This window comes from Pinus tabuliformis, chromosome 4_2 (assembly GCF_031772625.1).
Source record: "Pinus tabuliformis cultivar Carrire ecotype Pingquan chromosome 4_2, CPIR1, whole genome shotgun sequence".
Classification (NCBI taxonomy): Eukaryota; Viridiplantae; Streptophyta; class Pinopsida; order Pinales; family Pinaceae; genus Pinus; species Pinus tabuliformis.
Window position 1 is genome coordinate 1130878781 of NC_142304.1, and position 144179 is coordinate 1131022959.

The window sequence follows — 144179 nt, forward strand, 5'->3', positions numbered from 1 at the left end:
GTTCATATCCATTTCTTTCAAACCTCCTCTATCATTTTGTCAAAATCCACCTTCACATCACTTCATTTTCATTCATACCTCACACTTTTTTCATTGCCTGTTGCTAGGGTTTTTTGTCATCATGGAGGCAGAATCTTTAGCAGAGAGGAAAAGAAATAAAAAAGGAGCGAATATCCTCGGATATGAGCCATCAAATCGTAATGAAATCAACTCCTATCCTTTCATCAGACAGTGCTTTGAAGATGTACATTGCTTGGAGTTTTGTAAAAGGGTGAGTGAGGTAGGATTTTAGGAATAGTTAACAGATTGGGTGGAACTTAGTTGAAGGGTGAAAGTGATGTCATCACTGATGTTGAGTTTCTTTTTTCAGTGGCCTCCATCTCAGTTGCAATAGGGCTACCGAATAATGGTGAATATTGGTTCAAGGGAATGAACCTAGATCTTGAATACTACAAGCCTTTCTTAAAAACACCATACAGGGAAAAACATGATCACACTATGCCTTTCAGATACTTATTAGAGAAATATTCCCATTTGATGAAGATTATCATGAATTTCTTTACATGTGAAGGGAGATTCTCCAGGTTTTATTCTTATCATTTCCACCTCCTAATGCACTTCACCTTTCAGAAGCCACTCAGCATGTGTAACTACCTATTCAGGAGCATTTCGAAAGTGTCAGAGGAAATAAAAACTAAGAACAAGAAGCACTACCCAAGCCTGTTTCATCATAGTCTAATTTAGACAATAGTCCTTCACCAACTTGCAGAGAAAGGCATGACTTGAGAAACCTTTCTAGAAACTGCCCTGAAATGGCATGAGGCCAATGTAGCAACTCAACCCTCTAGCACACCTAAACAACAAATGGAAGTGGGGTCCTCTAAAAAATCAGTTGAGAAAACTCAAATACCTAAGCCTGAGGTGACTAAAGTGTACAAGAGAGGACAGAGGCTTGTGTTTTCTTCTCATGGAGAGAGAGGGGCCAAGCCTTCTTCATCGATAAAGCAGGGACTCGTAGCGAAAGATAAAGACATAGTTGAGCATGAGTTTGAGCTAGTTGATTCAGAGGTAGAGGATCAGAATTCAAGCATGCAACAGATAATTAGAGATAAATACTATCAAATCAAGGAGCTTACAATCAATATGGAAAGAGAAAAATATGTATTTCATTCCTTGAACAGGAGAATAGTCAACTCAAAGCAAAGGAATTTATCATGGAGAAATAACAAGCCAATTTATTGTAGAGGGTTGGCAAAGGAAAATAAATCATAGAATCAAGCGATCCTGAAGGATAAAAAGGGAAAGGAAAGAGGAAAAGGCCATGAACAAAGGGCCTAAAGAAAGTTTTGCAGGAAGAGGAAAAACACATCCTATTGAATGAAGACATGGACCTAGAAGATAGAATTTCCCTTGAGGTCAATCAAGACAAGAAGTATTGGACCAACAGGGTGAACGAACACTTGGAGAAGCTCCTTGAGAAGGAAAATAGAGATAATCAGTTGTTTATACATATGGCACACCACTATCAGGCTCAAAACATGATCGCCAATGTCAAGGTAAAGCAACTTAAAAACAAGCTCAAGGAAGTGAAAAAAGACCAAAAGGATGAGGGAAATTTGGAGATGCTTGCTGAAGCATCTATGAAGGTTTAAAAAACATATTTTTACAGCTTCCAGCAGATTTTGAGCAAAGTTTGAGCACTTTTTGTTTTTTGAGAATTTTTGAGCTAAATTCAGAAAATCAGCAGCTCCAGAAGGTGCTGCGCTTTTTCCTCACGCATCTATTTCAGTGAATGTTTACATATTTGAAAAGCTCTTGCCATCCTCTAAAAATAAATTTGCTCAGATTTTGCAGAGGTGGCTTAGTTTTGGAGAAAAATGCAAAAAAGTGGCAAAAAACTAGCCTTCTGGACCCTTTTGTGACACACACTGTGCAAAGGGAGTGACCTAGGGAGAATGGATTTTGGAAGGCATTCCCATGGTCAAAATTAAAAAAATTCAAAATGTTCTGGAAACTAGACTTGAAGGGCTAGTTCACCGTTCTCTCAATTTTTCATTTGGATCCCTGGAAGGCACCTCAAAATCAGCTCAAAGTCGGCGCTGCCCTTATGCACTTCTCTATGTTTTAATTTGTAAATTCCACTTTGTAAAATTTCTAGTTTCTAGTTTGACTCAGTCAAAGTCAAGATTCTCTTTGTAATGGCACTAATTTCGAGGCTAGGTGATGTAGGCATGAATAAATGTACATCATAGGTTGTTTTTTATGTTTATTACGCCTCATAAAGGAAGGATACTCCTAAACAAACTTTCCGTGAAGTGTTTGAGTTTCACCTTCTCACTCTCACCTGTTGGTTGAGAGAATATTGGAGTCAGTTCCTCCACCAAGGAATTTGAATCCTGAAGGTGGGAAAGTGGTCTAGGAGAGTCTATATATATATCATTTCTCTTCAGGAGAAAAGGGTTGAACTTTTCGTGAAGGAGGATTGCATGTAATCATCTTTTTAGCTAATACAGAGACAGGTTGGAGCTATTTTCAAGTAACTCTAGCCCAGTGAGTTCATGGTGCTTGTTCTTCATTCTATTTGTTTTCTAATGGTTTAAACATATTTATCTACATGATATCTCTTGTTTCTATGGATGCCTTACATTGAAATATACAGAATTCTTGTTTTCCAAGCTCTGTTATCTGGTTTTCATAGTTATTATGTTTATGTCTTCCTAAGCTAATGAAATCATGTTTACTTATGCTCATTAGTTTCTTCTACATTTTCTCCTCTATACTACACTAACAATATTCTAAATACACCATGGGTTCTGATATCTAGCTCCTTCTCATATTTTCTCCTGCACTCCTACAACCTTGACCTATTTGTGGCTCCAAACCCTAACTTTAGCAAACCCTAAAACCAAAATTTTCATTAACAAAAAAAAAAATACACATATCTAGCCAAAAATTCATTTGCTTTAAAGTCATATCACTGATAAGTGACTTACAGAGATCCCTCTCATGCTCAGTACGACAAGCTACTGCGCTGAAGTGGTTTGAGGCTACTCTTCTCGATTTCCTTTTTAGCCTAGGAGATTGTAAGGACTAACAATAACCACGAAAACACAATTATTAGGGTTCAACCAAATTTTGCAGTAATGACTTCTCAAAGACTAAATGAAGGTGTTGTGGATGTTCCACTCTCTTGCGAGAGAGAACAACTGAATCATCCAAATATGATTCAATTATATGCTTGATGTCATGGAAAGCATAGGACATGGCCCGTTGAAAGGTAGCCCCAACATTTTTAAGGCCAAAAGGAATTTTATATATGCAAATGTGCCCTGGGGTTAAATAAATGTTGTCTTATGTTGGTCCTGAGGACGAATTTTTATTTAATTATATCTAGAGAAGCTCTCCATGAATGAAAATATTTCATTTCCAGCACATTCATCGATAATCTAATTGATAAACAAAGTGGGGAAATTGTCTATAGAAGAAAATTTATTCAAATCCATAAAATCGATGCACACTAATTGTTACTTGTTGTTTATCAACAAGGACTAGATTTGAAACCCATTCAATCAAAAAAACATGGTAGATGAACTATGTCCTAAGCAACTTCTGTACCTCAACGTTAATAGCTGCAACTTTCCTAAGATTAACTTTTCTATTCAAAACACAAAAACTTTATTATGTATGCTATTAATTGTTAAAATATGTTTTAAAATATATATACTCTTCAAATTTCTTTTGAAATAATATAAAATATAATAATATTTCTTTTATTAATTTATAAATATTTAAATTATATGAAACATAATGATATTACTTTTCAATTTATAAAAAGACTTAATAAAATTATATTTTAACAAATTTAATAAAATTTATATATCTTTAAATATTATAATATTATCCTAAATTAATTTTATTTAATTCAAATTTTTATAATTTTTTTACATCTATGAGCTTAAATAAAATTTTCCCATTTGAGATTGAATAGAGATTTACCAATTTAATTTGTTACTTTTGAAAATAGTTTTAAGTTTTATCTTGTATTTTGTTTATTTAATATTATTTTATAATTGTTTTTTAATGTAGTTTAAATATTTTGGAGATGGGTGAAAATTATGCTCACATTGTATTATGCAGATTCACTTGAAAGGATTATTTCTTATTAGTTCAACTAAAGACTAGAAAATGTAAAGAGAAAATAACTTCTAAATAACAAAAATGTTCTAGCAATTAAAACTCAACCAATTAAACTAACTCTTCAAAGTATATTATCTTTTAATTATATAAATATATTTTAAAATATACAAATTATATTTTTAAAAAATGTATTAATTTTCAAAATTTTTAAATATTATTTATAATAAATATTTTTAATCTATGAAATTTAAATTTTCATAAGTTTAATTAAAAAAATTTAAATACTTAAACACATTTTATATAAAGATTAATTAAGAAAACTAAAACACTTTTAAATATTTAAAAATAATTACATATATGTGTAACTAACTTAGTTTTATTAATTAAGATTTAAGTTATTAATATTAATTATAATTAATATTTAGGTATATAAGTATTATTTTAGTGTATATAACATAGATTTTGTTGATATTATTATTCTTTGTAAATATTAGGACACTCACATTAGTAAATGTGGTTGATATAGGCAGGGGTGTGTCATTTTCATATGCTTATTGATGTATTTAGTGTATATAACATAGATTTTGTTGATATCATCATTCTTTGTAAATATTAGGACAATCACATTAGTAAATGTGGTTGATATAGGCAAGTCTGTGTCATTTTCATATGCTTATTGATGTATAAAAGGTGGAAAAAATTGTATATCCACTTATATCAACCACATTTACTAATGTGGTTGTGCGAGTTAATGGAGGACATTGGTTGGGTGGATTTGTTGAACATGGTTGACCATACTTGAAGAGAGTTGATGAATTTGATCATGGTTGATAAGGTTGACTAAGGTTCAAAAGGGTTAACCAAATGTTAATGTAACAATGTAGTAATGTTACATCTAACAAACAATGTTATATTAATGTTGACCATTGATACATTGTGATATTGATGTTGACCATGGTTGATGTTACATTAATGCTATTGTTAATGCTACATTAATATTATGAAAAAAGTTGAAGTAGATTGAGGAGGTTGATCATGGTGAAAGAGGGTGACAATGATTTAAGAAGGTCAACCATTGTTGGTCAAAGAGGACGATGACCATGATTAATAAAGATTAAGATGATTGTTTAAAGATTAAGAGAAATATTGTAATTAATATTAATTTACCATTATTAACCATTATTATATAATTACAACAATATTAGCTTCATTAATATTTAAGTTATTCATTCTAATTCTACTTAATATTTATTTATTATTTTAATATAAATATTATTTTAATATATAAAATTATGTAAATAAATAAAATACGATTATTTGAAATAATGTTGGGATAATTTATTAAAATCATATTTTTAACCTCTTCATATCTTAACTACTTATGGAAAACCAATCTCTTACTTTTAAACTAATATTTTTAATAAAATTTAACCTCAATTGCATACGTAATATCAAACACCATCCCATCCTATCATATAAAAATCCATATTTAAAAACTGAAAAATTTATATATAAATTATTTTATATTACTCCCAAGTGAATCCAACCAGCTGTAGATATGTCCTAACATCTACATTTATGAATTTCTTCATCCTTGAAAGTAACAGCATTGAAGGATTCTCTTATTTTTCCTAACCATAATCCCTCCGGTAAGGAACAATGTCTACAGCTCGTTCATTGATGACTCAAAGGATTTTCTAAGAAGTCTTTACCGATGTTGCATTGACAGCAATTGGACTTGCCACCAAATGGTGTCTATTTACCCATGTAATTGACCCAAATACATACTCTCCTGCAGAACTCTTGACAGCTCTGAGTGCCACATTAAATGATTTTTTTTCCCCACTTCTTGAAAATTGAAGCACTTGAGGCTGAACCGAAACGGAAATTCCATCAGGGGACTGCACCTTTGCTCTGTAAATTGCAGGTCCATTTCCTACATTTGTCACAGTTCTTTTCACAGTCACAGACCCTTTCAGGTCTGAGACACTGATAGAAGGATAGTTGAGGTCATATATCTTAGGTTCACCTGCTGGACAAGAGAATACCTTCCCTGTTATGGCCTTAATCTGGGTTGAATTATAGTTCAAGCTGCAGAGGAAGCTATTGTAGTCTCTGGTTGATAGATCATAGACTAGGCCAGGATCTGCAGCCCCATTTGGATTAACATGACCCGCGCCATAGTTGAAAGGACCGGCTGTTTGCAGGGACGAATCCTTAATTCTGCCCTTGGTGTTGTCTGTTATTTTAGCTGAAAGAAAATAATGTGCACAGTCAAAGGGAGAGTAACTGAGCATATAGATGTTTGTTTGGCAATCTGTATTTTAACAAAATGGGGTTTGCCTTCCTAAATCTCCCCTGCTTAAAATGACTTAAGTATGGTTAGACACGTATACCTGTAGTCATAAGGGCAGACTTGATGGACCCCGGGCTCCAATGAGGCTGTAGTCGTTTTAATAAGGCTGCAACACCAGCAACATGTGGAGTGGCCATAGATGTGCCAGAAAATATATTGAAAGGTACATGTCTATTATCAGAGGTAAGATCAGTTATTGGTGCTGCTTCTGAATATGCTGCAAGAATGTTCACCCCTGGAGCTGTGATATCAGGCTGCATTGGAGAAAAAATTAAAAACTTTCTTTGCATGAAATTGCAGTACCTTACAATTGATATATTATGATATAAACACATGTTTCAGGAATTGGATTATAACCTTGAGTATGTCAGGACTAATAGGATTTGGCCCAGGAGAAGAAAAAACTGCCATCACCGGAGCTGGCTTTATATTTAACTGAGTCCTTGAATAAATGGAAGCCACAGGGGACCTGATTGTGCATAATTTAATTGCAATTTATCATGTAAGCTCTTTAACGGACTAAAATCCTTTTTAATCAACCTATTTCAAGAATATTTTGAAATTAGATAAACATCTGTAATGTCAATGAATCTGATCAATAGAATATTTTGAAATTAGATAAACATCCGTAATGTTAATGAATATGATCGATAGAAATGAGGTAAATTATTTTTGTTTGTTTATCCAATTCAAAAATATTTCTAGAATCTGTAATTAAATTAAGGGGAGCGAAATTTTGTTTCTATTGTTAATTCTAAAATAATATTTTAGATTATAATAAATGAGAGTAACATCACTCTTATCCATCATATTCGAAATATTCTTAAAATCTGCAATCAAAATACATGGAATTAAAAACTGCCCTGAAAACCTACCTTGTTGAATTAATGTATTGAAAAACTACTGTTCCAGCAGACGCATTCAAATTTGTTGCAGGCAGTACATGAATGTCTAAATCGACGTGCTGGGGAGTTTGCTTTCCATTGCAGAGAATCATACCTACTCCCCCTGCCGCACGAACCGCTTCACCTTTCTCAATATTGTCGTTGATACCGCTGAGGCAAGCAACGATCTTTCCTTTAACTTTTCTGGGATCTAGAGCTCCCAGGAAGCACCGCTCTCTGCAATATTATTCTCATTAAAACGAAAACACCCACTGTGTATAATTTCACTGATGGAACTGGTACTCTTTCTTGGAAAAATAATAATCATTGAAAATGAAAATTAACAAGCATGTAGCTCATACCCAGCGGTTTCATTTGTATTTGGAGCTCTGACATTCACCGATGATACAAGAGGGTAGAGTCTGTTCTTTGGTAACTGGAATTGGGACAGACTTCGTCCCTGCCATGAAACAAAAACATAGAAAAGAGTATCTAAGTATTTATGAGGGATCAGATATCCTGACTTTAATGCCCTAAATGTTGTTTTATATTTATATTTAATGTAGTATTTGTTACAGGTTTGGAATTTTTTTGAGCAATGTAATTAGAATTTCGGAAAAAAAAATGGTTGGAATCACAAATTTTAATTATGAATTTTACAATTTAAGTGTTTCCAATTATTAGTTAATTTAAAATTGTTTCATTAAACTTTTATCAAATATTTTAAAATATAAAACACTATTTATTTTAAATAAATAAATTAAAAAATAACTTGAATTTATAATGCTTTCACAAAAAAGATAGATTTAATAAATTATAAAAGTTGATTATTAGAATATAAATAATTGATATAAATAAATTTCTTTTAATAAAAATGATAAGCCTAGTTTAATGAGGTTCTAAATTTGCTTTTAAAATAGTAGAAGATTATGAATTTTATGAATGAAATCAAAAGAAGCTTTGATAAACAAACAAGTTTTATCAACCTCAAAGTGAAGATTATGAATCTTATGAATGAAACCAAAAGAAGCTTTGACAAACAAAGAAGTTTTATCAATAACTTTGTTAAATTCTATCATCTAGAGAATGAGCTAGGTCATAAGTGAGGGCTCTTCTGCAATTTACTATAGGGCTAACAAGAGTGTATTTTTGTTTTTGTAAATTTTAGGTTGCTCATAGATAATTGAAGTTTGAGGGTTATGAAGAGTAAGTCATTTATGAATAAAGTTTACAATGGCTTTGACCACTAAGTTAGTGATGGAATTTATCATATTTTTAAATAAAAATTTGTATGAAGAAAATGATCGAAAAATGAAAAGTTTAAATTCATAGTTAAAAGTTAATAACATTAAAATATTAACCTTATTAACTTTTAAAATAATAATATTGATATTATCATTAAAATACCATATAAATTAATTTTTTTATTTGTAAAAATTATATTTAGACATCTTTTCACAACATAGTAAAGATTAAATTTTCAATACAAATATGATGGAACATAATGAAAAATTAAAACATTTTTCAAAGCTACCAAAGATGGAAGATCATGAGATAATTAGAATTGGAAAAGGGTGAGGGGTATTATGAGAAAATTAGAAGCGGAAGAGGGTGAGGGGGTTTTTGGAAAAGGGAAAGGAAGGATTAATGTAAGTTAATGTTTTGAAAGTATTAAATCATTATATAAAATATTTAAATTATTATAATTAGTTTTATTAAATTTATTAAAAATTTCATGTTAAGGAATTTGATATTTAAATTTAAAATATAAATTTTAAGATATTTTTTGATAAGTTTAGTAGGATTATATTTTCATTATGTCTAGGGAATTGAACAGTGACATCAAAAAGTGCCTAGTGCCTTAACAAAAACTGAACATGTCTATCCAAGACTCTATAAACAAATTCCAAAACATTTTTATTTTAATTGTTATTTTTATTTTAATGGTAGATTTTAAAAATGTGATGAAAATTTCCCATAAATTTCAAAATATTTTTAAAATATATAACCAAATTTAAATACCAAAATAATTTTAAAATCTGCCATCAAATTAATTTCAACAAATTTAAAGGAATAAAATATACTCACTGTATATGTCGTGTTGTTTCCAAGAGTAGCGATTGAAGGGAATTCCCTATCGACAGTGCTTGCTGCCACAGTTATGATCCATGGTGCCACATTTGTAACACTTCCTTCTTCTGGACCAAAATTTCCTCCAGCGGAGACAACTATCTTTCCTCTCTGGACTGCATGGAATGCTCCAATGGCAATTGCATCTTCAAAATAATCTGGGTCAGGGGAATATGCCACAGAAATAGAGAAAACATCTACACCGTCATGTATCCCTTGATCAAATGCTGCAAGCATATCCGCAGCAGTGCAAGCATATCCGAACAAGCTAGGCCAACAAGCTTTGTATGTTGCAACTCTGGCATGGGGAGCTCCTCCTTTTGCAACCCCTTTTGCATGTCCGTATAAACTTGCATTTCTCACAAAATTCCCACCAGCTATGGACAGAGTGTGCGTTCCATGCCCTTCTTTGTCTCGCGGGGAACGATATTCCCCTGATAGAGACAGATTCAGATGCCCATATACAGCTTCATATCCCTTGATAAAGTATCTAGCTCCAATCAATTTCCTGGTGCAAATAACAATTTGGTGAGTGAAATGTTGATCCTTTAAAGAAAAGTTTAGCGCCCTTATTTCCAATCAAATCCCTATTTGAGTGTGAAAGATTTTCTTTACCAATCTAGGTAACAGGGGTTCTATAGTGGAGTTGGGTTTTATAAAAATCAACAAAGCATCCAGCATAAAGAGTTTGAGCATATTGTCCAATCTACATGTTGCAATTTCTTCTTCATTCTCAATTTAATAAACTGAAAATAAGAATGGCATCAGATTGCAAAGAATACAACAAAATCAAATAAAAAAGTATGCACACCAAACAAGTTGTATTGTTATTTTTTAATCGATCCAAAAAAACATAAAGTGGAACAAAACCTTGCATGAAAGACAAACTGTACTAGTGCTTGGGAAAAGCCTCAGTAAACTGTACTACTTCATACAAACACCTCTAAAAAGAAGTATAAAATCTATATCTATATTTAAAGCTTTGGAACGTGTATCCATGAAGGTAGTCCACAAAAATATAATTTTTGTAACTTGGAAATTATAATCTTTTTCTTTGAAAAAAAAAATCTTTCATCAATTTTAAACCACTTTAAAACTCTTAATTTTATAAAGACTTGAGTCAACCTAAAAAACCGAAAATCTACTTCCATATAATTATTAGTAAATTCATATGCACCTGCAAAAACCCTTTGGATAAAAAATGTTGGAAAGAATTTAATGATAGAACTATCAACCTTCCATATGTTGATCTGGGAAAATGAAGATCAGAAATTCAAAATACTTGGAAATGACTTTTTCCCTTATTCAACAGTCATCCTTTATTTCAAAAACCAAAGTAATTTTTCCCTCTTAAATAGAGGAAAGTCCTTATATGTTTGGAACATCAAAATAATGCATAAACAACAAGGAACATAAAGTATTTCTTAACTTTCCACGATTGGACTCATCATCTATCTCATAAAAGATGATACAATTGGACTTTACCAATTAAAACTACTTGGAAAATACATTGATTCATGCCACGTATATCAGTCAGCCCACCTGTTGCATTGCCTTGAAGTGAATTTTGTGCCATTTTGGCAGATCCCTTTCCATCTGGTAGGAACAGGCCCGAAACCTTTGTCACTGAAGCTTGCAGATTCGGGCCATGCTCCTTAACATAACAACAATAACGTTAACAACATAAATCAAATGAATTAACTTTAGTAATGTCTTATTAAACCTGTTATGAATTAGTCTTTATAATTTCTTCTTGAGAAAATCAATGCTTCATTTAGGCATGCATATGAGTTCAGTTTCAATTTATATTGTATTAAGTAGTTACTTTGTGCTTTTCCTAAAAGACATTGTAGTTGAACAAGCATGCAGGATGTAAAGCATTTTGATTAATAAATAGAGTAGATTTTGATTTAGGAAAATGTAGTGAATTGAAGTTTATTATGTTTAGAAAATTTATGATTATTAATAACTTATTATAAGGGGAAATGATTAATAAATAGAGTAGATTTTGATTTAGGAAAATGTAGTGAATTGAAGTTTATTATGTTTAGAAAATGTATGATTATTAATAACTTATTATAAGGGGAAATGAGAAGAAAATTGTTACAGTATGTAGTTAGTTTTTGCGTTTTGTATTATTATTTTGTGTGCAGGCTGTCTTGTTTAATTTGTAATGTTTTGTTTTCATGACATGTTGGGAAGCATTAATTATATGGAAAATATTTTCAATATTGAGTAATCAAAATTTAAGTATTCATAAATTTTAAGATGTGTTAGATATAGTTTAAGATAGTTAAGATAAGGTTTTTTTAATGACCTTTAAAAATGTATAGGATATAGTTTGAACAAGGTATGATAAGGTGCAAGTATGAGCACTAGTAGTGAATTAAATATGAATAGAGAGCACTATTTATTTCTATAAAGATGATCCATGTTGATGAAATGCACAACTCCTAAGTTTAGGATTTGTGGATTGAAACGTAGTCATGGTACATATTTTTATGGATCAAAGTATCAGGAAAAATTATAATCAATTACTTAATAGGATACAATAAGAATATTGTTAGTATTGATAGCACATTATAAGTAGGTAGTTCACTAAATGGATTTGAAATTGATCTTCAATGATCACAATAGGGGAGAACCCTAAGTGCAACAACCACCTAGGCTTGAAGTAGACATAAACTGTAAGAAACATAAATTTTGCTTATAAATTCATGAAGATATTATATAGTTTGAAAAAAGTTCTTAATCTTAGTATTTAAGAGTTAAAACTAATATTCTATAGCATGGTTCTGTTATGTCAAAATGAACCAATATTATATGTAAAACCAACAAGCTCTCTGTTTGTATATTTTAGGTAGATGATTTTATGTTTAACTATAATATCTATAAAATTATACATGAATCCAAGCAAGTGATGTTTGAGTTCAAGATGCTCTTTGTGAATTAATGCATTACTTTCTTGGTATGAAATTATATAAACTGCTTGATGTTATTTTCATTTGTTCCATTAAAAGCTTGGCAATCATATTATCATAAGCTGAAAAGCTAAACCAAAAAAATAAAAACAATAACATTGATGTAACTCAATTTTAGAAATTAGATAATAATCTCATATATACATTACCAGACCATATATAAGTTTTGTAATCAGTGTTATTTCTAGATTTATAACAAATCTACATAGAAACGAATTTGGGTCATGATATTTATTATACTACACCAAAGAATTTGGAGTTGGTAGTTTTAATTCAAATTGAGATGGCTTATTAGATGATCAGAAATCAACATTAACATACTATTTTAATATGATAATATTAATCTATAATAAAATTTTAACGAGCAAGCAGATCTATTTTTATATATCCATTATAACAAGCAAGCAGATCTATTTCTATATGATATATAAAGTATATTAATATTTTATATCTATTTCTATATAATATATAAAGTATATTAATATTTTATTTTAATACTTCTATAAATTTTATTCCATTTATATGTTTATTTTTAAAATTTATATTAACTTTTAAGTTTTACTTGGTTGATGGTAAAAATCCAATATAAACTGAAACCCCAAAAAAATACAAAACAGTCTCACCTATTAGATTGTTTTTTAATATAATTTAAACCAGATTTGAACGAGAAGAGAATAACAACGTTGTTAATGCATGCCATTGACATTTCATGCATCCCTTTTCTGATTATTTTTCATCTACAAAAATAGTTAAGTTCTGAGGGGTACCTGTATCCAGGTGAGCAATGATAACGTTCTTCCCGAACTTTCCTTTTTTCCATAGCGATTGCTCAGGAATTTCTTCATTTTCAGACTCTCCCGCTCCTTTTTCTAGGCCGAGGAATCCCCATGAGTGAGTTGTCTGCAGACTGCCGACTTTGTTGACAAATACAGACAATACCTGCGGGTGTTCTGAATCACAACACCCAAAACCAGTAGGACCACTTCATTCAGATAGCCAAAATTCCATGTGTTTGCAAGTTAGACCATTCATTCAATGCAACAAATGTAGAGGGTCGTTTAATGCTAAGAATGTTACTTGATAGAGAGACAGCGTGCTCTTCTTTCAGAATGGCAGCAAAACCATTAATGGAGGTGGTGTATGAGTAGAAGATGGCTTCTCTGGCTGCTCTCTTGCTGTATGGAGCCCAATTCATAAGCAGGAATAACCAGATTCAAAAGCTTGTAACATTTATATCATATAACAATAACAAGAATACTATGCTGGGATATAATCTTGCTCATATGTATATAATGATCTTTTTTAAATATAATAGAAATACTATACAACTTTTTCTTCTGAAAAAAAAAAAAACGAGAAGAAGATTTTAAATATTACTCTACTAGTTTCAAATTAGTTGGCAATGCTATGGGTTATTTATGAATTAAGTTTATCTATTCAAGTTATTGTTACTGTGATGGTAGATTTTGAGAATATTTTTGGATTTGTTACAAGGTAGATGAAACAATTAACTCTTTTTTTGTGTATTAGATTCCAGTCTTTGATCAATTTATTAATAAAAAATAACTTTATTTTAAAGAAATAGAAATAAAACAATAAATTTGATTCACTAAATCAAATTCCAAAATATTTCTTAATTTACAACCAAATTATTTATAAAAATAACTTACATTTTAAGAAAAATATTACAGTACCTTTTAAATAATATGAACAAAATTAAATTAAATGTGAATAAAACAAAATTTATAACCTAAAATAACAATAACATAAAAATATTAATTTTATTTATATCTTTGAAAAATAAAACTACTTTTCTGATTCATATTAAATAAAATTAACTCTTAAATTAAAACAAAAACCTCTGATTCATAAATAAAACTAACTCTTAAATTAAAATAAATATTTAAAAACAAACTGTATATTAAAATAGTCTTATATAAAAATTTAACGCAATATTTTAAAATTTATCAATTTATTCAATTACCTTCCGAGTATTGATCCCAGAATCCTATAATGTGTGTTCGCCACTTGTCCGTATGGCAAATTCTCGTTATGTTGTCCTCCCAGGTACACTATATAAGACTGCAGGAAACAACACAAATTGAATCATATATTTGGTTAAAATCTTTATATATATATAATTAAAAAGGAGTTATGATCAATTATTATAAAATAAATTTATTAAAAAATAATGGTAAATGAAATATTTTAAAATTTTATATATTAAATATTTATATAATATATTTAAAAATAAATAAAGTTAAAAATACTAAAACTAATAACTTTACCAGAGTTTCATGTGATAGTTAACAACCCATATTTCTGACAGAATCATTTCATACCTAATACCAACTAACCTATCTTTCACCCATATGTTTTAAAAAAGGAAAAAACTAAAATATATTTAGAGGAATTGTAGAGATGGTTAAAAAGTGGCCAGAATAGCAAAAAAAATTGAAAAGATATTGCAGTAGTAGTGTTTGAATCATGTTTTTGATGGTGGAAATGGATTCAACACCATCAACAATCTCTGAGGCACCCAAAATTTGAAAGTTTAACAGCTATAGCCTGATTTACAAAAATCTCTACAAAATTTCATCAAGTTGAAATGGATTCAGCACCATCAAAAACCTTTGAGGCACCAAAATCTGGAAGTTTGATAGCTATAACCCAGATTTACAAAAATCTCTGCAAAACTTTATCAAAATCTTGCCAGAATTTCTATGAATTTCCCGACAAAAAAAATATTTTATTTAGACTACCAAAAAATACTCATTCCAATCAATTAAAAAAACTGAAAACATATGATAATAATTTTATGTTATTATTTTTATTTAAACTTTTTGGATTGGATTTTGTTTATATTTCAAAAGCAAATGAGTTTAATTTTAAGTTATTAAGTTTCTATAATTTAAACATTTCAAAAGTAGATGAAGATGTTGAATTTATTTTTTACCATAAAATCAAATTATTTGGTTTTGAAAAATATTATTTTATTAAAATAAATAAATTAATAAAAACTATAATTTGGATTTTTTGGAATTAAGACTTCTGTGATTCATAATAATTGTACTATTATTTTTCAGAAAAATCACATAAGAAAAATTTTCTTCCAGACATTAGTGTGGACAAGATGAACCACAGTGGCTGGTTCCAAAAGCATCTACTAGAATTTTTCTTATGTAATTTTTGCCTGGTACAATTTGGATTATTAAAATGGTGGTTAGACAGAATAGTTGGTATATTGCTCACTAAAATTTATTTCCGTGAGAGTTGCCTAATGATGAAAAATATTATTGTAATGAGTAAGTACCTAAGAACATGATTTGTTTTAACCTTAGTACTGCTCTTGGTTTATGCCTTGTGAATTACATGACGATGACAAATTTGTCCAGCCTATAATTATTGTTTATATTAACCCTCACTCTGGCCCGAAACAAATAGAGTAGATAATTTCCCAAAAAAACTAATAAAACTCATATAAATAATTTCATCTCATTATTATATGTAATAGATCATATCATCTGATGATGAAAACCTGTCTCACAATGTTGACATATAAAAGATATTGTGCACGCAATAAAAGGTGTAATGTATCCAGAATTTTTTTTGTTTTTGTTGGGTTAAAATGAGTGATATAATTTCTGGTTACATGATAAATTTCAGTGGTTTAAAATAGGTTTGTAAATGAATAACTAAATCTAAAACAACTTTTGAGCTACTCAAATTTTGCTGACACTTACAATTCCAAAAAATCCAGTGGAAATCCAAAATAAGCATAAATCAGTACTTGCTGAACTTAAATCTTAATGCAATTCCTCTGAAATTCTAATAACTATAAATCTTCAGACTGCAGCTACTGAATAACAATATTCCCGAAACAAATACAAAGCAACATTCATAAGGCGAGCTGTTGTTCTTGCCTGTGTAGCGCCCAAGGCCGAATATACGAATGACAGTGACAAAACAACGAGTACAACTGAAATCGTTCTCCCGGCCATGGTGGGTGCTGCGCAGAATTATTTCAAAACGTTATGACTCTGCGCGTACCAGGGCTTTGCAGCTGCTTCATATAAAAAATAACGACTAGAATAGGCATCTGGTATTATATGGAAAGGGCTTATATATATATAAACATTGAAATGGTTTGACAGACCTAGTTGAATACCAAAGCTATAACCAGATTGGCATGTCCTCTCCAGTGACAGCAACATGTGAAGCACGGCGGATATTTTGGCTTCTTTAATTCCTATGATTGGGAAACTTGTTGAGAACTGCAATTCATCTCTAATTGCAACTCATCCCTAATAATTGTTTCGTGATAAGGTTAAATAATTAGTCCGCAAGATCCCTTTGCTGTCAGATTTATCGTAGTTTGTTATGGAAATTCGGAACATTGGAGTATTAATATGGATTTTTGTGTAAATGATTGCTAAAAACTTTTAAATTCATGCAACAATCTTAGAGGTGACTTTAATAAAAAAAAAATTAAATAAAGATATTTATATTGGATTTGAAAATAATTTCAAATTAACATATTTTCAGTTGGAAGAAAAAAGAGAAGTTTCTTTAATTCTTACCCATGTAAAAGAGTATTGTCCAAGATAGATTAATATTTTTATAATGTCATGTGGAGATATTAAGATATTTTTGTATTAAAAGAGTATTGTCCAAGATAGATTAATATTTTTATAATGTCATGTGGAGATATTAAGATATTTTTGTATTTTGTGTTACTATAGGTTTTTCATTCGCCATGTTTGAATGAAAAAAAGAGAACACAGAGCTAATGATATGGTTGTGACTTTTTTATTGAGCCTATAGGTTTATTAGGCCGAGAGGCTCATTCTACAGCTCAGTATGATGTGTAATCGTGTCTGCAGTCACCAAAGTTGAAATTTTGTTCATGTTCATGTTTTTAGATTGTTATTGTAAAAATCCAATATAAACTGAAACCCCAAAAAATACAAAACACTCTCACCTATTAGATTGTGTTAATTCATGACTATGAAGGTTGTGAATTGTGATTTTCTCTTTTTTCGAAGAGCCTCTATAGCACCATTTTGAAGGTATTACAATTTTCTGGAGTCAAAAGAATTCTGCCTTGTGAAAGATTTTGTTGGACATGCTGAATTTTTTAGTCTAATTGTTTCTTTCCAGTCCAACAGAAACTTAAATAAATTGGATTGTGAACTGATTTTATGTCCCACAGCTAATCTCCAATCAAAACCTTGTTCATTTTCTCACACAAACCATGCGAGAAAATTACATAATCTACTACACTTGCTCCATTGTAAGTATTGCAAGTGAAATTACTAGACTTTGCCCATCTAGACAAGCCATTACAAATGACTAAATCAAAGGCCCTACATAGAGTAAGCTATTTTTCACCAAAGAGATTGCATCCATTGTCCTATGAAATTATTTCCCTCTGATGATTACTCTCCTTTGTAAGCCAAATAGGGTCGCAATCTTCTTTACAGCAAAGAATGCTAGCTTGTTCACTTGTAGTCCTAGCATTGAAATCACCCACTATAAGAACTTCACGTAGCTAAGAATATGTTGCAATATCCACTTTTAAGGCTACAAATGGATCTTTGTGGTCAATCTCTCTACCTTTGTAGATTTTTGAAACTTGCAGCACAAACTAACATGCTGCAATTCGGATGTAGTTTCCATTTTCTAAAATTAGTTTCCATTTTCTAAAATTTTAAACCAAATGAATTGCTTATTTGAGCCTTCTTTTTCTACTTGAATGAGATGACCTTCTTTATCTCTCACTAAAACCATTATACCCCCGTGTCCTTTTCCATTTCCTACTGACTTGTTCCACACTACCTTCTTCCAGTGTCCTTCAAACACAGGTGACTTACACGCTTCATGCTCATGTGTTTATATGAGGCAAATTAGGCATCTACCTTCTGCAATATGCCCTAACCCAGGCCCTCATCTCCCGGGGTAACCTTTGCAGTTCCAACAAACTAATCTTAAGGAAATCTGGGCATGACTTGATTGCTATTTATTTTGACGTGCAAGACTCACATTTGAGTCTTTGTCCTTGCTTTCCCATACTGACCTTGCTTCCTGATTTCTTGTTGAAAGTTTGTTGCCTCTTATTTATTACCATCTTACTGCTCTGTTTTGGAAGGAGGTCCAAATCGCACTATCATAGCTTTTCCTTTATAAATCTATGCTCTCTTGATTTTATCTCTTGCTACCCAAAGATTTAACATTTCTTCCAGTTGTCTTACAGTTAAATATTCTTCTAGGAAAAAGTGAGAACCCCTCAAGAGATGCTTCTTGCTTAGAATGATATATTTATCATGCAAGCTAGTTATGATGAATTTTATGGGCCTGGCTCTCTCACCGTTAAACTTACCCACCCTTCATGCTTGGCATATTTGTCTTTTCCATAGCAACTTGTCTTTCAAGAAGTCTCTTGCAAGGTCAAGAGTACATCCATTTTTCCCAAGTCTTTCACCCCTTTAATAATTATGTTTGCTTCTCTATTTTTTCTTTCCTTGCCTTCTCCATCTTGCATGTTGTTAACTTGAATGTTTGTTTCTCCTTCCTTATTAGCATAATTGCTAATAACTTGAGCCCAAGTGTTGGAAACTTTGGTAGAATCTCCTTTCACTTTTTCTCTTGCTCTCTCTTCATGGTTGTCTATTTGGGCAATCATTTTCCTTTTATCTTGGGCTAATTTCGCATTCACTGCCTATGTACTTTCCACTACATATTTCTTTATGTTTTGCACATCTACCTTCATGTGTTTCCATTCTATCTTCCCTATCAGGAGGGCATCCTGTAGCAATGCCACTTGTTCTTTCAAAAATTTATTGCTTTCTGCTAATGCCTTGTTCTCAGCTGTTATTATATGAATTTTATGATCTCTTTCTTTCTCTTTAGCTTCGACAACCTCCAACCTTTGTTTTGCATTTAACAATTCTTTCACATAAAGATCAAATGACCATGTGAGAGGTGTGGATGTGGGACTACATAAGGCATAACCATCAATGACTTTTCCTCTAGACTTCTTGTTGCCACATGCTTGTAGAGGGGACTTGTTTGAGTGCTTATTGTGAAGGGTTCGAGTACTTTCCTTTTAAGACGATTTTTTCCTTGTCTGCTCCCATTTTGGACGAGCTAGTCTTCGTTTTAAAATGCCCCGATACTGTTTGGCATTGACCCAAACCCACTTCCTAGCTTTTGCAGATGGGACAATTTTCACTTGTCCTAAATCATTTGTCTCCACATCTTCTTAAATCCCTTGTCCCCTTGTCATGTTTGAATGCATTTTCCATCCAACATGTTCCGAGAAATATGTAGGTCTATAAAATGCCAAGATTACTTTGCACTGCTCCTCATTGTTCAGGTTATCACTACTCCTTGCTTAGGCTATAGGTTTCTCCTTGCTCAATACTTTTGTTGCATAAAAATCTCCCTTCTCTCACAATGCATAAAAAAATTTAAATAACTATACAAAACATTTAAATAATATTGGCTCAAAAAAAAATTGCACATGAAGAAATTGAATCCCTGTCAACTCATGTTAGATTCGTATTTAAAATTGAACTATGCTAGTATAAATTAACAATGGAAAACATCAAGCCTACTATGAACTTTTGGAAAAACATCAAATTAACATACTTATATTGAATTTGAAACCAATTTTAAATTAACATATTTTTAGTTAGAAAAAAAAGGAAGTTTCTTTAATTCTTACTCATGTATGAGTATTGTGCAAGGCGATCAATATTTTTATAATGCCATATTGAGATATTAACATATTTTTGTGTGTATGCAGGTTTGTCATTCACCATGATTGAATGAAAAGAAATAGAACAATACGTTAATGATATGGTCACCCTTTTATATAAATTAACAATGGACGACCTTTGTCACTACGAACTCTTAAAATTTTTATTTACTAAAAACATAAAGGCCCAAATACTCTTATCAGATAGGGCTATTCGGATATGGGACCCCATGGACCAAAATTTTCATCTATAAGATTAAGCCTTTTCTCTTGAGGTGAAAAATCTATGTTTCCTCACTAAATTATCAAGTCAAGGTGCTTGGATGGTTGTAGAAAGGAAGAGAAGGTGGGGAGGAAATTGTTGGTAGTTACATCATTCATCATTTTCAATTATGAGCTTATAAAACCACTAGAAAAATTCCCATCAAGGACATGAAATATATTGTTAGCTATGTGAGTGATAATAGTATTTGTTAGGTATATGTTATATTTTTTGCATGACTATCGCCATGAATGAGATGATAGATATTGTTAGGTATGTGTTATATTCTTTGTGTATCTACCCCCAAAATGATTCTTATCAAAGCACCAAAAATGGGTCACAATGGGGTTTAAGCCTCTCAAAAGAAACTTAAATGGGATTTCACATATTTTTTTGCATCTTTTGGCACAATTTTCTATTTTGGTGGTTTTGTGGGGCATAGTGGTTTAGACCATGGTTTTCTAATTTTGGTTAAGGAATTAAGATTGTAAACTAATCCAAATTAATGGAATATATGGTTTCCATATCATATACATTGTATTGTAAATAATGAAATTGATTGAAGATAAAAAAATTAGAGGTGGAAATCTAAAAGGTTTGTTGGTTTTCCCATATTGAATTTTTTAGTAAATCTCTATGTAGTATGTGATTTTCCATTGTTTTACTTTTCTATTTACAAAAAAATTGTGTATTCATCACATAATTGTTTTTTATTTAAACTACATTTCGTATAAGAGGGTAGGTGTAAGCTAATGATGGACGTTAGCGGCAATGAAAAACTAAAAAAATAACAATATGTTAACTTGGCGGGATGATTAAAGGTACTTATGCAATGAATTTTAATATGGTGTAAAATAATTAGACGTATGAAAATGAATAAGATTTCTCCATATATTATTTTTTATTTATAGAAAATAAGTCTAGCTATGTGAATTTTTAGTTTTTCTAACATTTTTTTGTTATTTTCATTCAAAATATAGTGCTTATGTTTATGTTAGTACAACCTTTGAGTAACTAAATGATATAGTGTTACTACAAAAACTTGTAGAGTTGTAGAGAACATATTGTTTAATTACTCAAGCTATCAATCACACTATAAAAGTACAGGTTATCTTGTTTTTGCATTTTGTATTATTATTTTGTGTGCAGGTTATCTTGTTTAATTTGTAATGTTTTGTTTTCATTGAGTATAAAAGACATGTTGGGAAGCATTAATTATATGGAAAATATTTTCAATATTGGGTAATCAAAATTTAAGTATTCATAAATTTTAAGATGTGTTAGATATAGTTTAAGCTAGTTAAGATAAGGTTTTTTTAATGACCTCTAAAGATGTATAGGATATAGTTTGAACAAGGTACCATAAAGTGCAAGTATGAGTATTAGTAGCGAATTAAATATGAATAGAGAGCCTTATTTATTTCTATAAAGATGATCCATGTTGATGAAATGCACAACTCATAAGTGTAGGATAGTCATGGTACATATTTTTATGGATCAAAGTATTAAGAAAAATTGTAATAAATTACTTAATGGGATACAATAAGAATATTGTTAGTATTGTTAGTATTGATAGCACATTATAAGTGGGTAGTTCATTAAAGGGATTTGAAATTGATCTTCAATGATCACAATAAGGGAGAATCCTACATGCAACAACCAACTAGGTTTGAGGTAGAAATAAACGGTAAGAAACATAAATTTTGCCAAAGTTCTTAAACTTAGTATTTAAGAATTAATACTAATATTTTATAGCATGGTTTTTGTTATATCAAAATGAACCAATATTATATGTAAAACCAACAAGCTCTCCATTTATATATTTTAGGTAGATGATTTTATATTTAACTATAATATCTATAATTATACATGAATCCAAGCAAGTTATGTTTGAGTTCAATATGCTCTTCTTTGAATTAATGCATTACTTTCTTGGTATGAAATTATATAAATTGCTTGATGTTATTTTCATTTATTCCATCTAAAGCTTGGCAATCATATTGCCATAAGCTGAAAAGCTAAACAAAAAAAATAAGAACAACAACATTGATGTAACTCAATTTTGGAAATTAGATGATCATCTAGTATATACATTACTAGACCATATATAAGTTTTGTAATCAGTGTTATTTCTAAATTTATAACAAATCTATATAAAAAAGAATTTGGGTCATGATATTTATTATACTACAAGAAAGAATTTGGAGTTGGTAGTTTTAATTCAAATTGATATGACTTAGTAGATGATCAGAAATCAACATTAACATATTATTTTAATATGATAATATTAATCTATAATGGAATTTTAACAAGCAAACAGATCTATTTTTATATATCCATTATAACAAGCAATCAGATCTATTTCTATATAATATATAAAGTATATTAATATTTTATTTTAATCCTTTTATAAATTTTATTCAATTTGTATTTTTATTTTTAATTTTTATATTAACTTTTACTTTTACTTGGTTGATGGTAAAAATCCAATATAAACTGAAACCCCAAAAAATACAAAACACTCTCACCTATTAGATTGTTTTTTAATCTAATTTAAACCAGATCTGAAAGAGCAGAGAATAACAACGTTGTTAATGCATGCCATTGACTTTTCATGCAACCCTTTTCTGATTATTTTCATCTACAACAATAGTTTAGTTCTGAAGGGTACCTGTATCCAGGTGAGCAATGATAACGTTCTTCCCGAACTTTCCTCTTTTCCATAGCGATTGCTCAGGAATTTCTTCATTTTCAGACTCTCCCGCTCCTTTTTTTAGGCCGAGGAATCCCCATGAGTGAGTTGTCTGCAGACTGCCGACTATGTTGACAAATACAGACAATACCTGCGGGTGTTCTGAATCACAACACCCAAAACCAGTAGGACCACTTCATTCAGATAGCCAAAATTCCATGTGTTTGCAAGTTAGACCATTCATTCAATGCAACAAATGTAGAGGGTCGTTTAATGCTAAGTATGTTACTTGATAGAGAGACAGCGTGCTCTTCTTCCAGAATGGCAGCAAAACCATTAATGGAGGTGGTGTATGAGTAGAAGATGGCTTCTCTGGCTGCTCTCTTGCTGTATGTTTTCATTTAAAACTTCTTTATCAGAGCCCAATCCATAAGCAGGAATAACCAGATTCAAAAGCTTGTAACATTTATATTATATAACAACAACAAGAATCTTGCTCATATGTATATACTGATCCTTTTTAAATATTAAATATAATAGAAATACTATACAGCTTTTTGTTCGGCAAAAAAAATCAACAACAAGAACATGCTGATACCTTTATCTTCTATACATATATAGATAAGAGAATTAGTAAGCAATGCTGTCGGTTATTTATGAATTAAGCTTATCTATTCAAGTTATTGTTACTGTGATGGTAGATTTTGAAAATATTTTTAGATTTGTTACAAGCTAGATGAAACAATTAACTCTTTTTATTTATTAGACTTCAGTCTTTGATCAATTTATTAATAAAAAATAATTTTATTTTAAAAAAATAGAAATAAAATAATAAATTTAATTCACTCAATCAAATTCCAAAATATTTTTTAATTTACAATCAAATTATTTATCAAAAATAACTTACATTTAAAAAAAATATTACAGTATCTTTTAAATAATATGAACAAAATTAAATTAAATGTGAATAAAACAAAATTTATAACCTAAACTAACAATAACATAAAAATATTAATTTTATTTATATCTTTGAAAAATAAAACTACTTTTCTGATTCATATTAAATAAAATTAACTCTTAAATTAAAACAAAAACCCCTGATTCATAAATAAAACTAACTCTTAAATTAAAATAAATATTTAAAAAAAACTATATATTAAAATAGTCTATATAAAAAGTTAACGCAATATTTTAAAATTTATCAATTTATTCAATTACCTTCCGAGTATTGATCCCAAAATCCTATAATGTGTGTTCGCTACTTGTCCGTATCGCAAATTCTCGTTATGTTGTCCTCCCAGGTACACTATATAAGACTGCAGGAAACAACACAAATTGAATCATATATTTGGTTAAAATCTTTATATATATATAATTAAAAAGGAGTGATGATCAAATATTATAAAATAAATTTATTAAAAAATAATAGTAAATGAAATATTTTAAAATTTTATATATTAAATATTTATATAATATATTTAAAAATAAATAAAGTTAAAAATACTAAAACTAATAAATTTACCAGACTTTCATGTCATACTTAATAACCCATATTTCTGACAAAATCATTTCATACCTAATAGCCACTAACCTATTCTTTCACCCATATTTTTTTAAAAAGGAAAAGACTAGAAGGAAAGAAAAATATATTTATAGGAATTGTAGAGATTATTAAAAAGTGGCCGGAATAGCAAAAAAATTCAAAAAATATTGCAGTAGCAGTGTTTGAATCATGTTTTTGATGGTGGAAATGGATTCAGCACGATCAACAACCTCTGAGGCACCCAAAATATGAAAGTTTGACAGCTATAACATGGATTTACAAAAATCTCTACAAAATTTTATGAAGTTGAAATGGATTCAGCACCATCAAAAACCGTTAACGCACCCAAAATCTGGAAGGTTGATAGCTATAACCCAGATTTACAAAAATCTCTGCAAATTTTTATGAAAATCTTGCCAGAATTTCTATAAATTTGGGAAAAAAAACATTTTATTTAGACTACCAAAAAAATACTCATTCCAATCAATTAAAAAAACGGAAACATATGATAATAATTTTATGTTATTATTTTTATTTAAACTTTTTGGATTGGATTTGGTTTAAAATCTCATTAAAAATGGAAAAGTTTAATTTTAAATTATTAAGTTTATATAATTTAAATATTTCCAAAGTAAAAGTAAATGTGTTTAATTTTAAGTTATTAAGTTTCTATAATTTAAACATTTCAAAAGTAGATGAAGATTTTGAATTTATTTTTTACCCTAAAATCAAATTATTTAATTTTGAAAAAATATTATTTTATTAAAATAAATAAATTAATAAAAACTATAACTTGGATTTTTTGGAATTAAGACTTTTGTGATTCATAATAATTGTACCATTATTTTTCTGAAAAAATCACATAAGAAAAATTCTAGTCCAAGCATTAGTATGGTTCATCTTCAAGACAAGATGAACTATAGTTGCTGGTTCGAAACACATCTACTAGAATTTTTCTTATGTGATTTTTGCCTGATACAATTTGGATTATTAGTTGCCTAATGATGAAAAATATTATTGTAAGAGTAAGTGCCTAAGAACATGGTTTGTTCTTAGTTTATGCCGTGTGAATTACATGATGATGAGAAATTTGTCAGGCCTATAATTATGGTTTATATTAACCCTCACTCTCGCCCGAAACAAATAGAGTAGATAATTTCCCCAAAAAAACTAATAAAACTCATATAAATAATGACTCATTATTATATGTAATAGATCATATCATCTGATGATGAAAACCTGTCTCACAATGTTGATATATAAAAGATATTGCAGGCAATAAAAGGTGTAAAGTATCCAGATTGAGGTTAAAATGAGTGATATAATTTCTGGTTACATGATAAATTTCAGTGGTTTAAAATAGGTTTGTAAATGAATAACTAAATCTAACACAACTTTTGAGCTACTCAAATTTTGCTGACACTTACACTTCCAAAAAATCCAGTGGAAATCCAAAATAAACACAAATCAGTATTTACTGAACTTAAATCTTAATGCAATTCCTCTGAAATTCTAATAACTATAAACCTTCAGACCGCAGCTACTGAATAACAATATTCTCCAAACAAATACAAAGCAACATTCATAAGGCGAGCTGTTGTTCTTGCCTGTGTAGCGCCCAAGGCCGAAAATACGAATGACAGTGACAAAACAACGAGTACAACTGAGATCGTTCTCCCGGCCATGGTGGGTGCTGCGCAGAATTATTTCAAAACGTGATGACTCTGCGCGTACCAGGGCTTTGCAGCTGCTTCATATAAAAAATAACGACTAGAATAGACATCTGGTATTATATGGAAGGGGCTTATATATATAAAAACATTGAAATGGTTTGACAGACCTAGTTGAATACCAAAGCTATAACCAGATTGGCATGCCCTCTCCAGTGACAGCAATATGTGAAGCACGGCGGATATTTTGGCTTCTTTAATTCCTATGATTGGGAAACTTGTTGAGAACTGCAATTCATCTTTAATTGCAACTCATCCCTAATAATTGTTTCGTGACAAGGTTAAATAATTAGTCCGCAAGATCCATATGCTGTCAGATTTATTGTGGTTTGCTATGGAAATTCGGAACATTGGAGTATTAATATGGATTTTTGTGTAAATGATGCTAAAAACTTTTAAATTCATGCAACAATTTTTTTTTCAGAGAGAAAATCAATATAGATTATATTAAGAAAATATAATATTTTGCATACATAACAAAGAGACCATCCCAGTCCTGAAACAGAGTTCAGAGAGAAAATCATTATAGATTATATTAAGAAAATATAATATTTTGCATACATAACAAAGAGACCATCCCAGTCCTGAAACAGAGTTCAGAAAACGTCTAGATGGCAGATAAACAGATACCCGGCAAAAGAAAATAACCTTTGTTAGTCCAATTGCTTATAGATTTTTAAATTTAGCAGCAAAATTCATGCAACAATCTTAGAGGTGGCTTTTATGACAAATACCACTTGCAGTTATAGCATTGAGAAAGAATTAATGAAGGACAGGAAGCCTACCGTGAAGTTGATAAAAAAAAATTAAACAAAGATATTTATATTGTATTTGAAAATAATTTTAAATTAACATATTTTCGGTTGGAAGAAAAAAGAGAAGTTTCTTTAATTCTTAGTCATGTAAACGAGTATTGTCCAAGATAGATTAATATTTTTATAATGTTATGTGGAGATATTAAGATATTTTTGTATTTTGTGTTACTATAGGTTTGTCATTGGCCATGTTTGAATGAAATGAAGGAGAACACAGAGCTAATGATATGGTTGTCACTTTTTTATTGAGCCTAAATGTTTATTAGGCCAAGAGGCTCATTCTACAGCTCAGTATCATGTGTAATTGTGTCTAAAAATTAAAAGAAAAATAGAAAGAAGAAAAGAAATTATTTTATGGTTGTCACTTTTTTATTGAGCCTAAACATTTATTGGGCCGAGAGGCTCATTCTACAGCTCAGTATGATGTGTAATTGTGTCTGTAGTCACCAAAGTTGAAATTTTGTTCATGTTCGCCAAACTAAAAATTAAAAGAAAAATAGAAAGAAGGAAAGAAATTATTTTAAAGTCCATAACACTAGAGATAGCCTACGGGATTCTTCATCTACTAGATGTATTGGGCCCTTTTTCTATGAAGCTTCACAATAAATACTCCTAGCTTCTCGAAAAACCCCTTGCTAAATAGATTATCCCAAGAGCTAGCTGCCAGCATTATGCATAGCTTTCCCTGTTGTCTTTGAAGGCCTCATATTCTAAAATGAAATTCTTTTTTATTTGCACTTTTTCCCAAAGAACAAAAAATGCATACTCTTTCCTCCCACACTTCTTTTGGCCTTTTCCAATGCGCTGTTTCAAAACACAATGGAGTTGATGAGAATTAGTCCTTAACTGAGAAATTAGAATTTTGGCTCTCCAAGAGATGTTGACCTCTATGTATGCTTTTGTTTGATGACTATGAGTGTGATTAAACACATCAATATAGTACTTTTTCTTTCTTCCTAGCTCCTTATCCCAAGTACCCCTGTGGAACTTTTCCATAACAAAAGATTTTATCTCTTTGTTGTTTATGCAACACGTGTTCAAAAAAATACCCCATTTACTAAACCATTTGTTATTTTGCTGCATCAAGTCTTTTATTTATTTATTTTTTTAATCTGTTGCACAATTTTTTGGCCCATAGTTCACAACCATAGGGAATCACCAGAATCCCTAGATGCCCAAAAAGAGTTTGAGTGCTTTTCCATCACATAACTCTGCCTCTCTACACCTATTTTGAAAAGCATAAAATGCTTTCCAGCCCCCCAAAGTTCTTTTATTTCTACAACCATCCCAGCTTAGATTTTTGTTGAAGTCAATTCTGAGGTATTTGTAATCTGCAACTTCTTCCATGATGCTGCCTTCAAAGTAGAAATTATGTTGGTTATGTTTTCTTTTTTTTAGAGAAAACCACTACTTCATTTTGTTGATATTGCCTTGCATCCCCACACTTCTATAAAAATGCTAAAGGGATAGTAAGTGCTCTTACAAATAAGCACGTAAGTAAGCCTGGCGATTCTTGATTGGACCAGCCCGTATTCATTTCATCTCCCAGCCCAGGTTCAACCAGCCCCCATGCGTTCTGAGTCGATTTAGGAATCAAAATAAGGTCATCTGCATACAAAAGAAGCTTTATAATAAATTTTCCCAAATAGGTACCATTACCCCCTTGCGAATTTAACCACTCCTCGAGCTTGTCAATATATAAACCAAAAAGGGTAGGAGACAGTGGGTAACCTTGATTGACCTTGATATCGCTTCTAAAACATTCAGAAATGCTCATTGAAGTTCTAATTTTGAATTTCATCTCTTCGTATAGCCTATGCAGATAAAATGTGAACAGAATTGAAAAGAAAGAGATGTAGCTCTCAGGTGTGGCCTGCACCTGGAGACTACACTCACAAAACTTGAGAGATCACTCTCGTCCACTCTATTCCCCAATCAATCAAAGATTACATCAATAAATACAATACTAGGAAATAGGAAGTTGCACCCAAACGCCATAACTATAAGAACTAATCCTAAACTAGGGAGAAAGTTACAACAACGTAACTATTTTCTCCATTAATAACCAAATACTATTAATTATTCTCAACTCCCCCCCTTAATGGAGAAAGGGTTCTCCTGAACTCCTAGCATCTTTCTAAACAATTCAAATTTCACTCGTGCAAGAGGCTTTGTAAAAATATCAACCACATTGTCACAAGTTTTACAATATTCGACAACAATTTCTTTTGACTGTATTTTTTCTCTAACAAAGTGAAACTGGGTGTCTATGTGTTTGGTTTTTTTATGAAACACTGGATTGTATGCTAATTTGATAGTGCTCTGGTTGTCGCTTTTGATAGAAGTGGGTTGCTTCTGTTCTTTTCCTGCATCGTTAAGAAGTCTCCTCAACCAGATTGCTTCACATGTTGCTGCACACAATGCTTGATATTCAGCTTCACATGACGACAAAGCTACAGTACTTTGTTTCTTGCTGCTCCATGCAATTACCCCGGAACCTATGTTAAATGCATAACCTGTGATGGACCTCCGATCATCCAGGTTACCTGCCCAGTCTGAGTCTGAAAAACCTGCTAGAGTAACATCAGATACATCAGTGTATAAAATACCAAAATTAACAGTACCACAAAGATACCTCAACACGCTTTTTGCTGCTGTCCAGTGACTTTCACACGGTTTTGACATAAATTGGCTTAATACACTAACTGAGTATGCCAAGTCGGGTCTGGTTTTTGTAAGATATATAAGGCTGCCAACCAGTGTCTGTACATTGTGGCATCTACCTCCTTAGTGCCATCGTCACTGCTCAATTTCAGATTTTGCTGCAAAGGTGTCGCTGCTGATCTACATCGATCCATCCCAAACTTTTCCAACAGATTTCTAGCATACTTCCCTTGGGTAAGAAAAGTTTGCCCAGTATCTCTCAATACTTCTAATCCCAGACAATAGTTAAGGCTTCCGAGATTTTTCATCTCAAAAACTTGTGCCATTAGCCTTTTGATTCCTCTAATTAAATCCTCTGCATTTCCTGTTAAAATCATATCATCCACATATAGAGAAATCAAAATAATCTACCCCTGATCATTGTACTTGGAATACAAATTTGGGTCATTTAAGCTTCTATGGAAACCATACTCTACAAAGAAAGAATCAACCTTTTCATACCAAGACCTGGGTGCTTGCTTTAAACCATATAAGGCCTTTTTCAATCTGCAAACAAGATGTTCCTGCCCCTGTTTTACATATCCTTCTAGCTGTACTAAGTAAATTTCTTCTTTTAAATCACCATTTAAAAATGCAGATTTAACATCAAGCTGGTGTAATTCCCAATTACATTTAGTAGCTAAAGCAATAAGCATTCTAATTGTAGTTATCTTTGCTACAGGTGCAAAAGTATCATCAAAATCTATACCTTCCTGCTGTGAATATCCTTTTGCAACCAACCTAGCTTTTAACTTATCTATACCTCCGTCTGCTTTCATTTTTGGTTTAAACAACCACTTGCTTCCTATAGGTGTTTTATTTTTAGGCAGCTCTACGAATTCCCAAGTACTATTTCTAAGAATTGATTCCATCTCCTCATTCATTGCAGCTCTCCATTCCTCAAATTGACTAGCTTCTTTGTAATTAGAGGGTTCTACAATGTTTAAAACTTTTGACATCAAAGCATAGTTTCTCAACTTCAATGGTAATTGAGTCTTCCTACCTGACCTTCTTGGTAGGGGACTTACCTCAAATTTGTTTTCTTCTGCAATAACTGGGCCTGCTCCTTCACCTTCTTGATGTTCTTCTTCATTCTCTTCTTTCTGCTCCTGTTCTTGCTCCCTTTCATCCTCGCTGCTTTCCTCCAACAGCAATGGAATGTGCCAATCATCTCCAACATCAACTTTCTTTTCCTGTACCTGTTCATGAAAGACTACATCTCTACTTGCAAATGTCTTACGAGACTCAGGATTGAACAGTTTGTATGCTTTAAACTCCGTGCCATAACCAACAAAGATGCATTTGACTGCCTTAGGGTCTAGTTTCTTTCTATCAGCTTTGGGTACATGTGCAAATGCCTTTGACCCAAAGACTCTTAAGTGATTTACTGCTGGTTTAAATCCATACAAGGCTTCAAAAGGGGTTTTGAAGCCAAGAAACCTAGTAGGACTTCTATTTTTCAAATATACAACAATATTTATCGCTTCTGCCCAAAAAGCATTAGATAGACCGTTACCTTGCAGCATGCTCCTTGCGCACTCTACTAGGGTTCTGTTTTTACGCTCTGCAACACCGTTTTGCTGTGGTGTGTGCGGCACTGTATACTGCTGAACAATCCCGTGAGATTTGCAGTATTTCATGAATTCCTTTGATTTGTATTCTCCTCCTTGATCAGATCGGAGAATTTTAATACTTTTTCCAAACTGATTTTCCACCAGGGTTTTGAAATCTATAAAACATTGGAAAGTCTGACTGTTCTTGTTTAAAAAATAAATCCATGAATACCTAGTGCAGTCATCAGTAAACAACAAAAAGTAGTATGCTCCCCCTAGCGACCTTGTCTGCATGGGACCACATACATCAGTATGCACTAGCTCTAAGATTTTTGTTTGCCTCCTCCTATCATGCACAGGGAACTGTTCTCTATGCATCTTTCCTAAGGCACAACCTTCACAATTTAACTGAATGTTACGAAAGATGGGGAGACCTTCGACCATACCTTTCTTCTATAACAACATGAGATCCTGCAGATTCAGATGACCAAACCTCTGATGCCAGAGTTGTTCAGCTGTCGACTCTCCTGCAACCATGGCTTGCTTTGATATACTTTTTGCATCCAATCTGTATAGGCGTCCAACTCGCATGCTTGTTGCAACAATTTCATTCCTGCAATCCTTTATCACACAGTGAGTCTTGAAGAATTCGACATGCATATCTTGATCAGCCATCATGGATACAGATATCAGGTTTTTCTTTATTCCAGGTACATATAAAACATTTGAAAGGTGACTAATTTTTCCATTTGGTAACTTAACTGAAATCACCCCATGACCTTTAATCTGATATCCATTATCATCCCCTAGATATATTTTTGATCCATTTATAATTTCTTCAAGACCGTCGAAAAATTCTTTATTACCTGTCATGTGAGAGGATGCTCTGGAATCGACATACCAGATGTCATCTTCATTTGATGCAGAAAGGGCATAGTCGACTGTGAACAGTCGAAATTCATGACTGAAGTCTTCTTCTTCAACAAAATATCCTCTGTGTTTTGGATTTGCCTGTCTCCTCCTTGCCTCATCAACCTGCCTCTTATAATAACAATCTCTCTGTATATGACCCTTCTTTCCACAATAAAAGCATTTCTTTTCAGAATGATTTGCAAGCATACCTTTATGAGAATGCAGATTCTTCTGTGATGTTCCTCCTTTCTGGACTGATTGCTGTTGTGACTGCTTCCCTTTGGATAGTCGTCGTTTTTCCACCAACGCGAGATCGTCACTTTGGGGGTTCAGATTCAGGTTCTGCCGTCGCTCTTCCTCTTGCTGCAAGATCGCAGTGAGATCATCAAACGTGGTTGTCTTCTCCCTTGCCGAGACTCCAGTGATGAAGGTTTGGAAATCATCACGCATCCCATTCATTGTAATTGCAACAAGATATTCATCAGCCACAGCCACTCCAATGGCCACCAATCCGTCTTTAACATCCTTAATTCACGTGACAAATGCAGTAGCAGACTCCCTTTCGTCCATCCTCATTGAAAATAGCTTGCTTTTCAGAGCCAAAACTCTGTTTGTATTCTAGGTTTCATACAGATTCTTGATTTTCGTCCAAATCTCTGCGGACGTTTTACAGTCTCTGATGTGTGCAATGACATTGTCTTTCACAGACATCTTTAACAGGACCTTGGCCTTGTTTTCTCGTTTTTCCCAGTCTTCCTTCTGTGTGCTCGCAGTCGGCTTCTGCTCATCGCATGTCACTATAGTCCAAGCGTTCGCACCTTCGAGCAGGGTCTGGATCTTAAACTTCCAATTCGTGAAGTTAGACCCGTTGAGTTTACCAGACTCGTTAAGGTAAGATTCCATCGTATTACTCATTGTGAATCTTCTTAACAGCAGCAACAACAAAAAAACAATACCTGTCAGATCGATCTGTCACCTCTGCCACCGATATGCAGTGTCTGGCACTCCCGCTCCAATGAGAAAATTTGGCGTTTCCAACACAGCCGAAACAATGATTTGATCACTATTGATCCGATCCACCTCTCCTGGATTGATCTGCCACTTCGCCGATCATGATCTCCCTGCAGATCGCCAAACGAAGTCGAGGTTTCCCGCGGGTCTCCTCTGGCGCTTTCCCGATCTGTCTCTCCCGGACGGATCTGCCACTCCGCCGATCTGCACCATTTGCAGACCGCCAAACGAAGTTCACGCTATTCACAGATCCCCTTGGCGCTACCCCGAGCGAAAATTCCGCGCTAATTCAAAATCGCTTAGAGTATTTTAATTGGCGCGACTTTCCCGGTAAAATCCCGCGCCAATCGAGCTTTTGGGCACTCTGGCACAGTTTATTCCTCAATAACCGCGCTAATTCCTCTATTGGCGCGACTGTCAGCGCAAAATCTGTGCCAATCCGTGAAAAATCCGCGCCAATACTTTCGAGTTCGAGCCAGGGGTTCTGCAATCCACCTGCTCAATTTTCGAGCACAGAGCTCTCGTGTACACACAGCCACAAAGGCGCTTCAAGCCACACAGGCTATTCTAGCCACACAGGCAAGCTAGCTACTACAGGCACTTCAGCCTCACAAGTGACAAAAGATCAGGCTCACTCAATCTGAGCTCTGATACCAAGATAAAATGTGAACAGAATTGAAAAGAAAGAGATGTAGCTCTCAGGTGTGGCCTGCACCTGGAGACTACACTCACAAAACTTGAGAGATCACTCTCGTCCACTCTATTCCCCAATCAATCAAAGATTACATCAATAAATACAATACTAGGAAATAGGAAGTTGCACCCAAACCCCATAACTATAGGAACTAATCCTAAACTAGGGAGAAAGTTACAACAACATAACTATTTTCTCCATTAATAACAAAATAATATCAATTATTCTCAACTTATGCACAACTACTCTCAAATGTTTAGGAACCCCAAGTTCCTCCATTCTGTGCCAAAGCTTATCCCTAGGAACTGTGTCAAACGATTTTCTGAAATGAACAAAGCAACAAAATACTTCTTCCTTTTTCTCCCAAAATTTTTCAATGATGTGCCTTAAAGTTATACAATGATCAATTATGGAATGTTTAGGTCTAAAGGTTTCTTGTCCTTTAGCACACTTATCTCTTTCCTCTGCCCAATTGCTAATTTTATTTTCTAGCATGCTTCCAAATAGCTTTGCAAACAAAGGGTTTATCATGATGGTCCTATAATTGGAGGGATTATTGATGTCACCGCTCTTGAAAAGAGGTATTTCCATATTAGTTGTCCAATCTATGGGGAGCCCCTGTTGTATGATGTTGAAAATTTTTGTAATCTGAGATGCAAGGATATTTGAGCCCCACTTTAGATATTCTACTTGGAGTTCAGCTAAGTCTTTTGCTTTTCCAACACCCAACTTCTTGATACCCATCTCTACCTCTTGCACCATGAAGAGTTCAGTATCAGTGTTAACCAAGGGGGTAGGTTTTACCTTGGGATCTTGCTCATAGAGTTGTCTTGCATAGTCAAACCATTTAGAAGTTGTAATACTATTTCCATTTTGTATCTTTCTTGGTTGGAGCTCCTTCCAAAATAATTTTGGATTATTTTTCCCAATGAAGATTAATTCTTCCCTCCTTGAAACCATGAAATCAACCTTTTTCTTGCTTAATAACTGCTTGTAACCTTTGAGCTTTATGTTATCCTTGTTTAACTCTTTCCACATTCTCCTTGCCTTTCCAGTCCTCAACAAACCAAACATTAATAAGAAAGCACTTTGTTTCACACTTCTTAATTTTTTCTATTTTGCACTCTGTAAATGCGCATTGAATTAAATGTGTTAATTCATGACTATGAAGGCCGTGAATTGTGATTTTCTCTTTTTCGAAGAGCCTCTCTAGCATCATTTTGAAGGTATTACAATTTTTTGGAGTGAAAATAATTCTGCCCTATGGGAGATTTTGTTGGACATGCTGAATTTTTTAGTCTAATTGTGTCTTTCCAGGCCAACAGAAACTTACATAAATTGGATTGTGAACTGATTTTAAGTCCTGCAACTAATCTCCAATCAAAACTTCGTTCATTTTCTCACACAAACCATGCGAGAAAATTACATAATCTATTACACTTGCTCCATTGTAAGTATTGCAAGTGAAATTACCAGACGTTTCCCATCTAGACAAGCCACTACAAATGAATAAATCAAAGGCCCTACATAGAGTAAGCAATTGTTCACCAAAGAGATTGCATCCATTGTCCTATGAAATTATTTCCTCTGATGATTACTCTCTTTTGTAAGCCAAATAGGGTCGCAATCTTCTTTACAACAAAGAATGCTAGCTTGTTCACTTGCAGTCCTAGCATTGAAATCACCCACTATAAGGACTTCACGTAGCTAAGAATATGTTGCAATATCCACTTTTAAGGCTGCAAATGGATCTTTGTGGTCAATCTCTCTACCTTTGTAGATTTTTGAAACTTGCAACACAAACTAACATGCTGCAATTCGGATGTGGTTTCCATTTTCTAATATTTTAAACCAAATGAATAGCTTATTTGAGCCTTCTTTTTCTAATTGAATGAGATGACCTTCTTTATCTCTCACTACAACCATTATACCCTCATGTCCTTTTCCATTCCCTACTGCCTTGTTCCACACTACCTTCTTCCAGTGTCCTTTAAACACAGGTGTCTTACACCCTTCATGCTCATCTGTTTATATGAGGCAAATTAGGTATCTACCTTCTGAAATATGCCCTAACCCATGCCCTCGTCTCCAGGGGTACCCTTTGCACTTCCAACAAACTAATCTTAAGGAAATCTGGGTATGACTTGATTGCTATTTATTTTGACATGCAAGACTCACATTTGAGTCTTTGTCCTTGCTTTCCCATACTGACCTTGCTTCCTGATTTCTTGTTGAAGAGTTTGTTGCCTCTTTTTTATTACCATCTTACTACTCTGTTCTGGAAGGGGGTCCAAATCGCACTATCATAGCTTTTCCTTTATAAATCTATGCTCTCTTACTTTCATCTCTTGCTGCCCGAAGCTTTGACATTTCCTCCTATTGTTTTACAGTTAAATATTCTTCTAGGAAAGAGTGAGAACCCCTCAAGAGATGCTTCTTGCTTAGAATGATATATTTAACATGCAAGCTAGTTATGATGAATTTTATGGGCCTAGCTCTCTCACCATTAAACTTACCCACCCTTCATGCTTGGCATATTTTTCTTTTCCATAGCAACTTGTCTTTCAAGAAGTATCTTGCAAGGTCAAGAGTACATCCATTTTTCCCAAGTCTTTCACCCCTTTAATAATTATGTTTTCTTCTCTATTTTTTCTTTCCTTGCCTTCTCCATCTTGCATGTTGTTAACCTGAATGTTTGTTTCTCCTTCCTTATTAGCATAATTGCAAATAACTTGAGCCCAAGTGTTGGAAACTTTGGTGGAATCTCCTTTCGCTTTTTCTCTTGCTTTCTCTTCATGGTTGTCTATTTGGGAAATCATTTTCCCTTTATCCTGGGATGATTTCGTATTCACTGCCTATGTACTTTCCACTACATATTTCTTTATGTTTTGCACATCTGCCTTCATGTGTTTCCATTCTGTCTTCCCTATCAGGAGGGCATCCTGTAGCAATGCCACTTTTTCTTTCAAAACATTATTGCTTTCTACTAAAGCCTTGTTCTCAGTTGTTATTATATGAATTTTATGATCTCTTTCTTTCTCTTTAGCTTCGACAACCTCCAACCTTTGTTTTTCATTTAACAATTCTTTCAGATAAAGATCAAATGACCATGTGAGAGGTGTGGATGTGGGACTATATAAGGCATAATCATCAATGACTTTTCCTCTAGACTTCTTGTTGCCACATGCTTGCAGAGGGGACTTGTTTGAGTGCTGATTGTGAAGGGTTCGAGTACTTTCCTTTTAAGACCATTTTTTCCTTGTCTGCTCCCATTTTGGATGAGCTAGTCTTCGTTTTAAAATGCCCCGATACTGTTTGGCATTGACCCAAACCCACTTCCTAGCTTTTGCAGATGGGACAATTTTCTCTTGTCCTAAATCATTTGTCTCCACATGTTCTGAAATCTCTTGTCCCCTTGTTATGTTCGAATGCATTTTCCATCCAAAATGTTCCGAGAAATATGTAGGTCTATAAAATGCCAAGATTACTTTGCACTGCTCCTTGTTTTTCAGGTTATCACTGCTCCTTGCTTAGGCTATAGGTTTCTCATTGCTCAATACTTTTGTTGCATAACAAGCTCCCTTCTCTCACAATGCATAAAAAAAATTAAATAGCTATACAAAACATTTAAATAATGTTGTCTCAAAAAAAATTTGCACATGAAGACCTTGAATCCCTGTTAGCTCATGTTAGATTCGTATTTAAAATTGATGTATGCTAGTATAAATTACCAATGGACAACATCAAGCCTACTGTGAACTTTTGGAAAAACATCAAATTAACATACTTATACTGAATTTGAAACCAATGTTAAATTAACATATTTTTAGTTAGAAAAAAGGAAGTTTCTTTAATTCTTACTCATGTATGAGTATTGTGCAAGGCGATCAATATTTTTATAATGCCATGTTGAGATATTAACATATTTTTGTGTGTATGCAGGTTTGTCATTCACCGTGATTGAATGAAAAGAAATAGAACAATACGTTAATGATATGGTCACCCTTTTATTAAATTAACAATGGACGACCTTGTCACTATGAAATCTTAAAATTTTTATTTACTAAAAACATGAAGGCCCAAATACTCTTATCAGATAGGTCTATTAGGATATGGGACCCCATGGACCAAAATTTCCATCTATAAGATTAAGCCTTTTCTCTTGAGGTGAAACATCTATGTTTCCTCACTAAATTATCAAGTCAAGGTGCCTGGATGGTTGTAGAAAGGAAGAGAAGGTGGGGAGGAAATTGTTGGTAGTTACATCATTCATCATTGTCAATTATGAGCTTATAAAACCACTAGAAAAATTCCCATCAAGGACATGAAATATATTGTTAGCTATGTGAGAGATAATAGATATTGTTAGGTATATGTTATATTCTTTGCATGACTATCGCCATGAATGAGATGATAGATATTGTTAGGTATGTGTTATATTCTTTGTGTATCTACCCCCCTAAATGATTCTTATCAGAGCACCAAAAATGGGTCACAATGGGGTCTAAGCCTCTCAAAAGAAACGTAAATGGGATTTCACATCTTTTTTTGCATCTTTTGGCACAATTTTCTATTTTGGTGGTTTTGTGGGGCATAGTGGTTTAGTCCATGGTTTTCTAATTTTGGTTAAAGAATTAAGATTGTAAACTAATCCAAATTAATGGAATAGATGGTTTCCATATCATATACATTGTATTGTAAATAATGAAATTGATTGAAGATAAAAAATTAGAGGTGGAACTCTAAAAGGTTTGTTGGTTTTCCCATATTGATTTTTTTAGTAAATCTCTATGTAGTATGTGATTTTCCATTGTTTTACTTTTCTATTTACAAAACAATTGTGTATTCATCACATAATTGTTTAATATTTAAACTACATTTCGTATAAGAGGGTAGGTGTAAGCTAATGATGGACATTAGTGGCAATGAAAAACTAAAAAAATAACAATATGTTAACTTGGCGGGATGATTAAAGGTACTTATCCAATGAATTTTAAGATGGTGTAAAATAATTAGACGTATGAAAATGAATAAGATTTATCAATATATTATTTTTTATTTATAGAAAATAAGCCTAGCTATGTGAATTTTTAGTTTTTCTAACATTTTTTTGTTATTTTCATTCAAAATATAGTGCTTATGTTTATGTTAGTACAACCTTTGAGTAACTAAATGATATAATGTTACTACAAAAACTTATAGAGTTGTAGAGAACATATTGTTTAATTACTCAAGCTATCAATCACACTATAAAAGTACACAGAAGACCTTCATTATATAGTAGTGAAGGAGTCACAATGTTGATTAGAGATAATTATGACAATTGGGCAAATACAAATTCCTATGTCAGCTTATGGCTCACTATATCTTTCTCATTAGGAAAGGTAGCATTGGAAAATAGCGACTCTAACACTACCCTTAAGAAAAATGTAGGGAGTAAACATTGCGGATACAAAAATTGTACCAAAAGCTAAAGTACCAAAATTGTGGATATGAAATCCATGAAATCTCAAAGAGGCTGGTTGATTTTTGAAGTAAAAAATGTTGTAGAGGCACACGAATGTCTAAGACTATCAACTTCCCTATAAATTCTTTCTAGAAAATAGGTTCCAACAAATAACCAGGAAAAAGGCTTCAAACTAAAGAAACACCATTAATGAACAAAAAAACAATGAGGCCTATAAGTATAAAAATGTCAGCAAAAACACGATATAACAAAAATAATGAAGACATATGAAAAGCATCACCATCACAAAGAAGAAAATATTAGTAATGAAATTAACATAAGAACAACAATGATATCTATCATCATTAAAACCCCCCTAGAAATACAATTGCAATAAGAGTAGGAATTAATTATATCTATCATCAAAACATTTCCCATGAAACATAACTAAGCAAGTAGTTGTAATCAACAATTAACGAGATGAACTCTATATGACTACACAAATAATGAGACAAAACAATATGAAGTTTGAAAACATTTGTTCAAATGACTCCACAACCATCCATCAATCCAACCGAAATTCACCTTGACGGTCAACACTAGTCCATGGCTCCTCCTTCCACATCTCTTTTGTCGTGACTTGAATGCATGGATACTATGTTACCAAAAATGTTGACACCTAGGTTGTATCCTTTAATCCATATGAGGATGTTGATATCACTCAACTTTTGGTTCTACAAACTTAAATCTATGTGTAGCAACACTTCAACTAAAATAAAATTAACGTCCATGTCAGTGATTTGTTTATCACAATAAGTAGGAGCATGTTCTTCTAGCACTGAACAAATCTGGGTACCACTGGCCCTTTCGACAACAGTCCGTGAAGCGCGGACTGAGGTCTCACCCGAAGTAGTATGGGAGGGTGCTAGACCCATGTTTCCACACCCTAAAGATGTCTGATGAGTTCAAGTGGTTTGTGGTTTGTCCCTGTGCGTAGATTTCTTTGTGTACTTTCCCGTTCCTCGTAGCTTGATATACTGCCTTCGCACAACCCTACCCAAGGACTGAGCACTGTGCTCTACATTATTACCCAAGACCTTGCTTGTATTCCATTTTCAGTTAATTATCTTTTCCTACTTGAGTGTTTTAAGTTATACTTAACCACATAAAACATGCATACAAAAGCGCACAATAAATAAATAGTATAATTGCAAATTATGTCAATCATGCACTAAACCAAGAACAGATACAAAAAATTATAGCAAAACTTCTCTTTATTGATTCTTTCCCCGGTTACAGACTCGACTCGCCCTGTGCACTTAGCTGCAAGGGTCCGCACCCTCAACTACAGACTACTAGGCCTTTGCGCACTCAACTGCAGAGCCTTCTCCTACTCTACGACCCAAAGACACACTTCACACTACGACTCAATCACTTAGACTTCTCCTTCCTTCTTCGTTAGAGCCTCGCTCTATTTATACAATTCTATGGTCCATGGACCATGGGTAGGTCTATCTAACTGACATTACATTACAAAACTAGGGCGGACAACCTTGTGACTCTATCATACTTTTGCACTCTGTGCCTGCAATTTGCAGATATTTACAACAAGATTTGGTCAAAACTTGGGCTTTAAGCCCAAAAACATGCCTTCGGGGGGATTCCATGCCCAACAGACCCCCAACACAAACATCATGACTTGCCCTTGAGTCACTCTGTCGGCGCGGTCATCTTGGCGCAGAGTCCCTGCAACTGTTCTCGAACTACGTGGAGGTCAGCAACGCACCGAGCTGCTACTTGCTGGATCTATTGAATACATTGCTCCAGGACCTCTGTGTTAGGATTGCTTCTCTGCATCAATATGTGCATCCCCTGCATATGTGCGAGCTTTCCTTCGATTTCTGCCATGATGGTGACGACCTTGTCGATCCAAGTACGAACGTGTGCCTTCAGGACTACTTCCTTATGTCATGCCGCATCCACCTACTCCTTCAGTGCTTTGGCTTGCTGCATCCATGCAAGCCTCTGGGTGAGGACCACTGTCTATGCAGTTACTTAGACACTGTCATACTATTGTTGGAGTTCTCGTGCCTCTGTCTCTAAGCGCTGGATGTTAGGGTCCTCCTGCAGAGTTGTGATGACCTTAAGTGATTCTTCCAACATGCTGGTGTAGTCTCACACTGCACTGCCAATTTCCAATTTCCTCCAATCCCATTGTGATAGCGCTAACGTGTTGTTCTCTGACTTTCGGGGGAGTGGATGGTTGCGCCTTTAACCGCAGCTCGACAATCTGAAGATTCAGCTCCAACTGAACCTTTCTCATTTCCTCCCTACTCTCACGAACCCTTGCTGCTAACTTGTGGATCCCCGCCTCCACTAGTATATCTGTTGAGATGGCCAGCTCCGGGACACTTTAGCAAGTGCCCTCTATCACCTGTACCAACTATTGATTTTGCAACACCAATTCATCGCGCTGCAAGATTAGTTGTTCCATGTTTATTTTCTGCTCACTTAGGAATTACAGCACGCAACTCTGCCTAGCTCACAGCTCTGCAGTTATCCCATCCTACAACACATATAAGGTCTTGCGTGGGAGCGCAGCTATATTGAAACTGAGACCTTTCAGCACGTTAACCGAAGGCCTATTGGCCTCATTTGATGGCACTAGTTCCCTTTATGGCAGCACTATGGTGTTCGTTATCTTCACGTGTAACATCTACTTTGCTGCCGAGGATCCCACTATACCAACCTGAGTAGAGCGTACTTGTAATTCTTGCAACTATGCTTTGAGGGACCCCAACACAATCTGGTTCTCCTGCATGAAATCTTGGAGAGCCTAAGTGGTGACATCGTGTACCGCTTCACTGATGTTGTGCAGATCACCTCGATTAGGGTGATCAGGTCAATGGAAAATTTCGAGGCCTTGACCTTCTTCCGCGACCCTACCTGCTCAGCTAGGTGTTGGCACTTCAGTTGTGTTGATGCGGTTCGTGGGTCTGTGCCTCCTTCTTCTGTTTCTTCTTCCTCTTCTTCCTGCCCTTGCAAAGGCATTTTGGCCCTCACCCGCCTTCGTGGATACTTCTTGTGTTGCTACTGTGGCCTTTTCCTGATTTATTCCACAATCCCAGTGCCTTTTGGAACATCCCCCACAGTCAGGGTCTGCGTGACCTCCTCGGTGGTCATTTTTGTTATGTCCATAACATCCTGAGCAGTTGGCATTGTACTCGTCCGGAAATCTAGCACTTGTGAACTCAGGGGCTTAATCAACACTTGTCTCACAACACTCAGGGCTTTGCTCAATCGCTCAATTCACAAATGACCAAGTGTTGTTTGCTGGGCAGCCCTTTGTATTTTATAGCACTTTTTGAATTTGAATTCGACCGTTCCCCCCAAATTTGGTTCATTAATGCTTCCTTGGTAGCAGATTTTTCTAATTCTTGCCCATAACTCGCGTCTTAAATGCCTGCCACCTGCTCCATTTGGCCTCAAGTCGAGCATCCCATCGTGAATAGTGACTTCAATGGTCACTTTCTAGCCAACCCGCGTGGTAGCACAGCCCCCTGTGTGTGGTCGTGGACCTTGTGACTCTTTGCTTTTGCAAGCATCTCCAATATCTCGTAACTCCTGAGTAGAATAGTTTATAGTCCCGCACTCCCTTTCAACTGCCTGGAGCACTAAGACTATTCCTTCCCCAGCTAGTCAGGCCACCACATCACCTATGTGCAGTTTCTTCCAATCATCCAACATTCCTTCTGGGAAATACCTACCTTTCACCATTACTGGCCGCATCACACACCTTATCCTCTGTAATGCATAAGCCTGGTTAGTTCTCTTAGTAATATGCAGTCCAAGCCAAGGCATCAGGCTAATCAATTCACGGTGATAGTCCTCAAGCTTGTCAGCATGATTGTGCACATCTTGTTTTATCACTGTGGTCTTCTTATCGAGAACCTTGTCCCTTATCTCGTCTTCTAGCGTCTTGAATTTTTCTTCTACCAAAGTGTTTTTCCTCCTTAACCACACCCTTACTTTTTCATGTTCTTGGAGCCTAAAGTTTCCCTATTGGATTTCTGCTTCCAGGTTTTCATGAACCATCGCATCCATTGGTGTGATCATGTGCGGCCTAAGTTTTCCAAGTATTATAGGGCTTACCTCAGTTGCTTCATGCTCCAGCCTTGGCGGTGCCTGCACGGTTAGGATTTTTCACACGGTCCTATATGCTCAGAGAACCACTGGTACGCGTAGGTCCTAGTTAGTCTATTTCATATTGTGGACCCTGTTCAGTACTTCACACACTTTTTCAAAAGCTTCGACGCGGATAACCTTCTGCATGCTTGGTCTTATCATACCTGCTGGTCCCAAATGAAAGGGTTGTTCACGCTATTGTCTTGTCTAGTCCTGCTTGCTGATTGTGTTTCTTATCGTGCAGATGGTGTGCCTTCGTGCAGGTTACGCACCATATGCCTGTATCCATCTGGAAAGATGGGTGCACAGAACTTTTTGTCGGGTATACTTGGATTTTATCCACATTTGAGGCTTCCCAAATCGTAGGCACATCATCCTTCTACATTCCCGCCAGTCCTCAAAACTTCTTTGATGTGTACCCCACCATCTTGCGGACATAGCGCGTAGTAACCATTTCAGAGTACACATTAACATAGTGTTTTGATGAAGGAGTTCAACCCTCCAGGGTTACGTCTCCTTGGTCGAGATTTCATGGCTTGGGCCTCTGTATTAGCTCAATGTGGAAACAATGTTGTTTACAAAGCTCTACGGCTCCTGACTCCTATACCAATGTGTTTAAAAGGTCCAAATTAGCTCATAACACTTCTTTTTGATCTCAATTTGGTTGAAAATTGAGTAAGTTACGGCTTAAACAATTTTTCCTAGAAAACCTCCACTAAATCTGGAGAGATTGCAGTTAAGTCCACCAATTTTGGTGGCGGTTCCAGATTTGGTTTCTCTCACATAAATTCCACCAAATTAATAAACGGTTTAATTAGGCTTAAACATGATTAATTAACTGTTAAACAAGATTAGGGGTGCGCTTAGCATTGGCCCTAGCCTTTGGTTCTTACGCGTGGTCATATGGGGTGGGGGCTGGCCCACAGGGCTAGCTCCCACCCCTCGTCGTCGACAAACACTTATGGTATAAATGACTGTGCGCGGCCCTCCTTTTCTATGTGATGTTTGTGGTGTAATGACAAGGCTTTCAAGTGGGGCAGGGGAGGTCGTGTGTTCCATTCCCCCTCCCTTCGCTCCTCATATAATTTTGCATTTAAATATATTTCGAACCTTTGTATAATTCTTCGCATAATCCACGTTTGGAAATATGTTGGAATTTAATTAAAATATAATATATATATATATATATATATATATATATATATATCTTAGTTGTATTATAACATATAATTTAATAAATTATATAATATAACATAATAATCATATAATATATATAAAATAATATTTAATTAAATAAAAAAAAACAAATTCCACTTTAGAGGCCAATTAGGCAACTCCCCTTTCACACAACCACACTAGAGAATCTGGAGGTGACACTTGTCACAACCCCATTAGGATAAAACTGAACAAGATTCTCCTTGCTGACTGGACTGCCACATCATCATTCTATCCCATTCTATAATTCTTTTTTCGCTGTTTAGGAAAATGAACATTAGGACTCTTCTCCTTCATCCCGACTCCGTTTTCGGTAAAACAAATTGTATTGTGATTGTCTTGATGAGAAGGAAACAACCATACTATTTTCGAGCCAATCTAAGAACTTTTATTTTTGAGCTAAATATTGAGCACTTGCTCACATATAAATCCTTTTGTTATCTCAACATAATTTCTGATAAATCTTTTTAAAAAATTGGTTTTTCCTTATAGACATTGAAGTTGACGGATACTCACAGGGGAGGCAATTGAAGTATTGCCTCAACTGTGAAGAGGTCTACACGAATTCCTTCATTAGACACAATGAATCCCAATAATCGAGCAGATGTAACTGTTAGGGTTAGTTTTTTTAGCCTGTAACCTGGATCAAATGTGCTTTTACTATGCTTGTCAAGACTATCAAAATCAAATTTTTTATGTCACTAGGGTTGCACAACAAAATTTGGTCACTATTTGGTCAGTCTAGAAATGAGGCCAGTCTTTTGGAAATTCCCTCATGCTGGTAAACTATCACATTTTTATGGAGGTGTCATAATAAAAATATGTCAATCATCAACATCATCCCATTTAGTTTCAGGTCATCCATTAGGTCGCTAGGGTTTCCAAGGTCCATCATTTTCATGAATAAATCTAGCAGTGAATAGAGCATGACAAGAAGCTCTTGTGTATTGATTTGTGAGTTATCACACATTCATCATGTTCTCATGGTCAAAAAGTTCCAGAAAAAGAAGTTCCAACACTCAGGAAAGTGAAAAGGCAGCTCAGGTTTCAGTTGTAAAGGTAACTCTGTTTTCAAAAGTGAAAAATCAGTGTTTAAAGGTTTGTGGGTCCCATTTCTTTTTCAGAAAGAGAAATAATTTTGCCTATATAAACTCGAAATCCCCCAAACATGGTTCATTTGCCTCCTATTCACTCTTGAGAACCGAGCTCTCCCATACAAAAGAGAGAAAAAATCGATTTCTTAGGAAAATTTGAAGAAACCCTTAAGGCGTTGTGCACAGGAACAAGGTGCTACGCACAGAGGATTGGCGCTACACACAAAGAAAGTGCATTGTGCACAGGCACTGTGCACAAGAACAAAGCGCTGCGCACGGGACATAATGTCTAGAAAACACCCAAATCTCTCCCAAACTCCATTTTTTGGCTTGCAAACTTAATTTCATTCATTATAAGCCAAGAAACAAGTAAGTACACCATTATTCTCCCTCATTTGCTTTTCAAAATCATCTCATGTGAATGATTCTTCAAAATAGGGTTTGTAGAGAAATTTTTCATGGGAAACGATACGGTGATAATGGCCATTTTTATCTTTGGTTTCTAAACATGTAAAATGTTTCCCTACACCTGCATACATATTTAAGAAACAATTTTGACCATTCAATTCACATCAAAACAATGTTTTACTCTCAAAAATTAAAACCCTAGCTCATTCCTAGAGGTTTTTGGGCATTTTTCATTACAAACCCTGTTTTTCCTCCTTGCAAGTAGATCACTCTTCCACTGTTTCTTCACTGATTTTCATCAGCTTCCAAAGTTCATATCCATTTCTTTCAAACCGCCTCTATCATTTTGTCAAAATCCACCTTCACATCACTTCATTTTCATTCATACCTCACACTTTTTTCATTGCCTGCTGCTAGGGCTTTTTGTGATCATGGAGACAGAATCTTCACCAGAGAGGAAAATACATCATAAAGGAGGGAAGATCCTCAGATATGAACCATCAAATTGTAATGAAATGAACTCCTATCCTTTCATCAAACAGTGCTTTGAAGATGTACATTGCTTGGAGTTTTGCAAAAGGGTGAGTGAGGTAGGTTTTCAGGAACAGTTAACAGATTGGGTGGCAACTCAGTTGAAGGGTGAAAGTTCTGTCATCGCCAGTGTTGAGTTCATTTTTTCAGTGGCCTCCATCTCACTTGCACCAAGGCTACCAAACAATGGTGAATATTGGTTCAAGGGAATGAGCCTATATCTTGAATACTATAAGCCTTTCTTAAAAACACCATACAGGGAAAAACATGATCACACTATTCCTTTCAGATACTTATTGGAGAAATATGCCCCTTTGATGAAGATTATCATGAAGTTCTTTACCTGTGAAGGGAGATTCTCGAGGTTGTATGCTTATCATTTCTACCTCCTAATGCACTTCATCTCTCAGAAGCCACTCAACATGTGTAACTACCTATTCAGGAGCATTTCCAAAATGTTAGAGAAAATACAAATGAAGAACAAGGAGAACTACCCAAGCCTTTTTCATCATAGTCTAATTAAGACTATTATCCTTCACCATCTTGTAGAGAAAGGCATGACTTGGGAAACCTTTTTGGAAACCACCCCGAAATGGCATGGGGCCAATGTAGCAGCTCAAACCTCTAGCACACCAAAACAACAAATGGAAGTGGGGTCCTCTAAGAAATCAATTGAGAAAACTCAAGTACCTAATCCTGAGGTGACTAAAGTGTACAAGAGAGGACATAGGCGTGTGTTTTCTTCTCATGGAGAGAAAGGGGCCAAGCCTTCTTCATCGACAAAGCAAGGACTGGCAGCGAAAAATAAAGACACAGTTGAGCATGAGTTTGAGCTATTTGATTCAAAGGTAGATGATCATACTTCAAGCATGCAACGGAAAATCAGAGATAAATACTATCAAATCAAGGAGCTTACAATCAATATGGAAAGAGAAAAATATGTCATTTCATTCCTTGAACAAGAGAATAGTTAGCTTAAAGAAAAGGAATTGATCATGGAAAAAGAACAAGCCAAGTTATTGTAGCAAGTTGGAAGAGGAAAATAAATCATAGAATCAAGCGAGCATGAAGGATCAAAAGGGAAAGGAAAGAGGAAAAGGCTAAGAATAAAGGGCCTGAAGAAATATTTGTAGGAAGAGGAAAAACACATCCTATTGAATCAAGAAATGGACCTAGAAGATAGAATTTCTCTTGAAGTCAATCAAGACAAGGAGTATTGGCTCAACAGGGTGAATGAACACTTTGAGAAGCTCCTTGAGAAGGTCAACATAGATAATGAGTTTCTTAGACATATGGCACACCAATATTAGGCTCAAAACATGATCGCCAATGTCAAGGTAAAGCAACTTGAAAACAAGCTGAAGGAAGCGAAAAATAACCAAAAGGATGAGGGAAATTTGGAGATACTTGCAGAAGCATATATGAAGGTTTAAAAAACACATTTTTACAGCTTCCACCCAATTTAGAGTAAATTCTGAGCACCTTTTATTTTTTGAGAATTTTTGAGCTAAATTCAGAAAATCAACAGCTTTAGAAACATAGCACCTTGGTATTGCGCTTTTTCCTCAGGCATCTATTTCAGGAAAGGTTTACATTTTTGGAAAGCTCTTTCCATCCTCTAAAAATCCATTCCTTCAGATTTTGTAGAGATGGATTAGTTTTGGAGAAAAATGCAAAAAAGTGGCAAAAAAATAGCATTCTAGACCCTTTTTCGACAGGTGCTGCGCACAGGGAGTGGCCTTGGGAGAATGGAGTTTTGAAGGCCTTCCCATGGTCCAAATTCAAAAATTCAAACTGTTATAGAAACTACACTTGAAGGGATAGTTGATAGTCCTCTTAGTGTTGCATTTTGAGCCCTGGAAGGCACCTCCAAATCAACTCAAAGTTAGCGCTACACTTCTACACTTCTCTATGTTTTAATTTGTAAATTCCACTGTGTAAAATTTCTAGTTTTTAGTTTGACTCAGTCAAAGTCAATATTCTCTATGTAATGGCACTAGTTTCAAGGATAGGTGATGTAGGCATGAATAAATGTACATCATAGGTTTTTTTTATGTTTATTAGGCCTCATACAGGAAGCGGACTCCTAAACAAACTTTCCATGAAGTGTTTGAGTTTCACCTTCTCACTCTCACCTATTGGTTGAGAAAATATTGGAGTCAATTCCTCCACCAAGGAATTCAAATCCTGAAGGTGGGAAAGTGGTCTAGGAGATTCTATATATATCATTTGTCTTCAGGAGAAAAGAGTTGAACTTTTTGTGAAGGAGGCTTGCATGTAATCATCGTTTCACCTAATACAGAGTCGGGTTGCAAATATTTTCAAGGAACTCTAGCCTAGTGAGTTTATGGTGCTTGTTCTTGATTATATTTGTTTTCTAATGGTTTAAACATATTTATTTACATGATATCTCTTCTTTCTATGGACGCCTTACAGTGAAATATACAGATTTCTTATTTTTCAATCTCTGTCATCTAGTTTTCATAGTTATGTTTATGTCTTCCTAAGCTAATGAAATCATGTTTACTTATGCTCATTAGTTTCTTCTACACTTTCTCCTCTATACTACATTGAAAATAGTCTAAATACACCATGGCTTCTGATATCTAGCTCCTCATATTTTCTCCTGCACTCCTACAACCTTGACCTATTTGTGGCTCCAAACCCTAAGTTCAGCAAATCCTACAACCCAAATTTTCATAAACAAACAAACAAATGCACATATCTAGCCTAAAATTCATTTTCTTTAAAGTCATATCACTGATAATAGGCTTAGCGAGATCCCTCTCATGCTCAATAGGGCTAGCTACTGAGTTGAAGTGGTTTCAGGTTATCCTTCTTGATTTCCTTTTCAGTCTAGGAGATTGTAAGGACTAACATTTTTTGGTGTCGTTGCTATGGAACGATTGTCAAATCATTCCTGGGAAATATCTAAGAGATTTCAAAGAATTGATTCTGTAGTTGAAAGCTTCAAGTATTCAAAGATAGGTTGAATTCATAAATTTCATTAGTTTAGGGAGTATACATTTTGGCTTCTAAAAGGCATACCAGGTCAAAACTTGACCCAAATCCACCATTCATTGTTGAAAACCAAAAAGACTACTTAGAAAACTTAGATTACCCATCACTAAAAGTGCAGTTCGAGAAATTAAAAGAACAACCTATCTTCCTAAAAAATTGTTTGCCCTTTGAGCAAATTCCTTTTGATGAGCAGATAGAATTATCACTTTCCAGGTTGGAGTCTAAGTCTTGTATTTTTAAAGTGACATTAGAGCCTTTTAAGGTTGAAACTCACTCTATTTCTTCAGAATATTTGTTTGCTAAAAATAATCATAAACTATGGTTGAATTTTGACAAGCTTCAAAGCCTTGCTGACCAACTCCAGATCACTAATGAAAAAGATTTTTTCCAACATCAACTTGAATACCTGGCCACCGCTTCATCTTCTATTTCACCTCCAAGAACATCTATTACATCTCCCAAGACTTTGGTTTCATCATCTTTGATACCACCTCCATTTGTTCCATCTGTTCCTGTACAACCAATTGTAGTAGCTCCGCCACCCCCATCAGTATCATCATCCTTACTTACACAACCCATTGTAGTACCTCCACTATCAATGGTAGTCATGGCACGATTTACACCTCTCTTACTGCCTACTCAACTTACTGCTTTGCATCGGAATTATGGTCAAAGACTCCCTTTGTTTAATGGAAGTGCATAAATTACAGCTCAACAGCATGTTGACAAGTTAATAGATTTCATTGATTTAGAAGAAATTGATGAAGATAATTCCAAGATGAGTATTATAGGTCAAAGTTTCTCAGGAGATGTTAAGAAATGGTTTCGAAGTATGGCTGCTAATTCTGCTAACAACTCTCAAATATTGATTTAATTATTGTTAGCTCGTTGGCAAGAGAATAAAAATCCATTGCAGATATTGGCTGAGTATAATTCAATGAAAAGGAACTCAAATGAAACAGTTCAATAATTCACAACGAGATTCAACACAGCATACAATTCCACACCTAATGATATGAAGCCTCCACCTGGTCTAGCTCTTCTTCATTATCCTAATGATTTCGATCCGGACATAGCATACCAGCTAAGAGAGAGAGATCCTACTACTCTTAAAGAAATGAAATGGAATGCGGTCAGTTTCTAAGCCAATTTTCTCATCAAGAAGTCAAAATCAAAGCCAGAGAGGACTGAGAAGAATGTTTTCTTTAAAGAAGAACCTGTATCATCTTTTCTTGTAAATCTTGAAAATCTGATAAAAACTATGGAGAGGATGATGGATGGAATATCCATAACTGATCGACAAGTAGAACCTTCAGTGAGGAATCCTAACTTTCATGGACAACAACAACAATAGTTCAGAAATCGACAGAAAGAGCAGCGAAACCAATATCCTCATGGTCAAGTAAGAGCTCCATTTCAACAAAATTATACTAAAGGCGATGAAGAAGATGAAGAAGAGATATTAGAAGAAAACCACTTATTTCAAGAAGATGAACTACCTACTTTCCTAACAGAAGAAGATCAATTTTCTGAAGCTTCTCTCATACCAAGTGATCAACAATTTATGCTTGCAAGTGATGATCTGTGGGTTGTTCAAACTGAAGAGTGCCAAAGAGGATATCAGAACGCCCTTAGTCAGCTTCAAAAGAAGTACAATTTGTGGAATAGAAATGTACCTATTACTCTAACTTAGAAAAGACAAAATGTACAAAAAGACACACCAAGCAAGGAAACTGTTCCTACAAGTTAGAATAAAGAAAAGGACATTGTCATATTGAACCAGGACAAAACAAATGAAGCATATACCAGCAATGTGAAGAAGGACAAAGAGTTGCAAACTGAAAGCCACAAGAAGGAGTCACAAGCTAAAGGGAAAATATAAAGGAAGGACATCATTGCAAAAGAGGTAGAAAAGAAATCTAATCATTTTAGTTTGGAAAATGAAATTTCTAAATTGAAGATTGCTATTCCCCTCATTGAATTATTGAGGAATGATAAATATAAATTTCAGATTGCAAAGATGCTTAAGGTTGACCAGATTTCTAATACATTTAACGTAACTAATGATGAGCCATCAATCCTTTTTGGTCCAACCTTAGAAGGAACTCCTGTAGACAGTGAAATCCCTCCTTTTTATCTGAGTCTTAAACTTCATGATTTTATCCTTCATAATGCCATGCTAGATTCTGGTGCCTCACATAATCTTATGCCGAAAGCCATCATGGATAAACTAGGACTGAGTATCACCTGAAACTACCATGATATTTATTCCTTTGATTCTGGGAGAGTGAAATGCCTTGGCCTCATTAAAGACATGGTAGTATCCTTGGACCAAATCCTAACCAAGAATGTGCTCATGGATGTAGTAGTTGTTGATATTCCTCCTAGGTTTGGCATGTTTCTTTCAAGGTCTTGGGGAGAAAAACTAAAGGGCACTCTGTAGCTTGACTTTTCATATGCCCCTATCCCTATTTTTGGTCAGCTCCAAAAACTTTATAGGGAAAAGAAGATGAAATTTATGATCATCAGTAAGGAGAAGCCAGTTAATCATCCTATAAATGATGTCCATACTGATCTTGATTCTTTCATTTTATTTAGCGATATAAATTCTGTTGATGATGAAAGTCATCTAGTGGAAATTTTAGAAGTTCCCAATGTCATGAGCAGCATGCATGAAGTTATTACAACAAAAGGTAAAGAGGATAATGAAGAGTGTTTGCAATAAGAAAGAAGAAATTGAAAGAATAGTGCAGAAACAATTTATTCTTCAGAAATCATTTTTCTGGATGAAGAAAATGGTCTTTGGACCATGGGGTTCGATGGATCATCGAGAAGAGAAGGAGAAGGGATTGGTGTCTGGATACATGGTCCATTACATCAGTCAAATAAAATCCCTCGAAATTTGAGAATCAGTTCTTACAAGTTGGCTTTTGAGTGTTCAAACAATGAGGCAGAGTATGAGGCATTGATTGTTGGCCTCAAAATTTTGAAGAAGTTGGGAGCAAAAAAGATTTATGTTTATGGTGACTCTGAATTAGTAATCAAAAAATTCAAAGGGGAATACTAGACCAAGCACCCAAGAATGAGAGCTTATCATAATGATGTACTTGACATCCTCAAGACTTTTTCAGAATACCCTTTGTCTCTTATTCCTAGAGCTCAGAATGTCATATCTAACTCACTCACCACTGCAGCAAGCATGGTGAAGATTCTTATTCATCCTAATCAGAAGTACTCCATCCATGTAAAACATCACCAAGTTGTTCCAGATAACATGAGATTTTGGCAAGTGTTTGGGGATGATAAATAGATAGACAATTTTCTGCAATTGGAAGGAGAATTTCATAATTCTCACATTGATGATTCATCCAATTTGAATGATTCATACATCCACTCAGTTGAGATTGAAGTATTAAAGATAAAGGACAACAACATTCCAAGAGGCTTGGTGCCTTTGGAAGAGTTATTTGATCGAGATGATGTTTCCAAGAGGCCCACCATGGTTCCTACAGAAAAGGGAGTTGAATATGTAAACATTGGCACGACTGATAATCCTAAAATGGTAAAATTATCAAAGTCCTTATCTCCCGAAACAAAAAGTAAGTACATGTCTTTAATGAAAGAATTCGTTGATATATTTGCTTGGGACTATTCAGAGCTAAAGGTTTATGACAAAAGTCTCATTCAGCACACAATTCCTATCAAGCCCGATCAGAAGCCATTTTGCCAGAAAACTCTAGTACCTAAGCCTGAGGTGACTAAAGTGTACAAGAGAGGACAAAGGCTAGTGTTTTATTCTCATGGAGAGAAAGGGGCCAAGCCTTCTTCATCGACAAAGCAAGGACTAGTAGCGAAAGATAAAGAGACAGTTGAGCATGAGTTTAAGCTAGTTGATTTAGAGGTAGAGGATCAGAATTCAAGCATGCAATAGACAATTGGAGATAAATACTATCAAATCAAGGAGATTACAATCAATATGGAAAGAGAAAAATATGTCATTTCATTCCTTGAACAGGAGAATAGTCAGCTCAAAGCAAAGGAATTGATAATGGAGAAATAACAAGCCAAGTTATTGCAGTAGGTTGGAAAAGGAAAATAAATCATAGAATCAAGCTAGCCTGAAGGATAAAAAGGGAAAGGAAAGAGGAAAAGGCCAAGAACAAAGGGAATAAAAAAATCTTTGCAGGAAGAGGAAAAACACATCCTATTGAATGAAGACATGGACCTAGAATATAGAATTGTTCTTGAGGTCAATCAAGACAAGGAGTATTGTCTCAATAGGGTGAATGAACACTTGGAGAAGCTCCTTGAGAAGGAAAACAAAGATAATTAGTTGCTTAGACATATGGCACACCACTATCAGGCTCAAAACATGACCGCCAATGTCGAGGTAAAGCAACTTAAAAACAAGCTCAAGGAAGTGAGAAAAGACCAAAAGGATGAGAAAAATTTGGATATGCTTGGTGAAGCATCTATGAAGGTTTAAAAAACATATTTTTACAGCTTCTAGTGAATTTTGAGCAAAGTCTGAGCACTTTTCATTTTTTGAGGATTTTTGAGCTAAATTCAGAAAATCAATAGCTCTAGAAGCGCAGCACCTTGGCGTTGCGCTTTTTCCTCAGGAATCTATTTCAGGAAACGTTTACATTTTTGAAAAGCTCTTGCCATCCTCTAAAAATCCATCTGCTCAGATTTTGCAGAGGTGGCTTAGTTTTGGATAAAAATGCAAAAATGTGGCAAAAAACTAGCATTCTGGACCCTTTTTTGACACGCATTGCGCAGAGGGAGTGACCTAGGGAGAATGGATTTCGGAAGGCCTTCCCATGGTCCAAATTCAAAAATTCAAACTGTTCTGGAAACTAGACTTGAAGGGATAGTTCACCGTTCTCTCAGTTTTGCAGTTGGACCCCTGGAAGGCATGTCAAAATCAACTCAAAGTCGGCACTGCTCTTATGCACTTTTCCATGTTTTAATTTGTAAATTCCACTATGTAAAATTTCTAATTTCTAGTTTGACTCAGTCAAAGTCAAGATTCTCTTTGTAACGACAATAGTTTCGAGGCTAGGTGATGTAGGAATGAATAAATGTACATCATAGGTTTTTTTTATGTTTATGACGCCTCATAAAGGAATCATACTCCTAAACAAACTTTCCATGAATTGTTTGAGTTTCACCTTCTCACTCTCACTTATTGGTTGAGAGAATATTGGAGTGAGTTCCTCCACCAAGGAATTCAACTCTTGAAGGTGGGAAAGTGGTCTAGGAGAGTCTATGTATATATATATATATATATATATATATATATATATATATATATATATATATATATATATATATATATATATATATATATATATATAATTTCTCTTTAGGAGAAAAGGGTTGAACTTTTTGTGAAGGAGGATAACATGTAATCATCTTTTTAGCTAATATAGAGACACGTTGTAGCTATTTTCAAGGAACTCTAGCCTAGTGAGTTCATGGTGCTTTTTCTTCATTATATTTGTTTTCTAATCGTTTAAACATATTTATATACATGATATCTCTTGTTTCTATGGATTCCTTACAATGAAATATACAAAATTCTTGTTTTTCAAGCTCTGTTATCTGGTTTTCATAGTTATTATGTTTATGTCTTCCTAAGCTAATGAAATCACGTTTACTTATGCTCATTAGTTTCTTCTACATTTTCTCCTCTATACTACACTGACAATATTATAAATACACCATGGCTTCTAATATCTAGCTCCTTCTCATATTTTCTCCTCCACTCCTACAACCTTGACCTATTTTTGGCTCCAAACCCTAACTTTAGCAAACCCTAAAACCCAAATTTTCATAAACAAACAAACAAATACACATATCTAGCCTACAATTCATTTGCTTGAAAGTCATATCACTGATAAGAGACTTAGAGAGATCCCTCTCATGCTTAGTAGGGCTAGCTTCTGTGCTGAAGTGGTTTGAGGTTACTCTTCTCGATTTCCTTTTCAACCTAGGAGATTGTAAGGACTAACAGGAACCATGAAAACACACTTATTAGAGTTCAACCAAATTTTGTAGTAACGACTTCTCAAAGACTAAACGAAGGTGTTGTGGATGTTCCACTCTCTTGTGAGAGCGAGCAGCTAAATCATCCAAATATGATTCAATTATATGCTTGATGTCATGGAAAGCATAGGACATGACCTGTTGAAAGGTAGCTCCAACATTTTTAAGGACAAAAGGAATTTTGATGTATGCAAACGTGCCCCAGGGTTAAATAAATGTTGTCTTATGTTGGTCCTCAGGACGAATTTTTATTAACTGTATCCAGAGAATTTGTCTGTGAATGAAAATATTTCATTTCCAGCACATTCATCGATAATCCGATTAATAAACAAAGTGGAGAAATCGTCTATACAACAAGCTTCATTCAAATCCCTAAAATCGATGCACAATGATTGTTACTTGTTTTTTTATCAAGAAGGACTAGATTTGAAACCCATTCAATCAAAAGAGCATGGTAGATGAACTGTGTCCTAAACAACTTCTCTACCTCAACATTAGTAGCTGTAACTTTCCTAAGATTAACTTTTCTATTCAAAACACAAAAACTTTATTATGTAGGGTAATCATCTATTAATTGTTAAAATACGTTTTAAGATTTATATACACTTCAAATTTATTTTAAAATGATATAAAACATAATAATCTTTATTTTATTAATTTATAAATATTTAAATTATATGAAACATAATGATATTATTTTTAAATTTATAAAAAAGCTTAATAAAATTATATTTTAACAAATTTAATAAAATTTAAATATCTTTAAATATTATAATATTATCCTAAATTAATTTTATTTAATTCAAATTTTAATAACTTTTTACATCTATGAGCTTAAATAAAATTTTCCCATTTGAGATGGAATAGAGATTTACAAATTTAATTTGTTACTTTTAAAAATAGCTTTAAGTTTTATTTTGTATTTTGTTTATTTAATATTATTTTATAATTGTTTTTTTAATGTAGTTTATATATTTTGGAGATGGTGAAAATTATGCTTACATTGTATTAAGCAGATTCACTTGAAAGGATTATTTCTTATTAGTTCAACCAAGGACTAGAAACTATAAAGAGAGAATAACCTCTAAATAACAAAAATGTTTTAGCAATTGAAACTCAACCAATTGAACTAACTCTTAAAAGTACATTATTCTTTAATTATATAAATATATTTTAAAATATAAAAGTTATATTTTTTAAAATTTTATTAATTTTTAAAATTTTTTAGATATTATTTATAATAAATATTTTTAATTTGTACGAAATTTATTTTTTCATAAGTTTAACTAAAAAATTTAAAATACTTAAACACATTTTATATATATCTCATTCCAGAAGATCAAGCAGAATTAAGAAAGGAGATTCAAAAGGTAAAAGAAGCTAGAAAGGAAGGAAAATTGGCAATAATGAGAAATAGAAAAGCTTTTATTCGAGATAGAAACCAAAAATATAGTAATCAATCGCAATTAAATATGCTCTGGATCCTTTCTTGGAACTGTCGGGGCTTCCCATGGAATAGAGGCCCCAAGCTAAGTTAGATTTCAAATGATGTTGATATTATTTTGCTTGTCGAAACTTGGGAGCATGAAGAATCTAAGGTCCCTAACATAGATGGCTTTATGCTATGGTCTACCTGGAACAAGCGATCCTCCCGTAGAGGCATTGGGGGAATAGCTTGTTACATTAAGAAGAACATCCCCCCCCCATGCTAGGATTTATAAAAACAACCCTCACAACCAATATAGTTGGATAGAGGTCAGAGACATTAATAATAAAAAGTCCTACATAGCAATATGTTATTTCCCCCCATCAATTCTAACTTCTATAAGAAAAAGAATCTAGATAAAACTAACCCTTACAATGCTTTAGAGAATGATATTTCTAGCTTAAGGAATGACGGTAATATCCTTTTAATAGGAGACTTTAATGCTAAAACTTCAAACAACCAAACTATTATTCGAAGCAATCATTCCAACGCTAATCCTCTTTGGTTAGACGAAGACCCTACTCTGGCTATTAGGCACAAAAGGAGCTCTGAAGACCTCACGGAAAATTTGTTTGGGTCAGAGCTAGTCAAGCTCTGTAGTGCTCAGGATCTCATAATTTGCAGCGTTCTAAAGAAGTGGCACAATTCCAACAAGATGACCTGCATCCATGGACTTGGTAGTAGCGTGGTAGACTACATTATTTCCGATCTCCCATTATACAATGAAATAATAAATTTTGGCATCTTAAATGACCACGAACCTGACTCTTATCATAGGCCTTTACTTGTAACTCTCAATTTTGTCATGCATAGAGTTCCCACATAAAATAATACTTACAGCCAAAAGAAATTAATATTTGATAGAAATAAAAATGATCTCTTTCTAAATGAATTAAAATCTTATTTGCTTCCATTATCTAGTATAGACAACATAGAATACCTCTATCATAATTTTACTACAACCCTCTCATATTATATTAACATGTTCTCAATTGAAGTTTCAAATAATAAAAGAAATAGCAAAACCAATCCATGGTATGACGAAGATTGTAAAAGTGAGAGGAGAGCAATTAAGGAAGTTGTTGATGATCCTGTTAAAATGGACAAGATAAAGATATACAAAGCCCTAACTAAAAGGAAAAAGAGGCTATACATTCGTCAAAGACAGGAGAATCTCTTACACCTCTCTAAGGTAGCTCCTAAGAAATTTTGGAGGTAGATTCTGACTAGGAAGACTAAAGATAATAATAAAATTGCTCTTTATGATTGGAATTCCTATCTTTAAAAGCTTTATGAATCTCCAAATGTCATGGATAATTTGGAAACCCTACTCACAACGAAAGAAGTTTTCTCTTTAGAAGACATTAAGTTTGGGGTTAATCACCTCGCTAATGGGAAAGCTAAGGACATTGATGGTTACTAGGCGGAAATCTTAAAAATTGGAGGTCATGTCCTCATCCTCCACATCCACAAGATTTTCAATCAAGCAGTCAAACAAGGGTTCCCTAAACCTTGGACTCAGAGCCACATTATCCCTATTTTTAAAAGTGGGGATACAAATAACCCCTCTAATTATTGGACAATTATGATCAACCCTCTCTTAGCCAAGTTATATGGTAGTATTTTGGAAAAGAAGTTAAGAATATGGCTTGAAGTGAAGGTAAGCGGGCTAAGGGCCAAGCAGGTTTCAGAAGGCATCACTCAACAAAAGACCACCTTGCTACATTTAGGATCATTGCAGAGGAATGTCGTAATGATAAATCCAATTTATTTTGTTGCTTTGTGGACTTTAGAAAGCTTTTCAATATGGTTCCTAGATACAACCTTTGGAATAGATTAGAAGAGCTAAAGGTTCCTCTCGAGTTGAGAGCTACCGTTATAAGGTTATACGAGAATGTAATTGCCAAGCTGAAGAGCAGTGAAGGGTGGTCGAAAGATATTAAGTGTAACTTCGGAGTTAAACAAGGTTGCCCCCTCTCCCCTACCCTATTTTTCATTTACATCGATAAGCTCGAAGCCTATTTAGAGGAAGCAGGATGTGATGGCACGATCTTAGCTGGGATAGTCATCATCCTCCTTCTCTATGCTGACGATATTGTTCTCTTGGTAAGGTAAGGTGCCCATTTGATCTTGAGAAGCAACTCAGGCTTCTTAATGATTTCTGCTCTACCATGGGTATGACTATTAACACTAACAAAACAAAAGTTATGATTCTCAAATCCAAGAAGGACAGTTATGCTAATTTTATGTATGACAATAATAACTTGGAGAAAGTGTATTCTTACAAGTACCTAGGAATTGATATTCATCACAAGCTCAACTGGAACCATAGCATTGAGAAAACGATTAATGGGGGTTGGAAAGCTTATTTTGGTCTTGAAAATAATTGTAAAACAACAAACCTCGTAATGTGGGATAAAAAGAAGTTCCTCTTTGAAACTTTAGTTACTCTTGTTATCTTATATGGCTGTGAGGCTTGGGGTTGTAGCATATCCAGAGAATCATGGAGAAAGATTGAGCAAATCCAGAAGCGTTTTATAACTTCTAACCTGAAAATTAAAAGTAATACACCCTATCATGTTCTCCTTATAGAAGCAGGTCTTTCCCCTATTGAGAGCCTAGCTACGATGAGGTTTTTGTTGTACAAGCACAAACTCAATAACATAGATGATCATAGACTTCCTAAGATAGCTTTAAATTCCAGCCAAAACCACCTAAGGATCAACCAGGGGTGGCATAAAGACACAAGGGCCTGGTTAAACTATTGGGAGATCAACGAGAATGGTGCATTGCAAAACATAAATAACATTAAAGATATTGTTACTTTTAAGTTCAAAGAAAAAAATGTGGTGTGAGAAAGATTTAGCGGCTAAAAGAAAATTAAGTTATTATAGGAAGGTCATCAACCCCACCCTAGAAGATCAAAAGTATCTCTCTATTTTAACTAGCTCAAAGAAGAAAATTAATATAGCAAAGATTAGAACGAATTCTCATGAACTCCATAGTGAAACAGGTGGTTGGGCAGTTCCTAAAACGCCATGGATGGAAAGGATCTGCCATATATGTGAGAATAGGAACATTGAGGATGAAAACCACTTCCTCTTAGAATGCCCCACGTACAACCACATAAGATCTCAGTTTCACAATCTTTGTTATAATACTGACCTTCCTAGCCTTTTACAATGTCAAAATTATAGTGAGCTTGGGAGGCTTCTCTCTAAGCTTTTTGAGCATAGGAATAAAATATTAAATCAAAATAGATAATTTGTTTCTTTAGGTCCGATAGACCAATGTTTGGTCTCAGCGGACGTTAACCATCATCATCATCATCATAAAGATTATTGGTAGACTAATTAAAAAACTAAAACACTTTTAAATATTTAAAAATAATTTGTGTAACTAACTTAGTTTCAATTTTATTAATTAAGATTTAAGTTATTAATATTAATTATAATTAATATTTAGGTATATAAGTATTATTTTAGTGTATACAACAAAGATTTTGTTGATATCATCATTCTTTGTAAATATTAGGACACTCACATTAGTAAATGTGGTTGATATAGGCAGGTGTGTGTCGTTTTCATATGCTTATTGATGTATTTAGTGTGTATAACATAGATTTTGTTGATATCATCATTCTTTGTAAATATTAGGAGAACTACATTAGTAAATGTGGTTGATATAGGCAAGTCTGTGTCATTTTCATATGCTTATTGATTTATAAAAGGTGGAAAAAAATGTATATCCACTTATATCAACCACATTTACTAATGTGGTTGTGCGAGTTGATGGAAGACATTGATTGGGTGGATTTGTTGACCATGGTTGACCATGCTTGAAGAGAGTTGATGAATTTGATCATGGTTGACAAGGTTGAATGAAGTTCAAAAGGGTTAACAAAACATTAGTGTAAAAATGTAGTAATGTTACATCTAACAAACAATGTTATATTAATGTTGACCATTGATACATTGTTATATTGATGTTGACCATGGTTTATGTTACATTAATGCTATTGTTAATGCTACATTAATATTATGAAAAAGGTTGAAGTAGATTGAGGAGGTTGATCATGGTGAAAGAGGGTGACAATGATTTAAGAAGGTCAACCATTGTTGGTCAAAGAAGACCATGACCATGAGTAATAAAGATTAAGATGATAGTTTAAAGATTAAGAGAAAAAATAATTATTAACATTTAATTTTCCATTATGGACCATTATTATATAATTACAACAATATTACCTTTATTAATATTTAGGTTATTCATTCTAATTCTCATTCTAATTAATATTTATTTATTATTTTAATATATATAATATAAATTTTATTGATGTCATCATTCTATGTAAATAAATAAAATGCTATTATTTGAAATACTTTTTTGATAATTCATAAAAGTGATATTTTTAACCTCTTCATATCTTAACTACTTTTGGAAAACCGATATCTTACTTTAAACTAGTACTTTTAATAAAATTTAACCTCAATGGCATACATAATATCAAATACCATCCCATCCTATTATATAAAAATCCATATTTAAAAATTGAAAAATTTATATATAAATTATTTTATATTCCTTGAGTGAATCCAACCATCATATGTGATTTTATTCATCCGGGAAAGTAACAGCATTGCAAATGAAATGTAACAATCCAAATGAGTTTTGAAGGATTCTCTTATTTTTCCTTACCGTCTTCCCTCCGGTAAGGAACGATGTGTACAGCTCGTTCACTGATGACTCAAATGATTTCCTAAAAAGTCTTTACCGATGTTGCATTGACAGCAATTGGACTTGCCACCAAATGGTGTCTATTTACCCATCTAATTGACCCAAATACATACTCTCCTGCAGAACTCTTGACAGCTCTGAGTGCCACATTAAATGATTTTTTTTCTCCACTTCTTGAAAATTGAAGGACTTGAGGCTGAACCGAAACGGAAATTCCATCAGGGGACTGCACCTTTGCCCTGTAAGTTGCAGGTCCATTTCCTACATTTGTCACAGTTCTTTTCACAGTCACAGACCCTTTCAGGTCTGAGACACTGATAGAAGGATAGTTGAGGTCATATATCTTAGGTTCACCTGCTGGACAAGAGAATACCTTCCCTGTTATGGCCTTAATCTGGGTTGAATTGTAGTTCAAGCTGCAGAGGAAGCTATTGTAGTCTCTGGTTGATAGATCATAGACTAGGCCAGGATCTGCAGCCCCATTTGGATTAACATGACCCGCGCCATAGTTGAAAGGACCTGCTGTTTGCAGGGACGAATCCTTAATTCTGCCCTTGGTGTTGTCTGTTATTTTAGCTGAAAGAAAATAATGTGCACAGTCAAAGGGAGAGTAACTGAGCATATATATGTTTGTTTGGCAATCTGTGTTTTAACAAAATGGGGTTTGCCTTCCTAAATCTCCCCTGCTTAAAATGACTAAGTCCTTTTATGGTTAGACACGTATACCTGTAGTCATAAGGGCAGACTTGATGGACCCCGGGCTCCAATGAGGCTGTAGTCGTTTTAATAAGGCTGCAACACCAGCAACATGTGGAGTGGCCATAGATGTGCCAGAAATTATATTGAAAGGTACATGTCTATTATCAGAGGTAAGATCAGTTATTGGTGCTGCTTCTGAATATGCTGCAAGAATGTTCACCCCTGGAGCTGTGATATCAGGCTGCATTGGAGAAAAAATTAAAAACTTTCTTTGCATGAAATTGCAGTACCTTACGATTGATATATTATGATATAAACACATGTTTCAGGAATTGGATTATAACCTTGAGTATGTCAGGACTAATAGGATTTGGCCCTGGAGAAGAAAAATGTGCCATCACCGGAGCTGGCTTTATATTTAACTGAGTCCTTGAATAAATGGAAGCCACAGGGGACCTGATTGTGCATAATTTAATTGCAATTTATCATGTAAGCTCTTTAATGGACTAAAATCCTTTTTAATCCTTTTTAATCAACCTATTTCAAGAATATTTTGAAATTAGATAAACATCTGCAATGTCAATGAATCTGATCAATAGAATATTTTGAAATTAGATAAACATCCGTAATGTTAATGAATCTGATCGATAGAAATGAGGTAAATTATTTTTGTTTGTTTATCCAATTCAAAAATATTTCTAGAATCTGTAATTAAATTAAGGGGAGCGAAATTTTGTTTCTATTGTTAATTCTAAAATAATATTTTAGATTATAATAAATAAGAGTAACATCACTCTTATCCATCACATTCAAAATATTCTTAAAATCTGCCATCAAAATCTGCAATCAAAATACATGGAATTAAAAACTGCCCTGAAAACCTACCTTGTTGAATTAATGTATTGAAAAACTGCTGTTCCAGCAGACGCATTCAAATGTGTTGCAGGCAGTACATGAATGCCTAAATCGACGTCCTGGAGAGTTTGCTTTCCATTGCAGAGAATCATACCTACTCCCCCTGCCGCACGAACCGCTTCACCTTTCTCAATATTGTCGTTGATACCGCGGAGGCAAGCAACGATCTTTCCTTTAACTTTTCTGGGATCTAGAGCTCCCAGGAAGCACCGCTCTCTGCAATATTATTCTCATTAAAACGAGAACACCCACTGTGTATAATTTCACTGATGGAACTGGTACTCTTTCTTGGAAAAATAATAACCATTGAAAATGAAAATTAACAAGCATGTAGCTCATACCCAGCGGTTTCATTTGTATTTGGAGCTCTGACATTCACTGATGATACAAGAGGGTAGAGTCTGTTCTTTGGTAACTGGAATTGGGACAGACTTTGTCCCTGCCATGAAACAAAAACATAGAAAAGAGTATCTAAGTATTTATGAGGGATCAGATATCCTGACTTTAATGCTCTAAATGTTGTTTTATATTTATATTTAATGTAGTATTTGTTACAGGTTTGGAAATTTTTTTGAGCAATGTAAATAGAATTTGGGAAAAAAATGGTTGGAATCACACATTTTAATTATGAATTTTACAATTTAAGTGTTTTACTAATTGTTTCATTAATTTTTTATCAAATATTTTGAAAATATAAAACACTATTTATTTTAAATTTATTTAATTTAATAAATTAAGAAATAACTTGAAAAGATTTAATAAATTATAAAAGTTGATTATTAGAATATAAATAATTGATATAAATAAATTTCTTTTGATAAAAGTGATAGGCCTAGTTTAATGAGGTTTTAAATTTGCATTCAAAGTAGTAGAAGATTATGAATTTTATGAATGAAATCAAAAGAAGTTTTGACAAACAAACAAGTTTTATCAACCTCAAAGTGAAGATTATGAATCTTATGAATGAAACCAAAAGAAGCTTTGACAAACAAAGAAGTTTTATCAATAACTTTGTTAAATTCTATCATCTAGAGAATGAGCTAGGTCATAAGTGAGGGCTCTTATGCAATTTACTATAGGGCTAACAAGAGTGTATTTTTTGTAAATTTTAGGTTGCTCGTAGATAATTGAAGTTTGAGGGTTATGAAGAGTAAGTCATTTATGAATAAAGTTTACAATGCCTTTGACCACTAAATTAGTGATGGAATTTATCATATTTTTAAATAAAGATTTGTATGAAGAAAATGATCAAAAAATGAAAAGTTTAAATTCAGAGTGAAAAGTTAATAACATTAAAATATTAAACTTATTAACTTTTAAAATAATAATATTGATATTATCATTAAAATACCATATAAATTAATTTTTTCATTTGTAAAAATTATATTTAGACATCTTTTCACAACATAGTAAAGATTAAATTTTCAATACAAATATGATGGAACATAATGAAAAATTAAAACATTTTTCAAAACTACCAAAGATGGAAGATCATGTGATAATTAGAATTGGAAAAGGGAAAGGAAGGATTAATGTAAGTTAATGTTTTGAAAGTATTAAATCATTATATAAAATATTTAAATTATTATAATTAGTTTTATTAAATTTATTAAAAATTTCATGTTAAGAAATTTGATATTTAAATTTAAAATATAAATTTTAAGGTATTTTTTGATAAGTTTGGTAAGAGGATTATATTTTCATTATGTCTAGGGAATTGAAAAGTGACATCAAAAATTGCCTAGTGCCTTAACAGAAGCCCGAACATGTCTATCCAAGACTCTGTAGACAAATTCCAAAAGCCTAGTGCCTTAACATAAGCCCGAACATGTCTATCCAAGACTCTGTAGACAAATTCCAAAACATTTTTATTTTAATTGTTATTTTTATTTTAATTGTAGATTTTAAAAATTTGATGAAAATTTCCCATAAATTTCAAAATATTTTTAAAATATATAATCAAATTTAAATACCAAAATAATATTTTTAAAATATATAATCAAATTTAAATACCAAAATAATTTTAAAATTGGCAATCAAATTAATTTCTAACAAATTTAAATACCAAAATAATTTTGAAATCTGCCATCAAATTAATTTCAACAAATTTAAAGGAATAACATATACTCACGGTATATGTCGCGTTGTTTCCAAGAATAGCGATTGAAGGGAATTCCCTATCAACAGTGCTTGCTGCCACAGTTATGATCCATGGTGCCACATTTGCAACACTTCGTGCTTCTGGACCAAAATTTCCTCCAGCGGAGACAACTATCTTTCCTCTCTGGACTGCATGGAACGCTCCAATGGCAATTGCATCTTCAAAATAATCTGGGTCAGGGGAAAATGCCACAGAAATAGAGAAAACATCTACACCGTCATGTATCCCTTGATCAAATGCTGCAAGCATATCCGCAGCAGTGCAAGCATATCCGAACAAGCCAGGCCAACAAGCTTTGTATGTTGCAACTCTGGCATGGGGAGCTCCTCCTTTTGCCAGTCCGTATAAACTTGCATTTCTCACAAAATTCCCACCCGCTGTGGACAGAGTGTGCGTTCCATGCCCTTCTTTGTCTCGCGGGGAACGATATTCCCCTGATAGAGACACATTCAGATGCCCATATACAGCTTCATATCCCTTCATAAAGTATCTAGCTCCAATCAATTTCCTGGTGCAAATAACAATTTGGTGAGTGAAATGTTGATCCTTTAAAGAAAAGTTTAGCGCCCTTATTTCCAATCAAATCCCTATTTGAGTGTGAAAGCTTTTCTTTAACAATCTAGGTAACAGGGGTTCTATAGTGGTGTTGGGTTTTATAAAAATCAACAAAGCATCCAACATAAAGAGTTTGAGCATATTGTCCAATCTACATGTTGAAATTTCTTCTTCATTCTCAATTTAATAAACTGAATACATCAGATTGCAAAGAATACAACAAAATCAAATAAAAAAGTATGCACACCAAACAAGTTGTATTGTTATTTTTTAATCGATCCAAAAAAACATAAAGTGGAACAAAACCTTGCATGAAAGACAAACTGTACTAGTACTTGGGAAAAGCCTAAGTAAACTGTACTACTTCATACAAACACCTCTAAAAAGAAGTATAAAATCTATATCTATATTTTAAAGCTTTGGAACGTGTATCCATGAAGGTAGTCCACAAAAATATAATTTTTTAACTTCGAAATTATAATCTTTTTCTTTGAAAAAAAAAATCTTTCATCAATTTTAAACCACTTTAAAACCCTTAATTTTATAAATACTTGAGTCAACCTAAAAAACCGAAAATCTACTTCCATATAATTATTAGTAAATTCATATGCACCTGCAAAAACCCTTTGGATAAAAAATGTTGGAAAGAATTTAATGATAGAACTATCAACCTTCCATTTGTTGATCTGGGAAAATGAAGATCAGAAATTCAAAATACTTGGAAATGACTTTTTCCCTTATTCAACAGTCATCCTTTATTTCAAAAACCAAAGTAATTTTTCCCTCTTAAATAGAGGAAAGTCTTTATATGTTTGGAACATCAAAATAATGCATAAACAACAAGGAACATAAAGTATTTCTTAACTTTCCACGATTGGACTCATCATCTATCTCATAAAAAGATGATACAATTGGACTTTACCAATTAAAACTACTTGGAAAATACATTGATTTATGCCACGTATATCAGTCAGCCCACCTGTTGCATTGCCTTGAAGTGAATTTTGTGCCATTTTGGCATATCCCTTTCCATCTGGTAGGAACAGGCCCGAAACCTTTGTCACTGAAGCTTGCAGATTCAGGCCATGCTCCTTAACATAACAACAATAACGTTAACAACATAAATCAAATGAATTAACTTTAGTAATGTCTCATTAAACCTGTTATGAATTAGTCTTTATAATTCCTTCTTGAGAAAATCAATGCTTCATTTAGGCATGCATATGAGTTCAGTTTCAATTTATATTGTATTAAGTAGTTACTTTGTGCGTTTCCTAAAAGACATTGTAGTTGAACAAGCATGCAGGATGTAAAGCATTGTAGTTGAACAAGCATGCAGGATGTAAAGCATTTTGATTAATAAATAGAGTAGATTTTGATTGAATTGAAGTTTATTATGTTTAGAAAATTTATGATTATTAATAACCTATTATAAGGGGAAATGAGAAGAAAATTGTTACAATATGTAGTTAGTTTTTGAGTTTTGTATTATTATTTTGTATGCAGGCTGTCTTCTTTAATTTGTAATGTTTTGTTTTCATGACAGGTTGTGAAGCATTAATTATATGGAAAATATTTTCAATATTGAGTAATCAAAATTTAAGTATTCATAAATTTTAAGATGTGTTAGATATAGTTTAAGATAGTTAAGATAAGGTTTTTTTAATGACCTTTAAAAATGTATAGGATATAGTTTGAACAAGGTATGATAAGGTGCAAGTATGAGTACTAGTAGTGAATTAAATATGAATAGAGAGCACTATTTATTTCTATAAAGATGATCCATGTTGATGAAATGCACAACTCCTAAGTTTAGGATTTGTGGATTGAAACGTAGTCATGGTACATATTTTTATGGATCAAAGTATCAAGAAAAATTATAATCAATTACTTAATAGGATACAATAAGAATATTGTTAGTATTGATAGCACATTATAAGTGGGTAGTTCACTAAATGGATTTGAAATTGATCTTCAATGATCACAATAAGGGAGAATCCTAAGTGCAACAACCACCTAGGCTTGAAGTAGACATAAACTGTAAGAAACATAAATTTTGCTTATAAATTCATGAAGATATTATATAGTTTGAAAAAAGTTCTTAATCTTAGTATTTAAGAATTAAAACTAATATTCTATAGCATGGTTCTGTTATGTCAAAATGAACCAATATTATATGTAAAACCAACAAGCTCTCTGTTTGTATATTTTAGGTAGATGATTTTATGTTTAACTATAATATCTATAAAATTATACATGAATCCAAGCAAGTGATGTTTGAGTTCAAGATGCTCTTTGTGAATTAATGCATTACTTTCTTGGTATGAAATTATATAAATTGCTTGATGTTATTTTCATTTGTTCCATTAAAAGCTTCGCATCATATTATCATAAGCTGAAAAGCTAAACCAAAAAAATAAAAACAATAACATTGATGTAACTCAATTTTAGAAATTAGATAATAATCTCATATATACATTACCAGACCATATATAAGTTTTGTAATCAGTATTATTTCTAGATTTATAACAAATCTACATAGAAAAGAATTTGGGTCATGATATTTATTATACTACACCAAAGAATTTGGAGTTGGTAGTTTTAATTCAAATTGAGATGGCTTAATAGATGATCAGAAATCAACATTAACATACTATTTTAATATGATAATATTAATCTATAATAAAATTTTAACGAGCAAGCAGATCTATTTTTATATATCCATTATAACAAGCAAACAGATCTATTTCTATATGATATATAGAGTACATTAATATTTTATTTTAATACTTCTATAAATTTTATTCAATTTATATGTTTATTTTTTAATTTTATATTAACTTTTAAGTTTTACTTGGTTGATGGTAAAAATCCAATATAAACTGAAACCCCAAAAAGTACAAAACACTCTCACCTATTATATTGTTTTTAATATAATTTAAACCAGATTTGAACGAGAAGAGAATAACAACGTTGTTAATGCATGCCATTGACATTTCATGCATCCCTTTTCTGATTATTTTTCATCTACAACAATAGTTCTGAGGGGTACCTGTATCCAGGTGAGCAATGATAACGTTCTTCCCGAACTCTCCTTTTTTCCATAGCGATTGCTCAGGAATTTCTTCATTTTCAGACTCTCCCGCTCCTTTTTCTAGGCCGAGGAATCCCCATGAGTGAGTTGTCTGCAGACTGCCGACTTTGTTGACAAATACAGACAATACCTGCGGGTGTTCTGAATCACAACACCCAAAACCAGTAGGACCACTTCATTCAGATAGCCAAAATTCCATGTGTTTGCAAGTTAGACCATTCATTCAATGCAACAAATGTAGAGGGTCGTTTAATGCTAAGTATGTTACTTGATAGAGATACAGCGTGCTCTTCTTCCAGAATGGCAGCAAAACCATTAATGGAGGTGGTGTATGAGTAGAAGATGGCTTCTCTGGCTGCTCTCTTGCTGTATGTTTTCATTTAAAACTTCTTTATCAGAGCCCAATTTATAAGCAGGAATAACCAGATTCAAAAGCTTGTAACATTTATATCATATAACAATAACAAGAATACTATGCTGGGATATAATCTTGCTCATACGTATACATTGATCCTTTTTAAGTATAATAGAAATACTATACAATTTTTTCTTCTGAAAAAAAAACAACAAGAAGAACATGTTGATACCTTGTATTTTACATTATATTACTCTACTAGTTTCAAATTAGTTGGCAATGCTATGGGTTATTTATGAATTAAGTTTATCTATTCAAGTTATTGTTAAAGTGATGGTAGATTTTGAGAATATTTTTGGATTTGTTACAAGGTAGATGAAACAATTAACTCTTTTTGGATTTGTTACAAGGTAGATGAAACAATTAACTCTTTTTTTTGAAACAATTAACTCTTTTTGGATTTGTTACAAGGTAGATGAAACAATTAACTCTTTTTTTTGTGTATTAGATTCCAGTCTATGATCAATTTATTAAAAAAAAATAACTTTATTTTAAAGAAATAGAAATAAAACAATAAATTTAATTCACTAAATCAAATTCCAAAATATTTCTTAATTTACAACCAAATTATTTATCAAAAACAACTTACATTTTAAGAAAAATATGACAGTACCTTTTAAATAATATGAACAAAATTAAACTAAATGTGAATAAAACAAAATTTACAACCTAAAATAACAATAACATAAAAATATTAATTTTATTTATATCTTTGAAAAATAAAACTACTTTTCTGATTCATATTAAATAAAATTAACTCTTAAATTAAAACAAAAACCTCTGATTCATAAATAAAACTAACTCTTAAATTAAAATAAATATTTAAAAACAAACTGTATATTAAAATAGTCTTATATAAAAATTTAACGCAATATTTTAAAATTTATCAATTTATTCAATTACCTTCCGAGTATTGATCCCAAAATCCTATAATGTGTGTTCGCTACTTGTCCGTATGGCAAATTCTGGTTATGTTGTCCTCCCAGGTACACTATATAAGACTGCAGGAAACAACACAAATTGAATCATATATTTGGTTAAAATCTTGATATATATAATTAAAAATGAATTATGATCAAATAGTAAATGAAATATTTTAAAATTTTATATATTAAATTATTATTTTATATATTAAATATTTATATAATATATTTAAAAATAAATAAAGTTAAAAATACTAAAACTAATAACTTTACCAGACTTTCATGTGATACTTAACAACCCATATTTCTGACCGAATCATTTCATACCTAATACCCACTAACCTATTCTTTCACCCATATTTTTTAAAAAGGGAAAAACCACTAACCTATTCTTTCACCCATATTTTTTAAAAAAGGGAAAAATTAAAAGGAAAAATATTTTTTAAAAAGGGAAAAACTAAAAGGGAAAAAAAAATATATTCAGAGGAATTGTAGAGATGGTTAAAAAGTAGTTTTAATAGCAAAAAAAAATTCAAAAGATATTGCAGTAGCAGTGTTTGAATCATGTTTTTGATGGTGGAAATGGATTCAGCACCATCGATAACTTCTGAGGCACCCAAAATTTGAAAGTTTGACAGCTATAACATGATTTACAAAAATCTCTACAAAATTTTATCAAGTTGAAATAGATTCAGTATCATCAAAAACCTTTGAGGCACCCAAAATCTGGAAGTTTGATAGCTATAACCCAGATTTACAAAAATCTCTCAAAATCTTGCCAGAATTTCTATGAATTTCCGGACAAAAAAGCATTTTATTTAGACTACCAAAAAAATACTCATTCCAATCAATTAAAAAAACTGAAAACATATAATTGCTGGTTCGAAAGGCATCTATTAGAATTTTTCTTATGTGATTTATGCATGGTACAATTTGGATTATTGAAGTGGTGATTGGACAGAATGGTTGATATATTGCTCACTAAAATTTATTTCCTTGAGAGTTGCCTGATGATGAAAAATATTATTGTAATAAGTAAAGGCCTAAAAACATGATTTATTTTAACCTTAGTACTGCTCTTGGTTTATGCCTTGTGAATTACAGGATGATGAGAAATTTGTCCGGCCTATAATTATTGTTTATATTAACCCTCACTCTCGCCCGAAACAAATAGAGTAGATAATTTCCCAAAAAAAACTAATAAAACTCATATAAATAATTTTATCTCGTTATTATATGTAATAGATCATATCATCTGATGATGAAAACCTGTCTCACAATGTTGACATATAAAAGATATTGCAGGCAATAAAAGGTGTAATGTATCCAGAATTTTTTTTTTTTTGGGGGGGTTAAAATGAGTGATATAATTTCTGGTTACAAGATAAATTTCAGTGTTTTAAAATAGGTTTGTAAATGAATAGCTAAATCTAACACAACTTTTGAGCTACTCAAATTTTGCTGACACTTACAATTCCAAAAAATCCAGTGGAAATCCAAAATAAGCACAAATCAGTACTTACTGAACTTAAATCTTAATGCAATTCCTCTGAAATTCTAATAACTATAAATCTTCAGACTGCAGCTACTGAATAACAATATTCCCCAAACAAATACAAAGCAACATTCATAAGGCGAGCTGTTGTTCTTGCCTGTGTAGCGCCCAAGGCCGAAAATACGAATGACAGTGACAAAACAACGAGTACAACTGAAATCGTTCTCCCGGCCATGGTGGGTGCTGCGCGGAATTATTTCAAAACGTTATGACTCTGCGCGTACCAGGGCTTTGCAGCTGCTTCATATAAAAAATAACGACTAGAATAGACATCTGGTATTATATGGAAGGGGCTTATATATATAAAAACATTGAAATGGTTTGACAGACCTAGTTGAATACCAAAGCTATAACCAGATTGGCATGCCCTCTCCAGTGACAGCAATATGTGAAGCACGGCGGATATTTTGGCTTCTTTAATTCCTATGATTGGGAAACTTGTTGAGAACTGCAATTCATCTATAATTGCAACTCATCCCTAATAATTGTTTCGTGACAGGGTTAAATAATTAGTCCGCAAGATCCATATGCTGTCAGATTTATTGTAGTTTGTTATGGAAATTCGGAACATTGGAGTATTAATATGGATTTTTGCGTAAATGATTGCTAAAAACTTTTAAATTCATGCACCAATCTTAGAGGTGACTTTTATGATAAATACCGCTGCAGTTATAGCATTGAGAAAGAATTAATGAAGGACAGGAAGCCTCCGGTGAAGTTGATAAAAAAAATTTAAATAAAGATATTTATATTGGATTTTAAATAATTTTAAACTAACATATTTTCAGTTGGAAGAAAAAATAGAAGTTTAGATTAATATTTTTATAATGTTATGTGGAGATATTAAGATATTTTTAGGTCGATAGGCCTTTCTTATTCTTCAACTTTTCGTCAACATTTTTACTTTGATCCGTTAGATCAGATGAAATACTTTCAACCGTTGATCTGAACCAGAAAAGAAAACAATGGAAAATCAAGAAAGCACGGAAAGTCAAGAAAGCACAAAAGCTCAAAAAAGATTCTATGCAAAAAAATCAAGAAAGCACAAAAAAATCATAAAAATCAAAGATCGAAAGAAAAAAGCCCAAAAAAGCAAAGATTTTTAGGCAGATAGGCCTTTCCTATGCATCAACTTTTCGTCAACAATTTTACTTTGATAATGAAATACTTTCAACAGTTGATCTGAACCAGAAAACAAAACAATGGAAAATCAAGAAAGCACGGAAAGTCAAGAAAGCACAAAAGCTCAAAAAAGATTCTATGCAAAAAAAATCAAGAAAGCACGAAAAAGATCATAAAAATCAAAGATCTAAAGAAAAAAGCTCAGAAAAGCAAAGATTTTTGAGGATTTTTATTAGGCCGATAGGCCTTTCCTATGCATCAACTTTTCGTCAACACTTTTACTTTGATCCGTTAGATCAGATGAAATACTTTCAACCGTTGATCTGAACCAGAAAACAAAACAATGGAAAATGAAGAAAGCACGGAAAGTCAAGAAAGCACAAAAGCTCAAAAAAGATTCTATGCAAAAAAATCAAGGAAGCTCAAAAAAATCATAAAAATCAAATATCGAAAGAAAAAAGCTCAGAAAAGCAAAGATTTTTAGGCCGATAGGCCTTTCCTATGCATCAACTTTTCCTCAACACTTTTACTTTGATCATGAAACACTTTCAACCGTTGATCTTAACCAGAAAAGAAAACAATGGAAAATCAAGAAAGCAGGGAAAGTCAAGAAAGCACAAAAGCTCAAAAAAGATTCTATGCAAAAACAATCAAGAAAGCACGAAAAAGATCATAAAAATCAAAGATCGAAAGAAAAAAGCTCAGAAAAGCAAAGATTTTTGAGGATTTTTATTTTTTAAATGCAATGTATTATTAATTTATTTTTACAATTTAATTGAAATATAAATTTTAAATTTAAAATTTAAAAATTAGTTTAGATTTATTTTTAGTTGTAAGTTTATTATGTGTTAAGAGAGATTTTTTTTGACACTTTGATTTTTTAAGAGTGAAAAGAGATTTGAATTTTTTTGGCATTTGGTAGATGTAGAGTTAAAATGAATTTAGATTAGTTTAAATATAAACCTTTAAATAACTCACATTAGAGAAAAATACCATGGGAAAAAACCATAGATTAAAAATATGATAAGGAAAAACCATGGGTTGGAAAATTTTATATTTTATATTTTAATTTTAATTTGACTAAGTCAAAATGTTAAACATTGTAACATCTCTCTAAAATAATTAAATTCAATTTAATTCCATGCTAGCTCCCATCATTTTCCTGCTCAAAAGATAGGCGTTCTCAACACCTTAGCTACTTCGGCAGGCGTTGCAAGTTTATGACGAAAATCACCTTGAAGATGAGAAAACTGACCTCCTGGAAGCTTTTAATAAGAATGGTTATAGTAGGTCTCAAGGTCTTAAGGCTTTTCAAAATGCTGAAAAGGGTCCTAAGAGTAAGATTGACCCCAAGGATTGGTCTTCCGTTGTTCATCTTCCCTTTATTCAAGGGACCATAGATAAAATTGCTAGGATCTTGAGGAAGCATGAGATTCATTCTTCTTTTAGACCTCTTAACACTATATGAAGTTCTCTTCATTTTGTTAAGGACCCGATTAACCCCAAGGATTAGAAGGGTGTTTATATCATTCCCTGTTCTTGTCGAGCTCCTTATATTGGTGAGACCGGTCAATCCATTAACCAAAGGATTTGTGAACATGCTGACGACATCAGGCATGGAAGGTCTCGCTCCTCCGCTTTGGTAGAGCATGCAGAAAAAACCAATGATCACATCTCCATTGAAGAGGCTAAGGTCATTGCGAGGATTGACCATTTTCATTATCGTAAATTTAGAGAGGCCTTAGAAATTGAAAAAAAACACTTGTTAATTTAAATAGAGATAATGGCTGGAGTATCAACAGATGCTAGATTCCTGCGCTTTCTTCCTAAAAAATTATTTTTATTTATTTATAGATTAATTAATTAATTTTTTTTTGTTAATCCCCATCTTACTTAGTTTATGAATCTCTTAAATTATTTTTGGTAATATGAATAGGATTAAACCTTAATATTAATATATTATTATTATTATTATTATTATTATTATTCTTTGTAAATATTAGGACACTCACATTAGTAAATGGGGTTGATATAGGCAGGTGTGTGTCATTTTCAGATACTTATTGATGTATTTAGTGTATATAACATAGATTTTGTTGATATCATCATTTTTTGTAAAATTAGGACAATCACATTAGTAAATGTGGTTGATATAGGCAAGTCTGTGTCATTTTCATATGCTTATTGATGTACAAGAGGTGGAAAAAATTGTATATCCACTTATATCAACCACATTTACTAATGTGGTTGTGCTAGTTGATGGAGGACATTGGTTGGGTGGATTTGTTAACCATGGCTGACCATACTTGAAGAGAATTGATGAATTTGATCATGGTTGACAAGGTTGATTGAGGTTCAAAAGGGTTAACCAAACCTTAGTGTAAAAATGTAGTAATGTTACATCTAACAAACAGTGTTATATTAATGTTGACCATTGATACATTGCTATATTGATGTTGACCATGGTTGATGTTACATTAATGCTATTGTTAATGCTACATTAATATTATGAAAAAGATTGAAGTAGATTGAGGAGGTTGATCATGGTGAAAGAGGGTGACAATGATTTAAGAAGATCAACCATTGTTGGTCAAAGAAGACCATGACCATGATTAATAAAGATTAAGATGATAGTTTAAAGATTAAGAGAAAAAATTATAACTAACATTAATTTGCCTTTATGGATCATTATTATATAATTACAACAATGTTACCTTTATTAATATTTAGGTTATTCATTCTAATTCTAATTAATATTTATTTATTATTTTAATATATATAATATAAATTTTATTGATGTCATCATTCTATGTAAATAAATAAAATACTATTATTTGAAATACTTTTTGATAATTCATAAAAGTGATATTTTTAACCTCTTCATATCTTAACTACTTTTGGAAAACCGATATCTTACTTTAAACTAGTACTTTTAATAAAATTTAACCTCAATGGCATACATAATATCAAATACCATCCCATCCTATTATATAAAAATCCATATTTAAAAATTGAAAAATTTATATATAGATTATTTTATATTCCTTGAGTGAATCCAACCATCATTTGTGATTTTATTCATCCTTGAAAGTAACAGCATTGCAAATGAAATGTAACAATCCAAATGAATTTTGAAGGATTCTCTTATTTTTCCTTACCATCTTCCCTCCGGTAAGGAACGATGTGTACAGCTCGTTCACTGATGACTCAAATGATTTCCTAAAAAGTCTTTACCGATGTTGCATTGACAGCAATTGGACTTGGCACCAAATGGTGTCTATTTACCCATGTAATTGACCCAAATACATACTCTCCTGCAGAACTCTTGACAGCTCTGATTGCCACATTAAATGATTTTTTTTCTCCACTTCTTGAAAATTGAAGCACTTGAGGCTGAACCGAAACGGAAATTCCATCAGGGGACTGCACCTTTGCCCTGTAAGTTGCAGGTCCATTTCCTACATTTGTCACAGTTCTTTTCACAGTCACAGACCCTTTCAGGTCTGAGACACTGATAGAAGGATAGTTGAGGTCATATATCTTAGGTTCACCTGCTGGACAAGAGAATACCTTCCCTGTTATGGCCTTAATCTGGGTTGAATTGTAGTTCAAGCTGCAGAGGAAGCTATTGTAGTCTCTGGTTGATAGATCATAGACTAGGCCAGGATCTGCAGCCCCATTTGGATTAACATGACCCGCGCCATAGTTGAAAGGACCTGCTGTTTGCAGGGACGAATCCTTAATTCTGCCCTTGGTGTTGTCTGTTATTTTAGCTGAAAGAAAATAATGTGCACAGTCAAAGGGAGAGCAACTGAGCATATATATGTTTGTTTGGCAATCTGTATTTCAACAAAATGGGGTCCCGGGTTCGCCTTCTAAATCTCACCTGCTTAAAATGACTAAGTCCTTTTATGGTTAGACACGTATACCTGTAGTCATAAGGGCAGACTTGATGGACCCCGGGCTCCAATGAGGCTGTAGTCGTTTTAATAAGGCTGCAACACCAGCAACATGTGGAGTGGCCATAGATGTGCCAGAAATTATATTGAAAGGTACATGTCTATTATCAGAGGTAAGATCAGTTATTGGTGCTGCTTCTGAATATGCTGCAAGAATGTTCACCCCTGGAGCTGTGATATCAGGCTGCATTGGAGAAAAAATTAAAAACTTTCTTTGCGTGAAATTGCAGTACCTTACAATTGATATATTATGATATAAACACATGTTTCAGGAATTGGATTATAACCTTGAGTATGTCAGGACTAATAGGATTTGGCCCTGGAGAAGAAAAATCTGCCATCACCGGAGCTGGCTTTATATTTAACTGAGTCCTTGAATAAATGGAAGCCACAGGAGACCTGATTGTGCATAATTTAATTTCAATTTATCATGTAAGCTCTTTGACCGACTAAAATCCTTTTTAAACAACCTATTTCAAGAATATTTTGAAATTAGATAAACATCTGTAATGTCAATGAATCTGATCAATAGAATATTTTGAAATTAGATAAACATCCGTAATGTTAATGAATCTGATCGATAGAAATGAGGTAAATTAGTTTTGTTTGTTTGTCCAATTCAAAAATATTTCTAGAATCTGTAATTAAATTAAGGGGAGCGAAATTTTGTTTCTATTGTTAATTCTAAAATAATATTTTAGATTATAATAAATAAGAGTAACATCACTCTTATCCATCAAATTCAAAATATTCTTAAAATCTGCCATCAAAATCTGCAATCAAAATACATGGAATTAAAAACTGCCCTGAAAACCTACCTTGTTGAATTAATGTATTGAAAAACTACTGTTCCAGCAGACGCATTCAAATGTGTTGCAGGCAGTACATGAATGTCTAAATCGATTTCCTGGGGAGTTTGCTTTCCATTGCAGAGAATCATACCTACTCCCCCTGCCGCACGAACCGCTTCACCTTTCTCAATATTGTCGTTGATACCGCTGAGGCAAGCAACGATCTTTCCTTTAACTTTTCTGGGATCTAGAGCTCCCAGGAAGCACCGCTCTCTGCAATATTATTCTCATTAAAACGAAAACACCCACTGTGTATAATTTCACTGATGGAACTGGTACTCTTTCTTGGAAAAATAATAACCATTGAAAATGAAAATTAACAAGCATGTAGCTCATACCCAGCAGTTTCATTTGTATTTGGAGCCCTGACATTCACCGATGATACAAGAGGGTAGAATCTGTTCTTTGGTAACTGGAATTGGGACAGGCTTTGTCCCTGCCATGAAACAAAAACATAGAAAAGAGTATCTAAGTATTTATGAGGGATCAGATATCCTGACTTTAATGCTCTAAATGTTGTTTTATATTTATATTTAATGTAGTATTTGTTACAGGTTTGGAATCTTTTTGAGCAATGTAATTAGAATTTGGAAAAAAAGGTTGGAATCACAAATTTTAATTATGAATTTTACAATTTAAGTGTTTTCCATTAGTTAATTTAAAATTGTTTCATTAAATTTTTATCAAATATTTTAAAATATAAAACACTATTTATTTTAAATTTATTTAATTTAATAAATTAAAAAATAACTTAAATTTATAATGCTTTCACAAAAAAATAGATTTAATAAATTATAAAAGTTGATTATTAGAATATAAATAATTGATATAAATAAATTTCTTTTGATAACAATGATATACCTAGTTTAATGAGGTTTTAAATTTGCTTTCAAAATAGTAGAAGACTATGAATTTTATGAATGAAAAAAAAAAAAAAAAGCTTCTATAAACAAACAAGTTTTATCAACCTCAAAGTAAACCTTAAAGTGAAGATTATGAATCTTATGAATGAAATCAAAAGAAGCTTTGACAAACAAAGAAGTTTTATCAATAACTTTGTTAAATTCTATCATCTAGAGAATGAGCTAGGTCATAAGTGAGGGCTCTTATGCAATTTACTATAGGGCTAACAAGAGTGTATATTTTTTGTAAATTTTAGGTTGCTCATAGATAATTGAAGTTTGAGGGTTATGAAGAGTAAGTCATTTATGAATAAAGTTTACAATGGCTTTGACCACTAAGTTAGTGATGGAATTTATTATATTTTTAAATAAAGATTTGTATAAAGAAAATGATCGAAAATGAAAAGTTTAAATTCATAGCAAAAAGTTAATAACATTAAAATATTAACCTTATTAACTTTTAAAATAATAATATTGATATTATCATTAAAATACCATATAAATTAATTTTTTTATTTGTAAAAATTATATTTAGACATCTTTTGAGAACATAGTAAAGATTAAATTTTCAATACAAATATGATGGAACATAACGAAAATTTAAAACATTTTTCAAAACTACCAAAGGTGGAAGATCATGAGATAATTAGAATTGGAAAAGGGTGAGGGGTATCATGAGAAAATTAGAAGTGGAAGAGGGTGAGGGGGTTTTTGGAAAACTGAAAGGAAGGATTAATGTAAGTTAATGTTTTGAAAATATTAAATCATTATATAAAATATTTAAATTATTATAATCAGTTTTATTAAATTTATTAAAAATTTCATGTTAAGAAATTTGATATTTAAATTTAAAATATAAATTTTAAGGTATTTTCTGATAAGTTTGGTAGGATTATATTTTCATTATGTCTAGGGAATTAAACAGTGACATCAAAAAGTGCCTAGTGCCTTAACAGAAGCCCGAACATGTCTATCCAAAACTCTGTACACATATTCCAAAATTTTTTTATTTTAATTGTAGATTTTAAAAATTGGATGAAAATTTCCCATAAATTTCAAAATATTTTTAAAATATATAATCAAATTTGAATACCAAAATAATTTTAAAATCTGCAATCAAATTAATTTCAACAAATTTAAATACCAAAATAATTTTAAAATCTGCCATCAAATTAATTTCAACAAATTTAAAGGAATAAAATATACTCACTGTAAATGTCGTGTTGTTTCCAAGAGTAGCGATTGAAGGGAATTCCCTATCGACAGTGCTTGCTGCCACAGTTATGATCCATGGTGCCACATTTGCAACACTTCCTTCTTCTGGACCAAAATTTCCTCCAGCGGAGACAACTATCTTTCCTCTCTGGACTGCATGGAACGCTCCAATGGCAATTGCATCTTCAAAATAATCCGGGTCAGGGGAAAATGCCACAGAAATAGAGAAAACATCTACATCGTCATGTATCCCTTGATCAAATGCTGCAAGCATATCCGCAGCAGTGCAAGCATATCCGAACAAGCCAGGCCAGCAAGCTTTGTATCTTGCAACTCTGGCATGGGGAGCTCCTCCTTTTGCAACCCCTTTTGCATGTCCGTATAAACTTGCATTTCTCACAAAATTCCCACCCGCTGTGGACAGAGTGTGCGTTCCATGCCCTTCTTTGTCTCGCGGGGAACGATATTCCCCTGATAGAGACAGATTCAGATGCCCATATACAGCTTCATATCCCTTGATAAAGTATCTAGCTCCAATCAATTTCCTGGTGCAAATAACAATTTGGTGAGTGAAATGTTGATCCTTTAAAGAAAAGTTTAGCGCCCTTATTTCCAATCAAATCCCTATTTGAGTGTGAAAGCTTTTCTTTACCAATCTAGGTAACAGGGGTTCTATAGTGGAGTTGGGTTTTATAAAAATCAACAAAGCAACCAGCATAAAGAGTTTGAGCATATTGTCCAATCTACATGTTGCAATTTCTTCTTCATTCTCAATTTAATAAACTGAAAATAAGAATGACATTAGATTGCAAAGAATACAACAAAATCAAATAAAAAAGTATGCACACCAAACAAGTTGTATTGTTATTTTTTAATGGATCCAAAAACATAAAATGGAACAAAACCTTGCATGAAAGACAAACTGTACTAGTGCTTGGGAAAAACCTCAGTAAATTGTACTACTTGTTGGGTATACGAACAAAGTCCCACATTGATTAGAAGTGGTAGAAGTGGGAAGGATCATGGGTATATAAGGATGAACAAATATCTCCATTGGTATGAGGCCTTTTGGGGTAAAGCCCAAAAACAAACCCATAAGGGCTTAGGCCCAAAATGGACAATATCATACCATTGTGGAGATATGTGGTGTCCATAGTCCCAACAAGTGGTATCAGAGCCAAGTTCGAGATTACCCAAGTGGATGAATCCTCGGAATGCCGAACAAAGATGGTGAGCCCCCTCGGAATGCCGAACAAAGATGGTGAGCCCTCGTAAGCCTGTGGATGAGCTCGGTTAAACAGGCGGTGTGCTCCTTCTTCATGGACGTGTTGGGGAACACACGGTGAAGAGGAGTTGGCCTGAGCTCGGTTAAACAGGCGGTGTGCTCCTTCTTCATGGACGTGTTGGGGAACACACGGTGAAGAGGAGTTGGCCTGGGATGGAGCAAGCTCTCGAGACAGGTAGTGCTACCATGTAAGGATTGTTGGTTGGTAGAGAGGGGAGAATTGGGGAGGATTGTTGGTTGGTAGAGAGGGGAGAATTGGTCCTTTGTTCGAGGGGAGGATTGTTGGGTATACGAACAAAGTCCCACATTGATTAGAAGTGGTAGAAGTGGGAAGGATCATGGGTATATAAGGATGAACAAATATCTCCATTGGTATGAGGCCTTTTGGGGTAAAGCCCAAAAACAAACCCATAAGGGCTTAGGCCCAAAATGGACAATATCATACCATTGTGGAGATATGTGGTGTCCATAGTCCCAACACTACTTCATACAAACACCTCTAAAAAGAAGTATAAAATCTATATCTATATTTTAAAGCTTTGCAACGTGTATCCATGAAGATAGTCCAAAAAAATATAATTTTTGTAACTTCGAAATTATAATATTTTTCTTTCAAAAAAAAATAATCTTTTATCAATTTTAAACCACCTTAAAACTCTTAATTTTACAAATACTTGAGTCAACCTAAAAAACCTAAAATCTACTTGCATATAATTATTAATAAAATTCATATGCACCTGCAAACCTAAAATCTACTTGCATATAATTATTGATAAAATTCATATGCACCTGCAAAAACCCTTTGGATAAAAAATGTTGGAAAGAATTTAATGATAGAAAATCCTATCAACCTTCCATATGTTGATCTGTCAAAATGAAGATCAGAAATTCAAAATACTTGGAAATGACTTTTTCCCTTATTCAACAGTCATCCTTTATTTCAAAAATCAAAGTAATTTTTCCCTCTTAAATAGAGGAAAGTCCTTATATGTTTGGAACATCATAATAATGCATAAACAACAGGGAACATAAAGTATTTCTTAACTTTCCACGATTGGACTCATCATCTATCTCATAAAAGATGATACAATTGGACTTTACCAATTAAAACTACTTGGAAAATACATTGATTCATGCCACGTATATCAGTCAGCGCACCTGTTGCATTGCCTTGAAGTGAATTCTGTGCCATTTTGGCAGATCCCTTTCCATCTGGTAGGAACAGGCCCGAGACCTTTGTCACTGAAGCTTGCAGATTCAGGCCATGCTCCTTAACATAACAACGATAACGTTAACAACATAAATCAAATGAATTAACTTTATTAATGTCTTATTAAACCTGTTATGAATTAGTCTTTATAATTTCTTCTTGAGAAAATCAATGCTTGATGAGTTCAGTTTCAATTTAAATTGTATTAAGTAGTTACTTTGCGCGTTTCCTAAAAGACATTGTAGTTGAACAAGCATGCATGCAGGATGTAAAGCATTTTGATTAATAAATAGAGTAGATTTTGATTTAGGAAAATGTAGTGAATTGAAGTTTATTATGTTTAGAAAATTTATGATTATTAGTAATCTATTATAAGGTGAAATGAGAAGAAAATTGTTACTGTATGTAGTTAGTTTTTGCGTTTTGTATTATTATTTTGTGTGCAGGTTGTCTGGTTTAATTTGTAATGTTTTGTTTTCATTGAATATATAGAAAATATTTTCAATATTGGATAATCAAAATTTAAGTATTCATAAATTTTAAGATGTGTTAGATATAGTGGTTTTTTTAATGACCTTTAAAGATGTATAGGATATAGTTTGAACAAGGTACCATAAGGTGCAAGTATGAGTATTAGTAGTGAATTAAATATGAATAGAGAGGGTTATTTATTTCTATAATGATGATCCATGTTGATGAAATGCACAACTCATAAGTGTAGGATAGTCATGCTACATATTTTTATGGATCAAAGTATTAAGAAAAATTGTAATCGATTACTTAATAGGATACAATAAGAATATTGTTAGTATTGATAGCACATTATAAGTGGGTAGTTCATTAAAGGGATTTGAAATTGATCTTCAATGATTACAATAAGGGAGAATCTTACATGCAACAACCAACTAGGTTTGTAGACATAAACTGTAAGAAACATAAATTTTGCCAAAGTTCTTAAACTTTGTATTTAAGAATTAATACTAATATTCTATAGCATAGTTCTGTTATATTAGATATCATTTTTGGGATTCAACTGCGTTAAGTAAGTCATTCAAACGTATGACCATTTCCATGAGAGGTAGTCGTAACTGACTAATTTCTCATGATTTTTGAATAGTTCACTTAGCACTCATTGCATCGGGTGATGCTCACAGGGGTGAAGAAGTGGGATTGAAACTAGTGAAATGTGGAGAACGAATCACATAGCATCAATCATCACTTCCGGGGCTTGCACCCGGTAACCAGGACTTCCCAGGAGGTCACCCATCCCAGAACTCCTCTGGCTCAAGCGCGCTTAACTGTGGAGTTTTTCCCACAATCAAGCTCACTTAGCTTGCTACCCCATTTGCAAAACCTTAGCAAGTATTGTGCCTCATGAACCGTTCAAGTAAATCCCCCATACTTAAGTTCTGTTATATCAAAATGAACCAATATTATATGTAAAACCAACAAGCTCTCCATTTATATATTTTAGGTAGATGATTTTATATTTAACTATAATATCTATAATTATACATGAATCCAAGCAAGTTATGTTTGAGTTCAATATGCTCTTCTTTGAATTAATGCATTACTTTCTTGGTATGAAATTATATAAATTGCTTGTTTTATTTTCATTTATTCCATCTAAACCTTGGCAATCATATTGCCATAAGCTGAAAAGCTAAACAAAAAAAATAAGAACAACAACATTGATGTAACTCAATTTTGGAAATTAGATAATCATCTCGTATATACATTACTAGACCATATATAAGTTTTGTAATCAGTGTTATTTCTAAATTTATAACAAATCTAAATAAAAAAGAATTTGGGTCATGATATTTATTATACTACAAGAAAGAATTTGGAGTTGGTAGTTTTAATTCAAATTGATATGACTTAATAGATGATCAGAAATCAACATTAAATACTATTTTAATATAATAATATTAATCTATAATGGAATTTTAACAAGCAAGCAGATCTATTTTTATATATCCATTATAACAAACAGATCTATTTCTATATGATATATAAAGTATATTAATATTTTATTTCAATCCTTTTATAAATTTTATTCAATTTATATGTTTATTTTTAATTTTTATATTAACTTTTACCTTTTACTTGGTTGATGGTAAAAATCCAATATAAACTGAAACCCCAAAAAATACAAAACACTCTCACCTATTATATTGTTTTTTAATCTAATTTAAACCAGATCTGAACGAGCAGAGAATAACAACGTTGTTAATGCATGCCATTGACTTTTCATGCATCCCTTTTCTGATTATTTTCATCTACAACAATAGTTTAGTTCTGAAGGGTACCTGTATCCAGGTGAGCAATGATAACGTTCTTCCCGAACTTTGCTCTTTTCCATAGCGATTGCTCAGGAATTTCTTCATTTTCAGACTCTCCCGCTCCTTTTTTTAGGCCGAGGAATCCCCATGAGTGAGTTGTCTGCAGACTGCCGACTTTGTTGACAAATACAGACAATACCTGCGGGTGTTCTGAATCACAACACCCAAAACCAGTAGGACCACTTCATTCAGATAGCCAAAATTCCATGTGTTTGCAAGTTAGACCATTCATTCAATGCAACAAATGTAGAGGGTCGTTTAATGCTAAGTATGTTACTTGATAGAGGGACAGCGTGCTCTTCTTCCAGAATGGCAGCAAAACCATTAATGGAGGTGGTGTATGAGTAGAAGATGGCTTCTCTGGCTGCGCTCTTGCTGTAAGTTTTCATTTAAAACTTCTTTATCAGAGCCCAATTCATAAGCAGGAATAACCAGATTCAAAAGCTTGTAACATTTATATCATATAACAACAACAAGAATCTTGCTCATATGTATATACTGATTCTTTTTAAATATAATAGAAATACTATATAACTTATTCTTTTGAAAAAAAAAACAACAAGAAGAACATGCTGATAGCTTTCTCTAGTATACATATATAGATAAGAGAATTAGTTGGCAATGCTATTGGTTATTTATGAACTAAGCTTATCTATTCAAGTTATTGTTACTGTGATAGTAAATTTTGAGAATATTTTTGGATTTTTTACAATCTACATGAAACAATTAACTCTTTTTATTTATTAGATTCTAGTTTTTGATTAATTTATTAATAAAAAATAACTTTATTTAAAAAAAAAAAATAAAACAATAAATTTAATTCACCAAATCAAATTCTAAAATATTCTTTAATTTACAATCAAATTATTTATAAAATAACTTACATTTTAAAAAAATATTACAGTAACTTTTAAAAAATATTACAGTAACTTTTAAATAATATGAACACAATTAAATTAAATGTGAATAAAACAAAATTTATAACCTAAAATAACAATAACATAAAAAAATTAATTTGAAAAATAAAACTACTTTTCTGATTCGTATTAAATAAAATTAACTCTTAAATTAAAACAAAAACCTCTGATTCATAAATAAAACTAACTCTTAAATTAAAATAAATATTTAAAAACAAACTGTATACTAAAGTAGTCTTATATAAAAATTTAACGCAATATTTTAAAATTTATCAATTTATTCAATTACCTTCCGAGTATTGATCCCAAAATCCTATAATGTGTGTTCGCTACTTGTCCGTATGGCAAATTCTGGTTATGTTGTCCTCCCAGGTACACTATATAAGACTGCAGGAAACAACACAAATTGAATCATATATTTCGTTAAAATCTTGATATATATAATTAAAAAGGAATTATGATAAAATATTATAAAATAAATTTATTAAAAAATAATGGTAAATGAAATATTTTAAAATTTTATAAATTAAATTATTATTTTATATATTAAATATTTATATAATATATTTAAAAATAAATAAAGTTAAAAATACTAAAACTAATAACTTTACCAGACTTTCATGTGATACTTAACAACCCATATTTCTGACAGAATCATTTCATACCTAATACCCACTAACCTATTCTTTCACCCATATTTTTAAAAAAAGGAAAAACTAAAAGGAAAGAAAAAATAATTTCAGAGGAATTGTAGAGATGGTTAAAAAGTGGTCGGAATAGCAAAAAAATTTCAAAAAATATTGCAGTAACAGTGTTTGAATCATGTTTTAGCAGTGTTTGAATCATGTTTTTGATGGTGGAAATGGATTCAGCACCATCAACAACCTCTGAGGCAACCAAAATCTGAAAGTTTGACAGCTTTAACATGATTTACAAAAATCTCTACAAAATTTTATCAAGTTGAAATGGATTCAGTACCATCAAAAACCTTTGAGACACCCAAAATCTAGAAGTTTGATAGCTATAACCCAGATTTACAAAAATCTCTCAAAATCTTGCCAAAATTTCTATGAATTTCGGGACAAAAAACCATTTTATTTAAACTACCAAAAAAATACTCATTCCAATCAATTAAAAAACTAAAAACATATAATTGCTGGTTCTAAAAGCATCTACTAGAATTTTTCTGATGTGATTTCTACTAGAATTTTTCTGATGTGATTTTTGCCTGGTACAATTTGAATTATTAAAGTGGTGGTTGGACAGAATGGTTGGTATATTGCTCACTAAAATTTATTTCCTTGAGAGTTGCCTGATGATGAAAAATATTATTGTAAGGAGTAAATGCCTAAGAACATGATTTGTTTTAACCTTCGTACTGCTCTTGGTTTATGCCTTATGAGTTACATGATGATGAGAAATTTGTCCGGCCTATAATATAAACAAGCCCGAGACAAATAGAGTAGATAATTTCCCCAAAAAACTAATAAAACTCATATAAATAAAATTTTATCTCATTATTATATGTAATAGATCATATCATCTGATGATGAAAACCTGTCTCACAATGTTGACATATAAAAGCTATTGCAGGCAATAAAAGGTGGAATGTATCCAGAATTTTTTTTGATTTTTTGGGGGTTAAAATGAGTGATATAATTTCTGGTTACATGATAAATTTCAGTGGTTTAAAATAGGTTTGTAAATTTCAGTGGTTTAAAATAGGTTTGTAAATGAATAACTAAATCTAACACAACTTTTGAGCTACTCAAATTTTGCTGACACTTACAATTCCAAAAAATTCAGTAGAAATCCAAAATAAGCACAAATCAGTATTTACTGAACTTAAATCTTAATGCAATTCCTCTGAAATTCTAATAACTATAAATCTTCAGACTGCAGCTACTGAATAACCATATTCCCCAAACAAATACAAAGCAACATTCATAAGGCGAGCTGTTGTTCTTGCCTGTCTAGCGCCCAAGGCCGAATATACGAATGACAGTGACAAAACAACGAGTACAACTGAAATCGTTCTCCCGGCCATGGTGGGTGCTGCGCAGAATTATTTCAAAACGTGATGACTCTGCGCGTACCAGGACTTTGCAGCTGCTTCATATAAAAAATAACGACTAGAATGGGCATCTGGTATTATATGGAAAGGGCTTATATATATAAAAACATTGAAATGGTTTGACAGACCTAGTTGAATACCAAAGCTATAACCAGATTGGCATGTCCTCTCCAGTGACAGCAACATGTGAAGCACGGCGGATATTTTGGCTTCTTTAATTCCTATGATTGGGAAACTTGTTGAGAACTGCAATTCATGTATAATTGCAACTCATCCCTAATAATTGTTTCGTGACAAGGTTAAATAATTAGTCCGCAAGATCCATATGCTGTCAGATTTATTGTAGTTTGTTATGGAAATTCGGAACATTGGAGTATTAATATGGATTTTTGTGTAAATGATGCTAAAACTTCTAAATTCATGCAATAATCTTAGAGAGGTGACTTTAATGACAAATACCACTTGCAGTTATAGCATTGCATTGAGAAAGGATTAATGAAGGATACAGTTATAGCATTGAGAAAGGTTTAATAAAGGATAGGAAGCCTATGGTGAAGTTGATAAAAAAAAATTAAACAAAGATTTGATATTGGATTGAAAATAATTTTAAATTAACATATTTTCAGTTGGAAGAAAAAAGAGAAGTTTGGTTAATTCTTAGTCATGTAAACTAGTATTGTTCAAGATATATTAATATTTTTATAATGTTATGTGGAGATCTTAAGATATTTTGTGTTATTATAGGTTTGTCATTCGCCATGTTTGAATGAAATGAAAGAGAACACAGAGCTAATGATATGGGTGTCACTTTTTTATTGAGCCTAAACGTTTATTGGGCCGAGAGGCTCATTCTACAGCTCAGTATGATGTGTAATTGTGTCTAAAAATTAAAAGAAAAATAGAAAGAAGGAAAGAAATTGTTTTATGGTTGTCACTTTTTTATTGAGACTAAAAGTTTATTGGGCGGAGAGGCTCATTCTACAGCTCAGTATGATGTGTAATTGTGTCTGTAGTCACCAAAGTTGAAATTTTGTTCATGTTCACCAAACTAAAAATTAAAAGAAAAATAGAAAGAAGGAAAGAAATTATTTTGAAGTCCATAACGCTAGAGATAGCCTATGGGATTCTTCATCTACTAGATGTATTGGGCCCTTTTTCTGTGAAGCTTCACAATAAATACTCCTAGCTTCTCGACAAACCCCTTGCTAAATAGATTATCCCAAGAGCTAGCTGCCAACATTATGCATAACTTTCCCTGTTGTCTTTGAAGGCCTCATATTCTAAAATGAAATTCTTTTCTATTTGCACTTTTTCCCAAAGAACAAAAAATGCATACTCTTTCCTCCCACACTTCTTTTGGCCTTTTCCAATGCCCTGTTTCAAAACACAATGGAGTTGATGAGAATTAGTCCTTAATTGAGCAATTAGAATTTTGGCTCTCCAAGAGATATTGACCTCCATGTATGCTTTTGTTTGATGACTATGAGTATGATTAAACACATCAATATAGTACTTTTTCTTTCTTCCTAGCTCCTTATCCCAAGTACCCTTGTGGAACTTTTCCATAACAAAAGATTTTATTTCTTTGTTGTTTATGCAACACGTGTTCAAAAAAATACCCCATTTACTAAACCATTTGTGATTTTGCTGCATCAAGTCTTTTATTTTTTTTTATTTTTTATTTTTTAATCTGTTGCACAATTTGTCATTAAAGATAACCTTAGGCCATCTATCCTCTTCCATTTTCTCATTTTTTAATAAAAACTTTATGACTCACACCATAGCAATTGTTTCAATAGGAGCAGCCCCTGTTTCACTTAACAAGATAACATAAGGAACCGAACTTTTAATCTTGAATTTGTTTGTAACCAAATGGTTCTCAATTTTCTCAATTTGTCTCCACTGCATATTGGATGTACTGCTGGCCCATAGTTCACAACCATAGGGAATCACCAGAATCCCTAGATGCCCAAAAAGAGTTTGAGTGCTTTTCAATCACATAACTCTGCCTATCTACACCTATTTTGAAAAGCATAAAATGCTTTCCAGCCCCCCAAGTTCTTTTATTTCTACAACCATCCCAACTTAGATTTTTGTTGAAGTCAATTCTGAGGTATTTGTAATCTGCAACTTCTTCCATGATGCTGCCTTCAAAGTAGAACTTATGTTGCTTATGTTTTCTTTCTTTAGAGAAAACCACTACTTTCGTTTTGTTGATATTGCCTTGCATCCCCACACTTCTATAAAAATTCTCAAGGGATAGTAAGTGCTCTTACACACCAAGAGCCGATTTAGCAATCAGAATAATGTCATTTGCATACAAAATAAGCTTTATACTAAATTTTCCCAAATAGATATCATCACCCCCTTGCGAATTTAACCACTCCTCGAGCTTGTCGATATATAAACCAAAAAGTGTAGGAGACAGTGGGCAACCATGATTGACCTTGATATCGCTTCTAAAACATTTAGAAATGCTCGTTGAAGTTCTAATTTTGAATTTCATTTCTTCATAACATATGCACAACTGCTCTCAAATGTTTAGGAACCCCAAGTTCCTCCATCTGTGCCAAAGCTTATCTCTAGGAACTGCGTCAAATGATTTTTTGAAATCAACAAAGAAACAAAATACTTCTTCCTTTTTCTCCCAAATTTTTTCAATGATGTGCCTTAAAGTTATACAATGATCAATTATGGAATGTTTAGGTCTAAAAACTGCTTGCCCTTTAGCATGCTTATCTCTTTCCTCTGGCCAATTGCTAATTTTATTTTATAGCATGCTTCCAAATAGCTTTGCAAACAAAGGGTTTATCATGATGGTCCTATAATTGGAAGGATTATTGATGTCATCGCTCTTGAAAAGAGGTATTTCTAGATTAGTTGTCCAATCTATGGGGAGCCCCTGTTTTATGATGTTGTTGAAAATTTTTGTAATGTGAGATGCAAGGATATTTGAGCCCCACTTTAGATATTCTACTTGGAGTTCAGCTAAGTCTTTTTCTTTTCCAACACCCAACTTCTTGATACCCATCTCTACTTCTTGCACCATGAAGAGTTTAGTATCAGTGTTAACCAAAGGGGCATGTTCGACCTTGGGATCCTGCTCATAGATTTGTCTTGCATAGTCAAACCATTTAGAAGTTGTAATACTATTTCCATTTTGTATCTTTCTTGGTTGGAGCTCCTTCCAAAATAATTTTGGATTATTTTTCCCAATGAAGATTAATTCTTCCCTCCTTGAAACCATGAAATCGACCTTTTTCTTGCTTAATAACTGCTTGTAACCTTTGAGCTTTATGTTATCCTTGTTTAACTCTTTCCACATTCTCCTTGCCTTTCCATTCCTCAACAAACCAAACATTAATCAGAAAGCACTTTGTTTCACACTTCTTATTTTTTTCTACTTTGCACTCTGCAAATGCGCATTGAATTAAATGTGTTAATTCATGACTATGAAGGTTGTGAATTGTGATTTTCTCTTTTTTCGAAGAGCCTCTCTAGCACCATTTTGAAGATGTTACAATTTTCTGGAGTCAAAAGAATTCTGCCCTGTGGAAGATTTTGTTGGACATGCTGAATTTTTTAGTCTAATTGTTTCTTTCCAGTCCAACAGAAACTTAAATAAATTGGATTGTGAACTGATTTTAAGTCCTGCAGCTAATCTCCAATCAAAACCTTGTTCATTTTCTCACACAAACCATGCGAGAAAATTACATAATCTACTACACTTGCTCCATTGTAAGTATTGCAAGTGAAATTACTAGACTTTGCCCATCTAGACAAGCCATTACAAATCACTAAACCAAAGGCCCTACATAGAGTAAGCAATTTTTCACCAAAGAGATTGCATCCATTGTCCTATGAAATTATTTCCCTGTGATGAGTACTCTCTTTTGTAAGCCAAATAGGGTCGCAATCTTCTTTACAACAAAGAACGCTAGCTTGTTCACTTGCAGTCCTAGCATTGAAATCACCCACTATAAGGACTTCACGTAGCTAAGAATATGTTGCAATATCCACTTTTAAGGCTGCAAATGGACCTTTGTGGTCAATCTCTCTACCTTTGTAGATTTTTGAAACTTGCAGCACAAACTAACATGCTGCAATTTTGATGTAGTTTCCATTTTCTAAAATTTTAAACCAAATGAATTGCTTATTTGAGCCTTCTTTTTCTAATTGAATGAGATGACCTTCTTTATCTCTCACTAAAACCATTATACCTCCGTGTCCTTTTCCATTTCCTACTGACTTGTTCCACACTACCTTCTTCCAGTGTCCTCCAAACATAGGTGTCTTACACGCTTCATGCTCATGTGTTTACATGAGGCAAATTAGGTATCTACCTTCTGCAATATGCCCTAACCCAGGCCCTCATCTCCCGGGGTAACCTTTGCGGTTCCAACAAACTAATCTTAAGGAAATCTGGGTATGACTTGATTGCTATTTATTTTGACGTGCAAGACTCACATTTGAGTCTTTGTCCTTGCTTTCCCATCCTGACCTTGCTTCCTGATTTCTTGTTGAAAGTTTGTTGCCTCTTATTTATTACCATCTTACTGCTCTGTTTTGGAAGGAGGTCCAAATCGCACTATCATAGCTTTTCCTTTATAAATCTATGCTCTCTTGATTTCATCTCTTGCTGCCCAAAGCTTTAACATTTCTTCCAGTTGTCTTACAGTTAAATATTCTTCTAGGAAAAAGTGAGAACCCCTCAAGAGATGCTTCTTGCTTAGAATGATATATTTATCATGCAAGCTCGATATGATGAATTTTATGGGCCTGGCTCTCTGACCATTAAACTTACCCACCCTTCGTGCTTGGCATATTTGTCTTTTCCATAGCAACTTGTCTTTCAAGAAGTCTCTTGCAAGGTCAAGAGTACATCCATTTTTCCCAAGTCTTTCACCCCTTTAATAATTATGTTTGCTTCTCTATTTTGTTTTTCCTTGCCTTCTCCATCTTGCATGTTGTTAACCTGAATGTTTGTTTCTCCTTCCTTATTAGCATAATTGCTAATAACTTGAGCCCAAGTGTTGGAAACTTTGGTAGAATCTCCTTTCGATTTTTCTCTTGCTCTCTCTTCATCATTGTCTATTTGGGCAATCATTTTCCCTTTATCTTGGGATGATTTGGCATTCACTGCCTATGTACTTTCCACTACATATTTCTTTATGTTTTGCACATCTACCTTCATGTGTTTCCATTCTATCTTCCCTATCAGGAGGGAATCCTGTAGCAATGTCGCTTGTTCTTTAAAAAATTTATTGCTTTCTGCTAAAGCCTTGTTCTCAGCTGTTATTATATGAATTTTATGATCTCTTTCTTTCTTTTTAGCTTCGACAACCTCCAACCTTTGTTTTGCATTTAACAATTCTTTCACATAAATATCAAATGACCATGTGAGAGGTGTGGATGTGGGACTACATAAGGCATAATCATCCATGACTTTTTCTCTAGACTTCTTGTTGCCACATGCTTGTAGAGGGGACTTGTTTGAGTGCTTATTGTGAAGGGTTCAAGTACTTTCCTTTTAAGACGATTTTTTCCTTGTCTGCTCCCATTTTGGATGAGCTAGTCTTCGTTTTAAAATGCCCCGATACTGTTTGGCATTGACCGAAACCCACTTCCTAGCTTTTGCAGATGGGACAATTTTCTCTTGTCCTAAATCATTTGTCTCCACATGTTCTGAAATCCCTTGTCCCCTTGTCATGTTTGAATGCATTTTCCATCCAACGTGTTCCGAGAAATATGTAGGTCTATAAAATGCCAAGATTACTTTGCACTGCTCATCGTTGTTCAGGTTATCACTACTCCTTGCTTAGGCTATAGGTTTCTCCTTGCTCAATACTTTTGTTGCATAAAAATCTCCCTTCTCTCACAATGCATAAAAAAAATTAAATAACTATACAAAACATTTAAATAATGTTGGCTCAAAAAAAATTTGCACATGAAGAAATTGAATCGTTGTAAACTCATGTTAGATTCGTATTTAAAATTGAACTATGCTAGTATAAATTAACAATGGAAAACATCAAGCCTACTATGAACTTTTGGAAAAACATCAAATTAACATACTTATATTGAATTTGAAACCAATTTTAAATTAACATATTTTTAGTTAGAAAAAAAAGGAAGTTTCTTTAATTCTTACTCATGTATGAGTATTGTACAAGGCGATCAATAGTTTTACAATGCCATATTGAGATATTAACATATTTTTGTGTGTATGCAGGTTTGTCATTCACCATGATTGAATGAAAAGAAATAGAACAATACGTTAATGATATGGTCACCCTTTTATATAAATTAACAATGGACGACCTTTGTCACTACAAACTCTTAAAACTTTTATTTACTAAAAACATAAAGGCCCAAATACTCTTATCAGATAGGGCTATTCGGATATGGGACCCCATGGACCACAATTTCCATCTATAAGATTAAGCCTTTTCTCTTGAGGTGAAAAATCTATGTTTCCTCACTAAATTATCAAGTCAAGGTGCCTGGATGGTTGTAGAAAGGAAGAGAAGGTGGGGAGGAAATTGTTGGTAGTTACATCATTCATCATTGTCAATTATGAGCTTATAAAACCACTAGAAAAATTCCTATCAAGGACATGAAATATATTGTTAGCTATGTGAGAGATAATAGATATTTGTTAGGTATATGTTATATTCTTTGCATGACTATCGCCATGAATGAGATGATAGATATTGTTAGGTATGTGTTATATTCTTTGTGTATCAACCCCCGAAAATGATTCTTATCAAAGCACAAAAATGGGTCACAATGGGCTCTAAGCCTCTCAAAAGAAACTTAAATGGGATTTCACATATTTTTTTTGCATCTTTTGGCACAATTTTCTATTTTGGTGGTTTTATGGGGCATAGTGGTTTAGACCATGGTTTTCTAATTTTGGTTAAGGAATTAAGATTGTAAACTAATCCAAATTAATGGAATATATGGTTTCCATATCATATACATTGTATTGTAAATAATGAAATTGATTGAAGATAAAAAAAATAGAGGTGGAAATCTAAAAGATTTGTTGGTTTTCCCATATTGAATTTTTTAGTAAATCCCTATGTAGTATGTGATTTTCCATTGTTTTACTTTTCTATTTACAAAAAAATTGTGTATTCATCACATAATTGTTTTTTATTTAAACTACATTTCGTATAAGAGGGTAGGTGTAAGCTAATGATGGACGTTAGCGGCAATGAAAAACTAAAAAAATAACAATATGTTAACTTGGCGGGATGATTAAAGGTACTTATGCAATGAATTTTAAGATGGTGTAAAATAATTAGACGTATGAAAATGAATAAGATTTCTCAATATATTAATTTTTATTTATAGAAAATAAGCCTAGCTATGTGAATTTTTAGTTTTTCTAACATTTTTTTGTTATTTTCATTCAAAATATAGTGCTTATGTTTATGTTAGTACAACCTTTGAGTAACTAAATGATATAATATTACTACAAAAACTTGTAGAGTTGTAGAGAACATATTGTTTTTGTAAGAATATCAATTACTCATGCTATCAATTACACTATAAAAGTACACAGAAGACCTTCATTATATAGTAGTGAAGGAGTCACAGTGTTGATTAGAGATAATTATGACAATTGGGCAAATGCAAATTCCTATGTCAGCTTATGACTCACTATATCTAGCTCATTAGGAAAGGTAACATTGGAAAATAGCGACTCTAACACTACCCTTAAGAAAAATGTAGGGAGTAAATGTTGCAGATACAAAAATTTTACCAAAAGCTAAAGTACCAAAATTGTGGATATCAGATCCATGAAATCTTAATGAGGTCGGTTGATTTTTGAAGTAAAAAATGTTGTAGAGGCACACGAGTGTCCAAGGTTATCAACTTCCCCATAAATTCTTTATAGAAAATAGGTTCCAACAAATAACCAAGAAAAAGGCTTCAAACTAAAGAAACAACATTAATGAAAAAAAAAACAATGAGGTGTATAAGTATAGAAATGTCAACAAAAACACGATATAACAACAATAATGAAGACATATGAAAACCATCACCATCACAAAGAAGAAAATATTAGTAATCCAATTATCATAAGAACAACAATGATATCTATCATCATTAAAACCCCCCTAGAAATACAATTTCAATAAGAGTAGGAATTAGTTATATCTATCATCAAAACATTTCCCATGAAACATAACTAAGCAAGTAGTTCTAATCAACAATTAACAAGATGAACTATATATGACTACACAAATAATTAGATAAAACAATATGAAGTTTGAAAACATTTGTTCAAATAATTCCACAACCATCCATCAATCCAACCGAAATTCACCTTGACAGTCAACACTAGTCCATGGCTCCTCCTTTCACATCTCTTTTGTCGTGACTTGAATGCATGGATGCTATGTTACCAAAAATGTCGACACCTAGGTTGTATCCTTTAATCCACATGAGGATGTTGATATCGCTCGACTTTTGGTTCTACAAACTTAAATCTATGTGTAACAACACTTCAACTAAAATGAAATTAACGTCCAGGTCAGTGATTTGTTTATCACAATAAGTAGGAGCATGTTCTTCTAGAACTCAGCCTCTATTGGCTTATTGGGGCCTGACCCAGGTTCAGAGTTAATTAGCCAAACAAATCCGGGTACTACTTGCCCTTTCGAAAACAGTCCGCGAAGCACGGACTGAGGTCTCACCTGAAGTAGTATGGGAGGGTTCTAGAACCATGTTTCCGCACCCTAAAGATGTCTCATGAGTTCAAATGGTTTGTTGTTTGTCCCTGCACATATATTTCTTTGTGTACTTTCCCGTTCCTCGCAGCTTGATATATTGCCTTCGCGTAATCCTACCTAGGGGCTGAATGTTGTGCTCTATGTTATTACCTAAGACCTTGCTTGTATTCCATTGTCAGTTAATTATCTTTTCCTACTTGAGTGTTTTAAGTTATACTTAACCACATAAAACATGCATACAAAATCGCACAGTCAATAAATAGTATAATTGCAAATTATGTCAATCATGCACTAAACCAAGAACAAATACACAAAATTATAGCAAAACTTCTCTTTATTGATTCTTTCCCCAGTTACAAACTCGAATCACCCTGTGCACTTAGCTGCAAGGGTCCGCACCCTCAGCTGTGGACTACTAGGCCTCTGTGCACTCAGCTAGAGAGCCTTCTCCTACTCTATAACCCAAAGACACACTTCACACTACGACTCAAACACTTAGACTTCTCCTTCCTTCTTCGTTAGAGCCTCGCTCTATTTATACAATTCCATAGTCCATGGACCATGGGTAGGTCCATCCAACCGACATTACATTACAAAACTAGGGCGGACAACCATGTGACTCTATCATACTTTTGCACTCCATGCCTGCAATTTGCAGATATTTACAACAAGATTCGGTCAAAACTTGGGCTTTAAGCCCAAAAACATGCCTTCGGGGGGATTCCATGCCCAACAGGCCCCCAACAAAAACATCATGACTCGCCCTTGAGTCACTTTGTCAACGTGTTGATCTTGGCGTAGAGTCCCTCCAACTGTTCTCAAACTATGTGGAGGTTAGCAGTGAACTGAGCTACTACTTGCTGGATCTATTGCATACATTGCTCTGGGACCTCTATGTCAGGAGTGCTTCTCTGCATCAATATGTGCATCCCTTGCATATGTGTAATCTTTCCTTCGATTTCTGCCATGATGGTGATGACCTCATCGATCCAAGGACAAACGTGCGCCTTCAGGACTACTTCCTTATGTCATGCCGCATCCACCTGCTCCCTCAGTGCTTTGGCCTGCTGCATCCACGAAAGCCTCTAGGTGAGGACTACCATCTGTGCAGTTCCTTGGACACTGTCATACTGTTGTTGGAGTTCTCATGCCTCTATCTCTAAGCGTTGGATGTTGGGGTCCTCCTGCAGAGTTGTGATGACCTCAAGTGATTCTTCCAACATGCTCGTGCAATCTCCCACTACACTGCCATTTTCTTCCAATCCCGTTGTGATAGCGCTAACGCACTGTTCTCTGACTTTCGGGGGAATGGATGGTTGCGCCTTTAACCTCAACTCACAATCTGAAGATTCAGCTCCAGCTGAACCTTTCTCATTTCCTCCCTACTCTTGTGGACCCCTACTGCTAACTTGTGGATCCCCGCCTCCACTGGTATATCTGTTGGGATGGCTAGCTCCGGGACGCTTTAGCAAGCGTCCTCTATCACCTGTACCAACTGTTGACTTTGCAACACCAATTCATTGTGCTGCAAGATTAGTTGTTCCATGTTTATTTTTTGCTCACTTAGGACTTATAGCACATGGCTCTGCCTAGCTCACAGCTCTGTAGTTATCCCATCCTACAACACATATAAGGTCTTGCATGGGAGCACAACTATATTGACACTGAGACCTTTCAGCGTGCTAACCGAAGGCCTATTGGCCTCATTTGATGGCACTAGTGCCCCTTATGGCAGCACTATGGTTTTCATTATCTGCGCATGTAACATCTGCTCTGCTGCCGAGGATCCGACTATACCAACCTGAGTGGAGCATACCTGTAATTCTTGCAACTATGCTTTGAGGGCTCCCAGCACAATCTGGTTCTCCTGCATGAAATCTTAGAGAACCTAAGTGGTGACATCGCGTACCTCTTCGATGATGTTGTGTAGATCACCTTGATTAGGGTGATCGGGTAAATGGACAATTTTTAGGCCTTGACCTTCTTCCACGACCCTACCCGCTCAGCTAGGTGTTGGCACTTCACTTGTGTTGACGCGGTTCGTGGGTCCGTGCCTCCTTCTTCTATTTCTGCTTCCTCTTATTCCTGCCCTTGCAAAGGCATTATTTTGCCCTCACCCGCCTTCGTGGCTACTTCTTGTGTTACTACTGCAGCCTTTTCCTGATTTATGCCACAATCCGGACACCTTTTGGAACATCCCCCACAGTCAGGGTCTGCGTGATCTCCTAAGTGGTCATTTTTTTTATGTCCACAACATCCTGAGTAGTTGGCATCGTACTCGTCCGGAAATCTAGCACTTGCGAACTCAGGGGCTCAATCAATGCTCGTCTCACAACACTCAGGGCTTTGCTCAATTGCTCAATTCACAAATGACCAAGTGTTGTTTGTTGGGCAGCCCTTTGTATTTTGTAGCGCTTTTTGAATTTGAATTCGATCGTTCCCCCCAAATTCGGTTCATTAATGCTTCCTTAGAATCAGATTTTTCCAAATATTGCCCGTAACTTGCATCTTAAATTCCTGCCTCCTACTCCGATTGGCCTCAAGTCAAGCATCCCATCGTGAATAGTGACTTCAATGGTCACTTTCTAGCCACTCCGCGAGGTAGCATAGCCCCCTGTGTGTGGTCGTGGACCTTGTGACTCTTTGCTTTTGCAAGCATCTCCAATATCTTGTAACTCCTAGGTGGAATAGTTTATAGTCCCGCACTCGTAACTGCCTGGAGCACTAAGACTATTCCTTCCCCAACTAGTAAGCCACCACACCACCTATGTGCGGTTTCTTCTGATCATCCAAAATTCCTTCTGGGAAATACCTACCTTTCACCGTTACTGGCCACATCATGCACCTTATCCTTTGTAGTGCATCAACCTGGTTAGTTCTCTTAGTAATATGCGGTCCAAGCCAAGGCATCAGGCTAATCAATTCACGGTGATAGTCCTCAAGGTTTTCACCATGATTGTGCACATCTTGTTTTATCATCGTGGTCTTCTTATCAAGAACCTCGTCCCTTATCTCGTCTTCTAGCTTCTTGTCTTTTTCTTCTACCAAAGTGCTTTTCCTCCTTAACCGCGCCCTTTCTTTTTCAAGTTCTTGGAGCCTAAAGTTTCCCTATTGGATTTCTGCTTCCAAGTTTTCGCGAACCATCGCATCCGTTGGTGTGATAATGTGCAGGCTAAGTTTTCCAAGTATTATAGGGCTTACCTCAGTTGCTTCATACTCCAGCCTTGGTGGTGCCTGCACGATTAGGATTTTGCACACGGTCCTATATGCTCAGAGAACCGCTGGTACGCGTAGGTCCCAGTTAATCTATTTGGTATTGTGGACCCTGTTCAGTACTTCACACACTTTTTCAAAAGCTTCGACACAGATAACATTCTGCATGCTTGGTCTTATCATACTTGCTGGTCCCAAACGGAGGGGTTGTTCACGTCATTGTCTTGTCTATTCCTGCTTTCCGATCGTGTTTCTTATCATGCAGATGGTGTGCCTTCGTGCAGGTTACACACCATATGCCTGTATCCATATGGAAAGATGGGTGCACGAAACGTTTTGTCGGGTATACTTGGCTTTTATCCACATCCGAGGCTTCCCAAATCGTAGGCACGTCATCCTTCTACATTTGCGCCAGTCCTCAAAACTTCTTTGATGTGTACCCCACCATCTTGCGGGCATAGCGCATAGTACCCATTTTAGAGTATCGAAACATTGCTATTCTGGTACTTCTCTTTAAAATTTGTTTAGGAAATCATCCACCTCAGTCAACTTGTCGCACATAGGTAGAACTCTTACCTCTATTGCCACGTAGTGCAACAACCTTGTCATCTTGTTACAGTTGAGTGTGGTTACCTTGTGTAACTGGTTTTGCCATTTTTCTATTTCCTCGTCTGAATTTGAGGTACAGGAGCTTTCACACTCCCAATATATTCGACCATCCACAGTGGGATTTACCCAGTCTTTCTCCCATGCAGTTATCTTGTAGATGCAGTCTAGATCGTTGTCATTATCGTTGTCACACACTGGTTATGTGTAGCGCGATCCTTCCGCAGGGTCTAAAGGTACCACTACGTGCAATGACTTTTTATCAAAAGTCATCTTGCACTTATTTATATTTATAACTCCATTCATGTCAGTGGCCCACTATATTCCTAGTAGCATAGGATAGGGATTGTAGTCATCAACAATTTCTCTCACTTCGAAATCTACAAGCGTGCTTGCACCTTCGATATCTACCGTTATTCCCTGCAATATTCCCATAGGTAGGATCTTTTGTTGGTTTTCCATTTGTAGTTGGAAAGGAGATCATTGCAGTGCAGGCCTGCCCATGCACTCTCATGTCTGCTTTGGTAGGACGTTTGCGTCCGATCCTAGATCCAAAATCACTTGATCCATTTCATATTCCCCGATCTGCACAATCAATATCATCTCCCTTCTTGTTCGCGTCATGTGCTTCCCGAGCTTCTGGACTACGCATGGTTCTCTTGGCGTGGTCCCAACACATCTAGTTATGAGTTCTTGTAGCCCCTTCATAGCCTTGTTGTCGTGCAACAACTTCATGCATGTCTCTAGGAATGTAGTGAGCATTGATGGGTCCATTTATGGTTCCAGCCTGTCTTTACTTCCTAAAGCAGAGGCATCCGTGAATCTCTTCTTAGCTTCCATGAATGTCTCTTTAGCGTGTTCCATATCAAATTCAGGTTCCTTCGTCAGAGCCTTGCGAACCCTGGTACTTTATTCGGGCTGCTTGCCCTTGTCATCCCTTGTCGTAATACCGCTTCGGAGCATGATATTTACATTTGGGTCTTCCTCATGCAGATCAAACCTCATCATTTGTAGGTTCTGAGTCGAGGGAGGTTGGAGTGCTCCTTTATCACGCAACTTTGCTATCAGTGCGGGACAATTCTCCATCTCATGATCAAACTGCATACAATATAAGCATGATGGTCTTGTTGGATTGTACAATTGCGGGCATAATGCCTCGGTCCTCCACAATTGTAACATATCAGCTGGCTGTGACCTCTTCTTGGTCCCATTACTCCTCGACCTCGTCTGCGGCCCTGAAATCCAGCGCGCGCCATTCTTGCATTTTGATCCAGCGGCCATGTTTCATCCTAAAATATGTAGGTAGGAGTCTGATCCATCACGTGTTCATAACTTCTACAGGTCTTCTCATCATGGCCTACTGACCTATAGAAATTACAGAACAACTGTTGGGAATTCTACGTATACTTCTATAATAGATGGTAGTTATCTGTATTGTGCTTCCCTCCTATCTGATAAAATGCGCACCACAATGTAGGTGCCGTGCTTGGTCCTACTTGTGCCTCCAATCTCAAAGGCATTGGTCCTCCTTCGGCCACGTAGTTCGTGAATACTGGACAATGGTCCTTGTCATGTCCCTAGCCTTTGCACTTTATGCATCATACCTCCTCACGTGCTTCTGGGCAAGCTGTCATGTCTTGTTTCAAACTCTGCATCTTAAGGCACAATTTCTTAAATTGCACGTGAATCTGCTAGACTCCCATGTTAGGATCTTGTATCAGAGTCTTTTTCAATCTCATCGTGACCTCCAAAGCTTCAGCCTAAGTGGTTAGCCTTTGTTGCGACAACACGTTCCGTAGATGTAGTGTTAATGAGGCTACAAACCATTCACGGTGTTGCCCATATGTTAAAGTCATGTTTGTTTTCTAAATTGTGCACTTTAGTCTTTGATCCAATTCCCATGGTTTTTCCCCTCGTAGCATTTTGATTTTCTTGAATCCAATGATCGATTGTGCCTCCGATTTTGGCCTACTAAATTCTTTTGTTTAGCGCAGTCTAGATATTTGCTATTCCCGCATTTGGATTGTCATTGGAATGCTTAATGTAAGAAGTCAAAGCGCAATCCTACATAACACTGACCAACGTTTCCTTCTTTATATTGTCATCTGTGACACCCTGTGCTTCCCATACTACTCTTACCATGAACCAAAATTGGTCTGGATCTTCATTCCTTACTCCCTTGAACATTGGTAGCTTTATTGCATTGGCCATACTGCTTCACGATAGTGGTAGAGGTGGTATGGGAAAAGTCGGGGGTGAAGATGGTGAAACTAGTGGTGGTGTGGGTGGGGGTGGTATCCATGGAATTATCTGCTTTATCAAATTGATCGCACTTCATGGTGAAACCTTCACAAGCTCTTCTTCACCCCCTCGCGGAGGTGATATCAAGGGCCTAGTTTCAATTTTGGTGCTACCTCCGTTTCTGTAGATCCTCCCACTCTGCGTAGCCCTAAACACCAATTTATTCACTTAACCTGCTTTTCACACAATGGAATTTTAATCCAAGTGTTCAAAGATTTAACGTACTTACCTCGCAATCCCTTGAGGAAGTGTCATTTTGCCTCGCTATAGTTGACCAAAGTATCTACCGTGAATTCAGTGATGAACCTTCCTATGATACGATCCAACTAGTCATCAATAACCTACGGGATCTTGTCCTCTAATGCTTCCAGTCCGTGCACCAACTTTGGATTCCACACATTATGTTTCTCGAGCCTACACCTTCCTTGATTGTCTGCTAGCTTCACGATCCACTCGTACAACTCAGAGGGAAAGGATGCAAAGCAAATTTTGTGGATTTCCATATATAAGTAGCAAATTTTGATAATCGCAGATTCCTATTTTCCTGTGTTGTGAACTCGTGAATATTTTTGTCCAAACACTCTTCAATTCCTTTCTTTGTCGGATTCGAATGATACGACATTCGACATCTCTATGCAGATCCTGGTCTCAGCAACGGAACCATTCGTTGGCTTATTGGAGCTTGACCTAGGTTCAGATTTAATTAACCAAACGAATACTGGTACTACTGGCCCGTTCAGAAACAGTCTGTGGAGCGTGGATTGAGGTCTCACCCGAAGTAGTATGGGAGGGAGCTAGAACTAGGATTTTGCACCCTGGAGATGTTTGATGAGTTCAAGTGGTCTGCAGTTTGTCCCTGCGTGTAGTTTTCTTCGCGTACTTTCATGTTCCTCGTGTCCTGATATACTGCCTTCACGCAGCCCTACCTAGGGGCTGACTACCATGCTCTGTGTTATTACCCAAGGCCTTTCTTATATTCCAATGTTAGTTAATTATATTGGCCTATGTGAGTGCTTTAAGTTATACTTAACCACAGAAAACATGCATACAGGTGCACACAGTAAATAAACAATATAATTGCAGATTATGTCAATCATGCACTAAACCAAGAATAGATACACAAAATTATAGAAAAGCTTCTCTTTATTGATTCTTTCCCTGGTTACAGACTTGACTCACCCTGTGCACTCAACTGCATACTACTAGGCCTCTGCGCACTTAGCTGCAGAGCCTTCTCCTACTCTATGACCCAAAGACACACTTCACACTACGACTCAATCACTTAGACTTCTCCTTCCTTCTTCATTAGAGCCTCGCTTTATTTATAGGGTAGGTCTATCGAGCTGACATTACATTACAAAACTAGGGTAGACAACCTTGTGATCTATCATACTTTCACACCCCACACCCGCAATTCACAAAACTTTACAACAAGATTCGGTCAAAACTTGGGCTTTAAGCCCCAAAACATGCGTTCAGGGAGATTCCATGCCCAACAGTCTCAATTCCTCCAACAAAAAACAAAATCTCTCTAATCTCAATAAATTTGGATTTAGGTAATGAGGGTTAATACGGATAATGATTTTGTGTCTATTATTATGATCTAGATCTTTTTACTTCACTGATGCATTCATAACTACATGTAAAAAATCATGTAAACATAAAATGCATACACATAACATGAGTGAAAATGAAAGGAAACCATGAGAAAATAAAGACATACACAAATTGATAACAGAGTTCAACCAATGTGGGTTACGTCTCTGGGCTTGCTCAATGTGGGGAGACTTCCTTCATTAATCTTCATTGGAAACTAAAATGCATACAAAATAAAAAAGGCACCTTATACCTCCACTTTCATGAATGGCTAGAAAATGCACAACTTTGGCGATGAAATGGACTGCACCATTAAATTTGTTGAAAAAAATCATAAAAAATGATTGTAGACTCGTTCGCTCTGTGATTCGGTCAAAATCTGGACCCCCGAGAATCTCAAAGACTCCCCAAATATTACTTCCTATAGGTTGAATGAAATTCGTCTGCCCATATGACAAATCTAACCTCACCATGATGCTTGTTGCAAAAAACTGAGAAAAATGAATATAAAATTGATATGGTTATGCCACTGTCCAAATTTGCACCCCTAGGGAATCTTTTAAATTCCTTAAGATTATGCTACAAGAATATTCCTCTAGAATCTAGAATATTCTCCTCAAATATTTTGCAAAATATTTTTCCTCAAAAAATGTGCCCAGGAAATACCTCCTCGAACTTTATGCTCTCGGTTCCCTTCTCAACCTCCATTCACTGGCTGAATGAAATGAAGCTATGTTTCTAAATACAAGTTTAGCAACAATGAAAGAAAGGCCCATAGTTGAGTGTGTTAGTTTTTCCATAGCCGATAGGTCATTGGGCAGGTGGGCGGAGGTATCAGGGTCAACCCACTGCCACTCCATATTTATCACATGTTCTTTTGTGTTGGTTTGGTAGTTGGTGTGTATTTTGGGTTGTCGTTTTGAATGGATCTTTGGTCAGCATAGATTCGAATCCCACTGATCCAAATATGTTACATGGTCATTGTAATAGGCTATGGGCGGGGTCCCAAGTTAGAGCCATGGGTCCCGAACCACTACTATTACATAATATAATAAACTATGGGTTGGAGGGGTTATTGGCCCACTACCCTATTTTTTATTTTTACTTTTCTATATAAAAAAAACACAATGGTAAAAAATTGTCCGCTAATTTTTAAGGGTCAACTATTTTTTTAAGTATGAGAAAATTTATCCCCTTTTGACATCCAAAAAGCATCAATGTTAAGTGTCAATTTGTTGCCTCATTAGCATCTGCCAATTTTAGCGACTCCTCTAGATTTATCTATCTTCCAAATTTAGTTAGCGCTCTGTCAAATTTAGCTAGTGAGCCTAGTTGACCAAACCTTGAAATGGCCATAACATTTGCGTACGAACTCGGATTGATGTGTCATTTGCGTCATTGTAAATATTGTGATGATATCTTTGATATGAATTTACTTTTATTGTAATCCATTGAATTTGATTCTTGAGCCCTCTTTCACTTCTGAGCATTTCAGAGCCAGGATTTGAATCCGCACTGACCAACAATCCATTCAAAATGACAACCCAAATATGTGACATGGCCATTATAACAGGCCGTGTGCAGGGTCCCGGGTGAGAGCTGTGGGCTCTGACCCATTATTATTATTTAATATAATAAACAATGGGGTGTCGGGGTTGGTGGCTACCACCCTATTTTTTTTGAATAAAAAGAAAACATAATAGTAAAAAAACTATTAGCTGATTTTGAATGGTCATCAATTTTTTAAGTTGGGGACAATTTTTCACTTTCTGAATGCCAGAAACTATCACTGTTAAGTGTCAATTTGTCGCCTCATTAGTGACTGCCAAATTTAGTGGCTCCACCAGATTTAGCTGTAAAATCCCTGGTTAACAATCCATGTAATAAAATTAATAAAGAAAAAATAATAATCAAGGTCATAGGACACATATTCCAGGTTGAATGTTGGGAAAAAACATAGTGATGGGGGTCATTGATGATTAATTAATGTCTATGGAAATTGGAAAAGACAAAGTATTTATGAAAATAATTGAAAATAGGAGAAAAGGAAGGTGAAAGATGTGAGGAGGAAAGTGAAGGAAAATAATGGAAAATTGAAGAAATTAGAGGCCTTGTTGATAAGAAGGATTCTAAGGATCTGTACATAGATTTTCTTAGTTCAGTCTTTGGCACTCTCATTCTATTCTCCCTCTCTTTCATACTCTTGGACACTTATAGTTTTCTTGAAACACTCTTGGAGGAGTGTAGCATACTTGGGATTTGGTGCAAGCATGAGAATGAAAATAAGGAAAGCACAAGATGGTAGCGAGATCAGAAGCCACAACATGTTTTTCTTGTAGGTACCGAGTTTCATGTATGGTTTCCTTGATAGTTTTGGCATGCATGACACATGCATGAGGTTTCTTTGTTGTAATATGTCATTGGCATGGAGAGTTTCTTGGATTGACATTGGTTTTGCCTGGCCTTTTCATTTCATTGATAGCCATGGTGTTCTGGGTATATCTTCTTTTATTTCTGGTTGGTGTTCATGCTCCTTATGGCTATGGGTTGAGTTACTTGTTCCTGGCAGCCTTTGTTGGACAAATGCAATGCCAGATTCTTGGATACACCTAATAGATGAGGTAATGAAAATGGGATTTAATCTAGTTCTGGTTTAGAAAGGTATCATGGTCATCATCACTATCATCCTTACACGATGAATGATAGGGGATATTTTCCAGATGATTTCAAGAAAGCCAAGCCACCTACATTTGATGGAGTAATGAAGAAGTCACAAGATGCAGAAGAATGGTTACTTGTGATGAATAATTTATTTCAGTTGCGTGATTATTCAGAAAACATGAGGGCCAAAATAACTACATTCAGTCTTAAAGGTAAAGAAGACATTTGGTGGGAAGGTGTAAATAATGTCAAAGGTATTCACGAAGAGGAGTTTACTTAGAATGAATTCGAGAGGATTTTCAGGAAGAAGTATCCATCTAAGAGATATTATAATGATAGGGAAAAGGAATTCTTTGAGTTTAATATGGGATCGATGACTGATGAGGAGTACACTAGTAGATTCTTGGATTTATTGAGGTATGTCCCTTATATGAAGGAGGAGAAAGCGAAGATTTAGATATTCATCAGCGGGTTTCCGATAGCATTAAAATAAAAGATTAAGTTTGATGAACCTAGATCACTAGAGGAATCCATAAGAAATATAAAATACTCTATGAGAAATCGAAGTATGGATCAAAGACTTTGAAGGATTGGAGAGGTAATGCAAAGAATAAAGAAAAGTGGGATAAGAAGCAATGAATATTACGAGATACAGGTAACAAAGAGAATGCAATTTTTCCTAAGAAGTTCAATGCGTCTGAAAATAGATAGGGATTTTAGTATGAGTAGAAAAAGTGTGCGGGCTAGAAGCCTCGATAGTGTTGGACATGTGGTAAGGATCATTGTTGAAGATATTGTCCACAATATCAGGGTGGTGTTGACGGTGCTGGACCCGGCAACATTGAGGGGATCACCTCGGTATGAAGTCCCAACTAGACCTCACACTTTTTGGTGTCGGAGTCCCATCCGTATGATGGCCCAGTTCCAATTATCTTAAATATTTTCCTAAACTCTTGCTTGTCAACATAGGAGAGTGGTTTTCTTTGTCTTTGAGAAGTGAGGTTCACATGCCTGGTGAGTGTACGTGTTACTTGTGTCAATGGTTCCCTCACTGTAAAGGGACAGAGGGTGAGAGTGAGCCCTAGGTTGGTTCGGAGAAGTCCCAACTCTGCTAGGAACACGCAACAGAACAGGACATGCACAACTTCCCGGTGGAACAATCCACACGGATGCGGCAGTCACATCAAAAAAGGGAAGATAACATGTATAACACTCAGCGGATTATTCCGCATGAGTGCAACGATTTTTATAGTAAGTTTTACATGAAAGGTTTGTCTGATGTCCGAGAGAGTATTCTACCTGGGTGAGACAACGTTAACAACATATACAACACATTTCACAACGAGTGAGTTAGTTCAAGTGTTAAACACAGGTTCAAGCAACATGTATTACAAGTGTTAAATATTAGTCTTACAATAGATACAATACATGTGTAAAAATGTGCTGGCCTATTAGCAGGCTTCTAAATTAAGTGAAAGTTCCAAGACACATCGTTACACCATACATCACTAACCCCGTTTGAGGGGCATTGGAGCCACTGATTACTCCTCAAAGAAAAGATAACAAACTCTGTTAGCTATATGGGAGAATCTGAGGTGAAAATTCCTTGAATGTAAAAATGAGGGGGTATTTATAGCCAAGGGTGAAACTGACCCTTGTGGCTATTTGACTACCCTCATGAATGTTTGACTTCCATGACTTTTCAACTTTACATGACTCTTTGTAAAACAAGTTGGTCTCTTGGACTTTCACGTTACATTACATTGATTAAAAGCATAGCCCATAGTAGAGATGTGCATGACATGATTCATGACATGGCAGTGCTCGTACATTCATGCTGGTGCTGGAGCGCATGTCAAACTATAGTGTTGCTTGATGATGGATGTCTTCATGGTGTATCGTAGCTTCACCTCCGCATGGCAGAGTGCGTGGAGTCTTCAATGGTCTTCGGTTTGCTTGATGATGCTTTGGCACGTTGCTCCTTGCTTACATGTTGAAAGGCTTGACTGATTTGTTCGTGAAAGGTGCGTTCTCATGCATTCGTCTATCTGTGAGCACATCATGCATGTTTGTTTGTATGTCCTTCTGCGAAGATATATTTGCATGATCATCTGTTCATGATCTAAATTGGATCCTGAACACTCTCTAAGTTTTCAAGACTATTTCTAATTATGCCAAAATATTCAAGTCTTAGAAAAATCAAAGCTATCAGTGGGAATCCTCATAACAATTGTAGTTGTGGCCAGAGTAGAGCAAGGAGGACCCTTGGTCAAGCGCGTAGACTGTTGGCCCATGGTAACGCGCACTGGCGCAAACTGGAAAAACCGAAGGCCAAATCAGGAAAGGGGGGTGGTTCCTGATACATGATTAGTGCTAAAGCGCTAATCACGTATCACAGGGAATCCCCCTCAGTGAAGGAAAGCCTTGAAGTAGCCAGACGCTAAATAACTTTAAAATTCAGAAAAGTAACGCATTCGGTTCCATAGCACGGGATTCCACAAACTAACAAGATGAAGAAAGGCCTTGATGCGGTAAGCAGTTTTGACTGAGTCTGATCCGGATTTAAACAGGAACGCAAAAAATTATAGAGATAACCATATACACAAAGATGCAGCGGAAATAATACTTCATTTCATTAATGGAAAATACTGAAATATGCTTACAAACAGAAATGGCAATAAACTAGCTAGGGTGATGGTAGCTTATCTCTGAGAAGAGATGTGATGGCTACATGCCTGTGAACTGTGTTACAATGAGGCTCGAAGGCCTATTTATTGTTGAGAAACAATGGAAAAACCCTTAACATTCCAAAACCTAACCCTAGGAGATTAAACGCCAAACTGTGGGCCCCGTTTGGGGGTAAGTTGGTACATCAACTTCCCGGGGTCGTAACTTTGGCATATGATCTCCGTTTGACGCGTACAATAGCTCATTAGAAAGATCTATCCGAGAAAGAAACGTCGTTTAGGGCCTCAAAACGGCTCCGGAAGTTCAGGACCCGAAAAACTGCTAAAAATAGTAAGTTGTGCTACAATTAAGGAAACTGAAAATGTTGAGAAAGACAATGGTGGGGGTCCAGGTGGACTTGGCAGGTGGCCACCAATATCCACCTGGATCATTCCTCCCCCCTTAGGAAGCAATGGTCCCCATTGCATTGAGCTCCTCCATGAGATGAGGAAACTTTTGCTGAACTTGTTCCCTGGTGAGCCACTTGCCCTGCTGAAGGAGTTGGCCTGCTTTGACAACTCGATACAGTTGGATATTCTATTGGCGAGTGTTCTTGATCTGTGTGTCCATGATCGATCAGTTGCAGCTTGTTCAATGCAATCTGGATTTAATTCAGTGGGTTTGAGCTGTTCTGCAATGTCGGATGTGTCTAGCAATGGTGGAAAGTATGGCCGAAGGCGGTCCACATTAAATACTGGGTGCAGGCCAAGGAATGGGGGAATGCTAAGCTCAAATGCATTGTCTCCCATAGCCTTAGTAATGGTGTAAGGACCATATCGGAGTGGTCTCAATTTCCGATAGGCTCCAGTAAGGCGTTCCTTTTGCAAATGCAACCAAACTTTGTCGCCCACCTGAAACTTGTGTGGCACCCGATGTTGATCATGTCGCTGCTTGTACTTGGCATTTGATTTCTCAAGAATGTCATGGACCTGTTGGTGAATATGTTGGATGCGCTCAATGAAGCTGGTGGCCTTATCTGTTTCGGACTGGACATGAGCTGAATTCATGTGACTAGCTGCAAGTGGCATGGCCACATCAATGGGGCATAGTGGCTGGAATCCCAAACCCACCTGAAAAGGGCTATGGCCAGTGGAGCTGTGAAGAGCTCAGTTGTAGCTGTGCTGAACGTAGGGGAGGCTCTCGTCCCATGTGCGTGGATGCTTTGAGTTATACATGCATAGAATGTGCACAATCATCCTATTGACAACCTCTGTCTGGCCATCAGTTTGAGGATGGAAGGCTGTGGACTTCATGAGTTTGGTGCCCAGCATTGACCAGAGACTGGACCAAAAGGTGCTGAGAAACCGACTGTCTCGATCTGAGATGATAGACTGTGGGATCCCAAAGTGCACCCACACTCGTTCAAAGAAGAGTTTAGCAGTGGCTTCTGCTGTGATATTCTTCTTGCAGGCCATCATAATGGCCATCTTTGAGAACCTATCGACGACCACAAAAACACAGTCATTTCCATGCTTAGTGGAAGGAAGGCCTGACATGTAATCCATGGAGATGGATTCCCAAGGTCGACTAGGGGTAGGCAACGGGGTATAGAGGCATTGCTTCTTAATGGTCGGTTTGGCAATGGCATAGGCAGTACATGATCGGATGTACTTCCCAACATCCTGTCGAAGATTCGGCCAATAGAAATAGTTTTGCAGTACTGCCACTATTTTCTCGACCCCGAAATGCCCAGCAACCTGACTGTAGTGTGCTTCCCAAATCATCTTGGCACGCTCGCTTGAAGGAACAAAAAGGTGACCGAGGTGGCATAATAGGGCATCCTGGAGGTGAAAATCTGCAACCTGCCGACCCTCCAAGAGTGTCTGGTGTGTGTGGCCGAATTCTGGGTTGCTTTTGTAGAGAAGTGGCCAATCCGAAGTCTCGTGCCCGCAAGAGTTGAGCACGGTGGTTAGCACCGTGATCGGTGGTCGACTGAGGCAATCTGCAACATTATTGGTGCTGCCCTTTTTATACTTGATATTCAAGTGAAACTGTTGCAGGTATGTAGACCACTTCTGATGGCGATCATTCTGCAATTTCCCTTGGGTCTGTATGAACTGCAGAGGTCGGTGGTCTGTGTGGATGACTGTTTCCTTCCCCAAAATGTAATTCTTCCATTGTCGGCAGGCCTGTACAATGGAATACATCTCTTTATCATAAGTGGGGTACTTCCGGACTGTGTCTGAAAGTGTTTCACTGTGATATGCCACTGGATGTCCATGTTGAGTAAGGACTGCCCCAATAGCATAGTCAGAGGCATCTGTCTCAACCTCAAATGGTTGTTGTAAATCTGGTAACGCGAGCACTGGTGCCATGCAGAGGTGATCCTTCAACTCCCTGAATGCCTTCTGTTGAGATTCAGACCAAAAGAATTTTGCTTTCGCCCCGCCCTTGGTGACTTGACTCAAGGGCCAAGAAATATGAGAAAATCCCAACACAAACCTGCGGTAGAAGTTGGCAAGACCTAGAAAGATGCGGAGCTCTGTTAGAGTGGTTGGAGAGGGCCAATCCCGAATGACTTGGACCTTGGCTGGATCGACATGCACCCCCTGTTCATCAATGATGTATCCCAGATACTGAACCTCGGTCATGCCAAAAGTGCATTTCTCCAAATTGGTACATAGCTTGTGTTGCCGCAGTGTTTGGAGAACCTGTCGGATGTGGTGGAGGTGCTCTTCCCAACTCTGGCTGAAGATCAGAATGTCATCCAAGTATACTACTACAAAGGAGTTGGTGAATGGCCGCAAGATGTCATCCATTAGCCTCATAAAGGTTGCAGGAGCATTCGTCAATCCAAAAGGCATGACCAACCATTTGAAGAGGCCCTCCTTGGATTTGAAGGCAGTCTTCCACACATCTTAGGGTTCAATTGGTACCTGGTGATATCCTGACTTGAGATCGATCTTGCTGAAATATTTCGCCCCCTTTAGTTGGTCTAGGAGGTCATCAATCCGCGGGATCGGGTACCTATTACGGACAATGATCTTATTCAGCGCCCGATAGTCAATACAGAGTCTCCAAGTCCCATCCTTCTTCTGTACCAACACTATCGGGCTCCCACAGGGCGAAGAACTTGGACGGATGTGACCTTTCTGCAGGAGCTCCTGAATCTGCCTCTTGATTTCATTGTTCTCCAGAACGGAGCGCCGATAAATTGGTGCATTGGGTAGCGGCGCACCTGGGGTCAGATCGATGGAGTGCTTGACTTGACAGTGCAGAGGAACCCCTGCTGGGGAGGTGAAGATGTCTTCGTACTCCTCCACAATCTTGTCCATCTATAGCTGCCGTGCAGAGGGACCCCGTTTGGAGGCCGCGGCCACTGTCTTCTTCTTCCCTTGAGGGCGTATCATCAGGAAAACAAATTTCCTGGTTTTGGAAATGATCTTACTGCATTGTTTTGCAGTAATCAAAGAGATGGCGGCAGGTGGTGCTACCTCTGGTATCCTGAACAACTTATTTCCCAATGTAATAATAACAGCACGGGGCCTTGATTCATACACAGCATGTCGCTTCCACAAGTATGGTTGTCCTAGTAATACATCACAAACTTCAAGGGGAGAAATGTCACACAATACCTCATCCGTGAAGGGCTTGATGTTGTATGGAAGGCGACACTGCTGGCTCATGCGAAGATCTCGCCCTTGGTGAAGCCACCCAATGGTGTATGGTTGTGGATGTGCTGTGGTCGGTAAGCCCAACCGCTTCACGACCTCTGGTGAAATGAGGTTCTTTTGACTCCCGCTATCAACAATGAACTGTATTGGGGAGCCCTTTACCCACATCTGGGAGTGGAAGAGACGCTCCTCCTCCTCTGGATATTCGGGTTCATTTTTCTGGATCTTTGCGGTAGCAACAGTGGCGCTCGGATCCGCATCAATGATCTGCTTCCCTTTTTCATACCCCTTATCGGGTTCTGACTCAGAGTCGGAACATGCATCTGATTCTGAAACCTTTAGCTCAGCCACCAGTGACTGCTTGGCCCGACACTCACTTGTGTTGTGAGTGGAGCTCTTATGGAACTCGCACCATTTTCCAGTGTCCTTTCTCGGCTTCGCGGCGTTGCTCTTTGCTTGCAGCTTCAGCTGGTTGTCTTGGGCTGTCCCGCCTTGGCTTTGTCCTTTGTTCTGTGGTTTAGGGGCACCTTTCCCCTGCTTTGGATTCGCAGATCCAAAGTCTCGCTTCTTTTGTTTAAACTTCTGCTCGACCTTGACGGCATACCGGTATGCTGCGCCGAGCGAGGGGATGTTTAGGAACTGTGTTTCTTCCTAGATGTACTTGTGCAGGCAGCCACGGTATTTGAGTATCAAATGTTGCTCCGAATCCTTGATACCCAACTTTGTGCGAAGGGTATGGAAAAGATTGGTGAACTCCGGCACGTCTTGGTCCCTTCCCTGCCGCAGTGTTATAGACAATTTTGTGCCTTGCAGCATCAGGCATGAATTGTCAATAATCCAAGGGATCCAAAGTCCCTAAACATGATGTTCCTACCCCTAGAGGAACAAGATCAGCAAACCAATAGCTCTCAGATCAGTTCTCCACCTGAAAACACTCAAAAACAAGCAATCTTGAAATCAAAACAGGTGCTCCACTAGGCTTCTGCACTGAAACTCAACTCCTCCATGGTGTACCTGCGTTGCAAAGCAGGTAGAACAAAGACCACCTGCGCTGAGCGAGGTGGGACAAGTGGCACACTGAGTCATTGCTCTGGAATCTTCCAAAAATGACACTTGGATCAGGGATTTCGCCTTGTGATGAGTCAGAGGCTCTGTTTCTCCAAGTGGAAGCAAGGTTCTCCAAGTGGACTCAAGAACTGAAGATCAACTGAAGAGAGAGAGGACACAAGGCAGCTACACACCAGTTGCAAGCTGACTCATCCTTTCTCAATTCATCTATATATTGAGCTCTCTCCTATGAGCTCAGGAGGCTGGAATTTTGTGCAAAGTAATGATATGCTGTTGGTTTCACTATAGAACTATTGGTTGATTGCTTGAAGGAGGTGAAGAGGAGAAATTCTTTCTGCTGGGAGGTGTTGCTAGATTGGGGCCTTCAATGGTTGTAACACTCTCAGAACTTTACTTCTTCCATTAATAAAAGCTATTGAGGTTCTTTTATATGCACTTGTTTCAATGATGTATTGTGATAATTGTATATTTGATTTATGCTAATCCTTGAATCAGTTATGATTGCATGCTTCTTGTAGTTTCCTTCTTTGTTATTTTGCAGGATCTCATTGTAGCTGGGCCAGCAAAAGAGCAAGGAGCTGGGAGCAAGCAGCAAAGAGAAGAGTTTGGATTCGACATTAAACGCAAGGCAACGGTTAGTGCATTTCTTCATTCTCTCTTGCTTTCGTAAAGAAGTAAAACTTAAGTAGTTTTCTTTACAGTTGTTGCTGAGGTACTATCGCCCTTAGAGTGGGATAGGGTCATCCGAGTCGGATACTTTTCCCTACAACAAACTGGTGACTCCGCTGGGGATCATATCTATTTGATTGTTTGTAGTATTTTGCTATTCATTTCTTGAACAAAAGAGTACCAAATCAAAAAGCTTTTGACTATATCAAAAGCGAAGTAGAGGGCAGCTACTCTAGCTCATTTCTGAGCATGTTCATGATTTGTAGAGCTGATCTACAAGGATCCTTGTAAGCTCTTAGTGATATCTTTTCATCTTCCTTGTCATCCATTAGTGTGTGCTTGATTGATAGCTTCTGATTTGAGCAAAAACTGTGAATTTTTGAGAAAATTGTGACCCGGAAGCTGAGAAAACGCAACTTTCGTTTTCCAAAGTAGGTAGTACACAGGTTACCTGCTTTGCAACGCAGGTCCCGAAGGGGCTACCTGCGCTGAGAGCCAGACTGGCTATGCAGCACCTGCGTTGGCCCAATTTTGCCTTGTGCATTTGGGGTTTCCTCCCTTTTTCTTGCCTGTTTTCACTATAGATTTTGCAGCCAGCTACCAGTCTTGTACCTGTTCTAAAACTAACCTTACTTGCCATCATTCCGCCTCTGTTATATAACGAAATTGTACTTGTTCTTTTGTATTTCTTACATCATTTACAATTTCCCATCACGAAAGTGAACTAGTCTTGCTTTGGCCTCTTAGATCTGAACCTGTGTTAGGCATTTTGCTGGTCTAAAGAGTTAGCTTGTTTGCTGTCCATAGCTGATTAGTCTTTTTACTTTCGTCATTATGGTTTGATTTCATGCATTTCCAGTGTTTAAACAAGTAAATCTTAAGGTGTCTTTTGATTTTGGACCAGCTTGTTTACTTTCGCTTGAAATCGAAATCAAAGTTATATAAAAACTTTCTTTTTGTAATACATCAACATTAAGAAAGGGAAAAGAAAATACATGCATTGTGCATTTTGCATTTGACTATTTTCATACTGGTTTAGGAAAAATTGCATTAGTGTGTGCTCTATGATCTGTGTGAAAAGATTTGTCTTTCTTTTCCCTCAGTAGTTAAGATTTTCAAAGTTGAAAGATTGAAAAGTTTGCTTCTCATCTTAGACTGCATTCAGGAATTTGTTACATACATCTCGTGGTGATCCTTAAAGGCAAACTGCTAAACAAGATCAACATTAAAATAAATTCAATTTACATAACAACGCTTTGTAACATAACGCAAACACATAGAGGTCTAGGTAGAGACGTGTTCCGGCGTCGTTAAACATAGTGACTGTCAATCTCTACGAAGGTGGGTGATTCCTCCTGAGAGTCGGTGGCACTAATACGGACTTGTGCTCCCACGTACCGTCGCATATATATTGGGAGACCCCTATAGGAACAAAGCCTTTATCCATAGGAAGCCGTGTCGGTCGCCCTACTGATCGCGATGCAGTGAACACAACATTCACGAAGATCGACCACCCGTACCGTAAAACGTATTCTGTGGTTTCGCGAAAAGTTTGGCACACCCTCTGCCTAGAACTCCAGAGAAGTTTCTTTTGGCCTTTTTCAAACTCTATAACTGAAAAAGTCCATCCGAGCATTTGTCACTTCGGGCTCATTAAAACATCGAAGGAGACTAGAGTCATCTTTAGCTTTTTCTCGACTCTTAAAACATGAAAAAGCAAAGTTGTGTCTAAAGCGTCGTTAATAAAATTTATTTTAATCGGAACATAATCACCTGTTATTCCCACGTTGATCTTTCAGTTGAAAAGTATGGAGCCCACCAACCAAGGAAGTCACCTTGGTGGAAGTCCCAATCCCTTCTCCTCTTGGGGAGATGTTGGTGCGCCTCATATGGCCACATTGTCACTTCCAGGATTGATAATTGGCCTACCTGTATGGCTCTTTTCAACTAATGTAATTCGGATCACCACTAATCCTGAGCAGTCGAATCAACAGTCAGACCAGTCTAGAGCTACCCACCAGCCTTCCACTTCTTACAATTCTTCCTCTGATCCTTCATCTTCGCAAGGTAGAGCCGGCAAAAGTCAGCCTCCCATGGAGAAGAAGGAGAAGAAGAAGAAAGAAAAGAAGCAGAAGGAGCCTAAGGCGAAGGCGACTGGGGGCAAGCAAAAGACATCCGACAAAAATCCACACACTGCACCGACCGGACCTTAATCGCCATGTGTCATTTGCAAAGGGACCCACTTCCACCGTGACCGTCCTTGTATTCCCCGGATACTAAGAGACTGGTCCCCCAGGTTGCACAATCCGGTAGCATCAACCTCTGATAGACATGTTGATTGCATTCCGTCAACTAGCGAGAGTGAAGGACAAAGAGGGAGACCAAGATCACCCTGCAGACTGTGTGAAGGCGATCACGCCATCCACCGTTGTCCATTCTTAGATGAGGCGAAGAGAGTTTTGGAAGATCGTCCGGTTTCACCGTTACGACTTCCTCCTGGATACCAAAAACTCGTGCCAAGTCCCTCGATAGTTGAAAATCCAGCTGGCCCGATCAAGTGGTCAGCTGAAGTGTCGGTCATTGAGAATGAACCTACTGAATCCAGACCAGACGAAAGTCTAAAGGTCGAAACGGCAGTTGACCCGGTTCTTCCTTCAGAGGTTTCATCCTCAAATGACACCGTCATTGAAGATTCATCTTCAAATGACACCCTCACTGAAGAGAACAAGGATGACACCATCCAGATTCTTTTCATCAACACAGACTCTGATGAGCATCAGGGCCACGCGCCCATTCCTTTATCGCAGGAAGGAACATTGTCAGGGTCGTATCCGGCCGTGTATTCGGTCCCACCACCAAGCAACCTGGTTGTGTCCTTTGATTGGAATCAACTAGGCAGACCCCGGTTACCAGCCAGTATTCCATTCAGAATCATCGTCCAAATCTACAGAATGGTGATGGCTGGAACTATCATTGATGAAGGGGCATCTGTGAGTATCCTTTCCTCTATTGCTTGGAAAGCACTGGGTTCCCCGGTGCTTTTACCTGAGATGAGAAATCTATCAGGTTTTGATAAAGGAACCAGTCACCCGTTAGGGATTCTCCCCAATGTTCCCGTTACATTGAAGGGGAAGACAGTTCATATGAACGTCATGGTCGTCCAGGGACCCTTGGTGTATAACTTACTCCTTGGACGAGACTATATATATTGCATGGAGGCGATAGTGTCCTCACTCTTCAGAGTTATGTGTTTTCCGCACGAAGGAAGAATGGTCAAGCTCGTAGACCAACTTTCATTTCCAGGATCACGCATCGCAAATAGTCAAATACCATCCCTTAACGGTTTATTCACTCAAGGAATGCCTCCACCCCCGGTTCTACTTCCCGATGAATGCGAGTGATTCGGAAGAAAGAACTGGGACCCAGGGGGCATGCACCCTGGCCTGCCTTGGGCAGAGAAAACCTTGGGTATAAAGTTAATTTCCGCAGAAGAATATGACTAGTCCGTACCCCGTCCGGCATGGAAGAGAGGGTTGTTCTAGGATAAAGTTCTTTTGTCAAAGTTATGTGAGTGAGATAATCAACTTCTCGCTCCCCTTGTCTAGGTAAGTAGGATGCTGATGGAGGAGATCCATTTGTGGCGGCAAGTAGCCACCATCTTTGAAGGCAAGCCTCACCCATTAAAACATATGTTTTGAAGGATAAGTAGGGGCAGCCTCCAAAGAAAGAGATGAAATTGCTGCAACAAGTGGTCACCATATTTAGTAACCTAGTAATAGACATCGCCGGAAAAAAGAGTTTAGTTTGCGACAGCGAACAAAACCATTTTTCGGATAATAAGTAAGAGGCAAACCTCCCTCCGTAACGCCAATGTTTTATCTGTTGCGATCTTGCAAAAATCAAAAAGTGAACTGATGGGAAGACAAGTACCGTCGGCACCGAAAAATAACAAGAAGACAAGTATCGTTAAAAATATAGCAAGACGACAAGTAGAAAAACAGAGGTGGAACAGAGGAGGTGTAGCCTTGAAATTATACTTTATACATGGGGGCATGCGAACCTTTTGGAGTGCAAGCACGGGACGACTATTTATTTTTTAAATGTTTAGGTCCTCCCTTTAAACCTGTAGGTCTAACCCATTAAACTCGTAGGATTAGCCGTTTCCAGCTTGCATAAAGAAAGGATGTGGGGCAAAAGTTAAAACTTGCCAAATTGGAGTAACTAGTGAGGTATAGCTCCTTAAATATGACTACCTCACCTGAGGCGTTCCTTGTATTAAGACTGGTATAATCGAGCAGTTTTAGCACACAGTTCATGCTCGTTAAAAAATAAACGCAAGATCCGAGCAGTTTTAGCACATAGTTCATGCTCGTTAAAAAATAAACATAAGTTGTGAGCAATCTTCCCCTAGAGTTCAAGCTCACCCAGAAAAAATGAACCGGTAAATAACCTTGGTAAATGTAACCTTTGACAGCCATATTAAAGCCCTTGGTCGTGTTCTTGCAGTCTCACCTCCATCCGTTCATTTGGCCAATCGTTCATCTCCATATGTTTGTTTACCCATTTTGAGGAACAGCTGCGAAGAGTGATTTCACTTAGCCATCCTTGTGACACTGCCGTGATTGGAAAATTCCAACCTGTACCTGGAATCTGCTGCTATCCCTGTTTATCACTCGTTCCTCAAAAGACGAGTCTTCTTTGAGCTCTTTTCTCCTGACTCGTAAAATATGAAAAGTTTGCCGAGTTTTGGCCTTCCAGCTCGTTAAACGACTGAAAGAGCTATCCCTCCTCTAGATTTTAATCTTTTTGGACCTGAGGGATTATTGCACACAAAGATCGAGCGCTTGTTTTGTTCGGCTCGTTAAAGCAATCGAAAATTCATCCCTTCTGTATTGTTTTATACTTTTTCGGACTTAAGGGATTAGATGACGAAAAAGGAATTCTGGAGTTGACTTTATGTACCTTTTCAGACTCTCTAAAAATGAAAAGGACCGAGTTATCCTTGTCGTTAGACTCGTTAAATTCATTAAATAGCGACAAACTTGTCTTTGGACGAGAACGAGTTTCCCTATCGCTAGGCTCGTTAAAACATAGCGATGGGCTTGCCCGAAGGGCAGGTTATAGAACAAGCATATGTTATCCTCCTCAAGCTTGATAAAAATAAAGAGGTACTGGTCAGCAATGACTGGGGAAAAATTGGGAGAACCTCACAGCTTTAATGGTAGCAATTCGCTCTTGAACATGACACTTTGTCTTCCGTATCACATCGGGTTGGGTTGTTTCATTCACCGGTCTCATCACCATGGTCCTCGCCACACCATCCACATTTGGGGTAATGCTACTAATCCATCACATCAGTGTCGTTATATGTTCAAGAGATGTTGTTCTACAAAGAGTCAACCATGTCCCATCCACTGCCATACATTGTCCTTCATCCATTTCATGACCGCCACCCTGAATCATACATCACAATTTGTTTTCACCTCATCACAATCACTAGCTCCATTCCGTGTCACTGATGTGGGATTCATTAAGGCCCTCCTTTGACCGATCGCTCCTTGTCGACATCAGCTCATTATCCAAGGAGTTGATCTAGGAACAACCCCTTCAGTACTTCGAAGCTTGCATGCCTCAATGGCAAGTTTCTCACTTCCGGCGACAGGTATACATCAATGACCTTCGACCAGAAGATTTTGCATGGTGGTCGACGCCAAGTCCTTTATTCCCACCATGTGAATTGTACTGCCGTACCTTGAGGGTCATCATCCTTATCGGTGATTCCTCTCGCGCTTGTTAACGGTTTACATCATTGACTGATAATCAAGCGATGTCTTTCCATGTTCGACTTCAAGAAATTCTCACATGGATCGACTTGTACATCGAGTGAAGATCGGAAGAGATTGAAGACCCCGGATCTAGTTTCATCCATCCGGGCTGCGATATATATTCAGGATATAAAGACATTTGATATGTACATCATTGCAGCAGATGATCATCCTTCTCAAAGGATGATAATTTCAGCAGAGAATTATCAGTCTATCATCAGACGATCGTCTGTGCTATGTACCAAAATGAATTTATAAAGCTGAGCATGGGAATGCCCGCCTCAGCTAGATCATGAAAAAGTATGAAAAATAATGTATTGTATTGTATCTTATTACAGGACACTTCTCAGCAGATTGAATGAACTTCGGATCCTCCTAATAAAGCATTTCACCCGATAAACGACCTCATACTTTAGGGGGCATCTGTTATAGACAATTTTGTGCCTTGCAGCATCAGGCATGAATTGTCAATAATCCAAGGGATCCAAAGTCCCTAAACATGATGTTCCTACCCCTAGAGGAACAAGATCAGCAAACCAACAGCTCTCAGATCAGTTCTCCACCTGAAAACACTAAAAAACAAGCAATCCTGAAATCAAAGCAGGTGCTCCACTAGGCTTCTGCGCTGAAACTCAACTCCTCCATGGTGTACCTGCGTTGCAAAGCAGGTAGAACAAAGACCACCTGCGCTGAGCGAGATAAGACAAGTGGCACACTGAGTCATTGCTCTGGAATCTTCCAAAAATGACACTTGGATCAGGGATTTCGCCTTGTGATGAGTCAGAGGCTCTGTTTCTCCAAGTGGAAGCAAGGTTCTCCAAGTGGACTCAAGAACTGAAGATCAACTGAAGAGAGAGAGGACACAAGGCAGCTACACACCAGTTGCAAGCTGACTCATCCTTTCTCAATTCATCTATATATTGAGCTCTCTCCTATGAGCTCAGGAGGCTGGAATTTTGTGCAAAGTAATGATATGTTGTTGGTTTCACTATAGAACTATTGGGTGATTGCTTGAAGGAGGTGAAGAGGAGAAATTCTTTCTGCTGGGAGGTGTTGCTAGATTGGGGCCTTCAATGGTTGTAACACTCTCAGAACTTTACTTCTTCCATTAATAAAAGCTATTGAGGTTCTTCTATATGCACTTGTTTCAATGATGTATTGTGATAATTGTATATTTGATTTATGCTAATCCTTGAATCAGTTATGATTGCATGCTTCTTGTAGTTTCCTTCTTTGTTATTTTGCAGGATCTCATTGTAGTTGGGCCAACAAAAGAGCAAGGAGCTAGGAGCAAGCAGCAAAGAGAAGAGTTTGGATTCGACATTAAACGCAAGGCAACGGTTAGTGCATTTCTTCATTCTCTCTTGATTTTGTAAAGAAGTAAACCTTAAGTATTTTTCTTTACAGTTGTTGCTGAGGTACTATCACCCTTAGAGTGGGATAGGGTCATCCAAGTCGGATACTTTTCCCTACAACACGCAGCGTGGTCCACTTTATGTATTCATCCTCATAGCTTCCGACAGGGTAGTACTGCTCCTTGATGGCATCCCGGAACGAATCCCAGGTGGGTGCGGCTGAAAATAGTGAGCCAGTACTTTCATCCTTCTGCTCGCAGTAGGTTTCCCACCAGTCCTTGACGTGGGGGGCTGCTTTGAGAAGAGCAAAAACAATCTTTTCCCGACTTGAAAATTCATGAACAGAAAAATAACCCTCTAGCAGATTTAACCATTTATCTACGGCATCGGTGTCTATCTGACCCTCGAATATGGGGATTTCAAAATTAACTTGTACCTTAAAGGGTGTGGCGTTTCCATAGGAGCTGCTGGAAGCCGATGCGCCGCTTCTGGGTAGCCGCTGAAGGATCTGCGCAAAGCTGTCCATCATCGCGTTCCGTTGTCGCTCGAGTGCTTCTTCGAGCAAGATTTTGATGGGATCTCTTGCCCCCTCGTCTTTCTTCTCGTCCGCCATGGGAGGCCGTCGGGATTTGCGAGGTTGGTCTTGCAAAGGTTCAACCAGTTCAAGCCCTAACTCCTTATATCCCGACCTTGTTGGGGACATGCAAAGAAAAACAGAGAAAAAGCAGACCGCTCTGATACCACTGATCCGGATTTAAACAGGAACGCAACAAATTACAGAGATAACCATATACACAAAGATGCAGCGGAAATAATACTTCATTTCATTAATGGAAAATACTGAAATATGCTTACAAACAGAAATGGCAATAAACTAGCTAGGGCGATGGTAGCTTATCTCTGAGAAGAGATGTAATGGCTACATGCCTCTGAACTGTGTTACAATGAGGCTCGAAGGCCTATTTATTGTTGAGAAACAATGGAAAAACCCTTAACATTCCAAAACCTAACCCTAGGAGATGAAAGACCAAACTGTGGGCCCCGTTTGGGGGTAAGTTGGTACATCAACTTCCCGGGGTCGTAACTTTGGCATATGATCTCCGTTTGACGCGTACAATAGCTCATTAGAAAGATCTATCCGAGCACTATTCCATGGACTCGTGTTGCCCCTGGATTCCCCAAAAAACGTCGTTTAGGGCCTCAAAACGGCTCCAGAAGTTCAGGACCCGAAAAATTGCTAAAAATAGTAAGTTGTGCTACAATTAAGGAAACTGAAAATGCTGAGAAAGACAATGGTGGGGGTGCAGGTGGACTTGGCAGGTGGCCACCAATATCCACCTGGATCAGAGTCCCGCTCGATGCCAGACATCAAGCGACATGCGTTTAACGAATGAGAGAGAAAACCGCCCCAATCAGATGGGTAAACGTCATGCAACTTGCCTGCCCAATACGAATAATGACAGTTGGATCTCGGGGGCCCAGATCAACGGCTGAGGCGTGTCCCGATAAATGACCGTATTTGACAAGTCAAAAAGAAAGATTACAGGGGATTTGAAGTTCGACATAGACGATGAGTTGGCAAATGATTCATGTTTTGCGTGCAATCTTGAAGCAAATGGAATTAACGACCATTCAAAAATGATTCAAGGAATCTGACACCTAGTTCATTAGGAAACAGGTGGCCACCTCCCTGCGAGGCGTTACCCAGTGATGATGACGTAAAGCAGAGGAATTCGAACGAACAAAGGTAAGGAAACTAGAAGGCTGAGAATCGAAACGAATAGTCAAAAGAACAGATTGGCTTTAAAGCCATGAATTGACAGAAGAAAAGAACACACAAGAAGGCAGTGACAAGAGTTAGCTAGATGCAAATAGCTAAGAGCAGAAAACAAAGAGTAGAAGCCGAGCTGACCTGAAGGCAACACTGTGCCAGATAGAGCCAGAGAGAGTCAGAGAGTCTGTGTACTCCATAGAAGGCTTGAGAGGTTCAAGAAAACTCCTCAGCATAGGCTTGTCATACTACTGTGACCATCAGAGGTCAAACATCAGTAAGGAGAGTCTGTGCACTCCATTCCTACTAACTTTTATTTATCTAGTGAGACTCGAATTGAGCTCACTGTTGTAAAAACTCTGCTTGAAAACATAATAGAGAGACCACCACTAAGAGCTGGACCAAGAGACATAGCCCAGGAGCATTGGGTGAACTCCTTATTAAACTTGTTGTCTTACATGTTTTCCTATTATGTTTTCTCTATCTGCCTCGGTGTCTGTGTATTTTGCAATGTTATCGATCCATTGCATAAAGTAACATAGGCACATCCATTCACATGAGTCTATAATACCTTTAATTCTTTGTCCTGGATGAATTCCAGATCAAGTGGTATTAGAACTCTAGGTTACTAAGGTTAGACAAGCTTGTGTTGGATTTTCTTGTTGAATGCTAACTAGATCAAAGCTTAAACTAGGAGAAGGAGAGTTGGTTGAAACTAACCCAGAAATTGGAAGAGTTTATTCTAAGAGGAAAATGTCAGAGGAAACTCCCTTGGAATCAAACCCCTAGTTCATGGATAGTTTTATGACCATGAGATCCATGGTGGAGGAAATGTATAGGGAATTTAAGAAAAATAGAGATGAAGATTCATCAAACTCCAAACAAGACAAAGGAGTAGAAGAATCTCTCCTCCATTACCACTCTAAAAGAAAAGGGAAAAAGAAAAATTTCTCACACCTCCTAATAGCCCTGAAAATAAAAAGAAGACAACTTTGATTAAATTAGATGTTAAATTTCATTTACCAATATACGATGGAGAGTTGAATGCAAGGAAGCTGGATAACTGGATCAGACAGATTGATGTAGACTGCAGAGCATTGATTCAGACAAGAGTAAGATTCAGCTAGCCAACCTACGCCTTGGAGGCACTGCCTTGGTATGGTGGGAAGGCAGGACTCAAGCTGACATGAAGAAACATGGTAAGATTCTCTCTGTCTGGAGTGAATTTTTTTCTCCAATTAAAAAGAAATTCTATCCATTAGCCTACATGCAACAAGCCATGATGAGCTGGCAAACTCTTTGACAACTAAAAGGGAAAAGTGTACAAGGTTACACCCAAGAATTTAGAAAAAGAGCTTTGATTATAGGAATTTATTTAGACTCACCTGAGACTCTGTTGAAGTATATAGGTGGTCTACACAGCTAAACGAGGCACACTATCCTCATTTTTAATCCCACTAGCATAGATGAGGTATTCGTTCAGGCTATGCATCTAAAAGCTAGAGGTAAGAATGGGAACCCAGAAGTTGGGGGATCATAAACCCACTGCAAGCGAAAATAAGGAGAAAAGAAAACAAAAATGGAAAGATGGGAAGACAAACACTATACAGAAAAGAAAGTCTTCATGCACTCACTGTAAGAAGGATGGGCATGACGATGAACACTGCTAGATTCTGCATCCTGAGCTAAAACCTAAGAAGTTAGAGGGAAAGAAGAAGAAGACTGTTGCAACTATTCAAAAGGATTTGGGTTCAGACTCAGGAGATGATGCAACAATTGCAACCACAAGTATAAAAGGTAAAAATTCTGAAGCATCAACTAGTAATTCTATACATAATGAAGAAAATGAGAGGAAAAGACATGAGCTTTTTCATATTCGAGTTATTTCAAATCATCAAAAGATTGATACTTTGTTTGATAGTGGCTCACAAGTAAATTTAATTTCTGAAGCAATTGTAAAGAAGTTGGGATTACTAACCACACCTCACAAGAAGCCATATCCATTAGGTTGGTTATGTGATAAAGAAAACCTACAAGTGACTCGACAATGTAAACTTAAGTTTTCTTTTGGGTTTGCATTTGTAGATGAGGTTGAGTTAGATATAGTTCCTTTGGATATATGTCGAATTGTTTTAGGAATTCCTTACCTAGGGATCAGATATATTGCAAGAGCTCATAGGCTCAAGAATAATTACACTCTCATAAACTCATGGTAGATGAAACGAATTGTAAATTCATGCAAACAATTTTTACTGATGGTTGTAAAGGAAAAGAAACCTGATAAGACCAATGTATTTGAGGGTTGTGATGCTAAACAACAAGCTGATTTAGAAAAAGTTGTTTCAGAATATGATATATTGTTTCAAGAACCTAAAGGTCTACCATCCAAAAAGGAAATAGTGCATGATATTAATTTACAACAAGATGCTCCATTGCCTAACATCGGAATGTATAGGTTGTCTGCTTTAGAGAATGCAGAAATCAAGAAGCAGGTACAGGAGCTACTCGAGAAGGGGTTCATCAAACCTAGCACATCACCATGTAGGTCTCCAATTATTTTGGTGAGAAAGAAAGATGGCTCATGGATAATGTGCATTCATTACCGAGCACTAAATAAGATAACGATAAAAAATCGTTATCCCCTTCCTCACATAGATGATCTATTAGATCAGTTGAAAGAAGCTATTTATTTTTCCAAGTTAGACTTGCATAGTGGCTATCATCAAGTCGGAGTTGTAGAGAAAGATGCATGGAAGACTACTTTCAAAACAAAGTAGGGATTGTATGAGTGGTTGGTTATGCCTTTTGTCTTAACTAATTCTCTTGCTACTTTCATGAGAGTAATGAATGATGTACCCAAACCTTTTCTTGATGATTTTGTTATTGTATATTTGGATGACATTTTTATATTTAGCAAAATGTGGGAAGAACATTTAAAGCAAGTTAAGCAGTCTCTAGATGTTTTGAAAAGAGAAAATATTTATGTTAAACTCCCAAAATGTGAATTTGGCAAAACATCTTTGAATTATTTGGGATTTATAGTAGGGGTGGTGAACTGAAGATAGATCCCTCTAAGGTTGCAGTCATTGTAAACTGGCTTAAACCCAAATCTGCTATAGAAGTTAGAAGCTTCTCAGGAGCAACACAATATTGGAGAAAGTTTATTTCTAACTTTTCCTTAATTACAACTCCCTTACACGCTTTAACATGATTGAACAAGGTGTTTCAGTGGGGAAGCAAACAACAGAAAGCCTTTGACACCTTGAAAGAAAAGTTTAGTACAACACCAGTATTAGCACTACCTGATCTTCAAAGAACATTTGAGATTGAAATAGATGCCAGTGACTATGCCATGGGAGCAAGGTTGATGCAGCACGGTAAACCCATATGTTATCATTCTAAGACATTTAATTCTGCAGTAGTTAACTATCCCACATATGATAAAGAATTGTATGCATTAGTATAGAGTGTGAAAAAGTGGAAACATTACTTAATGGGAAAAGAGACAGTTATACATACCGATCATCAACCACTTCAATATCTACACTCCTGCAATCAAGGCACTATAGATGGATGGGTTTTCTACAACAGTTTCATTTAGTCATTAGAAATAAAAAGGGCATACACAATAAAGTTGCAGATATGTTGTCCAGACCAATTATAAATGCATCTACTATACTTAAGCATAATTCAGTATTGCATGAGAGCTACATTGAACAATATGCTCCAGATATAGATTTTAAAGATGTATATGCAACTTTAAGTCAAGGAAAATGAGTAGAAGAATTGGATGATCATGTTAAGGACCAACTCTTGTATAATTTTGGGAAGCTATGCATTCCACAAACTAAAAGAGTAAAGATAATTCAAGAAACACACACTTCTCTAATATCAGGTCACTTTGGTGTAAGTAAAACAGTTGCATAGCTATAAAGATTTTGTTATTGGCCAAAAATGAATGAGACAGTTTCTAGATATGTATGAGGGTGTACCATGTGTGCTAAAAGCAAGGCCAGCAATAGAAAACTAGGCTTGTACACTCCACTACCAGTTCCTTCTCATCCTTGGGAAAGTGTTTCCATGGACATTGTTGGAGGACTGCCTAAATCTAAGAAAGGTCATGACTATTTATATGTTTTTGTGGATAGGTTTAGCAAAATGTGTATTTTAATACCTTGTAAAAAACAAACTACAACTGAATAAACTTCAAAGTTGTTCTTTCAACATGTATGGGTTTATTTTGGATTACCCACCTCCATTATATATGATCGAGATACCTGATTTTTTGGGAAATTTGGGTCAAGTTTGTGGGAATTGATGGACACCAGGCTGAAGGAGAGCACAACTTTTCACCTGCAAATAGATGGCCAAACAGAAGTGGTCAACAGGACAGTGTTCCAGTTGCTCAGAGGCTATTGCAGGAAGCATCCCAAAATTTGGGATGAACACTTATGTTATGTGTAGCATGCTTATAACTGAGCTAAACATTCTTCTACACAGAGATCTCCTTTTGAGACCTGTTTTGGTTTCACACCAAGGTCTCCCTTGGATTTCGTCTTTGGTAAAGACATAGCAGTTGATGGACACAGTGATGTGGACAAGGCAACCAAGTTCATTGAAAAAATCCAAGAGATTAATGAGGCAATACAGGAATGGATGGAAAAGATCCAAGCCAAGTATAAGGCAAGGCATGACAAGCATCAGATGGAGCATAGTTTCCAAGTTGGTGATCAAGTCTGGTTGAATATCAGCAAAGACAGAATGCAAGGTTAAGGTAAGAAGTTGAAGCCAATAAGGTATGGACCTTTCAAGATACTTGAAAAAATTGGTGAGAATGCTTTTCGCCTTGATCTACTAGCTTACATGCACATCTACTCAGTTGTTAATGTGGACAGCTTGAGACTATTTAAACCTTCATTAATTGAAGATCCCGAAGAGTATAGTCAATTTCTTTCTATTGATGATTTATTGCTTGAACATCTTAATGAATTTCAACAAGATATAGTTCAAGACAGGAAGGTAAGAACTACACACAGAGGAAACATTGAGTACCTCAGGATTGTACTCAAAGCTTCAAAATGAAGTAGTTGGAAATGGATAGAAATTGAGCAAACGAGGAATCAATACCCTCACTTGATTGATGCTTTAAAGAAAAACAACTTTGGGTGGTCCAAAACCTTTTTAATCACAGGGCATCCCCCTCGGTGAAGGAAATCTCCGAAGCACACAGACCTGAAATCGCTATAAAATTCATAAAAGTAATGCATTGGGTTCCATAGCATGGAATTCCACAAACCGGCAGGATATCGAAAGGCCTTGAGGAAGTAAGAAAATTTGACTGAATCCTGCTTGATGCCACACATAGAGCGACACGAGTCCAGTGGATGAGAGAGAAAACCACCCACATTGGACGGGTAAACATCATGCAACTTTCATGCCCGATACGAATGACGACTGTTAGATCTGGGGGGCCAGATCAATGACTTAGGCATGTCCCGATAAATGACTAGATTTGAAAAGTCAAAAAGCAACATTATAGGGGATTTGAAGTCCAACGTGGATGATGAGTTAGAAAACAATTCATGTTTCGCGGGAGATATTGAAGAAAGCAGAATTAACAGGCATTCAAAAATGATTCAAGGAATCTGACACCCAGTTCGTTAGGAAACAGGTGGCCACCTCCCCACGAGGCATTACCCAGTGATGATGACACAGAGCAGAGGAATTTGAAGAGACAAAGGTAAGGAAACTAGAAGGCCGGGAAGCAGAAACAAACAGTCAAAAGAACAGACTAGCTTTAAAGCCATGACCTGACATAAGTAGAGAACACACAAGAAGGTCGTGACAAGAGTTAGCTAGACATAGATAATTCAGAGCAGAAAACAAAGAGTAGAACCTGATCTGACCTAAAGGCAGCATTGAGCCAGAAAGAGCCAGAGAGAGTCAGAGGTTCTGTGTACTCCATAGAAGGCTTGAGAAGTTCAAGAAAACTTGTCGGCATAGGCCTATCATACTACTGTGACCATCACAGGTCGAATTTCAGTAAGGAGAGTCTGTGCACTCCATTCCTACTGACTTTTATCTGTTTAGCGAGACTCGAATTGAGCTTACTATTGTAAAAAATCTTCTTGAAAACATAATAGAGAGGCCACCACTGAGAGCTAGACCAGGAGATGTAGCCCAGGAGCATTGGGTGAACTCCTTATTAAACTTGTTGTCTTACATGTTTTCCTGTTATGTTTTCTCTAACTGCCTCAGTGTCTGTGTAGTTTGCAATGTTATCGATCCATTGCATAAAGTGACATAGGCACATCCATGCACATGAGTCTATAATACCTTTAATTCTTTGTCCTAGATAAATTCTAGATCAGTTCGCGAGCACATCTCTTCATATGCATCGTTCATTCATCTTTTGGTGAAACTGTATTTGGCATGTGCTCCTTTCGTTCATCCCATTCGTATTCACACCATGTTTGTTGGTGTACATATACCTGCAGTCACTCATGATGAGATGACATCAAATCCAAAAACATCCTAATCTACCATGACACATAATGTGGGATGATGGCTTCGGGCACTACTGATGAAAACTATGCAAGAGTCACTGTATGATGAAGATGGCCAATCCAAGTCGATAGTGACTTTCTGTGAGTTTTGGCTTGGGTGGAAGGAAAAACTACGCAAATTTTGGGAGTGACAGTTCAGGCTGTAGGAAGGCAAGGAAGACAGAGTTTGCGCATTTTCTAGAATGACCGGGCAGTAGGGGATGGAAGGAAAAATCTAAGTAATTTTATGGAGGAACAGGTTGCGCTGCATGGAGGATAAACATGTAGGAATTGCACAGTTTTTCGGGGAACCGGCTAGGAGCATGGCAACCAAAACTACGCCATTCCGAGAGGGAACTAGCAGTTGGTTGTTAGGTCACTAGCAGCCAAAACTGCACAATTCCCAGAGGGAACTTGTAGTTGGTTTTTGGGGTCACTAGCAGCCAAAACAATGCAATTCCTAGAGGGATTTGGTCGTTGGCTACTTGGAGCTTGGCAGCAAAAATTGCACAATTCCTAGAGGGAACTAGCAGTCTACTACTAGGAGCTGTTGGCGAGGGAAACGACACTGAGGCTGACCTACTAATCATCTCTGCACAATTTTTGAGTTGAGCAGACTGTTGGGTAGCAGAAGGCCTACTCATGAAAACTGTATAATTTCCTGGAAGAGAAGCTAGTCGACTGTCGAAAGGACTGACCGGGAAAACTGTGTAATTTTCTAAGGGAGACAGGGACGAGAACTTGGTGTCTATATAGTATGTATGCACAATTTCCTCAGTTAGTAGAGTAGGCAGGGTTAGCAACCTCTATGCAATTTTCAAGGGGATTCAGTCCTAGGGTGGCTATCGGGTCCGACTCTCTAGGTGGTCAGCATGAAAGTTGATTGGATCATTTGCAATCAGTGCAACTTGGAAAGACTTTCTTGGTGTTTCTGTGTTTTTCTGGGTGATAGTCGATCGCGTCGATGGTAGGGTGATAGTCCAGCTATCAGAGGGGAGTCCGGCCGTCAGGACTTTAGCACAATTACTAAGTGTGTGAATGATCGAAACATGCATAGGTGATCATGCAAACACACACTCACATGACTTGACGACAAGACAAATCAAACCATCTAGACACGCATGTTCAACATGATCGATCTATTATGAAAGCGATAGGCACGAAACTCATGATTGATCATTGATCGATCGTGACGATGGTTGTGTGATACTGAATTTGACTCCGTGTGTAAGTGTCACAGATGCTTTCATAGCTAACATAACAAGTACACATGAAGCGAAGACTTTGAGCATAACCAAAACATGGTCGCAAGCATGACTTAGATACCAACATGCAAAAAATTGGATGAAATACACAAGCAAGGCAGATGCAAAGACTCCCACAAGCTCATGGAGTGAACCTGAGGGTGTGCATTCATCAAGGGAAACTCTCAAGGGAGGGTTCAAAATTGGGTGCAGACCGAAATTTTGGATGGTGGTTGTAGTCGCTACAACACCTAGTGACACACTGGTAGAAATCCAGCTTCCCTGTTTTGGTTCATTGCTAGCATAGGGCATTGGTATTTTGTGGAGTATTAAATCGTTGTGTGGGTTACTTCAGCTTCCCCATTTAACCCATGGACATACATGGTTCACACTTTTCCAACTCTATCAAACACAATCAAAAGCTCAACTTAGATCTCAGTGTTTCAAATTTTGGAAGGGTAGTTTAGCTCGCAAGTTGAATATTTTCAGAGTACAAGTTTTCATCTTTGGTGTTTCTCTGCTACTAGCAAGCCTGGACAATATCCCGATGGAGTCACACAAGAACAAACACATTGCTCCAATGCTAGCGAGCCTGGTTAGTACCCTGGTGTAGTTGCATGCTTCACCTCTTTGCACAGGAATCCTTTCTCTTCTTTTGCCTTTGTATTTTTCAAGAGGACTGTGAATTTGCACTTATTTATTTTTGGGGCAGAAGAGGGATCCCGAATTATTGAGAGAAGAAGAGGTTGTTCCTTTAGAGAAGCATGTAAGACCTCTAACATAGGTTTTCCCATTTTGATTTTCCCCTTATCCATTTCTACTAGTTGGATGGGCTTGAACACACAGAGCAAAAGGCCGAGTACAAGCATGGGGCTTCCCACTGTTGACATAGGTTCATGATTGGACCAAAAATTCCCTTGCAGACGATTCATATTTTCCGTCAAGACTTCATCGACCGAAGGTTATAACCAAGCACAGATAAGACTGACACAAGACTAGCCAAGTGTTGGAATGTCACAAGTCTCTTCATGTTTTATCCACATACTCTATTCAAAAGCCAAAAATGTAGTAGTTGGCAACACTTATTTCCGAAAACACAAATAGTAATATACCAAGAAAACAAAACAAATGTAAACAAAAATAGTAAGTAGAATCAAGAAAAGTAAAAACAAAGATAATAAGCAAAGCAAATAAGGTGAAAACAACAAGTAGCAAGCAGACTACGTACATGGCATGGGCGTGGCCCGACCTGCTGAAGGTAATGCTTTAGATCTTGGCCGTTGACAGGAAGGTTGTCAATCCTCCCATTAAGTGATTGCAAATGATACATGTGTGGGCTAAGCTTCTTGTTGACCAGTGTAAGTCCATCGGGCTCCACTACTAGAACCTGGTGGAATTCAAAAAGACCTTTAAGTGAAGACAACACCATTGCTTTAGGTACTGCGTGAAACATAGGCTCGGATGATGGCACAGGGTAATTTTGTTTATTCTAGGAATAGTTCATGTTTCTAAAATCAATGTATAAGTGGATTTTCCCAGATTTCTTACGTGTAGAATTTCAATTAGAAAACCAAATACGATGATGAACTTTGCAAGTAATCCAATCATCCAAAATGTTAGTCAATTTTTTCTATATAAGGAGTTCAAACAACATATATGTTTTACCTGGTCTTTTCTACAATGGCTTGTCCCCTCCTTTACCTCGAATCTCGTGTTGAATTTCTCATGTGTAGTGTGTACTCAGGTCATCATCTACTCCTGTACATCCATCCCATTACTGTTTGGTCAAGTAGTCAAATATTTTTCATTGTTGCAGTCTGTAGCTTGTACAGAGATTGGCTATCTTCGGATCATGAGAGGTTTTGAGGTTGCTTTGTTTATTTGTAGTGGTGGTCCCGTGGGTTTCGTTGTTTCTTGGCCTTTGACAAAAATTCTACAAACCATAAAGATTGTTGAGGGAAACCCCACCCTCCGGAATGAGGTTACCTTTCCTACCCTCAACTACAGTTTCTAGGGGTTGCTCGTGTTTACCTTTATTACTTGATATGTCCTTAAAAGCATCAACATTGTTCGTGGGGTAGAGTATTACTTTGAGTGTATTTGTGTTGAGGCTAATGGTCTGGCATAAGCTCAATATGTGTTCTTCATACTCAACAACGTTGTTTGTGCACTCAAACTTTAAGAAGCTTGAAATCATGCATTTTTTTTTGTTTTTTTGGGCGATTGACATACACCTGGTACTTAAGTTTTCATGTGTCTTTCATTCGTCAAAATCCATGGCCCACGACTAGTCTATAGACAGACCATTTGGCATGGTAGTACTGCTTCTACTATTGTCGCTACTGCTACTACTACTACGGGTATAATGCACTGTACATGTTTCATGATCATCAGTTGGGCAAGGAAGGAGTCCTAGCTATGTTTCTGATGGGGTTGGAGCTGGCCGTGCAGGATAACACTCCAATGTTGTTTCCAAGAGGCAGTTGCCAAACATGAGTTCTGCGAAGACCAACAGTTCATTCTCGCCGTTAAGGGGAGTGACATTGTGCTTCATATACCTCTCAGACACTACCTAGATTTGGTTTCATTTTCCCTTATACCAAAACTACATGTGAAACCAGTATGTAGCAAAATATCGGTCTGGCTTGCTGGACCAGTCTCTGCTGAGTAATAGACCGTATGCTTCAAGTATGTCCAAAAAAACTATGTTGATGCATTGGTGGACTTGACCATCATGATATAGTCAGATGATCACGTCTTGTAGTTCACCAATGGCTGATGTTCGATGAAGTTGGATGTTCCACATGGATGTCTTGTTCCATTGTGCATTGATCGTCTTTGCAATGGAGAGCGGCATGACATTAGTTTCTGTGCCAAAATAAATTAAGAAGTTAGGAACATTGCAGTTAAAAATTTCAAATGATATTAGGAATGGAGGGAAACCTAAATTTATTCTTCCATCCAGAGTGTGTTGAGCATAGCAGAAAGTGATCCGGGAGGTGTGGTTTCTCCCTTGCTGGTAGAGGTTGCGTTGTCCATTGCTGTCTGTCCCAATGCGTGTAGCAGGATGTCTCACTGACTCTAGATCTTAGCTAACTTGAAAAAATTAATGTTCGCTCGAGTTTTCTTCATGTCATCTACAATATTGTAGTCTAGAGGTGGAGTAATCACCAAGGTGTCCGAGGCAATACTGATGTTTGCATTGCCCGACGGAGTGTTCTGCAGTTTCTTGCTCATGGAGGTACTCTTGTCTGCTGCTGTCTTCCTGGACTTGTTTTGTGCTTTCTGCTTTGGGCAATCTAGTGGATCAACCTTCCTCATCAATAGCCTTATCTTTTCTTATACTTCCCCAAGCGTAAGGTGAGCCCCTTTACTCCGAAGATTGTAAAAATTATTTTGTCTTGGCGGTTGCCTCTCAGTGTTTTTCTTCGACATTTCTTGCGAGCACTGATATGCATTCACCACATGCATAGAACTTGATGCCTCATTAGGTGCAATACCTTCATCATTATCTCTATCATCTGAGTGCTCTTGCATACTGCTCTCTACATCGAGTGTATGATTGTATACTGAGTTTGTGACTCGCTTCCATTCCGAAGAGAAGTTCTCTGGGTGATGTTCTTTGTGGAATGAACAGAAATCGGGATCTACATCGACATTGAACATAGAGCTCTGCACAGTTTTTTGGTAGGACCAAGTGCTGCCTGATGAGTTTCTTCCCTATCTTTGTCTAAGCGGATGGCATCTTGCAAATGTGTCAGTTTTCCATTGTTTAATCTCAGACACTTCTGTTGTTAATTTCTTGATGAGGTGAGTAAGGGTTTTAATATCATTTTCTTCCTTGTCCCTACCCTTGCTCGCCACTGCTTCGGACTTCCTCCTCTCATCTATGGAGTCCTTTGCTGGTTCATCATCCTTGATGACTCCAATTGTATGCAGGTCTTTTTTGACAACAATAGTCTCTTCACAGTTTTCCAAGAGTGTTGGTTTCACAGCTCACTTGATGAACTATGCAATGTTGGTTGGTAGTGGACATGTAGTAATCAACATTGATGGAGTCATGAGGTTTGGTGTCTAGTGATAAAGTTTTTCAATACGTATGTAAACCTCTGGTTGAAGTATTTTAACTTTCTTTCCCCTCCATCTTTAGGCCACTCAGTTCTTTCAGTAACATAGCTGGGGTCTTGTCATCAACAAAATTTTCAAGGAACATGCTTTTGAATGCACCCTATTTCTGTATGGATTTTGGTGGAAGGTTGTGATACCATGCAGCTGCGCTACCGTCCAATGTACATGGGAACAATTTACAAGCTACATCGACATGGCATACCACAAGGGTCTGTAGCTATAGGTAGAAGTTGTCCAAATGATCTTCTTTCTTCATCGTGATGTTAGGGTCGAACTTGATGTTCATTCTCTTCATTTTCTTCGGCATCTTTTGAAAACCAGACGGGAAAGACAATGGTCCCTGAATCATCCATTTAAGATTTGGGTCAGCCATATCTTCTTCTTCTTTGTACTCTTTCTCTCTTTCAGAGTCTGATGGTTTTGGCTCTGAGTCTTTTGGTTCGTCTCAGCCTCCTCCTCCTCCTTTGCCTCCACCTCGCCTCCTGTACCGGAGTCTGATCCCAAGATCACAAGAGTGTCTTTTTTACCTTACCAGAATATCGTAGGTTCCTCTCCATATTCAATAGCTTCTTCCAAACCTTAAAGTGTGGCAAGGATTGCTTCTTCCATCGATGATACAACATCTCCTATGGGAGTGCCTTTTCACTTCCTTGATGCGTATGGAAAATGTTGTATTCCTGGGATCAATCTGACTGCTTTTGCGAACTCGCGAGTGATGGGATGGATAGAGGGAAGTAGATGATACAAAATCTCATGTTCAATCCTAGGAGGTGAGGAGTAACCAACTAAAGATTTTCTCATAGGTGAGAGGGAGTGCGAGTTACTGCTTTGACTAGATGGTTGATGACTGAGTGTGAGAGGGAGTTTAGCCATATGCAAATCGTTGCCCTCCTTCCAGCGCTAGAAGTTTTGATGGTTTTGAACCCACCAACATTTAGGGGATCACCTTGGTATGAAGTCCCAACTAGACCTCACAAATTTTGGTGTGGGAGTCCCATCTCGTATGGTGGCCCAATTGCCATTATCTTAAATATTTTCCTCAACTCTTGCTTGTTAGCACAAGAGAGTGGTTTCCTTTGTCTTCGAGAAGTGAGGTTTTTTGGGGGAGGAGCATGATTATCATCCAAATTTATAGGTCTTTGTTTCAACCAGATGTATACCCCAAGAAGATTGTACACCCCTCCATGTAAGGGGGGTGGGGGTTTCGGGGGAAGCGCCCCGGAATATAAAAACAAATGTAAAATTTCCTTGTAAAAGTATAGTAATTTCTAGTCAATCGGGGCCATTCATTAGGCAGATGATCTAACAGTATAATTTATGTTTAATTTAGGTTTTTTTGCCTTAGAAGGAAACCCCCTCTCCTTGTATGGGGGTATTGTATTGAGGATATGGAATATATGTGTATTATCAGAGCGAGAAACAAAGAGGTGAGACTGTGAGAGAAAACAAAGGATATTACGATGTATTTGTTGTAGGTTGTGTCTCTTCATTTTGTTGGATAATAGAAAGGAAGGACTTGCTATTCGGGGTGTACATAGCCCAAAATGGGTGAACCACGTATATCTGTGTCTCTCTGGTTTTATATGCTTTTTTTTTCCGCATATTACATGTCTTGCATTTCTCTATCATATATAATACTTTTCTAACAAGGTTCGCGTGCTTGGTGAGTGTAAGTGTTACTTGTGTCAGTGGTTCTTTCACTATAGAGGGAGAGAGGGTGAGAGTGAGCCCCAAGTCGGTTGGGAGAAGTCCCAACCCTATTAGGAACACGCAACACAACAGGACATGCACAACTTCCGATGGATGTGATAGTCACAACACATAAGGGAATATAACATGTATAACACTCAGTGGATTAGTCCGCACGAGTGCAATGGTTGTTATAGGAATTTTTATGTGAAAGGTTTGTATGATCTCTGGGAAAGTAGTTTAGATGGGCGAGACAAATTTAATAGCATATACAACACATTTCCATTAACATATGTCTATTACAACAAGTGAGTTAGTTCAAGTGTTAAACACAGCTTCAAGCAACATTCATTACAAGTGTTAAAGATTAGTCTTACAACAGATACAATACATGTATCAAAACGTGCTGGCATGTCAGCAAGATTCTAAATTAAATGAAAGTTCCAAGACACATCGTTACACCATACATCACTAACCCCATTTGAGGGGCATTGGAGCCACTGATTACTCCTGAAAGAAAGGATAATAGACTCTCTTGGCTATGTGGGAGGATTTGAGGTTAAAAGTCCTTACATGTACAAATGAGGGGGTATTTATAGCTAAGTGTGAAACTGATGCTTGTGGTTGTCCAACTACCCTCAGACTGTTTGACTTCCATGAATTTTCGACTTTACATGACTCTTTGTACAACAAGTTGGTCTCTTGGACTTCCACATTACATTACATTTATTGACAACATAGCCCATAGTAGAGATGTGGGTGACATGAGTAATGACATGACACTGTTGGTACATTCATGTTGCTGCTAGAGTGCATGTCGAGCTACAGTTCTACTCAGTGATGAATGTCTACATGGTGTATAATAGCTTCACCTCCGCATGGAAAAGTATGCAGAGTCTTCGATGGTCTTCAGTTCGCTTTATGATGCTTTGTCACATTGCTCCTTGCCTGCATGTTGAAAGGCTTGACTTGCTCATCTATTCATGAAAGGTGTGTGTTCGTCTGTTCATCCGTCCATGAGCACGTCATGCATGTTTTCTCGTTTGTCTATCTGTGAACATATCTTTGCATGCATCATTCATTTGTATGTTGGTGAACCTATCCTTCTACATGTGCTCCCTTCATTCATCCCATTCGTCACTGCCCCATGTTTGTTGGTGTAGATATACCTGTAGTCACTCATGTTGAGACAACATCAAACACAAAACATCCTAGTCTACCATGACACATGATCATTTCAGATGCAGGTGACTGGGTAAGGTAGAAATGTTGCGAGGTGGGATGATGGCTTCAGCCACTACTGATGAAAACTACACAAGAGTCACTGGGTGATGAAGATGGGCAATCCAAGTCGATAGTGACTGTCTCTAAGTTTGGGCTCAGATGGAAAGAAAAACTGTGCAAATTTTGGGATGGACAATCCAGGCTGTAGGAAGGCAAGGTAGAGAGAATCCATGCATTTTCTAGAATGAGTGGGAAATAGGGGCTAGAAGGAAAAATCTGCGAAATTTTCTAGAGAAACGGGCTAGGTTGCATGGACGATCAACAGGTAGGAATTGCATAGTTTTTTGGGGGAACTGGCTGGGAGCTTGATAGCCAAAACTGTGCAATTCCCAGAGAGAACTAGTAGTTAGTTGCTAGGTCATTGGCATCCAAAACTATCCAATTCCTAGAGGAAAAACTAGTGGTTGGGTGTTGGGTCACTTGCCGAAAAAACTGTGCAATTCCTAGAGGGAGATGGCAGTTGGTTGCTAGGAGATTGGAAGTAGAATTTGCGCAATCTCTGAAGGGAACTAGCAGTCTGATGCTAGAGGTTTCTAGTGAGGGAAACTACACTGAGGTAGGGAGGCTGGCTTCCTGATAATATCTATGCAATCTCTGAGCTAATTGGACTAGAGGGCAGCAGAAGGCCTACTCATGAAAAGTACCCAATTTCCTAGATGATAAGTCGGTCGACTATCGGAAGGACTGATTAGGAAAACTACTCAATTTTCTAAGGGAGATAGGGACAGGCACTTGGTGTCTATCTGGCCTATCTGCACAATTTCCTCAGTCAACGGAGAGGGCAGGGTCAACAACGTCTACACAATTTTCAAGGGGAGTTAGTCCTAGGGTGGCTGTCAGGTTCGACTCTCTATGTGGTGAGCATGAAATTTGATTGGATCATTTGCGATCAGCACAACTTGGAAATACTTGCGTGGTGCTTCTATGTTGTTCTGTGTGACAATCGATTGAGTCAATGGCAGGGTGATGGTCCAACTGTTAGAGGGTAGTCTGGTCATGAGGACTTTAGAAAAATGACTAAGTGTGTGAACGATTGAAAGATGCATAGGTGATCATGCAAACACACACTCACATGACTTGACGACGAGATGAATCAAACCATCTAGACACACATGTTCAACATGACTGATCGATGGTGCAAGAGATAAGTGTGATATTCATGATTAATTGTTGATCGACCATGACGATGCTTGTGCGACAGTGAATGTGACTCAATGTGTGAGTGCAACAAATGCTTTCATAGTGAACATAACAAGTACACACAAAGTGAAGACTTTGAGCATAACTAGAACATGGTCGCAAGAATGACTTAGATACCAACATGCAAAAACTTGGATTAAATAAACAAGCAAGGTGGATGCAAATACTCCCATGGGCTCATAGATTGAACCTGAGGGTGTGCAATCATTAAGGGAAACTCTCAAGGGAGGCTCTGAAATTGGGTGCAAGCCAAAACTTTGGAGGGTGGTTGTAGCCACTATAGCAGGTGGAAGACCACATATTTATAGTGCTAAAGAAACACAGACAGTGGGGGATGTTGGCTAGAGTATTCCTCGGATTTATGTAGTTTTGGATAATAGGAAGGTTGATCATCAGGAATATATTAACATGGATGATAAGCCTTGTGACCAATTTGTTTATATTTTGATGATCTAATTATAGTTATGTTAATCCTCACTTGGTGGATAAGTGTGGTTTGATTAAGGACGTGCATGCAGTGTCTTGGTTAGTGAAGTTGGCTACATGTACTAAGAAAAGAGTTCATCACTAGGTAAGAGCTTGGGCATTTGAACTAAATGGTATGTCTATGTTAGCACATATGAATGTACTTCCATTGGGATCATATAATATGCTTTTGCATATGGATTGGCTATATCTTCATAGGACCAAGGTGGATTGTTATGACAAGGCTATTAAGTGCTTGGATGACAATGGGGAACAAAGAATCTTGTAGGGTAAGAAGAAGGAAATGTTAGTCATAATGGTTACATCTATGTGGGAAAAGCGCAGTCGCAGGAAAGGTTGTGTCTTATTTGCAATGCATATTTCCAGTACTAAAGGTAAGAAAGTTGAGGATGGAGATGTCTTGAAGAAGTATCCGGTTTGGCAGTAGTTCGAAGATGTGTTTCCAAAAAAGGTTCCACAATTACCGACTCACGAGGAAGTGAAATTTTTTGTTGATTTGGTACCAATGGCAACATCATCATCAAAGGCACCATACAATATGAGCACATGGTCTAGAGTTAGTGGAATTGTAGTTGTAGTTGAAGGAAATGCTTGAAAATGGGTCCATTAGGCCATGTGTTTTGTCATGGGGTGCACCAATATTGTTTTTGAAGAAGAAGGATGGTGCACCAGTATTGTTATGCATTGATTGTAGATAGTTGAACAAGGTGACCATCAAGAATAGGTATCCGTTGTCGATGATCGATGACTTATTTGATTAGTTGAAGGGATAAATAATCTTCTCGAAGATTGACTTGAGATCAAGATACCATCAGGTATGCATTAAAGAAGAGGACATATACAAGACTACTTTTTGGACTAGGTATGGGAATTATGATTTTTTTCTTGTTCCTTTTGGTTTAACTAATGCTCCAACTACTTTTATGTGCTTGATGAATAGTATATTGCGTGCTTTTATGGATGAGTTAGTTATTATATTCATTGATGATATACTGATATATTCTAAGAATGAGGAAGAGCATGCCGAACACTTGAAAAAATGTTGAGATTGCTAAGAGAGAATCAGTTGCATGCTAAACTTAGAAAATGTAGTTTCTTTAAGAAAAATGTACATTACTTGGGGCATGTGGTTTCCAAGGAAGCCATAGCAATGGACCGAGAAAATATAAAAGTTATCATGGAATGGGAAGCTCCTAGAAATGTGTATGAGGTAAGGTCATTTAACGAGTTTGCCGGTTATCATAGGAGGTTCATCAAGAACTTCTCCCAAATTTCTTATCATATTACATCGTTGTAAGGGAAAGGTAAGAAATTTGAATGAACCGAGGATTATGTAGTTGGTTTAGCAGTTGAATCAGTTATTGAGAAATGCTCTAGTTTTAAAGATTGTAGATCTAGACAAAGAGTTTGCGGTGTGTACAGATGCTTGCAAGAGAGGACTTGGTGGAGTATTGATGTAGGAAGTACAAGTAGTGTGCTAAGAATCAAGGTAATTGAAGGAGCCTGAGCAGAAATATGTGACACTTGATCTCAAGTTGGCAACGGTTTTTCAAGCATTAAATATATAGAGGCACTATCTTCTTAGCAGGAGGTTTGTATTGATGAGTGATCACAATGGATTAAGGTACTTATTTGACCAAGAAAACCTAAATTCCAAAGAAGCTAGATAGTTGTCCACAAACAGTGAGATTGACTTTGACATCACGTACAATAAAGTTAAAGAGAACAAGGTTCTACATGCTCTTTGCAGAAGAGTATAGGTAAATCAAATTGCAGCTATGAGTTCATATGGAATAGATCTACGGGATCAGATCTTATAGGAAGGTCAATAGGATGACAGGTATAAGGAGCTTATGCATAGGTTACAACATGGTACAAGTGATAAGGATGTGGACTATCGCCTCACAGTGGATAGACTGGTCAGATCTAGGGACATTATCTATGTGTCGAATGAAAGTGAGCTCAAGGAGTTTATATTAAGGTAATTTCATGCTAATTCATATTTGGGTCAACCGGGTTGTCATAAAACATTGAAAATAGTGAAGAAGTTCTATTATTGGTTGAATCTGAGGAAAGAAGTGGCAGAGCTCGTGGCTAAGTGCTTGGATTGTCAATAGGTAAAAGCAAAGTGTAATAATCCAGGTGGATTACTATAGTCGATTATGATTTCAAAGTGGGAATGGGAGGTCATTTCCATGGAATTCATTATAGGTTTTCCGAGGAAAATTAGACAGCATGACTCTATTATGGTTGTGGTTGACATGTTGACTAAGGTAGCACACTTCATTCTGGCAAGGTCTACGTATTCAACTTGTGATCTAGCACAGGTATTCATGAGGGAGATAGTGATTTTGTTAGAAAAATATGCCAAGTTTACTTATAGGTTTTAGGAATACTTATTTGCATGTTTGGGTACATAGTTGGCCATCAGCACAAATTATCATCCACCGACATATGCACAGATAGAGAGGGTCAATAGGATTTTAGAGGACATGTTGAAGATGTACATCATGCATCAACAGTGAAAGTGGGAAGAGTATCTTCCACTGGTTGAGTTCACTTACAACAATGGGTATCAGGAGTGTTTGAGGATGAGTCAGTTTGAGGCACTCTATGGGCAGAGTCGTAATACTCCTATCACTTGGAGTGAGCTAGTTAACAAAGTATCAACTTAGCTAGGCATGTTGGTAGACATGGAACAAGAAATTTAGGCTATCAAGTAGAATTTAAAGGCAGCACAGGATAGACATAAGATCTATGAAGATCATCACAGGGTGCTTAAGAAGTTTTAGGTTGGGGAACAAATGTACTTGCACATCAAGCCCAAGAAGAGCTCATTAAGGATTGGATCTTGTGCCAAGCTAACACCTCAATATTGTGGACCTTTCAACGTTCTTGAGAGGATTGCAACCATAGCCTA

At 35.9% G+C, this 144179-nt stretch overlaps 3 protein-coding genes across 3 annotated transcripts; all 3 read right to left on the minus strand.

Moving 5' to 3' along the window:
• Nucleotides 1-5834: 5834 nt before the first annotated feature.
• LOC149173646 (subtilisin-like protease SBT5.3) lies at nucleotides 5835-50641 on the minus strand. Its single transcript, XM_089426780.1, has 20 exons — nucleotides 50461-50641; nucleotides 33792-33963; nucleotides 33434-33672; nucleotides 28773-28897; nucleotides 27036-27058; nucleotides 26272-26491; nucleotides 24420-24517; nucleotides 23491-23588; nucleotides 23181-23363; nucleotides 16412-16497; nucleotides 14473-14570; nucleotides 13566-13663; nucleotides 13256-13438; nucleotides 11050-11161; nucleotides 9466-10015; nucleotides 7740-7837; nucleotides 7369-7614; nucleotides 6851-6962; nucleotides 6534-6747; nucleotides 5835-6388 (listed from the first exon to the last, which is right to left on the minus strand). Exons 1-20 carry the CDS (start codon nucleotides 50639-50641, stop codon nucleotides 5835-5837), a joined length of 3690 nt encoding a protein of 1229 aa, XP_089282906.1.
• An 11717-nt stretch (nucleotides 50642-62358) lies between these two features.
• On the minus strand, nucleotides 62359-72828 carry LOC149173647 (subtilisin-like protease SBT5.3). The gene is made up of 11 exons (XM_089426781.1): nucleotides 72751-72828; nucleotides 71079-71176; nucleotides 70029-70126; nucleotides 69719-69901; nucleotides 67646-67757; nucleotides 66082-66619; nucleotides 64292-64389; nucleotides 63921-64166; nucleotides 63380-63491; nucleotides 63063-63276; nucleotides 62359-62912 (listed from the first exon to the last, which is right to left on the minus strand). Exons 1-11 carry the CDS (start codon nucleotides 72826-72828, stop codon nucleotides 62359-62361), a joined length of 2331 nt encoding a protein of 776 aa, XP_089282907.1.
• A 4166-nt stretch (nucleotides 72829-76994) lies between these two features.
• Nucleotides 76995-88506, minus strand: LOC149173648 (subtilisin-like protease SBT5.3). The gene is made up of 11 exons (XM_089426782.1): nucleotides 88357-88506; nucleotides 86749-86846; nucleotides 85820-85917; nucleotides 85510-85692; nucleotides 83146-83257; nucleotides 80698-81247; nucleotides 78924-79021; nucleotides 78553-78798; nucleotides 78022-78133; nucleotides 77705-77918; nucleotides 76995-77548 (listed from the first exon to the last, which is right to left on the minus strand). The coding sequence occupies exons 1-11, from the start codon at nucleotides 88504-88506 to the stop codon at nucleotides 76995-76997; spliced, it is 2415 nt and encodes an 804-aa protein (XP_089282908.1).
• Between the last annotated feature and the right edge of the window lie 55673 nt (nucleotides 88507-144179).

Coding starts and splice junctions, on each gene's coding strand:
- LOC149173646 (XM_089426780.1), bottom strand. CDS start 50,641: ATGGGTTGTGTAAGTAAGGATGATGATACTGATGGGGGTGGCGGAGCT. Junction 16,498..23,180: donor CATTGCTCACCTGGATACAG/GTACCCTTCAGA, acceptor AATTCTGCGCAG/CACCCACCATGGCCGGGAGA. Junction 14,571..16,411: donor CGGCCTTGGGCGCTACACAG/GCAAGAACAACA, acceptor TGTTTCCTGCAG/TCTTATATAGTGTACCTGGG.
- LOC149173647 (XM_089426781.1), bottom strand. CDS start 72,828: ATGGCCGGGAGAACGATTTCAGTTGTACTCGTTGTTTTGTCACTGTCA. Junction 64,390..66,081: donor GAAACAACGCGACATATACC/GTGAGTATATGT, acceptor GTTTCATGGCAG/GGACAAAGTCTGTCCCAATT. Junction 63,492..63,920: donor CAATACATTAATTCAACAAG/GTAGGTTTTCAG, acceptor ATGCACAATCAG/GTCCCCTGTGGCTTCCATTT.
- LOC149173648 (XM_089426782.1), bottom strand. CDS start 88,506: ATGGCCGGGAGAACGATTTCAGTTGTACTCGTTGTTTTGTCACTGTCA. Junction 79,022..80,697: donor GAAACAACACGACATTTACA/GTGAGTATATTT, acceptor GTTTCATGGCAG/GGACAAAGCCTGTCCCAATT. Junction 78,134..78,552: donor CAATACATTAATTCAACAAG/GTAGGTTTTCAG, acceptor ATGCACAATCAG/GTCTCCTGTGGCTTCCATTT.